The 134639-nt window shown below is 53.6% G+C and overlaps 2 protein-coding genes across 2 annotated transcripts in view; one reads left to right on the forward strand and one right to left on the reverse strand.

Annotated features, from left to right (window-relative positions):
- Positions 1 to 8912: 8912 nt before the first annotated feature.
- On the forward strand, positions 8913 to 119838 carry gpha2 (glycoprotein hormone subunit alpha 2). Its single transcript, XM_059954846.1, has 4 exons — positions 8913 to 8971; positions 114350 to 114459; positions 116865 to 117049; positions 119740 to 119838. The coding sequence occupies exons 2-4, from the start codon at positions 114360 to 114362 to the stop codon at positions 119836 to 119838; spliced, it is 384 nt and encodes a 127-aa protein (XP_059810829.1). The 5' UTR covers positions 8913 to 8971; positions 114350 to 114359.
- A 10953-nt stretch (positions 119839 to 130791) lies between these two features.
- The window catches only part of ppp2r5b (protein phosphatase 2, regulatory subunit B', beta), a 118284-nt gene continuing 114436 nt past the window's right edge, over positions 130792 to 134639 (reverse strand). Inside the window, exon 10 of the mRNA XM_059954823.1 lies at positions 130792 to 132260. Within this exon, the coding sequence (XP_059810806.1) occupies positions 132131 to 132260 (130 nt within the window). The 3' untranslated portion in view covers positions 130792 to 132130. The remainder of the gene's footprint in view (positions 132261 to 134639) is intronic.

Genomic DNA, 134639 nt, shown 5'->3' on the forward strand with positions numbered 1-134639 from the left:
ACAAGTGCACACCTTTGTTCAAGAAGGGCCCCAAGACTGGTGAGTGTTACACCCATGCTAGGGCATTTTTTGGCTACCTTTAGAGAGATAGGATTAATCTGTGCTCGGAGAGGCTGGAATTGATTAGGATATTCAGAATGGTATCATAAGAGAAGATTCCATTTGATTAATCAGATTGATCTTTAATCATATTGACTCGGTGATTAACATAGTCTACGTGACTACCTTTGACAAAGTCCCACACGGGGGGCTGGTCTTGAAAGGCCCTTGTGATCCAGGTAATCTAGCAGATTGGATCTGAAGTGGTGTTGGTGATGGAAGGGAGATGCTGAATGCAGAGTATTGATTTTATGATTGGAAACCTATGGTTTAAGGATTGGTGATAGGGCTCTCAGTTGATTATAGACAATAATAATCTGGATGTGAATGGAGTTGGTATTGATGGCTGGTTCTTCGCTTGCGAAGATCAGGAGTCCTCAGGAACACCAGCACGATCGTCGGTGACTGTCAAGGCTAATTCTGGATCTGCAGACTCTGGACCGGAGGAGACACGGGAACTTGGGTAGTAGGGTCCTTCCCGTACCTCCTCTTCTCCTCAGCAGTCGCTCTTCTGGATTCCTCAGAATTTTGGAATTGATATTAGCTAGTTTGCAATTGCTGTCGTTGATCGTGCTGTTGTTGGGCCATTGATGATGACGAACACGATTGAGGGTTGGCTGGATGCACAGAGAAACAGCCGGTGGAAAGAAGAGGGGAGATGCATTTTTGGAGGATTGAAATGCCCAGGCGTGAACAAGGATACCCCACCCCATCACTCTCCCACAGAATCAGGATGGAGCAGTGGAAATGGGGCCTCCGAGTTCAGGCCAAACGTCACCCACCTATTCAATGTTCAGTTTTTTGTCCTCCCCACATTCACATTAACCACACCTCCTCCCCTTAACCCCACATGATTTAATCACTCATCTACAAACTAGGAGCAAGTTAACCTTCGATCCCTCTTGCGAAAGGAAAACAGAGCACAGGGAGAGCAAGCAAACTCTACATGGACAGCAGAGACCTCATTCATCCATATTTGGCTCTAAGGTAGGAAAAGGCCTCGAATGGGCCCTTTCCCATTTCTCTAACCCTGTCACTCGACAATCCTCCCCAGTAACAGAATCCCCCCTGGCTGCAATGGGATTCCGAGCCACACCACCGTCTGGAATGACCAACTAAACGACAGCTTTCTTCCTCTCTTTTCCACTGTAGCTACACCCCAAAACTCTTTTGTTATTCCCAGTTCCGATCTGGAAACTAATTTTTAAAGAGACTCTCAGGCTCTCTCCCAGAGTCACACGCTCGGCAGCCACCTCCCCTGTGACGCCCTCCGTTGGTTGGGGTTGACCGTTGGATGTTGCATCCTAGCTGTCTACGAGATATGTAGTCCGGGGCAGTACAATATGGAGACGACGCTGTTGCCCATGCAGCAAGCTCACCGCCTGATGAATCCAGAGGATCGGCGGAGACCGATACAGATTGGCGTCAGTGGCGTAGCAGGAGTTACCAGTCAGCGTTGCAAGGCAGTGGGGGGTTGAGATCAGAGCTTTCCTTCTGGAGAAGCTCACGAGCCCCGTCTGCCCGAAGCGACTGGTTTTAAGCCACCAGTAACCTGCCTTTGCCTCTTCCCCTGTCAGTGGAAATGGTCCCACTGGGATTAGCAACTAAGCCGCCCGCGAAACCCAGAGCTGGACTGGGCTGCCAGAGGCGATTTGAGACACACGCCATTGGGAGATCTAATAGGTAGTGGGAGCTCGTCCCTGTTACCACCCCTGGTCATAATAACCTGATGGAAGTTTATTTTAGCTATTTTGTTCGGTTTTCTGCTTGGCACCCTGGCATAGCAGTTTGCGCAATGCTTTACGATCGGGAGACCAGGGTTCAATTCCCGCCACCGTCTGTATGCTCACCCCGTGACCGTGGACGTTTCCTCCGCGTGCCCTGGTTTCTCCCCACAGTGAATTGCAGGTGTGCTGTGTTGGTGCCGGACGCATAGTGACAATGGCGGGCACATCCTCGGCCTGTGTTGGTCATTGCCGTGCACGTAGAACATTACAGCACAGTACAGGCCCTTCGGCCCACAATGTTGTACCAGCCTTTCGACCTGCTCCAAAATCAAAGATTCTTCCCTCCTGCATAACCCTCCACTTCTCTACCACCCACGTGTCTGTCTAAGAGCTTATTAAACGCCTTTAATGCATTCACTTCAGCCACCACCCCACAAGTGAGAACTAATCTTCAACGTTCCTGCATCTTCAGATATTCTGTTTGAGATGTCTTACACCTGTAGCTTTTAAAAGTTATTTATTGTTTAGTGATACAGCACGGGGTATGCCCTCCGACCCCTGGAGCCCGGCCACCCTTCAGTTTAACCCTGACCTAATTATAATGACCGAGTCACCCACCCGGTCTGTCTTTGGACTGAGCACCACAGGGTGCACGTGCAGAGACTCCTCGCTGGGATTGTACTCTGAACTCCAGATTGCCCCGAGATGTAGCCGCTACACTACCCTGGTGCCCCCAAGAGGTAACGTTTGCTGCAGGTAGGAGGAGTGATTGGTAATAAATCCAACAGAAGGCCTTGTGGGGGAACTGATTGTCATTACTCCTCTCTCAGAAGACACTCAGATATTGTGCGAGGGAATCTCAAAACAAGAATTATCATGATCCAGTGCAAGTCCATTACTCAACTGGGACTTGCCAAAACTAGTCCAAGGGTTCGAGGATTCTTTAAACTTTACTGAAGATTATGTTCCTGTGTAAGCAGGCACGGGCGTGATTGTTGGGTGGGGATTAGCAAAGATTCCCATGGACACCACCACAGTTGCCAAAGTCCTCCAGCAAGGAGCTGTCAGCCCAGCTTCCCACTGATCAACATGGAACAAGGCAGACCCTTCGGCCCATCATATTTGTGCAGCCCGTGAAGCTAATCTGACTTGCGAGTTAGGGGACAAAAGTTTAAGGTTAACACGAGGGGGAACTTCTTTACTCAGAGAGTGGTAGCTGTGTGGAACGAGCTTCCAGTAGAAGTGGTAGAGGCAGGTTCGGTATTGTCATTTAAAGTAAAATTGGATAGGTATATGGACAGGAAAGGAGTGGAGGGTTACGGGCTGAGTGCGGGCCGGTGGGACTAGGTGAGAGTAAGTGTTTGGCACAGACTAGGAGGGCTGAGTTGGCCTCTTTCCATGCTGTAATTGTTATATATTATTTGGTTAATCACACCTGCCTGCACAGGGTCAGAGTTCAAAGTAAATTTATTACCAAAATACATGTAAGACCATCAGAGATTGGCCAGATTTAGTCCAGAATCAAGTCTGCTCTGCCATTCCACCTCAGCTGATCCATTTTCCCTCTCAACCCCATGCTTCTGTCTTCTCCCCATATCCCTTCATGCCCTGACCTATCAAGAACCGGTCAACCTCCACCTTAAATACACCCGGTGAGCTGGTCTCCACAACTGCCTGTGGCAACGGGCTCGTCTGGCAAAACAAACTCCTCCTCAGCTCTGTTCTAAATGGATGTTCTTCTACTCTGAGGCCGTGTCCTCTGGTCCTAGACTCCCCACTATGCGAAACATCCTCTCCACATCCACTCTATCCATGTCCTCTGGTCCTAGACTCCCCCACTATAGGAAACATCCTCTCCACATCCACTCTATCTGTGTCCTGTGGTCCTAGACTCCCCTACTATAGGAAACATCCTCTCCACATCCACTCTATCTGTGTCCTCTGGTCCTAGACTCCCCACTATAGGAAATATCCTCTCCACATCCGCTCTATCTGTGTCCTCTGGTCCTAGACTCCCCCACTATAGGAAACATCCTCTCCACATCCACTCTATCTGTGTCCTCTGGTCCGAGACACCCCCAATATAGGAAACATCCTCCCCACATCCACTCTATCTGTGTCCTCTGGTCCTAGACCCCCCCCCCCCCACTATAGGAAACATCCTCTCCACATCCACTCTATCCGTGTCCTCTGGTCCTAGACTCCCCCACTATAGGAAACATCCTCTCCACATCCACTCTATCTGCGTCCTCTGGTCCTAGACTCCCCCACTATAGGAAACATCCTCTCCACATCCAGTCTATCTGTGTCCTCTGGTCCTAGATGCCCCCCACTATAGGAAACATCCTCTCCACATCCACTCTATCTGTGTCCTCTGGTCCAAGACTCCCCCACTGTAGGAAACATCCTCTCCACATCCACTCTATCTGTGTCCTCTGGTCCTAGACGCCCCCATTATAGGAAACGTCCTGTCCACTGTCTCTCTGTCTCGGTACCATATCCGATGTGGACGTTGGTAACCATGTTTTCCATACAGATCTAATCCTTGTTCTTTGGATGACTTCCATTTCTGCGATGTGTAGCCACCTGGCTGGGCTTTTGATGTACAAAAGCCGAGATCTTCCTGTAGGTTTGCTCCCCTCGATCTTTCCAGAGAGTGTCCGGTTTTCTAGTTTATCTTTCCACATGATGTGTCCGAGGAATCTGAGTTGTCTTTCTCTTATCATTGGGATGAGTGATCTCACTGCCTGGGCTCCTCTGAGAACTTCTTCGTTTGTTGTGTGTGTGTGGTCCATGATATTTTTAACATTCTCCTGTAGAACCACAATTCAGCTGCTTCTGGTCTCCTTTCCATTGCTGTGGAAATGGCCCAGCATTCACTTCCGTAAGTCAGGATAGAATAAATGCAGCACTGCAGTATTCTGTTTTTGGTGTACATGCTCATCTTTCTGTCTGTTAACATGGTCTTCGTTTTCTGGAACGCTTCTTTCGCCATTCCCATTCCGTATTTGATTTCGGTGTCGCACCTGCCATCACTTGTTCTTTGGCTGCCAAGAAAGCTGAACTTGTTGACTTATTTGATGTTTGTATTTCCGATCTTGATCACGCATTGTGGGATGTTTCTCTCTTCTTGGCATTGATTGAGAGGCCTCTGCGATTACTTTCTGCTGTCACTACAGTGAGTAGTTCTTGAAGTTTTGTTTCTGAGTCGGCTATTAGTATGATCATCAGCATATCTGATGTTATTTATATCATGAGTCCTTTGATGTCTTTGATACTTCTCAAGATATTTTCATGATACAGGTTGACTAAGTCGGGTGAAAAGACACAGCCCTGCCTGACTCCTCTCATGAAATTCACGTACTCACTCCCTTCTCCGTCTATTCTGATGGACGCTGTCTGGTCCCGGTATAAGTTTCTTAAGAAACGTATATCTTTCCCATCTATGTCAAGATCTCGAAGCATTTCCGGGAGATCTTGGTGTCTGACAGAGTCAAAAGCTTTTGTACAGTCGATGAAACATTGGTCGATGTCTTTTTGTAGCTAGATGGCTCGTTCACAGATCATCCGTAGCCTGAGAATTGCATTTCTGGTTCCACAAAGCCGCATTATTCTTTACTGATTTCTGGTTTTATACGGCGTCGTGCTCTCAGCAGGATTACTCTGGGAATAATTTCTGCCACGTGGCTCATCAGGCTTATTGTACGATGTAATTCACATTCTGCTGCTCCCTCTTTCTTTGGAAGTGTGATGAACACGGATTTACCCATATCATCAGGTATCTCCCCATGATCATAGGTTTCATTTGCAATTTCTGTTATTTTCTCTATTCCCAAATCTTCTAAGGCCGGTATCATTTCACTGTTGGCTGGACCAGTCGCTCTGGTACGTTTGGTTTTATTTAGGGCTGCTCGAATTTCTGATTCTAGAAAGTTAGGTCCTTCACGATTCTTCTTTATGTTCGGTTTTTCTCCTCTTTGGTCTTCACAAAGTTCTGTTCTATGTAATTGTCCATCTGTTTCGGATTCCCTCTTTGCTCATAATTAAGTTGCCGTCTTTTGCCTTGATGCATCCACTTGCTGAGCAAGGTAATTTCCCCGTTAGTTCTTTAATCTTACTGTGCATCATCTTTGCTACAGAGTTACGGGTTTATAGCATTTCTCAGTTAGCCGTCTGTCTAGCTTCTCTGCGTTTTCATTTTATTGTCTTGTCAATCTGTTTGTCTTCTTCGCTGTCTCTGGGTTTGATGGTCGTTTTTGTATTTTATCTTCAGTTATCCATTTCCTCTTACTTTTCCGCCCTTTTCGTGGGATGGTTTCTTTTGCAGCTTCGCCCATGGATTCCTTCAATTTGTCCCAGGAAGATCTACCTCCTTCGTCCTGCAGCAACTGAAAACGGTTTTTACTCCTTGATTGTGTAAGAGTACAGTTTTCAGGGTTGCTTTGGATAATCCAGTGGCTCTGACCTTTTTCGTTTCTTTAATTTTCTCAACTTTATTTTCATTTTGCAAATGACTGGTATGTGGTCGCTCGCACAGACCGCTCCAGGGTAGCTTTTGGATTGAGTTATTGAATTTTTGAATCTGTTATTGATGGTTCTGTAATCAATTTGATTTTTGTTCCCATCTGGGCTTCTCCGTGTCCATTTCCTTCTTGGATGTTGTTTAAACCAAGTGTTGGTGATTATCCTCTCCACATCCACTCCATTCAATATTTTAACGAGATTCCCCCCCCACCCCCACCTCATTCTTCTAAATTCCAGCAAGTGCAGACTCACAGCCATCAAACGCTCCTCATACGATACCTTTCATTCCCGGAATTGTTTACATGAACCTCCTCTGCTCTGTCTCCAATGTAAGCACCTTCCTCTCTCAGATCAGAATACTCCATGGTGAGGTCTGACCAGCTCTCGTCCTCTCGAAACGAATGCTGACATCACATTTGCCTTCCTCACTGGCGACTCAACCATCTGTCACCATATACCACCCTCAGATGAATTTTCCTGCAGGTTTTCATCGTAGAGCAAAGGCCCATACCCCTACAGACTCTGCTTGTTCACGTGCCTGTCTTAAACTTGTCCCCCGGCAGCCCACTCTGGCTACCTAACAATCCCTGTGCCAAAAAAATTAGTTAGCACCTCTCTACAGTACTGTGCTAAAGTCTTGGGTCTCTATTGTGGACTGAGAGTGGGAAGGGGGCAGTGAGAGGGGAATCATGGTTGGGAAAAGGGGAAGGGAGCAGGAAGCAACCCCAATCTCCTGCCTTTTCTTTGTAACATTTCACGCCCTTACTAATCAAGAACCTATCGACCTATGTCAGGGGTAAGTTTTTCACTCAGAGAGCGGTGAGAGCGTGGAATGGGCTGCCGGCAACGGTGGTGGAGGCGGATACGATAGGGTCTTTTCAGAGACTCCTGGGTAGGTACATGGAGCTGAGGAAAATAGAGGGCTATGGGTAACCCTAGGTAATTTGTAAGGTAGGGACATGTTCAGCACAGCTTTGTGGGCCAAAGGGCCTGTATCATGCTGTAGGTTTTCTATGCTTCTAATCTGGAGGAGTTACAAGCTTCAGTGGCTGAGATGGGAGAGACTGCGCAGACAACAACTGTCGCCCGGGGGCTTCACCAGTCACAGCTTTATGGGAGAGTGGCAGGGAGAAAGCCACTGTTGAAAAAAACTCACTTGAAATCTCAGCTGGAGTTTGCCAGAAGACATATGGGAGACTCTGAAGTCAGCTGGAAGAAGATTCTGTGGTCTGATGAAACCAGAATCAAGCTTTTTGGCCATCAGAATAAACATTGGTGTGAGCCAAACACTGCACAGCATCAAAAACACACGGTCCCCACCGTGAAGCACGGTGGAGGCTGCATCACGCTGTGGGGATGCTTCACTGCAACAGGCCCTGGAGGGCTTGTGAAGGTAGAGGGTGAAATGAATGCAGCAAAATACAGGGAAATCCTGGAGGAAAACCTGATGCAGTCTGCAAGAGAACTGCGACTTGTTTTCCAGCAAGACAATGACCCCAGTCATAAAGCCAAAACCTCACAGGAATGGATTAGAAACAACAAAGTTAATGTCCTGGAGTGGCCAAGTCAGAGTCCGGACCTCAATCCAATTGAGGATTTGTGGCTGGACTTGAAAAGGGCTGTTCACTCACGATTCCCATGCAATCTGACAGAGCTTGAGCAGTTTTGTGAAGATGAATGGGGGGAAATTGCACCCCAGTGTCCAGATGTGCAAAGCTGATAGAGAGCTATCCACAAACTCAAGGCTGTAATTGCTGGCAAAGGTGCATCAACTACATATTGACCCGGACGGGGTGAGTAATTATGCAATCAATTGTTATGTGTTTAATAACTACGATGAATTTAGATCACTTTGGAGAAATTTGTTTTTACTTTGACACCAAGGAGTCTTTTCTGTTGATGGGTGTCAGAACAAGCAAATTAAATCCACTGAGAATCAATGTTGTAGAACTGTAAAACATGAAAGCTTCCTGGGCGGGGTGGTGAATACTTTTTATCGGCACTGTGTGTTCCTCAGAGCCGTCCCCGGGGGCGGGGGTGTCTGCTCCACAACTTCTCCTGCTGTCTCTCCGGACATGTCCAACAGCAGACGTTATCACAGGCACCCGCCGAGTGGGACATCAATCACCCAGTCAGAGAGATTCCCTTCGCCCGGTCTCCCCTGCCGCCGCGACAGGCCACAGGAGAAACTGGCACACACAGGAGGTGTTCACCCGCAGCAGGAAACTCGGGCGGCGCCACAACTTCACCGAATTGAGCCCGAGTCGGCAGAGCAGCAATCGCGTCCACCAGCCGGGTCGATCTGCACCTTAATCTCTCCCAGCGCTAAATAACGTTTCAACCCTGAACTGCTTCCTTCGCTCTCACAGACGGTTCCCAGCACTTTCTCAAATCCCGGCCCTGCAGCCCTCCAACCCGAAAGCCTGTTACTGTCGGCAGTGTTGTCCTGTGCGGACCGATGCCAAAGTTGCGACTGTCCTGAACGGCTGCCGGTGATCCAGGAGTCGCCCAAACCCGGAGTGGCCGGGATTCCGAGGACCAACACCTGACAGGCAGCGAAGGAGCGGCGGAGGGAGTGTCCCGACTTAAACCGGAGCACTGAGTCCCCGTCCGGCTCGGGGGTAGGACGCTGATACTGGTTCTCCATTTTCCGTGTGTTGCGACGCCACTGTGATTACATTCAACGTGTGTGCCGGGTGTTTGTTCTCAGTCTGTCTGTCTGTCTGTCGGTGTGTACCGGGTGTTTGTTCTCAGTCTGTCTGTCTGTCGGTGTGTACCGGGTGTTTGTTCTCAGTCTGTCTGTGTGTCGGTGTGTACCGGGTGTTTGTTCTCAGTCTGTCTGTCTGTCGGTGTGTACCGGGTGTTTGTTCTCAGTCTGTCTGTGTGTCGGTGTGTGCCGGGTGTTTGTTCTCAGTCTGTCTGTGTGTCTGTGTGTACCGGGTGTTTGTTCTCAGTCTGTCTGTCTGTCGGTGTGTACCGGGTGTTTGTTCTCAGTCTGTCTGTGCGTCGGTGTGTGCCGGGTGTTTGTTCTCAGTCTGTCTGTCTGTCGGTGTGTACCGGGTGTTTGTTCTCAGTCTGTCTGTCTGTCGGTGTGTACCGGGTGTTTGTTCTCAGTCTGTCTGTCTGTCGGTGTGTGCCGGGTGTTTGTTCTCAGTCTGTCTGTGTGTGTGTCTGTGTGTACCGGGTGTTTGTTCTCAGACTGTCTGTGTGTCGGTGTGTGCCGGGTGTTTGTTCTCAGTCTGTCTGTCGGTGTGTACCGGGTGTTTGTTCTCAGTCTGTCTGTGTGTCGGTGTGTACCGGGTGTTTGTTCTCAGTCTGTCGGTGTGTCGGTGTGTACCGGGTGTTTGTTCTCAGTCTGTCTGTCTGTCGGTGTGTGCCGGGTGTTTGTTCTCAGTCTGTCTGTCTGTCGGTGTGTGCCGGGTGTTTGTTCTCAGTCTGTCTGTGTGTCGGTGTGTGCCGGGTGTTTGTTCTCAGTCTGTCTGTCTGTCGGTGTGTGCCGGGTGTTTGTTCTCCGTCTGTCTGTGTGTCGGTGTGTGCGGGTGTTTGTTCTCAGTCTGTCTGTCTGTCGGTGTGTACCGGGTGTTTGTTCTCAGCCTGTCTGTCTGTCTGTGTGTACCGGGTGTTTGTTCTCAGTCTGTCTGTCTGTCGGTGTGTGCCGGGTGTTTGTTCTCAGTCTGTCTGTGTGTACCGGGTGTTTGTTCTCAGCCTGTCTGTGTGTCGGTGTGTGCCGGGTGTTTGTTCTCAGTCTGTCTGTCTGTCGGTGTGTGCCGGGTGTTTGTTCTCAGTCTGTCTGTCTGTCGGTGTGTGCCGGGTGTTTGTTCTCAGTCTGTCTGTGTGTCGGTGTGTGCCGGGTGTTTGTTCTCAGTCTGTCTGTCTGTCGGTGTGTGCCGGGTGTTTGTTCTCCGTCTGTCTGTGTGTCGGTGTGTGCCGGGTGTTTGTTCTCAGTCTGTCTGTGTGTCGGTGTGTACCGGGTGTTTGTTCTCAGTCTGTCTGTGTGTCGGTGTGTGCCGGGTGTTTCTTCTCAGTCTGTCTGTCTGTCGGTGTGTGCCGGGTGTTTGTTCTCAGTCTGTGTGTGTGTTGGTGTGTACCGGGTGTTTGTTCTCAGTCTGTCTGTGTGTCGGTGTGTACCGGGTGTTTGTTCTCAGCCTGTCTGTGTGTCGGTGTGTGCCGGGTGTTTGTTCTCAGTCTGTCTGTGTGTCGGTGTGTGCCGGGTGTTTGTTCTCAGTCTGTCTGTGTGTCGGTGTGTGCCGGGTGTTTGTTCTCAGTCTGTCTGTGTGTCGGTGTGTGCCGGGTGTTTGTTCTCAGTCTGTCTGTCTGTCGGTGTGTGCCGGGTGTTTGTTCTCCGTCTGTCTGTGTGTCGGTGTGTGCCGGGTGTTTGTTCTCAGTCTGTCTGTGTGTCGGTGTGTACCGGGTGTTTGTTCTCAGTCTGTCTGTGTGTCGGTGTGTACCGGGTGTTTCTTCTCTGTCTGTCTGTGTGTCGGTGTGTGCCGGGTGTTTGTTCTCAGTCTGTCTGTCTGTCGGTGTGTGCCGGGTGTTTGTTCTCAGTCTGTCTGTGTGTCGGTGTGTGCCGGGTGTTTGTTCTCAGTCTGTCTGTCTGTCGGTGTGTGCCGGGTGTTTGTTCTCCGTCTGTCTGTGTGTCGGTGTGTGCCGGGTGTTTGTTCTCAGTCTGTCTGTCTGTCGGTGTGTGCCGGGTGTTTGTTCTCAGTCTGTCTGTGTGTCGGTGTGTACCGGGTGTTTGTTCTCAGTCTGTCTGTCTGTCGGTGTGTGCCGGGTGTTTGTTCTCACTCTGTCTGTGTGTCGGTGTGTACCGGGTGTTTGTTCTCAGTCTGTCTGTCTGTCGGTGTGTGCCGGGTGTTTGTTCTCACTCTATCTGTCTGTCGGAGTGTAACGGGTGTTTGTTCTCAGTCTGTCTGTGTGTCGGTGTGTACCGGGTGTTTGTTCTCAGTCTGTCTGTCTGTCGGTGTGTGCCGGGTGTTTGTTCTCACTCTATCTGTCTGTCGGAGTGTAACGGGTGTTTGTTCTCAGTCTGTCTGTGTGTCGGTGTGTACCGGGTGTTTGTTCTCAGTCTGTCTGTCTGTCGGTGTGTGCCGGGTGTTTGTTCTCACTCTATCTGTCTGTCGGAGTGTAACGGGTGTTTGTTCTCAGTCTGTCTGTGTGTCGGTGTGTACCGGGTGTTTGTTCACAGTCTGTCTGTGTGTCGGTGTGTACCGGGTGTTTGTTCTCAGTCTGTCTGTCTGTCGGTGTGTACCGGGTGTTTGTTCTCAGTCTGTCTGTCTGTCGGTGTGTACCGGTTGTTTGTTCTCAGTCTGTCTGTCTGTCGGTGTGTACCGGGTGTTTGTTCCCTGTCTGTCTGTGTGTCGGTGTGTACCAGGTGTTTGTTCTCAGTCTGTCTGTGTGTCGGTTTGTACCGGGTGTTTGTTCTCAGTCTGTCTGTGTCGGTGTGTACCGGGTGTTTGTTCTCAGTCTGTCTGTCTGTCGGTGTGTACCGGGTGTTTGTTCTCAGTCTGTCTGTGTGTCGGTGTGTGCCGGGTGTTTTTTCTCAGTCTGTCTGTCTGTCGGTGTGTACCGGGTGTTTGTTCTCAGTCTGTCTGTGTGTCGGTGTGTACCGGGTGTTTGTTCTCAGTCTGTCTGTCTGTCGGTGTGTACCGGGTATTTGTTCTCAGTCTGTCTGTCTGTCGGTGTGTACCGGGTGTTTGTTCTCAGTCTGTCTGTCTGTCTGTCTGTCGGTGTGTACCGGGTGTTTGTTCTCAGTCTGTCTGTGTGTCGGTGTGTACCGGGTGTTTGTTCTCAGTCTGTTTGTGTGTCGGTGTGTACCGGGTATTTGTTCTCAGTCTGTCTGTCTGTCGGTGTGTGCCGGGTGTTTGTTCTCAGTCTGTCTGTCTGTCGGTGTGTGCCGTGTGTTTGTTCTCAGCCTGTCTGTCTGTCGGTGTCGGTGTGTACCAGGTGTTTGTTCTCAGTATGTCTGTCTGTACCGGGTGTTTCTTCTCTGTCTGTCTGTGTGTCGGTGTGTGCCGGGTGTTTGTTCTCAGTCTGTCTGTCTGTCGGTGTGTGCCGGGTGTTTGTTCTCAGTCTGTCTGTGTGTCGGTGTGTGCCGGGTGTTTGTTCTCAGTCTGTCTGTCTGTCGGTGTGTGCCGGGTGTTTGTTCTCCGTCTGTCTGTGTGTCGGTGTGTGCCGGGTGTTTGTTCTCAGTCTGTCTGTCTGTCGGTGTGTGCCGGGTGTTTGTTCTCAGTCTGTCTGTGTGTCGGTGTGTACCGGGTGTTTGTTCTCAGTCTGTCTGTCTGTCGGTGTGTGCCGGGTGTTTGTTCTCACTCTGTCTGTCTGTGTGTCGGTGTGTGCCGGGTGTTTGTTCTCACTCTATCTGTCTGTCGGAGTGTAACGGGTGTTTGTTCTCCGTCTGTCTATGTGTCGGTGTGTACCGGGTGTTTGTTCTCAGTCTGTCTGTGTGTCGGTGTGTACCGGGTGTTTGTTCTCAGTCTGTCGGTGTGTCGGTGTGTACCGGGTATTTGTTCTCAGTCTGTCTGTCTGTCGGTGTGTGCCGGGTGTTTGTTCTCAGTCTGTCTGTCTGTCGGTGTGTGCCGGGTGTTTGTTCTCAGCCTGTCTGTCTGTCGGTGTCGGTGTGTACCAGGTGTTTGTTCTCAGTCTGTCTGTCTGTACCGGGTGTTTGTTCTCAGTCTGTCTGTCTGTACCGGGTGTTTGTTCTCAGTCTGTCGGTCTGTACCGGGTGTTTGTTCTCCGTCTGTCTGTGTGTCTGTGTGTGCCGGGTGTTTGTTCTCAGTCTGTCTGTGTGTCGGTGTGTACCGGGTGTTTGTTCTCAGTCTGTCTGCCTGGCGGTGTGTGCCGGGTGTTTGTTCTCAGTCTGTCTGTCTGTCGGTGTGTGCCGGGAGTTTCTTCTCACTCTGTCTGTCTGTCGGTGTGTACCGGGTGTTTGTTCTCAGTCTGTCTGTCTGTTGGTGTGTACCGGGTGTTTGTTCTAAGTCTGTCCGTGTGTCGGTGTGTACCGGGTGTTTGTTCTCAGTCTGTCTGTGTGTCGGTGTGTACCGGGTGTTTGTTCTCAGTCTGTCTGTCTGTCGGTGTGTACCGGGTGTTTGTTCTCTGTCTGTCTGTGTGTTTGTGTGTGCCGGGTGTTTGTTCTCAGTCTGTCTGTGTGTCGGTGTGTACCGGGTGTTTGTTCTCACTCTGTCTGTCTGTCGGTGTGTACCGGCTGTTTGTTCTCAGTCTGTCTGTGTGTCGGTGTGTACCGGGTGTTTCTTCTCAGTCTGTCTGTCGGTGTGTACCGGGTGTTTGTTCTCAGTCTGTCTGTCTGTGTGTCGGTGTGTATCGGGTGTTTGTTCTCAGTCTGTCTGTCTGTCGGTGTGTACCGGGTGTTTGTTCTCAGTCTGTCGGTCTGTCGGTGTGTACCGGGTGTTTGTTCGCAGTCTGTCTGTGTGTCGGTGTGTACCGGGTGTTTGTTCTCAGTCTGTCTGTGTGTCGGTGTGTGCCGGGTGTTTGTTCTCAGCCTGTCCGTCTGTCGGTGTCGGTGTGTGCCGGGTGTTTGTTCTCAGTCTGTCTGTCTGTCGGTGTGTACCGGGTGTTTGTTCTCAGTCGGTCTGTCTGTGTATCTGTGTGTACCGGGTGTTTGTTCTCAGTCTGTCTGTGTGTCGGTGTGTACCGGGTGTTTGTTCTCAGTCTGTCTGTCGGTGTGTACCGGGTGTTTGTTCTCCGTCTGTCTATGTGTCGGTGTGTACCGGGTGTTTGTTCTCAGTCTGTCGGTCTGTCGGTGTGTACCGGGTGTTTGTTGTCAGTCTGTCTGTGTGTCGGTGTGTACCGGGTGTTTGTTCTCAGTCTGTCTGTGTGTCGGTGTGTGCCGGGTGTTTGTTCTCAGCCTGTCTGTCTGTCGGTGTGTACCGGGTGTTTGTTCTCAGTCTGTCTGTCTGTCGGTGTGTACCGGGTGTTTGTTCTCAGTCTGTCTGTCTGTCGGTGTGTACCGGGTGTTTGTTCTCCGTCTGTCTGTGTGTTGGTGTGTACCAGTTGTTTGTTCTCTGTCTGTCTGTCTGTCGGTGTGTACAGGGTGTTTGTTCTCAGTCTGTCTGTCTGTCGGTGTGTACCGGGTGTTTGTTCTTAGTCTGTCTGTGTGTCGGTGTGAACCGGGTGTTTGTTCTCAGTCTGTCTGTGTGTCGGTTTGTACCTGGTGTTTGTTCTCAGTCTGTCTGTGTCGGTGTGTACGGGGTGTTTGTTCTCAGTCTGTCTGTCTGTCGGTGTGTACCGGGTGTTTGTTCTCAGTCTGTCTGTCTGTGTGTCTGTGTGTACCGGGTGTTTGTTCTCAGTCTGTCTGTGTGTCAGTGTGTACCGGGTGTTTGTTCTCAGTCTGTCAGTCTGTCTGTCTGTGTGTCTGTGTGTCTGTGTGTACCGGGTGTTTGTTCTCAGTCTGTCTGTGTGTCGGTGTGTACCGGGTGTTTGTTCTCAGTCTGTCTGTCTGTGTGTCGGTTTGTACCTGGTGTTTGTTCTCAGTCTGTCTGTGTCGGTGTGTACCGGGTGTTTGTTCTCAGTCTGTCTGTCTGTCGGTGTGTACCGTGTGTTTGTTCTCAGTCTGTCTGTCTGTCGGTGTGTACCGGGTGTTTGTTCTCAGTCTGTCTGTGTCGGTGTGTACCGGGTGTTTGTTCTCAGTCTGTCTGTCTGTCGGTGTGTACCGGGTGTTTGTTCTCAGTCTGTCTGTGTGTCGGTGTGTACTCGGTGTTTGTTCTCAGTCTGTCTGTGTGTCGGTGTGTACCGGGTATTTGTTCTCAGTCTGTCTGTCTGTCGGTGTGTGCCGGGTGTTTGTTCTCAGTCTGTCTGTCTGTCGGTGTGTGCCGGGTGTTTGTTCTCAGCCTGTCTGTCTGTCGGTGTCGGTGTGTACCAGGTGTTTGTTCTCAGTCTGTCTGTCTGTACCGGGTGTTTGTTCTCAGTCTGTCTGTCTGTACCGGGTGTTTGTTCTCAGTCTGTCGGTCTGTACCGGGTGTTTGTTCTCAGTCTGTCTGTGTGTCGGTGTGTACCGGGTGTTTGTTCTCAGTCTGTCTGTCTGTCGGTGTGTGCCGGGTGTTTGTTCTCAGTCTGTCTGTCTGTCGGTGTGTGCCGGGAGTTTCTTCTCACTCTGTCTGTCTGTCGGTGTGTACCGGGTGTTTGTTCTCAGTCTGTCTTTTGGTGTAGTACCGGGTGTTTGTTCTCAGTCTGTCTTTTTGTCTGTGTGTACCGGGTGTTTGTTCTCAGTCTGTCTGTGTGTCGGTGTGTACCGGGTGTTTATTCTCAGTCTGTCTGTCGGAGTGTACCGGGTGTTTGTTCTCTGTCTGTCTGTGTGTCGGTGTGTACCGGGTGTTTGTTCTCAGCCTGTCTGTGTGTACCGGGTGTTTGTTCTCAGTCTGTCTGTGTGTAGGCGTGTACCGGGTGTTTGTTCTCCGTCTGTGTGTGTGTGTCGGTGTGTACCGGGTGTTTGTTCTCAGACTGTCTGTGTGTCGGTGTGTACTGTGTGTTTGTTCTCAGTCTGTCTGTCAGTCGGTGTGTACCGGGTGTTTGTTCTCAGTCTGTCTGTCTGTCGGTGTGTACCGGGTGTTTGTTCTCAGTCTGTCTGTCGGTCTGTGTGTACCGGGTGTTTGTTCTCAGTCTGTCTGTGTGTCGGTGTGTACCGGGTGTTTGTTCTCAGTCTGTCTGTCGGAGTGTACCGGGTGTTTGTTCTCAGTCTGTCTGTGTGTCGGTGTGTACCGGGTGTTTATTCTCAACCTGTCTGTGTGTTCCGGGTGTTTGTTCTCAGTCTGTCTGTGTGTCGGTGTGTACCGGGTGTTTGTTCACAGTCTGTCTGTGTGTCGGTGTGTTCCGGGTGTTTGTTCTCAGTCTGTCTGTCTGTCGGTGTGTGCCGGGTGTTTGTTCTCAGTCTGTCTGTCTGTCTGTCGGTGTATACCGGGTGTTTGTTCTCAGTCTGTCTGTGTGTCGGTGTGTACCGGGTGTTTGTTCTCAGTCTGTCTGTGTGTCGGTGTGTACCGGGTGTTTGTTCTCAGTCTGTCTGTGTGTCGGTGTGTTCCGGGTGTTTGTTCTCAGTCTGTCTGTCTGTCGGTGTGTACCGGGTGTTTGTTCTCAGTCTCTCTGTGTGTCGGTGTGTACCGGGTGTTTGTTCTCAGTCTGTCTGTGTGTCGGTGTGTACCGGGTATTTGTTCTCAGTCTGTCTGTCTGTCGGTGTGTGCCGGGTGTTTGTTCTCAGTCTGTCTGTCTGTCGGTGTGTGCCGGGTGTTTGTTCTCAGCCTGTCTGTCTGTCGGTGTCGGTGTGTACCAGGTGTTTGTTCTCAGTCTGTCTGTCTGTACCGGGTGTTTGTTCTCAGTCTGTCTGTCTGTACCGGGTGTTTGTTCTCAGTCTGTCGGTCTGTACCGGGTGTTTGTTCTCCGTCTGTTTGTGTGTCTGTGTGTGCCGGGTGTTTGTTCTCAGTCTGTCTGTGTGTCGGTGTGTACCGGGTGTTTGTTCTCAGTCTGTCTGCCTGTCGGTGTGTGCCGGGTGTTTGTTCTCAGTCTGTCTGTCTGTCGGTGTGTGCCGGGAGTTTCTTCTCACTCTGTCTGTCGGTGTGTACCGGGTGTTTGTTCTCAGTCTGTCTGTCTGTTGGTGTGTACCGGGTGTTTGTTCTCAGTCTGTCTGTGTGTCGGTGTGTACCGGGTGTTTGTTCTCAGTCTGTCTGTGTGTCGGTGTGTACCGGGAGTTTGTTCTCTGTCTGTGTGTCTGTGTGTACCGGGTGTTTGTTCTCTGTCTGTGTGTCGGTGTGTACCGGGTGTTTGTTCTCAGTCTGTCTGTGTGTCGGTGTGTACCGGGTGTTTGTTCTAAGTCTGTCTGTGTGTCGGTGTGTACCGGGTGTTTGTTCTCAGTCTGTCTGTGTGTCGGTGTGTACCGGGTGTTTGTTCTCAGTCTGTCTGTCTGTCGGTGTGTACCGGGTGTTTGTTCTCTGTCTGTCTGTGTGTTTGTGTGTGCCGGGTGTTTGTTCTCAGTCTGTCTGTGTGTCGGTGTGTACCGGGTGTTTGTTCTCACTCTGTCTGTCTGTCGGTGTGTACCGGGTGTTTGTTCTCCGTCTGTCTATGTGTCGGTGTGTACCGGGTGTTTATTCTCCGTCTGTCTATGTGTCGGTGTGTACCGGGTGTTTGTTCTCAGTCTGTCTGTGTGTCGGTGTGTACCGGCTGTTTGTTCTCAGTCTGTCTGTGTGTCGGTGTGTACCGGGTGTTTGTTCTCAGTCTGTCTGTCGGTGTGTACCGGGTGTTTGTTCTCAGTCTGTCTGTCTGTGTATCTGTGTGTACCGGGTGTTTGTTCTCAGTCTGTCTGTGCGTCGGTGTGTACCGGGTGTTTGTTCTCAGTCTGTCTGTCTGTCGGTGTGTACCGGGTGTTTGTTCTCAGTCTGTCGGTCTGTCGGTGTGTACCGGGTGTTTGTTCTCAGTCTGTCTGTGTGTCGGTGTGTACCGGGTGTTTGTTCTCAGTCTGTCTGTGTGTCGGTGTGTGCCGGGTGTTTGTTCTCAGCCTGTCCGTCTGTCGGTGTCGGTGTGTGCCGGGTGTTTGTTCTCAGTCTGTCTGTCTGTCGGTGTGTACCGGGTGTTTGTTCTCAGCCTGTCTGTCTGTCGGTGTGTACCGGGTGTTTGTTCTCAGTCTGTCTGTCTGTCGGTGTGTACCGGGTGTTTGTTCTCAGTCTGTCTGTCTGTGTATCTGTGTGTACCGGGTGTTTGTTCTCAGTCTGTCTGTGTGTCGGTGTGTACCGGGTGTTTGTTCTCAGTCTGTCTGTCGGTGTGTACCGGGTGTTTGTTCTCCGTCTGTCTATGTGTCGGTGTGTACCGGGTGTTTGTTCTCAGTCTGTCGGTCTGTCGGTGTGTACCGGGTGTTTGTTCTCAGTCTGTCTGTGTGTCGGTGTGTACCGGGTGTTTGTTCTCAGTCTGTCTGTGTGTCGGTGTGTGCCGGGTGTTTGTTCTCAGCCTGTCTGTCTGTCGGTGTATACCGGGTGTTTGTTCTCAGTCTGTCTGTCTGTCGGTGTGTACCGGGTGTTTGTTCTCAGTCTGTCTGTCTGTCGGTGTGTACCGGGTGTTTGTTCTCCGTCTGTCTGTGTGTCGGTGTGTACCAGTTGTTTGTTCTCAGTCTGTCTGTCTGTCGGTGTGTACAGGGTGTTTGTTCTCAGTCTGTCTGTCTGTCGGTGTGTACCGGGTGTTTGTTCTTAGTCTGTCTGTGTGTCGGTGTGTACCGGGTGTTTGTTCTCAGTCTGTCTGTGTGTCGGTTTGTACCTGGTGTTTGTTCTCAGTCTGACTGTGTCGGTGTGTACCGGGTGTTTGTTCTCAGTCTGTCTGTCTGTCGGTGTGTACCGGGTGTTTGTTCTCAGTCTGTCTGTCTGTGTGTCTGTGTGTACCGGGTGTTTGTTCTCAGTCTGTCTGTGTGTCAGTGTGTACCGGGTGTTTGTTCTCAGTCTGTCAGTCTGTGTGTCTGTGTGTCTGTGTGTACCGGGTGTTTGTTCTCAGTCTGTCTGTGTGTCGGTGTGTACCGGGTGTTTGTTCTCAGTCTGTCTGTCTGTGTGTCGGTTTGTACCTGGTGTTTGTTCTCAGTCTGTCTGTGTCGGTGTGTACCGGGTGTTTGTTCTCAGTCTGTCTGTCTGTCGGTGTGTACCGTGTGTTTGTTCTCAGTCTGTCTGTCTGTCGGTGTGTACCGGGTGTTTGTTCTCAGTCTGTCTGTGTCGGTGTGTACCGGGTGTTTGTTCTCAGTCTGTCTGTCTGTGTGTCTGTGTGTACCGGGTGTTTGTTCTCAGTCTGTCTGTCTGTCGGTGTGTGCCGGGTGTTTGTTCTCAGCCTGTCTGTCTGTCGGTGTCGGTGTGTACCAGGTGTTTGTTCTCAGTCTGTCTGTCTGTACCGGGTGTTTGTTTTCAGTCTGTCTGTCTGTACCGGGTGTTTGTTCTCAGTCTGTCGGTCTGTACCGGGTGTTTGTTCTCCGTCTATTTGTGTGTCTGTGTGTGCCGGGTGTTTGTTCTCAGTCTGTCTGTGTGTCGGTGTGTACCGGGTGTTTGTTCTCAATCTGTCTGCCTGTCGGTGTGTGCCGGGTGTTTGTTCTCAGTCTGTCTGTCTGTCGGTGTGTGCCGGGAGTTTCTTCTCACTCTGTCTGTCTGTCGGTGTGTACCGGGTGTTTGTTCTCAGTCTGTCTGTCTGTTGGTGTGTACCGGGTGTTTGTTCTCAGTCTGTCTGTGTGTCGGTGTGTACCGGGTGTTTGTTCTCAGTCTGTCTGTGTGTCGGTGTGTACCGGGAGTTTGTTCTCTGTCTGTCTGTGTGTCTGTGTGTACCGGGTGTTTGTTCTCTGTCTGTCTGTGTGTCGGTGTGTACCGGGTGTTTGTTCTCAGTCTGTCTGTGTGTCGGTGTGTGCCGGGTGTTTGTTCTAAGTCTGTCTGTGTGTCGGTGTGTACCGGGTGTTTGTTCTCAGTCTGTCTGTGTGTCGGTGTGTACCGGGTGTTTGTTCTCAGTCTGTCTGTCTGTCTGTGTGTACCGGGTGTTTGTTCTCTGTCTGTCTGTGTGTTTGTGTGTGCCGGGTGTTTGTTCTCAGTCTGTCTGTGTGTCGGTGTGTACCGGGTGTTTGTTCTCACTCTGTCTGTCTGTCGGTGTGTACCGGGTGTTTGTTCTCCGTCTGTCTATGTGTCGGTGTGTACCGGGTGTTTATTCTCCGTCTGTCTATGTGTCGGTGTGTACCGGGTGTTTGTTCTCAGTCTGTCTGTGTGTCGGTGTGTACCGGGTGTTTGTTCTCCGTCTGTCTATGTGTCGGTGTGTACCGGGTGTTTATTCTCCGTCTGTCTATGTGTCGGTGTGTACCGGGTGTTTGTTCTCAGTCTGTCTGTGTGTCGGTGTGTACCGGCTGTTTGTTCTCAGTCTGTCTGTGTGTCGGTGTGTACCGGGTGTTTGTTCTCAGTCTGTCTGTCGGTGTGTACCGGGTGTTTATTCTCAGTCTGTCTGTCTGTGTATCTGTGTGTACCGGGTGTTTGTTCTCAGTCTGTCTGTGTGTCGGTGTGTACCGGGTGTTTGTTCTCAGTCTGTCTGTCTGTCGGTGTGTACCGGGTGTTTGTTCTCAGTCTGTCGGTCTGTCGGTGTGTACCGGGTGTTTATTCTCAGTCTGTCTGTGTGTCGGTGTGTACCGGGTGTTTGTTCTCAGTCTGTCTGTGTGTCGGTGTGTGCCGGGTGTTTGTTCTCAGCCTGTCCGTCTGTCGGTGTCGGTGTGTGCCGGGTGTTTGTTCTCAGTCTGTCTGTCTGTCGGTGTGTACCGGGTGTTTGTTCTCAGCCTGTCTGTCTGTCGGTGTGTACCGGGTGTTTGTTCTCAGTCTGTCTGTCTGTCGGTGTGTACCGGGTGTTTATTCTCAGTCTGTCTGTCTGTGTATCTGTGTGTACCGGGTGTTTGTTCTCAGTCTGTCTGTGTGTCGGTGTGTACCGGGTGTTTGTTCTCAGTCTGTCTGTCGGTGTGTACCGGGTGTTTGTTCTCCGTCTGTCTATGTGTCGGTGTGTACCGGGTGTTTGTTCTCAGTCTGTCGGTCTGTCGGTGTGTACCGGGTGTTTGTTCTCAGTCTGTCTGTGTGTCGGTGTGTAAAGGGTGTTTGTTCTCAGTCTGTCTGTGTGTCGGTGTGTGCCGGGTGTTTGTTCTCAGCCTGTCTGTCTGTCGGTGTGTACCGGGTGTTTGTTCTCAGTCTGTCTGTCTGTCGGTGTGTACCGGGTGTTTGTTCTCAGTCTGTCTGTCTGTCGGTGTGTACCGGGTGTTTGTTCTCCGTCTGTCTGTGTGTCGGTGTGTACCAGTTGTTGGTTCTCAGTCTGTCTGTCTGTCGGTGTGTACCGGGTGTTTGTTGTCAGTCTGTCTGTCTGTGTGTCTGTGTGTACCGGGTGTTTGTTCTCAGTCTGTCTGTGTGTCAGTGTGTACCGGGTGTTTGTTCTCAGTCTGTCAGTCTGTCTGTCTGTGTGTCTGTGTGTCTGTGTGTGCCGGGTGTTTGTTCTCAGTCTGTCTGTGTGTCGGTGTGTACCGGGTGTTTGTTCTCAGTCTGTCTGTGTCGGTGTGTACCGGGTGTTTGTTCTCAGTCTGTCTGTCTGTCAGTGTGTACCGTGTGTTTGTTCTCAGTCTGTCTGTGTGTCGGTGTGTACTGGGTGTTTGTTCTCAGTCTGTCGGTCTGTCGGTGTGTACCGGGTGTTTGTTCTCAGTCTGTCTGTGTGTCGGTGTGTACCGGGTGTTTGTTCTCAGTCTGTCTGTGTGTCGGTGTGTGCCGGGTGTTTGTTCTCAGCCTGTCCGTCTGTCGGTGTCGGTGTGTGCCGGGTGTTTGTTCTCAGTCTGTCTGTCTGTCGGTGTGTACCGGGTGTTTGTTCTCAGCCTGTCTGTCGGTGTGTACCGGGTGTTTGTTCTCAGTCTGTCTGTCTGTCGGTGTGTACCGGGTGTTTGTTCTCAGTCTCTCTGTCTGTGTATCTGTGTGTACCGGGTGTTTGTTCTCAGTCTGTCTGTGTGTCGGTGTGTACCGGGTGTTTGTTCTCAGTCTGTCTGTCGGTGTGTACCGGGTGTTTGTTCTCCGTCTGTCTATGTGTCGGTGTGTACCGGGTGTTTGTTCTCAGTCTGTCGGTCTGTCGGTGTGTACCGGGTGTTTGTTGTCAGTCTGTCTGTGTGTCGGTGTGTACCAGTTGTTTGTTCTCAGTCTGTCTGTCTGTCGGTGTGTACAGGGTGTTTGTTCTCAGTCTGTCTGTCTGTCGGTGTGTACCGGGTGTTTGTTCTTAGTCTGTCTGTGTGTCGTTGTGTACCGGGTGTTTGTTCTCAGTCTGTCTGTGTGTCGGTTTGTACCTGGTGTTTGTTCTCAGTCTGACTGTGTCGGTGTGTACCGGGTGTTTGTTCTCAGTCTGTCTGACTGTCGGTGTGTACCGGGTGTTTGTTCTCAGTCTGTCTGTCTGTGTGTCTGTGTGTACCGGGTGTTTGTTCTCAGTCTGTCTGTGTGTCAGTGTGTACCGGGTGTTTGTTCTCAGTCTGTCAGTCTGTGTGTCTGTGTGTCTGTGTGTACCGGGTGTTTGTTCTCAGTCTGTCTGTCTGTGTGTCGGTTTGTACCTGGTGTTTGTTCTCAGTCTGTCTGTCTGTCGGTGTGTACCGTGTGTTTGTTCTCAGTCTGTCTGTCTGTCGGTGTGTACCGGGTGTTTGTTCTCAGTCTGTCTGTGTCGGTGTGTACCGGGTGTTTGTTCTCAGTCTGTCTGTCTGTGTGTCTGTGTGTACCGGGTGTTTGTTCTCAGTCTGTCTGTCTGTCGGTGTGTGCCGGGTGTTTGTTCTCAGCCTGTCTGTCTGTCGGTGTCGGTGTGTACCAGGTGTTTGTTCTCAGTCTGTCTGTCTGTACCGGGTGTTTGTTTTCAGTCTGTCTGTCTGTACCGGGTGTTTGTTCTCAGTCTGTCGGTCTGTACCGGGTGTTTGTTCTCCGTCTATTTGTGTGTCTGTGTGTGCCGGGTGTTTGTTCTCAGTCTGTCTGTGTGTCGGTGTGTACCGGGTGTTTGTTCTCAATCTGTCTGCCTGTCGGTGTGTGCCGGGTGTTTGTTCTCAGTCTGTCTGTCTGTCGGTGTGTGCCGGGAGTTTCTTCTCACTCTGTCTGTCTGTCGGTGTGTACCGGGTGTTTGTTCTCAGTCTGTCTGTCTGTTGGTGTGTACCGGGTGTTTGTTCTCAGTCTGTCTGTGTGTCGGTGTGTACCGGGTGTTTGTTCTCAGTCTGTCTGTGTGTCGGTGTGTACCGGGAGTTTGTTCTCTGTCTGTCTGTGTGTCTGTGTGTACCGGGTGTTTGTTCTCTGTCTGTCTGTGTGTTTGTGTGTGCCGGGTGTTTGTTCTCAGTCTGTCTGTGTGTCGGTGTGTACCGGGTGTTTGTTCTCACTCTGTCTGTCTGTCGGTGTGTACCGGGTGTTTGTTCTCCGTCTGTCTATGTGTCGGTGTGTACCGGGTGTTTATTCTCTGTCTGTCTATGTGTCGGTGTGTACCGGGTGTTTGTTCTCAGTCTGTCTGTGTGTCGGTGTGTACCGGCTGTTTGTTCTCAGTCTGTCTGTGTGTCGGTGTGTACCGGGTGTTTGTTCTCAGTCTGTCTGTCGGTGTGTACCGGGTGTTTGTTCTCAGTCTGTCTGTCTGTGTATCTGTGTGTACCGGGTGTTTGTTCTCAGTCTGTCTGTGTGTCGGTGTGTACCGGGTGTTTGTTCTCAGTCTGTCTGTCTGTCGGTGTGTACCGGGTGTTTGTTCTCAGTCTGTCGGTCTGTCGGTGTGTACCGGGTGTTTATTCTCAGTCTGTCTCTGTGTCGGTGTGTACCGGGTGTTTGTTCTCAGTCTGTCTGTCTGTCGGTGTGTACCGGGTGTTTGTTCTCAGTCTGTCTGTCTGTCGGTGTGTACCGGGTGTTTGTTCTCCGTCTGTCTGTGTGTCGGTGTGTACCAGTTGTTGGTTCTCAGTCTGTCTGTCTGTCGGTGTGTACAGGGTGTTTGTTCTCAGTCTGTCTGTCTGTCGGTGTGTACCGGGTGTTTGTTCTTAGTCTGTCTGTGTGTCGGTGTGTACCGGGTGTTTGTTCTCAGTCTGTCTGTGTCGGTGTGTACCGGGTGTTTGTTCTCAGTCTGTCTGTCTGTCTTTGTGTACCGGGTGTTTGTTGTCAGTCTGTCTGTCTGTGTGTCTGTGTGTACCGGGTGTTTGTTCTCAGTCTGTCTGTGTGTCAGTGTGTACCGGGTGTTTGTTCTCAGTCTGTCAGTCTGTCTGTCTGTGTGTCTGTGTGTCTGTGTGTACCGGGTGTTTGTTCTCAGTCTGTCTGTGTGTCGGTGTGTACCGGGTGTTTGTTCTCAGTCTGTCTGTCTGTGTGTCGGTTTGTACCTGGTGTTTGTTCTCAGTCTGTCTGTGTCGGTGTGTACCGGGTGTTTGTTCTCAGTCTGTCTGTCTGTCGGTGTGTACCGTGTGTTTTTTCTCAGTCTCTCTGTCTGTCGGTGTGTACCGGGTGTTTGTTCTCAGTCTGTCTGTGTCGGTGTGTACCGGGTGTTTGTTCTCAGTCTGTCTGTCTGTCGGTGTGTACCGGGTGTTTGTTCTCAGTCTGTCTGTGTGTCGGTGTGTACCGGGTGTTTGTTCTCAGTCTGTCTGTGTGTCGGTGTGTACCGGGTATTTGTTCTCAGTCTGTCTGTCTGTCGGTGTGTGCCGGGTGTTTGTTCTCAGTCTGTCTGTCTGTCGGTGTGTGCCGGGTGTTTGTTCTCAGCCTGTCTGTCTGTCGGTGTCGGTGTGTACCAGGTGTTTGTTCTCAGTCTGTCTGTCTGTACCGGGTGTTTGTTCTCAGTCTGTCTGTCTGTACCGGGTGTTTGTTCTCAGTCTGTCGGTCTGTACCGGGTGTTTGTTCTCCGTCTGTTTGTGTGTCTGTGTGTGCCGGGTGTTTGTTCTCAGTCTGTCTGTGTGTCGGTGTGTACCGGGTGTTTGTTCTCAGTCTGTCTGTCTGTCGGTGTGTGCCGGGTGTTTGTTCTCAGTCTGTCTGTCTGTAGGTGTGTGCCGGGAGTTTCTTCTCACTCTGTCTGTCTGTCGGTGTGTACCGGGTGTTTGTTCTCAGTCTGTCTGTGTGTCGGTGTGTACCGGGTGTTTGTTCTCAGCCTGTCTGTGTGTACCGGGTGTTTGTTCTCAGTCTGTCTGTGTGTAGGTGTGTACCGGGTGTTTGTTCTCCGTCTGTGTGTGTGTCGGTGTGTACCGGGTGTTTGTTCTCAGACTGTCTGTGTGTCGGTGTGTACTGTGTGTTTGTTCTCAGTCTGTCTGTCAGTCGGTGTGTACCGGGTGTTTGTTCTCAGTCTGTCTGTCTGTCGGTGTGTACCGGGTGTTTGTTCTCAGTCTGTCTGTCGGTCTGTGTGTACCGGGTGTTTGTTCTCAGTCTGTCTGTGTGTCGGTGTGTACCGGGTGTTTGTTCTCAGTCTGTCTGTCGGAGTGTACCGGGTGTTTGTTCTCAGTCTGTCTGTGTGTCGCTGTGTACCGGGTGTTTGTTCTCAGCCTGTCTGTGTGTTCCGGGTGTTTGTTCTCAGTCTGTCTGTGTGTCGGTGTGTACCGGGTGTTTGTTCACAGTCTGTCTGTGTGTCGGTGTGTTCCGGGTGTTTGTTCTCAGTCTGTCTGTCTGTCGGTGTGTGCCGGGTGTTTGTTCTCAGTCTGTCTGTCCGTCTGTCGGTGTATACCGGGTGTTTGTTCTCAGTCTGTCTGTCTGTCGGTGTGTACCGGGTGTTTGTTCTCAGTCTGTCTGTGTGTCGGTGTGTACCGGGTGTTTGTTCTCAGTCTGTCTGTGCGTCGGTGTGTTCCGGGTGTTTGTTCTCAGTCTGTCTGTCTGTCGGTGTGTGCCGGGTGTTTGTTCTCAGTCTGTCTGTGTGTCTGTGTGTACCGGGTGTTTGTTCTCAGTCTCTCTGTGTGTCGGTGTGTACCGGGTGTTGTTTCTCAGTCTGTCAGTCTGTCTGTTTGTGTTTCTGTGTGTACCGGGTGTTTGTTCTCAGTCTGTCTGTCTGTCGGTGTGTACCGGGTGTTTGTTCTCAGTCTGTCTGTCTGTGTGTCGGTGTGAACCGGGTGTTTGTTCTCCGTCTGTCTGTGTGTACCGGGTGTTTGTTCTCAGTCTGTCTGTCTGTCGGTGTGTACTGGGTGTTTGTTCTCAGTCTGTCTGTGTGTCGGTGTGTACCGGGAGTTTGTTCTCGGTCTGTCTGTGTGTCTGTGTGTGCCGGGTGTTTGTTCTCCATCTGTCTGTGTGTCTGTGTGTACCGGGTGTTTGTTCTCAGTCTGTCTGTGTGTCTGTGTGTGCCGGGTGTTTGTTCTCCGTCTGTCTGTGTGTCGGTGTGTACCGGGTGTTTGTTCTCAGTCTGTCTGTCTGTCGGTGTGTACCGGGTGTTTGTTCTCAGTCTGTCTGTCTGTCGGTGTGTACCGGGTGTTTGTTCTCAGTCTGTCTGTCTGTCGGTGTGTACCGGGTGTTTGTTCTCAGTCTGTCTGTCTGTCGGTGTGTACCGGGTGTTTGTTCTCAGTCTGTCTGTCTGTCTGTCGGTGTGTACCAGGTGATTGTTCTCAGTCTGTCTCTGTATCTGTGTGTGCCTGGTGTTTGTTCTCAGTCTGTCTGTCTGTGTGTCTGTGTGTGCCAGGTGTTTGTTCTCAGTCTGTCTGTCTGTGTGTCTGTGTGTACCAGGTGATTGTTCTCAGTCTGTCTGTGTATCTGTGGGTGCCCGGTGTTTGTTCTCAGCCTGTCTGTGTGTACCGGGTGTTTGTTCTCAGTCTGTCTGTGTATAGGTGTGTACCGGGTGTTTGTTCTCAGTGTGTGTGTGTGTCGGTGTGTACCGGGTGTTTGTTCTCAGACTGTCTGTGTGTCGGTGTGTACTGTGTGTTTGTTCTCAGTCTGTATGTCAATCGGTGTGTACCGGGTGTTTGTTCTCAGTCTGTCTGTCTGTCGGTGTGTACCGGGTGTTTGTTCTCAGTCTGTCTGTCGGTCTGTGTGTACCGGGTGTTTGTTCTCAGTCTGTCTGTGTGTCGGTGTGTACCGGGTGTTTGTTCTCAGTCTGTCTGTCGGAGTGTACCGGGTGTTTGTTCTCAGTCTGTCTGTGTGTCGGTGTGTACCGGGTGTTTTTTTTCTCAGCCTGTCTGTGTGTACCGGGTGTTTGTTCTCAGTCTGTCTGTGTGTCGGTGTGTACCGGGTGTTTGTTCTCAGTCTGTCTGTGTGTCGGTGTGTACCGGGTGTTTGTTCGCAGTCTGTCTGTGTGTCGGTGTGTACCGGGTGTTTGTTCTCAGTCTGTCTGTCTGTCGGTGTGTGCCGGGTGTTTGTTCTCAGTCTGTCTGTCTGTCGGTGTATACCGGGTGTTTGTTCTCAGTCTGTCTGTCTGTCGGTGTGTACCGGGTGTTTGTTCTCAGTCTGTCTGTGTGTCGGTGTGTACCGGGTGTTTGTTCTCAGTCTGTCTGTGTGTCGGTATGTTCCGGGTGTTTGTTCTCAGTCTGTCTGTCTGTCGGTGTGTGCCGGGTGTTTGTTCTCAGTCTGTCTGTCTGTCGGTGTGTACCGGGTGTTTGTTCTCAGTCTGTCTGTCTGTGTGTCGGTGTGAACCGGGTGTTTGTTCTCCGTCTGTCTGTGTGTACCGGGTGTTTGTTCTCAGTCTGTCTGTCTGTCGGTGTGTACCGGGTGTTTGTTCACAGTCTGTCTGTGTGTCGGTGTGTTCCGGGTGTTTGTTCTCAGTCTGTCTGTCTGTCGGTGTGTGCCGGGTGTTTGTTCTCAGTCTGTCTGTCCGTCTGTCGGTGTATACCGGGTGTTTGTTCTCAGTCTGTCTGTCTGTCGGTGTGTACCGGGTGTTTGTTCTCAGTCTGTCTGTGTGTCGGTGTGTACCGGGTGTTTGTTCTCAGTCTGTCTGTGCGTCGGTGTGTTCCGGGTGTTTGTTCTCAGTCTGTCTGTCTGTCGGTGTGTGCCGGGTGTTTGTTCTCAGTCTGTCTGTGTGTCTGTGTGTACCGGGTGTTTGTTCTCAGTCTCTCTGTGTGTCGGTGTGTACCGGGTGTTGTTTCTCAGTCTGTCAGTCTGTCTGTTTGTGTTTCTGTGTGTACCGGGTGTTTGTTCTCAGTCTGTCTGTCTGTCGGTGTGTACCGGGTGTTTGTTCTCAGTCTGTCTGTCTGTGTGTCGGTGTGAACCGGGTGTTTGTTCTCCGTCTGTCTGTGTGTACCGGGTGATTGTTCTCAGTCTGTCTGTCTGTCGGTGTGTACTGGGTGTTTGTTCTCAGTCTGTCTGTGTGTCGGTGTGTACCGGGAGTTTGTTCTCGGTCTGTCTGTGTGTCTGTGTGTGCCGGGTGTTTGTTCTCCATCTGTCTGTGTGTCTGTGTGTACCGGGTGTTTGTTCTCAGTCTGTCTGTGTGTCTGTGTGTGCCGGGTGTTTGTTCTCCGTCTGTCTGTGTGTCGGTGTGTACCGGGTGTTTGTTCTCAGTCTGTCTGTCTGTCGGTGTGTACCGGGTGTTTGTTCTCAGTCTGTCTGTCTGTCGGTGTGTACCGGGTGTTTGTTCTCAGTCTGTCTGTCTGTCGGTGTGTACCGGGTGTTTGTTCTCAGTCTGTCTGTCTGTCGGTGTGTACCGGGTGTTTGTTCTCAGTCTGTCTGTCTGTCTGTCGGTGTGTACCAGGTGATTGTTCTCAGTCTGTCTCTGTATCTGTGTGTGCCTGGTGTTTGTTCTCAGTCTGTCTGTCTGTGTGTCTGTGTGTGCCAGGTGTTTGTTCTCAGTCTGTCTGTCTGTGTGTCTGTGTGTACCAGGTGATTGTTCTCAGTCTGTCTGTGTATCTGTGGGTGCCCGGTGTTTGTTCTCAGCCTGTCTGTGTGTACCGGGTGTTTGTTCTCAGTCTGTCTGTGTATAGGTGTGTACCGGGTGTTTGTTCTCAGTGTGTGTGTGTGTCGGTGTGTACCGGGTGTTTGTTCTCAGACTGTCTGTGTGTCGGTGTGTACTGTGTGTTTGTTCTCAGTCTGTATGTCAATTGGTGTGTACCGGGTGTTTGTTCTCAGTCTGTCTGTCTGTCGGTGTGTACCGGGTGTTTGTTCTCAGTCTGTCTGTCGGTCTGTGTGTACCGGGTGTTTGTTCTCAGTCTGTCTGTGTGTCGGTGTGTACCGGGTGTTTGTTCTCAGTCTGTCTGTCGGAGTGTACCGGGTGTTTGTTCTCAGTCTGTCTGTGTGTCGGTGTGTACCGGGTGTTTTTTTTCTCAGCCTGTCTGTGTGTACCGGGTGTTTGTTCTCAGTCTGTCTGTGTGTCGGTGTGTACCGGGTGTTTGTTCTCAGTCTGTCTGTGTGTCGGTGTGTACCGGGTGTTTGTTCGCAGTCTGTCTGTGTGTCGGTGTGTACCGGGTGTTTGTTCTCAGTCTGTCTGTCTGTCGGTGTGTGCCGGGTGTTTGTTCTCAGTCTGTCTGTCTGTCGGTGTATACCGGGTGTTTGTTCTCAGTCTGTCTGTCTGTCGGTGTGTACCGGGTGTTTGTTCTCAGTCTGTCTGTGTGTCGGTGTGTACCGGGTGTTTGTTCTCAGTCTGTCTGTGTGTCGGTGTGTTCCGGGTGTTTGTTCTCAGTCTGTCTGTCTGTCGGTGTGTGCCGGGTGTTTGTTCTCAGTCTGTCTGTCTGTCGGTGTGTACCGGGTGTTTGTTCTCAGTCTGTCTGTCTGTGTGTCGGTGTGAACCGGGTGTTTGTTCTCCGTCTGTCTGTGTGTACCGGGTGTTTGTTCTCAGTCTGTCTGTCTGTCGGTGTGTACTGGGTGTTTGTTCTCAGTCTGTCTGTGTGTCGGTGTGTACCGGGAGTTTGTTCTCGGTCTGTCTGTGTGTCTGTGTGTGCCGGGTGTTTGTTCTCCGTCTGTCTGTGTGTCTGTGTGTACCGGGTGTTTGTTCTCAGTCTGTCTGTCTGTCGGTGTGTACCGGGTGTTTGTTCTCAGTCTGTCTGTGTGTCTGTGTGTACCGGGTGTTTGTTCTCAGTCTGTCTGTCTGTGTGTCTGTGTGTACCGGGTGTTTGTTCTCAGTCTGTCTGTCTGTCAGTGTGTACCGGGTGTTTGTTCTCAGTCGGTCTGTCGGTGTGTACCGGGTGTTTGTTCTCAGTCTGTCTGTGTGTCGGTGTGTACCGGGTGTTTGTTCTCAGCCTGTCTATCGGTGTGTCTGTGTGTACCGGGTGTTTGTTCTCAGTCTGTCTGTGTGTCGGTGTGTACCGGGTGTTTGTTCTCAGCCTGTCTGTGTGTCGGTGTGTACCGGGTGTTTGTTCTCAGTCTGTCTGTGTGTCGGTGTGTACCGGGTGTTTGTTCTCAGTCTGTCTGTCTGTCGGTGTGTACCGCGTGTTTGTTCTCAGTCTGTCTGTGTGTCTCTGTGTACTGGGTGTTTGTTCTCAGCCTGTCTGTGTGTCGGTGTGTACCAGGTGTTTGTTCTCAGTCTGTCTGTGTGTCTGTGTGTACCGGGTGTTTGTTCTCAGCCTGTCTGTGTGTCGGTGTGTACCGGGTGATTGTTCTCAGTCTGTCTGTGTGTCAGTGTGTACCGGGTGTTTGTTCTCAGTCTGTCTGTCTGTCGGTGTGTACCGGGTGGTTGTTCTCAGTCTGTCGGTGTGTACCGGGTGTTTGTTCTCAGCCTGTCTGTGTGTCGGTGTGTACCGGGTGTTTGTTCTCAGTCTGGCTGTCTGTCGGTGTGTACCGGGTGTTTGTTCTCAGACTGTCTGTGTGTCTGTGTGTACTGGGTGTTTCTTCTCAGTCTGTCTGTGTGTCGGTGTGTACCGGGTGTTTGTTCTCAGTCTGTGTGTCGGTGTGTACCGGGTGTTTGTTATCAGTCTGTCTGTCTGTGTATCTGTGTGTACCGGGTGTTTGTTCTCAGTCTGTCTGTGTGTCGGTGTGTACCGGGTGTTTGTTCTCAGTCTGTCTGTCGGTGTGTACCGGGTGTTTGTTCTCCGTCTGTCTATGTGTCGGTGTGTACCGGGTGTTTGTTCTCAGTCTGTCGGTCTGTCGGTGTGTACCGGGTGTTTGTTCTCAGTCTGTCTGTGTGTCGGTGTGTACCGGGTGTTTGTTCTCAGTCTGTCTGTGTGTCGGTGTGTGCCGGGTGTTTGTTCTCAGCCTGTCTGTCTGTCGGTGTATACCGGGTGTTTGTTCTCAGTCTGTCTGTCTGTCGGTGTGTACCGGGTGTTTGTTCTCAGTCTGTCTGTCTGTCGGTGTGTACCGGGTGTTTGTTCTCCGTCTGTCTGTGTGTCGGTGTGTACCAGTTGTTTGTTCTCAGTCTGTCTGTCTGTCGGTGTGTACAGGGTGTTTGTTCTCAGTCTGTCTGTCTGTCGGTGTGTACCGGGTGTTTGTTCTTAGTCTGTCTGTGTGTCGGTGTGTACCGGGTGTTTGTTCTCAGTCTGTCTGTGTGTCGGTTTGTACCTGGTGTTTGTTCTCAGTCTGACTGTGTCGGTGTGTACCGGGTGTTTGTTCTCAGTCTGTCTGTCTGTCGGTGTGTACCGGGTGTTTGTTCTCAGTCTGTCTGTCTGTGTGTCTGTGTGTACCGGGTGTTTGTTCTCAGTCTGTCTGTGTGTCAGTGTGTACCGGGTGTTTGTTCTCAGTCTGTCAGTCTGTGTGTCTGTGTGTCTGTGTGTACCGGGTGTTTGTTCTCAGTCTGTCTGTGTGTCGGTGTGTACCGGGTGTTTGTTCTCAGTCTGTCTGTCTGTGTGTCGGTTTGTACCTGGTGTTTGTTCTCAGTCTGTCTGTGTCGGTGTGTACCGGGTGTTTGTTCTCAGTCTGTCTGTCTGTCGGTGTGTACCGTGTGTTTGTTCTCAGTCTGTCTGTCTGTCGGTGTGTACCGGGTGTTTGTTCTCAGTCTGTCTGTGTCGGTGTGTACCGGGTGTTTGTTCTCAGTCTGTCTGTCTGTGTGTCTGTGTGTACCGGGTGTTTGTTCTCAGTCTGTCTGTCTGTCGGTGTGTGCCGGGTGTTTGTTCTCAGCCTGTCTGTCGGTGTCGGTGTGTACCAGGTGTTTGTTCTCAGTCTGTCTGTCTGTACCGGGTGTTTGTTTTCAGTCTGTCTGTCTGTACCGGGTGTTTGTTCTCAGTCTGTCGGTCTGTACCGGGTGTTTGTTCTCCGTCTATTTGTGTGTCTGTGTGTGCCGGGTGTTTGTTCTCAGTCTGTCTGTGTGTCGGTGTGTACCGGGTGTTTGTTCTCAATCTGTCTGCCTGTCGGTGTGTGCCGGGTGTTTGTTCTCAGTCTGTCTGTCTGTCGGTGTGTGCCGGGAGTTTCTTCTCACTCTGTCTGTCTGTCGGTGTGTACCGGGTGTTTGTTCTCAGTCTGTCTGTCTGTTGGTGTGTACCGGGTGTTTGTTCTCAGTCTGTCTGTGTGTCGGTGTGTACCGGGTGTTTGTTCTCAGTCTGTCTGTCTGTTGGTGTGTACCGGGTGTTTGTTCTCAGTCTGTCTGTCTGTCAGTGTGTACCGGGTGTTTGTTCTCAGTCGGTCTGTCGGTGTGTACCGGGTGTTTGTTCTCAGTCTGTCTGTGTGTCGGTGTGTACCGGGTGTTTGTTCTCAGCCTGTCTATCGGTGTGTCTGTGTGTACCGGGTGTTTGTTCTCAGTCTGTCTGTGTGTCGGTGTGTACCGGGTGTTTGTTCTCAGCCTGTCTGTGTGTCGGTGTGTACCGGGTGTTTGTTCTCAGTCTGTCTGTGTGTCGGTGTGTACCGGGTGTTTGTTCTCAGTCTGTCTGTCTGTCGGTGTGTACCGCGTGTTTGTTCTCAGTCTGTCTGTGTGTCTCTGTGTACTGGGTGTTTGTTCTCAGCCTGTCTGTGTGTCGGTGTGTACCAGGTGTTTGTTCTCAGTCTGTCTGTGTGTCTGTGTGTACCGGGTGTTTGTTCTCAGCCTGTCTGTGTGTCGGTGTGTACCGGGTGATTGTTCTCAGTCTGTCTGTGTGTCAGTGTGTACCGGGTGTTTGTTCTCAGTCTGTCTGTCTGTCGGTGTGTACCGGGTGGTTGTTCTCAGTCTGTCGGTGTGTACCGGGTGTTTGTTCTCAGCCTGTCTGTGTGTCGGTGTGTACCGGGTGTTTGTTCTCAGTCTGGCTGTCTGTCGGTGTGTACCGGGTGTTTGTTCTCAGACTGTCTGTGTGTCTGTGTGTACTGGGTGTTTCTTCTCAGTCTGTCTGTGTGTCGGTGTGTACCGGGTGTTTGTTCTCAGTCTGTGTGTCGGTGTGTACCGGGTGTTTGTTATCAGTCTGTCTGTCTGTGTATCTGTGTGTACCGGGTGTTTGTTCTCAGTCTGTCTGTGTGTCGGTGTGTACCGGGTGTTTGTTCTCAGTCTGTCTGTCGGTGTGTACCGGGTGTTTGTTCTCCGTCTGTCTATGTGTCGGTGTGTACCAGGTGTTTGTTCTCAGTCTGTCGGTCTGTCGGTGTGTACCGGGTGTTTGTTCTCAGTCTGTCTGTGTGTCGGTGTGTACCGGGTGTTTGTTCTCAGTCTGTCTGTGTGTCGGTGTGTGCCGGGTGTTTGTTCTCAGCCTGTCTGTCTGTCGGTGTATACCGGGTGTTTGTTCTCAGTCTGTCTGTCTGTCGGTGTGTACCGGGTGTTTGTTCTCAGTCTGTCTGTCTGTCGGTGTGTACCGGGTGTTTGTTCTCCGTCTGTCTGTGTGTCGGTGTGTACCAGTTGTTTGTTCTCAGTCTGTCTGTCTGTCGGTGTGTACAGGGTGTTTGTTCTCAGTCTGTCTGTCTGTCGGTGTGTACCGGGTATTTGTTCTTAGTCTGTCTGTGTGTCGGTGTGTACCGGGTGTTTGTTCTCAGTCTGTCTGTGTGTCGGTTTGTACCTGGTGTTTGTTCTCAGTCTGACTGTGTCGGTGTGTACCGGGTGTTTGTTCTCAGTCTGTCTGTCTGTCGGTGTGTACCGGGTGTTTGTTCTCAGTCTGTCTGTCTGTGTGTCTGTGTGTACCGGGTGTTTGTTCTCAGTCTGTCTGTGTGTCAGTGTGTACCGGGTGTTTGTTCTCAGTCTGTCAGTCTGTGTGTCTGTGTGTCTGTGTGTACCGGGTGTTTGTTCTCAGTCTGTCTGTGTGTCGGTGTGTACCGGGTGTTTGTTCTCAGTCTGTCTGTCTGTGTGTCGGTTTGTACCTGGTGTTTGTTCTCAGTCTGTCTGTGTCGGTGTGTACCGGGTGTTTGTTCTCAGTCTGTCTGTCTGTCGGTGTGTACCGTGTGTTTGTTCTCAGTCTGTCTGTCTGTCGGTGTGTACCGGGTGTTTGTTCTCAGTCTGTCTGTGTCGGTTTGTACCGGGTGTTTGTTCTCAGTCTGTCTGTCTGTGTGTCTGTGTGTACCGGGTGTTTGTTCTCAGTCTGTCTGTCTGTCGGTGTGTGCCGGGTGTTTGTTCTCAGCCTGTCTGTCGGTGTCGGTGTGTACCAGGTGTTTGTTCTCAGTCTGTCTGTCTGTACCGGGTGTTTGTTTTCAGTCTGTCTGTCTGTACCGGGTGTTTGTTCTCAGTCTGTCGGTCTGTACCGGGTGTTTGTTCTCCGTCTATTTGTGTGTCTGTGTGTGCCGGGTGTTTGTTCTCAGTCTGTCTGTGTGTCGGTGTGTACCGGGTGTTTGTTCTCAGTCTGTCTGTCTGTTGGTGTGTACCGGGTGTTTGTTCTCAGTCTGTCTGTGTGTCGGTGTGTACCGGGTGTTTGTTCTCAGTCTGTCTGTGTGTCGGTGTGTACCGGGAGTTTGTTCTCTGTCTGTCTGTGTGTCTGTGTGTACCGGGTGTTTGTTCTCTGTCTGTCTGTGTGTCGGTGTGTACCGGGTGTTTGTTCTCAGTCTGTCTGTGTGTCGGTGTGTGCCGGGTGTTTGTTCTAAGTCTGTCTGTGTGTCGGTGTGTACCGGGTGTTTGTTCTCAGTCTGTCTGTGTGTCGGTGTGTACCGGGTGTTTGTTCTCAGTCTGTCTGTCTGTCTGTGTGTACCGGGTGTTTGTTCTCTGTCTGTCTGTGTGTTTGTGTGTGCCGGGTGTTTGTTCTCAGTCTGTCTGTGTGTCGGTGTGTACCGGGTGTTTGTTCTCACTCTGTCTGTCTGTCGGTGTGTACCGGGTGTTTGTTCTCCGTCTGTCTATGTGTCGGTGTGTACCGGGTGTTTATTCTCCGTCTGTCTATGTGTCGGTGTGTACCGGGTGTTTGTTCTCAGTCTGTCTGTGTGTCGGTGTGTACCGGCTGTTTGTTCTCAGTCTGTCTGTGTGTCGGTGTGTACCGGGTGTTTGTTCTCAGTCTGTCTGTGGGTGTGTACCGGGTGTTTATTCTCAGTCTGTCTGTCTGTGTATCTGTGTGTACCGGGTGTTTGTTCTCAGTCTGTCTGTGTGTCGGTGTGTACCGGGTGTTTGTTCTCAGTCTGTCTGTCTGTCGGTGTGTACCGGGTGTTTGTTCTCAGTCTGTCGGTCTGTCGGTGTGTACCGGGTGTTTATTCTCAGTCTGTCTGTGTGTCGGTGTGTACCGGGTGTTTGTTCTCAGTCTGTCTGTGTGTCGGTGTGTGCCGGGTGTTTGTTCTCAGCTTGTCCGTCTGTCGGTGTCGGTGTGTGCCGGGTGTTTGTTCTCAGTCTGTCTGTCTGTCGGTGTGTACCGGGTGTTTGTTCTCAGCCTGTCTGTCTGTCGGTGTGTACCGGGTGTTTGTTCTCAGTCTGTCTGTCTGTCGGTGTGTACCGGGTGTTTATTCTCAGTCTGTCTGTCTGTGTATCTGTGTGTACCGGGTGTTTGTTCTCAGTCTGTCTGTGTGTCGGTGTGTACCGGGTGTTTGTTCTCAGTCTGTCTGTCGGTGTGTACCGGGTGTTTGTTCTCCGTCTGTCTATGTGTCGGTGTGTACCGGGTGTTTGTTCTCAGTCTGTCGGTCTGTCGGTGTGTACCGGGTGTTTGTTCTCAGTCTGTCTGTGTGTCGGTGTGTAAAGGGTGTTTGTTCTCAGTCTGTCTGTGTGTCGGTGTGTGCCGGGTGTTTGTTCTCAGCCTGTCTGTCAGTCGGTGTGTACCGGGTGTTTGTTCTCAGTCTGTCTGTCTGTCGGTGTGTACCGGGTGTTTGTTCTCAGTCTGTCTGTCTGTCGGTGTGTACCGGGTGTTTGTTCTCCGTCTGTCTGTGTGTCGGTGTGTACCAGTTGTTGGTTCTCAGTCTGTCTGTCTGTCGGTGTGTACAGGGTGTTTGTTCTCAGTCTGTCTGTCTGTCGGTGTGTACCGGGTGTTTGTTCTTAGTCTCTCTGTGTGTCGGTGTGTACCGGGTGTTTGTTCTCAGTCTGTCTGTGTCGGTGTGTACCGGGTGTTGTTCTCAGTCTGTCTGTCTGTCGGTGTGTACCGGGTGTTTGTTGTCAGTCTGTCTGTCTGTGTGTCTGTGTGTACCGGGTGTTTGTTCTCAGTCTGTCTGTGTGTCAGTGTGTACCGGGTGTTTGTTCTCAGTCTGTCAGTCTGTCTGTCTGTGTGTCTGTGTGTCTGTGTGTACCGGGTGTTTGTTCTCAGTCTGTCTGTGTGTCGGTGTGTACCGGGTGTTTGTTCTCAGTCTGTCTGTGTCGGTGTGTACCGGGTGTTTGTTCTCAGTCTGTCTGTCTGTCGGTGTGTACCGTGTGTTTGTTCTCAGTCTGTCTGTGTGTCGGTGTGTACCGGGTGTTTGTTCTCAGTCTGTCGGTCTGTCGGTGTGTACCGGGTGTTTGTTCTCAGTCTGTCTGTGTGTCGGTGTGTACCGGGTGTTTGTTCTCAGTCTGTCTGTGTGTCGGTGTGTGCCGGGTGTTTGTTCTCAGCCTGTCCGTCTGTCGGTGTGTGCCGGGTGTTTGTTCTCAGTCTGTCTGTCTGTCGGTGTGTACCGGGTGTTTGTTCTCAGCCTGTCTGTCTGTCGGTGTGTACCGGGTGTTTGTTCTCAGTCTGTCTGTCTGTCGGTGTGTACCGGGTGTTTGTTCTCAGTCTGTCTGTCTGTGTATCTGTGTGTACCGGGTGTTTGTTCTCAGTCTGTCTGTGTGTCGGTGTGTACCGGGTGTTTGTTCTCAGTCTGTTTGTCGGTGTGTACCGGGTGTTTGTTCTCCGTCTGTCTATGTGTCGGTGTGTACCGGGTGTTTGTTCTCAGTCTGTCGGTCTGTCGGTGTGTACCGGGTGTTTGTTCTTAGTCTGTCTGTGTGTCGGTGTGTACCGGGTGTTTGTTCTCAGTCTGTCTGTGTGTCGGTGTGTGCCGGGTGTTTGTTCTCAGCCTGTCTGTCTGTCGGTGTATACCGGGTGTTTGTTCTCAGTCTGTCTGTCTGTCGGTGTGTACCGGGTGTTTGTTCTCAGTCTGTCTGTCTGTCGGTGTGTACCAGGTGTTTGTTCTCCGTCTGTCTGTGTGTCGGTGTGTACCAGTTGTTTGTTCTCAGTCTGTCTGTCTGTCGGTGTGTACAGGGTGTTTGTTCTCAGTCTGTCTGTCTGTCGGTGTGTACCGGGTGTTTGTTCTTAGTCTGTCTGTGTGTCGGTGTGTACCGGGTGTTTGTTCTCAGTCTGTCTGTGTGTCGGTTTGTACCTGGTGTTTGTTCTCAGTCTGACTGTGTCGGTGTGTACCGGGTGTTTGTTCTCAGTCTGTCTGTCTGTCGGTGTGTACCGGGTGTTTGTTCTCAGTCTGTCTGTCTGTGTGTCTGTGTGTACCGGGTGTTTGTTCTCAGTCTGTCTGTGTGTCAGTGTGTACCGGGTGTTTGTTCTCAGTCTGTCAGTCTGTGTGTCTGTGTGTCTGTGTGTACCGGGTGTTTGTTCTCAGTCTGTCTGTGTGTCGGTGTGTACCGGGTGTTTGTTCTCAGTCTGTCTGTCTGTGTGTCGGTTTGTACCTGGTGTTTGTTCTCAGTCTGTCTGTGTCGGTGTGTACCGGGTGTTTGTTCTCAGTCTGTCTGTCTGTCGGTGTGTACCGTGTGTTTGTTCTCAGTCTGTCTGTCTGTCGGTGTGTACCGGGTGTTTGTTCTCAGTCTGTCTGTGTCGGTGTGTACCGGGTGTTTGTTCTCAGTCTGTCTGTCTGTGTGTCTGTGTGTACCGGGTGTTTGTTCTCAGTCTGTCTGTCTGTCGGTGTGTGCCGGGTGTTTGTTCTCAGCCTGTCTGTCTGTCGGTGTCGGTGTGTACCAGGTGTTTGTTCTCAGTCTGTCTGTCTGTACCGGGTGTTTGTTTTCAGTCTGTCTGTCTGTACCGGGTGTTTGTTCTCAGTCTGTCGGTCTGTACCGGGTGTTTGTTCTCCGTCTATTTGTGTGTCTCTGTGTGCCGGGTGTTTGTTCTCAGTCTGTCTGTGTGTCGGTGTGTACCGGGTGTTTGTTCTCAATCTGTCTGCCTGTCGGTGTGTGCCGGGTGTTTGTTCTCAGTCTGTCTGTCTGTCGGTGTGTGCCGGGAGTTTCTTCTCACTCTGTCTGTCTGTCGGTGTGTACCGGGTGTTTGTTCTCAGTCTGTCTGTCTGTTGGTGTGTACCGGGTGTTTGTTCTCAGTCTGTCTGTGTGTCGGTGTGTACCGGGTGTTTGTTCTCAGTCTGTCTGTGTGTCGGTGTGTACCGGGAGTTTGTTCTCTGTCTGTCTGTGTGTCTGTGTGTACCGGGTGTTTGTTCTCTGTCTGTCTGTGTGTTTGTGTGTGCCGGGTGTTTGTTCTCAGTCTGTCTGTGTGTCGGTGTGTACCGGGTGTTTGTTCTCACTCTGTCTGTCTGTCGGTGTGTACCGGGTGTTTGTTCTCCGTCTGTCTATGTGTCGGTGTGTACCGGGTGTTTATTCTCTGTCTGTCTATGTGTCGGTGTGTACCGGGTGTTTGTTCTCAGTCTGTCTGTGTGTCGGTGTGTACCGGCTGTTTGTTCTCAGTCTGTCTGTGTGTCGGTGTGTACCGGGTGTTTGTTCTCAGTCTGTCTGTCGGTGTGTACCGGGTGTTTGTTCTCAGTCTGTCTGTCTGTGTATCTGTGTGTACCGGGTGTTTGTTCTCAGTCTGTCTGTGTGTCGGTGTGTACCGGGTGTTTGTTCTCAGTCTGTCTGTCTGTCGGTGTGTACCGGGTGTTTGTTCTCAGTCTGTCGGTCTGTCGGTGTGTACCGGGTGTTTATTCTCAGTCTGTCTGTGTGTCGGTGTGTACCGGGTGTTTGTTCTCAGTCTGTCTGTGTGTCGGTGTGTGCCGGGTGTTTGTTCTCAGCCTGTCCGTCTGTCGGTGTCGGTGTGTGCCGGGTGTTTGTTCTCAGTCTGTCTGTCTGTCGGTGTGTACCGGGTGTTTGTTCTCAGCCTGTCTGTCTGTCGGTGTGTACCGGGTGTTTGTTCTCAGTCTGTCTGTCTGTCGGTGTGTACCGGGTGTTTATTCTCAGTCTGTCTGTCTGTGTATCTGTGTGTACCGGGTGTTTGTTCTCAGTCTGTCTGTGTGTCGGTGTGTACCGGGTGTTTGTTCTCAGTCTGTCTGTCGGTGTGTACCGGGTGTTTGTTCTCCGTCTGTCTATGTGTCGGTGTGTACCGGGTGTTTGTTCTCAGTCTGTCGGTCTGTCGGTGTGTACCGGGTGTTTGTTCTCAGTCTGTCTGTGTGTCGGTGTGTAAATGGTGTTTGTTTTCAGTCTGTCTGTGTGTCGGTGTGTGCCGGGTGTTTGTTCTCAGCCTGTCTGTCTGTCGGTGTGTACCGGGTGTTTGTTCTCAGTCTGTCTGTCTGTCGGTGTGTACCGGGTGTTTGTTCTCAGTCTGTCTGTCTGTCGGTGTGTACCGGGTGTTTGTTCTCCGTCTGTCTGTGTGTCGGTGTGTACCAGTTGTTGGTTCTCAGTCTGTCTGTCTGTCGGTGTGTACAGGGTGTTTGTTCTCAGTCTGTCTGTCTGTCGGTGTGTACCGGGTGTTTGTTCTTAGTCTGTCTGTGTGTCGGTGTGTACCGGGTGTTTGTTCTCAGTCTGTCTGTGTCGGTGTGTACCCGGTGTTTGTTCTCAGTCTGTCTGTCTGTCGGTGTGTACCGGGTGTTTGTTGTCAGTCTGTCTGTCTGTGTGTCTGTGTGTACCGGGTGTTTGTTCTCAGTCTGTCTGTGTGTCAGTGTGTACCGGGTGTTTGTTCTCAGTCTGTCAGTCTGTCTGTCGGTGTGTACCGGGTGTTTGTTCTTAGTCTGTCTGTGTGTCGGTGTGTACCAGGTGTTTGTTCTCAGTCTGTCTGTCTGTCGGTGTGTACCGGGTGTTTGTTCTCAGTCTGTCTGTCGGTCTGTGTGTACCGGGTGTTTGTTCTCAGTCTGTCTGTGTGTCGGTGTGTACCGGGTGTTTGTTCTCAGTCTGTCTGTCTGTGTGTCGGTTTGTACCTGGTGTTTGTTCTCAGTCTGTCTGTGTCGGTGTGTACCGGGTGTTTGTTCTCAGTCTGTCTGTCTGTCGGTGTGTACCGTGTGTTTGTTCTCAGTCTCTCTGTCTGTCGGTGTGTACCGGGTGTTTGTTCTCAGTCTGTCTGTGTCGGTGTGTACCGGGTGTTTGTTCTCAGTCTGTCTGTCTGTCGGTGTGTACCGGGTGTTTGTTCTCAGTCTGTCTGTGTGTCGGTGTGTACCGGGTGTTTGTTCTCAGTCTGTCTGTGTGTCGGTGTGTACCGGGTATTTGTTCTCAGTCTGTCTGTCTGTCGGTGTGTGCCGGGTGTTTGTTCTCAGTCTGTCTGTCTGTCGGTGTGTGCCGGGTGTTTGTTCTCAGCCTGTCTGTCTGTCGGTGTCGGTGTGTACCAGGTGTTTGTTCTCAGTCTGTCTGTCTGTACCGGGTGTTTGTTCTCAGTCTGTCTGTCTGTACCGGGTGTTTGTTCTCAGTCTGTCGGTCTGTACCGGGTGTTTGTTCTCCGTCTGTTTGTGTGTCTGTGTGTGCCGGGTGTTTGTTCTCAGTCTGTCTGTGTGTCGGTGTGTACCGGGTGTTTGTTCTCAGTCTGTCTGTCTGTCGGTGTGTGCCGGGTGTTTGTTCTCAGTCTGTCTGTCTGTAGGTGTGTGCCGGGAGTTTCTTCTCACTCTGTCTGTCTGTCGGTGTGTACCGGGTGTTTGTTCTCAGTCTGTCTGTCTGTTGGTGTGTACCGGGTGTTCGTTCTCAGTCTGTCTTTTTGTCTGTGTGTACCGGGTGTTTGTTCTCAGTCTGTCTGTGTGTCGGTGTGTACCGGGTGTTTGTTCTCAGTCTGTCTGTCGGAGTGTATCGGGTGTTTGTTCTCAGTCTGTCTGTGTGTCGGTGTGTACCGGGTGTTTGTTCTCAGCCTGTCTGTGTGTACCGGGTGTTTGTTCTCAGTCTGTCTGTGTGTAGGTGTGTACCGGGTGTTTGTTCTCCGTCTGTGTGTGTGTCGGTGTTTACCGGGTGTTTGTTCTCAGACTGTCTGTGTGTCGGTGTGTACTGTGTGTTTGTTCTCAGTCTGTCTGTCAGTCGGTGTGTACCGGGTGTTTGTTCTCAGTCTGTCTGTCTGTCGGTGTGTACCGGGTGTTTGTTCTCAGTCTGTCTGTCGGTCTGTGTGTACCGGGTGTTTGTTCTCAGTCTGTCTGTGTGTCGGTGTGTACCGGGTGTTTGTTCTCAGTCTGTCTGTCGGAGTGTACCGGGTGTTTGTTCTCAGTCTGTCTGTGTGTCGCTGTGTACCGGGTGTTTGTTCTCAGCCTGTCTGTGTGTTCCGGGTGTTTGTTCTCAGTCTGTCTGTGTGTCGGTGTGTACCGGGTGTTTGTTCACAGTCTGTCTGTGTGTCGGTGTGTTCCGGGTGTTTGTTCTCAGTCTGTCTGTCTGTCGGTGTGTGCCGGGTGTTTGTTCTCAGTCTGTCTGTCCGTCTGTCGGTGTATACCGGGTGTTTGTTCTCAGTCTGTCTGTCTGTCGGTGTGTACCGGGTGTTTGTTCTCAGTCTGTCTGTGTGTCGGTGTGTACCGGGTGTTTGTTCTCAGTCTGTCTGTGCGTCGGTGTGTTCCGGGTGTTTGTTCTCAGTCTGTCTGTCTGTCGGTGTGTGCCGGGTGTTTGTTCTCAGTCTGTCTGTGTGTCTGTGTGTACCGGGTGTTTGTTCTCAGTCTCTCTGTGTGTCGGTGTGTACCGGGTGTTGGTTCTCAGTCTGTCAGTCTGTCTGTTTGTGTTTCTGTGTGTACCGGGTGTTTCTTCTCAGTCTGTCTGTCTGTCGGTGTGTACCGGTGTTTGTTCTCAGTCTGTCTGTCTGTGTGTCGGTGTGAACCGGGTGTTTGTTCTCCGTCTGTCTGTGTGTACCGGGTGTTTGTTCTCAGTCTGTCTGTCTGTCGGTGTGTACTGGGTGTTTGTTCTCAGTCTGTCTGTGTGTCGGTGTGTACCGGGAGTTTGTTCTCGGTCTGTCTGTGTGTCTGTGTGTGCCGGGTGTTTGTTCTCCATCTGTCTGTGTGTCTGTGTGTACCGGGTGTTTGTTCTCAGTCTGTCTGTGTGTCTGTGTGTGCCGGGTGTTTGTTCTCCGTCTGTCTGTGTGTCGGTGTGTACCGGGTGTTTGTTCTCAGTCTGTCTGTCTGTCGGTGTGTACCGGGTGTTTGTTCTCAGTCTGTCTGTCTGTCGGTGTGTACCGGGTGTTTGTTCTCAGTCTGTCTGTCTGTCGGTGTGTACCGGGTGTTTGTTCTCAGTCTGTCTGTCTGTCGGTGTGTACCGGGTGTTTGTTCTCAGTCTGTCTGTCTGTCTGTCGGTGTGTACCAGGTGATTGTTCTCAGTCTGTCTCTGTATCTGTGTGTGCCTGGTGTTTGTTCTCAGTCTGTCTGTCTGTGTGTCTGTGTGTGCCAGGTGTTTGTTCTCAGTCTGTCTGTCTGTGTGTCTGTGTGTACCAGTCATTGTTCTCAGTCTGTCTGTGTATCTGTGGGTGCCCGGTGTTTGTTCTCAGCCTGTCTGTGTGTACCGGGTGTTTGTTCTCAGTCTGTCTGTGTATAGGTGTGTACCGGGTGTTTGTTCTCATTGTGTGTGTGTGTCGGTGTGTACCGGGTGTTTGTTCTCAGACTGTCTGTGTGTCGGTGTGTACTGTGTGTTTGTTCTCAGTCTGTATGTCAATCGGTGTGTACCGGGTGTTTGTTCTCAGTCTGTCTGTCTGTCGGTGTGTACCGGGTGTTTGTTCTCAGTCTGTCTGTCGGTCTGTGTGTACCGGGTGTTTGTTCTCAGTCTGTCTGTGTGTCGGTGTGTACCGGGTGTTTGTTCTCAGTCTGTCTGTCGGAGTGTACCGGGTGTTTGTTCTCAGTCTGTCTGTGTGTCGGTGTGTACCGGGTGTTTTTTTTCTCAGCCTGTCTGTGTGTACCGGGTGTTTGTTCTCAGTCTGTCTGTGTGTCGGTGTGTACCGGGTGTTTGTTCTCAGTCTGTCTGTGTGTCGGTGTGTACCGGGTGTTTGTTCGCAGTCTGTCTGTGTGTCGGTGTGTACCGGGTGTTTGTTCTCAGTCTGTCTGTCTGTCGGTGTGTGCCGGGTGTTTGTTCTCAGTCTGTCTGTCTGTCGGTGTATACCGGGTGTTTGTTCTCAGTCTGTCTGTCTGTCGGTGTGTACCGGGTGTTTGTTCTCAGTCTGTCTGTGTGTCGGTGTGTACCGGGTGTTTGTTCTCAGTCTGTCTGTGTGTCGGTGTGTTCCGGGTGTTTGTTCTCAGTCTGTCTGTCTGTCGGTGTGTGCCGGGTGTTTGTTCTCAGTCTGTCTGTCTGTCGGTGTGTACCGGGTGTTTGTTCTCAGTCTGTCTGTCTGTGTGTCGGTGTGAACCGGGTGTTTGTTCTCCGTCTGTCTGTGTGTACCGGGTGTTTGTTCTCAGTCTGTCTGTCTGTCGGTGTGTACTGGGTGTTTGTTCTCAGCCTGTCTGTGTGTCGGTGTGTACCGGGTGTTTGTTCTCAGTCTGTCTGTGTGTCGGTGTGTACCGGGTGTTTGTTCTCAGTCTGTCTGTCTGTGTGTCTGTGTGTACCGGGTGTTTGTTCTCAGTCTGTCTGTCTGTCAGTGTGTACCGGGTGTTTGTTCTCAGTCGGTCTGTCGGTGTGTACCGGGTGTTTGTTCTCAGTCTGTCTGTGTGTCGGTGTGTACCGGGTGTTTGTTCTCAGCCTGTCTATCGGTGTGTCTGTGTGTACCGGGTGTTTGTTCTCAGTCTGTCTGTGTGTCGGTGTGTACCGGGTGTTTGTTCTCAGCCTGTCTGTGTGTCGGTGTGTACCGGGTGTTTGTTCTCAGTCTGTCTGTGTGTCGGTGTGTACCGGGTGTTTGTTCTCAGTCTGTCTGTCTGTCGGTGTGTACCGCGTGTTTGTTCTCAGTCTGTCTGTGTGTCTCTGTGTACTGGGTGTTTGTTCTCAGCCTGTCTGTGTGTCGGTGTGTACCAGGTGTTTGTTCTCAGTCTGTCTGTGTGTCTGTGTGTACCGGGTGTTTGTTCTCAGCCTGTCTGTGTGTCGGTGTGTACCGGGTGATTGTTCTCAGTCTGTCTGTGTGTCAGTGTGTACCGGGTGTTTGTTCTCAGTCTGTCTGTCTGTCGGTGTGTACCGGGTGGTTGTTCTCAGTCTGTCGGTGTGTACCGGGTGTTTGTTCTCAGCCTGTCTGTGTGTCGGTGTGTACCGGGTGTTTGTTCTCAGTCTGGCTGTCTGTCGGTGTGTACCGGGTGTTTGTTCTCAGACTGTCTGTGTGTCTGTGTGTACTGGGTGTTTCTTCTCAGTCTGTCTGTGTGTCGGTGTGTACCGGGTGTTTGTTCTCAGTCTGTCTGTGTGTCGGTGTGTACCGGGTGTTTGTTATCAGTCTGTCTGTCTGTCGGTGTGTACCGGGTGTTTGTTCTCAGCCTGTCTGTCGGTGTGTACCGGTTGTTTTTTCTCAGTCTGTCTGTGTGTCTGTGTGTACTGGGTGTTTCTTCTCAGTCTGTCTGTGTGTCAGTGTGTACCGGGTGTTTGTTCTCAGTCTGTCTGTGTGTCGGTGTGTACCGGGTGTTTGTTCTCAGCCTGTCTGTGTGTCGGTGTGTACCGGGTGTTTGTTCTCAGTCTGTCTGTCTGTCGGTGTGTACCGGGTGTTTGTTCTCAGACTGTCTGTGTGTCTGTGTGTACTGGGTGTTTCTTCTCAGTCTGTCTGTGTGTCGGTGTGTACCGGGTGTTTGTTCTCAGTCTGTCTGTGTGTCGGTGTGTACCGGGTGTTTGTTATCAGTCTGTCTGTCTGTCGGTGTGTACCGGGTGTTTGTTCTCAGCCTGTCTGTCGGTGTGTACCGGTTGTTTGTTCTCAGTCTGTCTGTGTGTCTGTGTGTACTGGGTGTTTCTTCTCAGTCTGTCTGTGTGTCGGTGTGTACCGGGTGTTTGTTCTCAGTCTGTCTGTCTGTCGGTGTGTACCGGGTGTTTGTTCTCAGTCTGTCTGTGTGTCGGTGTGTACCGGGTGTTTGTTCTCAGCCTGTCTGTCGGTGTGTACCGGGTGTTTGTTCTCAGCCTGTCTGTCTGTCGATGTGTACCGGGTGTTTGTTCTCAGTCTGTCTGTGTGTCGGAGTGTACCGGGTTTTTTTTCTCAGTCTGTCTGTCGGTGTGTACCGGGTGTTTGTTCTCAGTCTGTCTGTGTGTCGGTGTGTAGCAGGTGTTTGTTCTCAGTCTGTCTGTGTGTCGGTGAGTGCCGGGTGTTTGTTCTCAGTCTGTCGTTGTGTACCGGGTATTTGTTCTCAGTCTGTCTGTGTGTCGGTGTGTACCGGGTGTTTGTTCACAGCCTGTCTGTGTGTCTGTGTGTACCAGGTGTTTGTTCACAGCCTGTCTGTGTGTCTGTGTGTACCAGGTGTTTGTTCTCAGTCTGTCTGTGTGTCGGTGTGTACCGGGTGTTTGTTCTCAGTCTGTCTGTGTGTCGGTGTGTTCCGGGTGTTTGTTCTCAGTCTGTCTGTCTGTCGGTGTGTGCCGGGTGTTTGTTCTCAGTCTGTCTGTCTGTCGGTGTGTACCGGGTGTTTGTTCTCAGTCTGTCTGTCTGTGTGTCGGTGTGAACCGGGTGTTTGTTGTCCGTCTGTCTGTGTGTACCGGGTGTTTCTTCTCAGTCTGTCTGTCTGTCGGTGTGTACTGGGTGTTTGTTCTCAGTCTGTCTCTGTGTCGGTGTGTACCGGGAGTTTGTTCTCGGTCTGTCTGTGTGTCTGTGTGTGCCGGGTGTTTGTTCTCCGTCTGTCTGTGTGTCTGTGTGTACCGGGTGTTTGTTCTCAGTCTGTCTGTGTGTCTGTGTGTGCCGGGTGTTTGTTCTCCGCCTGTCTGTGTGTCGGTGTGTACCGGGTGTTTGTTCTCAGTCTGTCTGTCTGTCGGTGTGTACCGGGTGATTGTTCTCAGTCTGTCTGTGTGTCTGTGTGTACCGGGTGTTTGTTCTCCGTCTGTCTGTGTGTCGGTGTGTACCGGGTGTTTGTTCTCAGTCTGTCTGTGTGTCTGTGTGTACCGGGTGTTTGTTCTCAGTCTGTCTGTCTGTGTGTCTGTGTGTACCGGGTGTTTGTTCTCAGTCTGTCTGTCTGTCAGTGTGTACCGGGTGTTTGTTCTCAGTCGGTCTGTCGGTGTGTACCGGGTGTTTGTTCTCAGTCTGTCTGTGTGTCGGTGTGTACCGGGTGTTTGTTCTCAGCCTGTCTATCGGTGTGTCTGTGTGTACCGGGTGTTTGTTCTCAGTCTGTCTGTGTGTCGGTGTGTACCGGGTGTTTGTTCTCAGCCTGTCTGTGTGTCGGTGTGTACCGGGTGTTTGTTCTCAGTCTGTCTGTGTGTCGGTGTGTACCGGGTGTTTGTTCTCAGTCTGTCTGTCTGTCGGTGTGTACCGCGTGTTTGTTCTCAGTCTGTCTGTGTGTCTCTGTGTACTGGGTGTTTGTTCTCAGCCTGTCTGTGTGTCGGTGTGTACCAGGTGTTTGTTCTCAGTCTGTCTGTGTGTCTGTGTGTACCGGGTGTTTGTTCTCAGCCTGTCTGTGTGTCGGTGTGTACCGGGTGATTGTTCTCAGTCTGTCTGTGTGTCAGTGTGTACCGGGTGTTTGTTCTCAGTCTGTCTGTCTGTCGGTGTGTACCGGGTGGTTGTTCTCAGTCTGTCGGTGTGTACCGGGTGTTTGTTCTCAGCCTGTCTGTGTGTCGGTGTGTACCGGGTGTTTGTTCTCAGTCTGGCTGTCTGTCGGTGTGTACCGGGTGTTTGTTCTCAGACTGTCTGTGTGTCTGTGTGTACTGGGTGTTTCTTCTCAGTCTGTCTGTGTGTCGGTGTGTACCGGGTGTTTGTTCTCAGTCTGTCTGTGTGTCGGTGTGTACCGGGTGTTTGTTATCAGTCTGTCTGTCTGTCGGTGTGTACCGGGTGTTTGTTCTCAGCCTGTCTGTCGGTGTGTACCGGTTGTTTTTTCTCAGTCTGTCTGTGTGTCTGTGTGTACTGGGTGTTTCTTCTCAGTCTGTCTGTGTGTCAGTGTGTACCGGGTGTTTGTTCTCAGTCTGTCTGTCGGTGTGTACCGGGTGTTTGTTCTCAGTCTGTCTGTGTGTCGGTGTGTACCGGGTGTTTGTTCTCAGCCTGTCTGTGTGTCGGTGTGTACCGGGTGTTTGTTCTCAGTCTGTCTGTCTGTCGGTGTGTACCGGGTGTTTGTTCTCAGACTGTCTGTGTGTCTGTGTGTACTGGGTGTTTCTTCTCAGTCTGTCTGTGTGTCGGTGTGTACCGGGTGTTTGTTCTCAGTCTGTCTGTGTGTCGGTGTGTACCGGGTGTTTGTTATCAGTCTGTCTGTCTGTCGGTGTGTACCGGGTGTTTGTTCTCAGCCTGTCTGTCGGTGTGTACCGGTTGTTTGTTCTCAGTCTGTCTGTGTGTCTGTGTGTACTGGGTGTTTCTTCTCAGTCTGTCTGTGTGTCGGTGTGTACCGGGTGTTTCTTCTCAGTCTGTCTGTCTGTCGGTGTGTACCGGGTGTTTGTTCTCAGTCTGTCTGTGTGTCGGTGTGTACCGGGTGTTTGTTCTCAGCCTGTCTGTCGGTGTGTACCGGGTGTTTGTTCTCAGCCTGTCTGTCTGTCGATGTGTACCGGGTGTTTGTTCTCAGTCTGTCTGTGTGTCGGAGTGTACCGGGTTTTTTTTCTCAGTCTGTCTGTCGGTGTGTACCGGGTGTTTGTTCTCAGTCTGTCTGTGTGTCGGTGTGTACCAGGTGTTTGTTCTCAGTCTGTCTGTGTGTCGGTGAGTGCCGGGTGTTTGTTCTCAGTCTGTCGTTGTGTACCGGGTATTTGTTCTCAGTCTGTCTGTGTGTCGGTGTGTACCGGGTGTTTGTTCACAGCCTGTCTGTGTGTCTGTGTGTACCAGGTGTTTGTTCACAGCCTGTCTGTGTGTCTGTGTGTACCAGGTGTTTGTTCTCAGTCTGTCTGTGTGTCGGTGTGTACCGGGTGTTTGTTCTCAGTCTGTCTGTGTGTCGGTGTGTACCGGGTCTTTGTTCTCAGTCTGTCTGTGTGTCGGAGTGTACCGGGTGTTTGTTCTCAGTCTGTCTGTGTGTCGGTGTGTAGCGGGTGTTTGTTCTCAGCCTGTCTGTGTGTCGGTGTGTACCGGGTGTTTGGTCTCAGCCTGTCTGTGTGTCTGTGTGTACCGGGTGTTTGTTCTCTGTCTGTCTGTCGGTGTGTACCGGGAGTTTGTTCTCAGTCAGTCTGTCTGTCGGTGTGTGCCGGGTGTTTGTTCTCAGTCTGGCTGTCTGTCTGTCTGTCTGACGGTGTGTACCGGGTGTTTGTTCTCAGTCTGTCTGTCGGTGTGTACCGGGTGTTTGTTCTCAGTCTGTCTGTGTGTCGGTGTGTACCTGGTGTTTGTTCTCAGTCTGTCTGTGTGTCGGTGTGTACCGGGTGTTTGTTCCCAGTCTGTCTGTCGGTGTGTACCGGGTGTTTGTTCTCAGTCTGTCTGTCTGTCGGTGTGTACCGGGTGTTTGTTCTCAGTCTGTCTGTCTGTCGGTGTGTACCGGGTGTTTGTTCTCAGTCTGTCTGTCTGTCGGTGTGTACCGGGTGTTTGTTCTCAGCCTGTCTGTCTGTCGGTGTGTACCGGGTGTTTGTTCTCAGTCTGTCTGTCTGTCGGTGTGTACCGGGTGTTTGTTCTCAGTCTGTCTGTCTGTCGGTGTGTACCGGGTGTTTGTTCTCAGTCTGTCTGTCTGTCGGTGTGTACCAGGTGTTTGTTCTCAGTCTGTCTTTTTGTCTGTGTGTTCTGGGTGTTTGTTCTCAGTCTGTCTGTGTGTCGGGGTGTACCGGGTGTTTGTTCTCAGTCTATCTGTCGGAGTGTACCGGGTGTTTGTTCTCAGTCTGTCTGTCTGTGTGTCTGTGTGTACCGGGTGTTTGTTCTCAGTCTGTCTGTGTGTCGGTGTGTACCCGGTGTTTGTTCTCAGTCTGGCTGTCTGTCGGTGTGTACCGGGTGTTTGTTCTCAGACTGTCTGTGTGTCTGTGTGTACTGGGTGTTTCTTCTCAGTCTGTCTGTGTGTCGGTGTGTACCGGGTGTTTGTTCTCAGTCTGTCTGTGTGTCGGTGTGTACCGGGTGTTTGTTATCAGTCTGTCTGTCTGTCGGTGTGTACCGGGTGTTTGTTCTCAGCCTGTCTGTCGGTGTGTACCGGTTGTTTTTTCTCAGTCTGTCTGTGTGTCTGTGTGTACTGGGTGTTTCTTCTCAGTCTGTCTGTGTGTCAGTGTGTACCGGGTGTTTGTTCTCAGTCTGTCTGTCGGTGTGTACCGGGTGTTTGTTCTCAGTCTGTCTGTGTGTCGGTGTGTACCGGGTGTTTGTTCTCAGCCTGTCTGTGTGTCGGTGTGTACCGGGTGTTTGTTCTCAGTCTGTCTGTCTGTCGGTGTGTACCGGTTGTTTGTTCTCAGACTGTCTGTGTGTCTGTGTGTACTGGGTGTTTCTTCTCAGTCTGTCTGTGTGTCGGTGTGTACCGGGTGTTTGTTCTCAGTCTGTCTGTGTGTCGGTGTGTACCGGGTGTTTGTTATCAGTCTGTCTGTCTGTCGGTGTGTACCGGGTGTTTGTTCTCAGCCTGTCTGTCGGTGTGTACCGGTTGTTTGTTCTCAGTCTGTCTGTGTGTCTGTGTGTACTGGGTGTTTCTTCTCAGTCTGTCTGTGTGTCGGTGTGTACCGGGTGTTTGTTCTCAGTCTGTCTGTCTGTCGGTGTGTACCGGGTGTTTGTTCTCAGTCTGTCTGTGTGTCGGTGTGTACCGGGTGTTTGTTCTCAGCCTGTCTGTCGGTGTGTACCGGGTGTTTGTTCTCAGCCTGTCTGTCTGTCGATGTGTACCGGGTGTTTGTTCTCAGTCTGTCTGTGTGTCGGAGTGTACCGGGTTTTTTTTCTCAGTCTGTCTGTCGGTGTGTACCGGGTGTTTGTTCTCAGTCTGTCTGTGTGTCGGTGTGTACCAGGTGTTTGTTCTCAGTCTGTCTGTGTGTCGGTGAGTGCCGGGTGTTTGTTCTCAGTCTGTCGTTGTGTACCGGGTATTTGTTCTCAGTCTGTCTGTGTGTCGGTGTGTACCGGGTGTTTGTTCACAGCCTGTCTGTGTGTCTGTGTGTACCAGGTGTTTGTTCACAGCCTGTCTGTGTGTCTGTGTGTACCAGGTGTTTGTTCTCAGTCTGTCTGTGTGTCGGTGTGTACCGGGTGTTTGTTCTCAGTCTGTCTGTGTGTCGGTGTGTACCGGGTCTTTGTTCTCAGTCTGTCTGTGTGTCGGAGTGTACCGGGTGTTTGTTCTCAGTCTGTCTGTGTGTCGGTGTGTACCGGGTGTTTGTTCTCAGCCTGTCTGTGTGTCGGTGTGTACCGGGTGTTTGGTCTCAGCCTGTCTGTGTGTCTGTGTGTACCGGGTGTTTGTTCTCTGTCTGTCTGTCGGTGTGTACCGGGAGTTTGTTCTCAGTCAGTCTGTCTGTCGGTGTGTGCCGGGTGTTTGTTCTCAGTCTGGCTGTCTGTCTGTCTGTCTGACGGTGTGTACCGGGTGTTTGTTCTCAGTCTGTCTGTCGGTGTGTACCGGGTGTTTGTTCTCAGTCTGTCTGTGTGTCGGTGTGTACCTGGTGTTTGTTCTCAGTCTGTCTGTGTGTCGGTGTGTACCGGGTGTTTGTTCCCAGTCTGTCTGTCGGTGTGTACCGGGTGTTTGTTCTCAGTCTGTCTGTCTGTCGGTGTGTACCGGGTGTTTGTTCTCAGTCTGTCTGTCTGTCGGTGTGTACCGGGTGTTTGTTCTCAGTCTGTCTGTCTGTCGGTGTGTACCGGGTGTTTGTTCTCAGCCTGTCTGTCTGTCGGTGTGTACCGGGTGTTTGTTCTCAGTCTGTCTGTCTGTCGGTGTGTACCGGGTGTTTGTTCGCAGTCTGTCTGTCTGTCGGTGTGTACCGGGTGTTTGTTCTCAGTCTGTCTGTCTGTCGGTGTGTACCAGGTGTTTGTTCTCAGTCTGTCTTTTTGTCTGTGTGTTCCGGGTGTTTGTTCTCAGTCTGTCTGTGTGTCGGGGTGTACCGGGTGTTTGTTCTCAGTCTGTCTGTCGGAGTGTACCGGGTGTTTGTTCTCAGTCTGTCTGTCTGTGTGTCTGTGTGTACCGGGTGTTTGTTCTCAGTCTGTCTGTGTGTCGGTGTGTACCGGGTGTTTGTTCTCAGTCTGTCTGTCTGTCGGTGTGTACCGGGTGTTTGTTCTCAGCCTGTCTGTCTGTCGGTGTGTACCGGGTGTTTGTTCTCAGTCTGTCTGTCGGTATGTACCGGGTGTTTGTTCTCAGTCTGTCTGTCTCTCGGTGTGTACCGGGTGTTTGTTCTCAGTCTGTGTGTGTGTCGGTGTGTACCGGGTGTTTTTTCTCAGTCTGTCTTTTTCTCTGTGTGTTCCGGGTGTTTGTTCTCAGCCTGTCTGTGTGTACCGGGTGTTTGTTCTCAGTCTGTCTGTGGTTCAGTGTTTACCGGGTGTTTGTTCTCAGCCTGTCTGTGTGTACCGGGTGTTTGTTCTCAGTCTGTCTGTGTGTCGGTGTGTACCGGGTGTTTGTTCTCAGTCTGTCTGTCGGAGGGTACCGGGTGTTTGTTCTCAGTCTGTCTGTGGTTCAGTGTTTACCGGGTGTTTGTTCTCAGCCTGTCTATGTGTACCGGGTGTTTGTTCTCAGTCTGTCTGTGTGTAGGTGTGTAACGGGTGTTTGTTCTCAGTCTGTGTGTCTGTCGGTGTGTACCGGGTGTTTGTTCTCAGACTGTCTGTGTGTCGGTGTGTACCGTGTGTTTGTTCTCAGTCTGTCTGTCAGTCGGTGTGTACCGGGTGTTTGTTCTCAGTCTGTCTGTCTGTCGGTGTGTACCGGGTGTTTGTTCTCAGTCTGTCTGTCTGTCTGTGTGTACCGGGTGTTTGTTCTCAGTCTGTCTGTGTGTCGGTGTGTACCGGGTGTTTGTTCTCAGTCTGTCTGTCGGAGTGTACCGGGTGTTTGTTCTCAGTCTGTCTGTGTGTCGGTGTGTACCGGGTGTTTGTTCTCAGCCTGTCTGTGTGTACCGGGTGTTTGTTCTCAGTCTGTCTGTGTGTCGGTGTGTACCGGGTGTTTGTTCTCAGTCTGTCTGTGTGTCGGTGTGTACCGGGTGTTTGTTCTCAGTCTGTCTGTGTGTCGGTGTGTACCGGGTGTTTGTTCTCAGTCTGTCTGTCTGTCGGTGTGTGCCGGGTGTTTGTTCTCATTCTGTCTGTCTGTCTGTCGGTGTGTTCCGGGTGTTTGTTCTCAGTCTGTCTGTGTGTCGGTGTGTACCGGGTGTTTGTTCTCAGGTTGTCTGTCGGAGTGTACCGGGTGTTTGTTCTTAGTCTGTCTGTGTGTCTGTGTGTACCGGGTGTTTGTTCTCAGTCTGTCTGTGTGTAGGTGTGTACCGGGTGTTTGTTCTCAGTCTGTGTGTGTGTTGGTGTGTACCGGGTGTTTGTTCTCAGACTGTCTGCGTGTCGGTGTGTACCGTGTGTTTGTTCTCGGTCTGTCTGTCAGTCGGTGTGTACCGGGTGTTTGTTCTCAGTCTGTCTGTCTGTCGGTGTGTACCGGGTGTTTGTTCTCAGTCTGTCTGTCTGTCTGTGTGTACCGGGTGTTTGTTCTCAGTCTGTCTGTGTGTCGGTTTGTACCGGGTGTTTGTTCTCAGTCTGTCTGTCGGAGTGTACCGGGTGTTTGTTCTCAGTCTGTCTGTGTGTCAGTGTGTACCGGGTGTTTGTTCTCAGCCTGTCTGTGTGTACCGGGTGTTTGTTCTCAGTCTGTCTGTGTGTCGGTGTGTACCGGGTGTTTGTTCTCAATCTGTCTGTGTGTCGGTGTGTACCGGGTGTTTGTTCTCAGTCTGTCTGTGTGTAGGTCTGTACCGGGTGTTTGTTCTCAGTCTGTCTGTCTGTCGGTGTGTGCCGGGTGTTTGTTCTCAGCCTGTGTGTCGGTGTGTACCGGGTGTTTGTTCCCAGTCTGTCTGTCGGTGTGTACCGGGTGTTTGTTCTCAGTCTGTCTGTCTGTCGGTGTGTACCGGGTGTTTGTTCTCAGTCTGTCTGTCTGTCGGTGTGTACCGGGTGTTTGTTCTCAGTCTGTCTGTCTGTCGGTGTGTACCGGGTGTTTGTTCTCAGCCTGTCTGTCTGTCGGTGTGTACCGGGTGTTTGTTCTCAGTCTGTCTGTCTGTCGGTGTGTACCGGGTGTTTGTTCGCAGTCTGTCTGTCTGTCGGTGTGTACCGGGTGTTTGTTCTCAGTCTGTCTGTCTGTCGGTGTGTACCAGGTGTTTGTTCTCAGTCTGTCTTTTTGTCTGTGTGTTCCGGGTGTTTGTTCTCAGTCTGTCTGTGTGTCGGGGTGTACCGGGTGTTTGTTCTCAGTCTGTCTGTCGGAGTGTACCGGGTGTTTGTTCTCAGTCTGTCTGTCTGTGTGTCTGTGTGTACCGGGTGTTTGTTCTCAGTCTGTCTGTGTGTCGGTGTGTACCGGGTGTTTGTTCTCAGTCTGTCTGTCTGTCGGTGTGTACCGGGTGTTTGTTCTCAGCCTGTCTGTCTGTCGGTGTGTACCGGGTGTTTGTTCTCAGTCTGTCTGTCGGTATGTACCGGGTGTTTGTTCTCAGTCTGTCTGTCTCTCGGTGTGTACCGGGTGTTTGTTCTCAGTCTGTGTGTGTGTCGGTGTGTACCGGGTGTTTTTTCTCAGTCTGTCTTTTTCTCTGTGTGTTCCGGGTGTTTGTTCTCAGCCTGTCTGTGTGTACCGGGTGTTTGTTCTCAGTCTGTCTGTGGTTCAGTGTTTACCGGGTGTTTGTTCTCAGCCTGTCTGTGTGTACCGGGTGTTTGTTCTCAGTCTGTCTGTGTGTCGGTGTGTACCGGGTGTTTGTTCTCAGTCTGTCTGTCGGAGGGTACCGGGTGTTTGTTCTCAGTCTGTCTGTGGTTCAGTGTTTACCGGGTGTTTGTTCTCAGCCTGTCTATGTGTACCGGGTGTTTGTTCTCAGTCTGTCTGTGTGTAGGTGTGTAACGGGTGTTTGTTCTCAGTCTGTGTGTCTGTCGGTGTGTACCGGGTGTTTGTTCTCAGACTGTCTGTGTGTCGGTGTGTACCGTGTGTTTGTTCTCAGTCTGTCTGTCAGTCGGTGTGTACCGGGTGTTTGTTCTCAGTCTGTCTGTCTGTCGGTGTGTACCGGGTGTTTGTTCTCAGTCTGTCTGTCTGTCTGTGTGTACCGGGTGTTTGTTCTCAGTCTGTCTGTGTGTCGGTGTGTACCGGGTGTTTGTTCTCAGTCTGTCTGTCGGAGTGTACCGGGTGTTTGTTCTCAGTCTGTCTGTGTGTCGGTGTGTACCGGGTGTTTGTTCTCAGCCTGTCTGTGTGTACCGGGTGTTTGTTCTCAGTCTGTCTGTGTGTCGGTGTGTACCGGGTGTTTGTTCTCAGTCTGTCTGTGTGTCGGTGTGTACCGGGTGTTTGTTCTCAGTCTGTCTGTGTGTCGGTGTGTACCGGGTGTTTGTTCTCAGTCTGTCTGTCTGTCGGTGTGTGCCGGGTGTTTGTTCTCATTCTGTCTGTCTGTCTGTCGGTGTGTTCCGGGTGTTTGTTCTCAGTCTGTCTGTGTGTCGGTGTGTACCGGGTGTTTGTTCTCAGGTTGTCTGTCGGAGTGTACCGGGTGTTTGTTCTTAGTCTGTCTGTGTGTCTGTGTGTACCGGGTGTTTGTTCTCAGTCTGTCTGTGGTTCAGTGTTTACCGGGTGTTTGTTCTCAGTCTGTCTGTGTGTAGGTGTGTACCGGGTGTTTGTTCTCAGTCTGTGTGTGTGTTGGTGTGTACCGGGTGTTTGTTCTCAGACTGTCTGCGTGTCGGTGTGTACCGTGTGTTTGTTCTCGGTCTGTCTGTCAGTCGGTGTGTACCGGGTGTTTGTTCTCAGTCTGTCTGTCTGTCGGTGTGTACCGGGTGTTTGTTCTCAGTCTGTCTGTCTGTCTGTGTGTACCGGGTGTTTGTTCTCAGTCTGTCTGTGTGTCGGTTTGTACCGGGTGTTTGTTCTCAGTCTGTCTGTCGGAGTGTACCGGGTGTTTGTTCTCAGTCTGTCTGTGTGTCAGTGTGTACCGGGTGTTTGTTCTCAGCCTGTCTGTGTGTACCGGGTGTTTGTTCTCAGTCTGTCTGTGTGTCGGTGTGTACCGGGTGTTTGTTCTCAATCTGTCTGTGTGTCGGTGTGTACCGGGTGTTTGTTCTCAGTCTGTCTGTGTGTAGGTCTGTACCGGGTGTTTGTTCTCAGTCTGTCTGTCTGTCGGTGTGTGCCGGGTGTTTGTTCTCAGTCTGTCTGTCTGTGTCTCGGTGTGTACCGGGTGTTTGTTCTCAGTCTGTCTGTGTGTCGGTGTGTTCCGGGTGTTTGTTCTCAGTCTGTCTGTGTGTCGGTGTGTACCGGGTGTTTGTTCTCAGTCTGTCTGTGTGTCGGTGTGTACCGGGTCTTTGTTCTCAGTCTGTCTGTGTGTCGGAGTGTACCGGGTGTTTGTTCTCAGTCTGTCTGTGTGTCGGTGTGTACCAGGACTTTGTTCTCAGTCTGTCGGTCTGTCGGTGTGTACCGGGTGTTTGTTCTCAGTCTGTCTGTCTGTCGGTGTGTACCGGGTGTTTGTTCTCAGCCTGTCTGTCTGTCGGTGTGTACCGGGTGTTTGTTCTCAGTCTGTCTGTCTGTCGGTATGTACCGGGTGTTTGTTCTCAGTCTGTCTGTCTCTCGGTGTGTACCGGGTGTTTGTTCTCAGTCTGTGTGTGTGTCGGTGTGTACCGGGTGTTTGTTCTCAGTCTGTCTTTTTGTCTGTGTGTTCCGGGTGTTTGTTCTCAGTCTGTCTGTGTGTCGGTGTGTACCGGGTGTTTGTTCTCAGTCTGTCTGTCGGAGTGTACCGGGTGTTTGTTCTCAGTCTGTCTGTGGTTCAGTGTTTACCGGGTGTTTGTTCTCAGCCTGTCTGTGTGTACCGGGTGTTTGTTCTCAGTCTGTCGGTGTGTAGGTGTGTACCGGGTGTTTGTTCTCCGTCTGTGTGTGTGTGTCGGTGTGTACCGGGTGTTTGTTCTCTGTCTGTCTGTCTGTCTGTGTGTACCGGGTGTTTGTTCTCAGTCTGTCTGTGTGTCGGTGTGTACCGGGTGTTTGTTCTCAGTCTGTCTGTCGGAGTGTACCGGGTGTTTGTTCTCAGTCTGTCTGTGTGTCGGTGTGTACCGGGTGTTTGTTCTCAGCCTGTCTGTGTGTACCGGGTGTTTGTTCTCAGTCTGTCTGTGTGTCGGTGTGTACCGGGTGTTTGTTCTCAGTCTGTCTGTGTGTCGGTGTGTACCAGGACTTTGTTCTCAGTCTGTCGGTCTGTCGGTGTGTACCGGGTGTTTGATCTCAGTCTGTCTGTCTGTCGGTGTGTACCGGGTGTTTGTTCTCAGCCTGTCTGTCTGTCGGTGTGTACCGGGTGTTTGTTCTCAGTCTGTCTGTCTGTCGGTATGTACCGGGTGTTTGTTCTCAGTCTGTCTGTCTCTCGGTGTGTACCGGGTGTTTGTTCTCAGTCCGTGAGTGTGTCGGTGTGTACCGGGTGTTTGTTCTCAGTCTGTCTTTTTGTCTGTGTGTTCCGGGTGTTTGTTCTCAGTCTGTCTGTCGGAGTGTACCGGGTGTTTGTTCTCAGTCTGTCTGTGGTTCAGTATTTACCGGGTGTTTGTTCTCAGCCTGTCTGTGTGTACCGGGTGTTTGTTCTCAGTCTGTCGGTGTGTAGGTGTGTACCGGGTGTTTGTTCTCCGTCTGTGTGTGTGTGTCGGTGTGTACCGGGTGTTTGTTCTCAGTCTGTCTGTCTGTCTGTGTGTACCGGGTGTTTGTTCTCAGTCTGTCTGTGTGTCGGTGTGTACCGGGTGTTTGTTCTCAGTCTGTCTGTCGGAGTGTACCGGGTGTTTGTTCTCAGTCTGTCTGTGTGTCGGTGTGTACCGGGTGTTTGTTCTCAGCCTGTCTGTGTGTACCGGGTGTTTGTTCTCAGTCTGTCTGTGTGTCGGTGTGTACCGGGTGTTTGTTCTCAGTCTGTCTGTGTGTCGGTGTGTACCGGGTGTTTGTTCTCAGTCTGTCTGTGTGTCGGTGTGTACCGGGTGTTTGTTCTCAGTCTGTCTGTCTGTCGGTGTGTGCCGGGTGTTTGTTCTCATTCTGTCTGTCTGTCTGTCGGTGTGTTCCGGGTGTTTGTTCTCAGTCTGTCTGTGTGTCGGTGTGTACTGGGTGTTTGTTCTCAGGTTGTCTGTCGGAGTGTACCGGGTGTTTGTTCTTAGTCTGTCTGTGTGTCTGTGTGTACCGGGTGTTTGTTCTCAGTCTGTCTGTGGTTCAGTGTTTACCGGGTGTTTGTTCTCAGTCTGTCTGTGTGTAGGTGCGTACCGGGTGTTTGTTCTCAGTCTGTGTGTGTGTTGGTGTGTACCGGGTGTTTGTTCTCAGACTGTCTGCGTGTAGGTGTGTACCGTGTGTTTGTTCTCAGTCTGTCTGTCAGTCGGTGTGTACCGGGTGTTTGTTCTCAGTCTGTCTGTCTGTCGGTGTGTACCGGGTGTTTGTTCTCAGTCTGTCTGTCTGTCTGTGTGTACCGGGTGTTTGTTCTCAGTCTGTCTGTGTGTCGGTGTGTACCGGGTGTTTGTTCTCAGTCTGTCTGTGTGTCGGTGTGTACCGGGTGTTTGTTCTCAGTCTGTCTGTGTGTAGGTCTGTACCGGGTGTTTGTTCTCAGTCTGTCTGTCTGTCGGTGTGTGCCGGGTGTTTGTTCTCAGTCTGTCTGTCTGTGTGTCGGTGTGTACCGGGTGTTTGTTCTCAGTCTGTCTGTGTGTCGGTGTGTTCCGGGTGTTTGTTCTCAGTCTGTCTGTGTGTCGGTGTGTACCGGGTGTTTGTTCTCAGTCTGTCTGTGTGTCGGTGTGTACCGGGTCTTTGTTCTCAGTCTGTCTGTGTGTCGGAGTGTACCGGGTGTTTGTTCTCAGTCTGTCTGTGTGTCGGTGTGTACCGTGACTTTGTTCTCAGTCTGTCGGTCTGTCGGTGTGTACCGGGTGTTTGTTCTCAGTCTGTCTGTCTGTCGGTGTGTACCGGGTGTTTGTTCTCAGCCTGTCTGTCTGTCGGTGTGTACCGGGTGTTTGTTCTCAGTCTGTCTGTCTGTCGGTATGTACCGGGTGTTTGTTCTCAGTCTGTCTGTCTCTCGGTGTGTACCGGGTGTTTGTTCTCAGTCTGTGTGTGTGTCGGTGTGTACCGGGTGTTTGTTCTCAGTCTGTCTTTTTGTCTGTGTGTTCCGGGTGTTTGTTCTCAGTCTGTCTGTGTGTCGGTGTGTACCGGGTGTTTGTTCTCAGTCTGTCTCTCGGAGTGTACCGGGTGTTTGTTCTCAGTCTGTCTGTGGTTCAGTGTTTACCGGGTGTTTGTTCTCAGCCTGTCTGTGTGTACCGGGTGTTTGTTCTCAGTCTGTCGGTGTGTACCGGGTATTTGTTCTCAGTCTGTCTGTGTGTCGGTGTGTACCGGGTGTTTGTTCACAGCCTGTCTGTGTGTCTGTGTGTACCAGGTGTTTGTTCACAGCCTGTCTGTGTGTACCAGGTGTTTGTTCTCAGTCTGTCTGTGTGTCGGTGTGTACCGGGTGTTTGTTCTCAGTCTGTCTGTGTGTCGGTGTGTACCGGGTCTTTGTTCTCAGTCTGTCTGTGTGTCGGAGTGTACCGGGTGTTTGTTCTCAGTCTGTCTGTGTGTCGGTGTGTACCGGGTCTTTGTTCTCAGTCTGTCGGTCTGTCGGTGTGTACCGGGTGTTTGTTCTCAGTCTGTCTGTGTGTCGGTGTGTACCGGGTGTTTGTTCTCAGCCTGTCTGTGTGTCGGTGTGTACCGGGTGTTTGTTCTCAGTCTGTCTGTGTGTCGGTGTGTACCGGGAGTTTTTTCTCAGTCAGTCTGTCTGTCGGTGTGTGCCGGGTGTTTGTTCTCAGTCTGTCTGTCTGTCTGTCTGTCTGACGGTGTGTACCGGGTGTTTGTTCTCAGTCTGTCTGTCGGTGTGTACCGGGTGTTTGTTCTCAGTCTGTCTGTGTGTCGGTGTGTACCTGGTGTTTGTTCTCAGTCTGTCTGTGTGTCGGTGTGTACCGGGTGTTTGTTCCCAGTCTGTCTGTCGGTGTGTACTGGGTGTTTGTTCTCAGTCTGTCTGTCTGTCGGTGTGTACCGGGTGTTTGTTCTCAGTCTGTCTGTCTGTCGGTGTGTACCGGGTGTTTGTTCTCAGTCTGTCTGTCTGTCGGTGTGTACCGGGTGTTTGTTCTCAGCCTGTCTGTCTGTCGGTGTGTACCGGGTGTTTGTTCTCAGTCTGTCTGTCTGTCGGTGTGTACCGGGTGTTTGTTCTCAGTCTGTCTGTGTGTCGGTGTGTACCGGGTGTTTGTTCTCAGTCTGTCTGTCTGTCGGTGTGTGCCGGGTGTTTGTTCTCATTCTGTCTGTCTGTCTGTCGGTGTGTTCCGGGTGTTTGTTCTCAGTCTGTCTGTGGTTCAGTGTTTACCGGGTGTTTGTTCTCAGTCTGTCTGTGTGTAGGTGCGTACCGGGTGTTTGTTCTCAGTCTGTGTGTGTGTTGGTGTGTACCGGGTGTTTGTTCTCAGACTGTCTGCGTGTAGGTGTGTACCGTGTGTTTGTTCTCAGTCTGTCTGTCAGTCGGTGTGTACCGGGTGTTTGTTCTCAGTCTGTCTGTCTGTCGGTGTGTACCGGGTGTTTGTTCTCAGTCTGTCTGTCTGTCTGTGTGTACCGGGTGTTTGTTCTCAGTCTGTCTGTGTGTCGGTGTGTACCGGGTGTTTGTTCTCAGTCTGTCTGTGTGTCGGTGTGTACCGGGTGTTTGTTCTCAGTCTGTCTGTGTGTAGGTCTGTACCGGGTGTTTGTTCTCAGTCTGTCTGTCTGTCGGTGTGTGCCGGGTGTTTGTTCTCAGTCTGTCTGTCTGTGTGTCGGTGTGTACCGGGTGTTTGTTCTCAGTCTGTCTGTGTGTCGGTGTGTTCCGGGTGTTTGTTCTCAGTCTGTCTGTGTGTCGGTGTGTACCGGGTGTTTGTTCTCAGTCTGTCTGTGTGTCGGTGTGTACCGGGTCTTTGTTCTCAGTCTGTCTGTGTGTCGGAGTGTACCGGGTGTTTGTTCTCAGTCTGTCTGTGTGTCGGTGTGTACCGTGACTTTGTTCTCAGTCTGTCGGTCTGTCGGTGTGTACCGGGTGTTTGTTCTCAGTCTGTCTGTCTGTCGGTGTGTACCGGGTGTTTGTTCTCAGCCTGTCTGTCTGTCGGTGTGTACCGGGTGTTTGTTCTCAGTCTGTCTGTCTGTCGGTATGTACCGGGTGTTTGTTCTCAGTCTGTCTGTCTCTCGGTGTGTACCGGGTGTTTGTTCTCAGTCTGTGTGTGTGTCGGTGTGTACCGGGTGTTTGTTCTCAGTCTGTCTTTTTGTCTGTGTGTTCCGGGTGTTTGTTCTCAGTCTGTCTGTGTGTCGGTGTGTACCGGGTGTTTGTTCTCAGTCTGTCTCTCGGAGTGTACCGGGTGTTTGTTCTCAGTCTGTCTGTGGTTCAGTGTTTACCGGGTGTTTGTTCTCAGCCTGTCTGTGTGTACCGGGTGTTTGTTCTCAGTCTGTCGGTGTGTACCGGGTATTTGTTCTCAGTCTGTCTGTGTGTCGGTGTGTACCGGGTGTTTGTTCACAGCCTGTCTGTGTGTCTGTGTGTACCAGGTGTTTGTTCACAGCCTGTCTGTGTGTACCAGGTGTTTGTTCTCAGTCTGTCTGTGTGTCGGTGTGTACCGGGTGTTTGTTCTCAGTCTGTCTGTGTGTCGGTGTGTACCGGGTCTTTGTTCTCAGTCTGTCTGTGTGTCGGAGTGTACCGGGTGTTTGTTCTCAGTCTGTCTGTGTGTCGGTGTGTACCGGGTCTTTGTTCTCAGTCTGTCGGTCTGTCGGTGTGTACCGGGTGTTTGTTCTCAGTCTGTCTGTGTGTCGGTGTGTACCGGGTGTTTGTTCTCAGCCTGTCTGTGTGTCGGTGTGTACCGGGTGTTTGTTCTCAGTCTGTCTGTGTGTCGGTGTGTACCGGGAGTTTTTTCTCAGTCAGTCTGTCTGTCGGTGTGTGCCGGGTGTTTGTTCTCAGTCTGTCTGTCTGTCTGTCTGTCTGACGGTGTGTACCGGGTGTTTGTTCTCAGTCTGTCTGTCGGTGTGTACCGGGTGTTTGTTCTCAGTCTGTCTGTGTGTCGGTGTGTACCTGGTGTTTGTTCTCAGTCTGTCTGTGTGTCGGTGTGTACCGGGTGTTTGTTCCCAGTCTGTCTGTCGGTGTGTACTGGGTGTTTGTTCTCAGTCTGTCTGTCTGTCGGTGTGTACCGGGTGTTTGTTCTCAGTCTGTCTGTCTGTCGGTGTGTACCGGGTGTTTGTTCTCAGTCTGTCTGTCTGTCGGTGTGTACCGGGTGTTTGTTCTCAGCCTGTCTGTCTGTCGGTGTGTACCGGGTGTTTGTTCTCAGTCTGTCTGTCTGTCGGTGTGTACCGGGTGTTTGTTCTCAGTCTGTCTGTCTGTCGGTGTGTACCGGGTGTTTGTTCTCAGTCTGTCTGTCTGTCTGTGTGTACCGGGTGTTTGTTCTCAGTCTGTCTTTTTGTCTGTGTGTTCCGGGTGTTTGTTCTCAGTCTGTCTGTGTGTCGGTGTGTACCGGGTGTTTGTTCTCAGTCTGTCTGTCGGAGTGTACCGGGTGTTTGTTCTCAGTCTGTCTGTCTGTGTGTCTGTGTGTACCGGGTGTTTGTTCTCAGTCTGTCTGTGTGTCGGTGTGTACCAGGTGTTTGTTCTCAGTCTGTCTGTCGGTGTGTACCGGGTGTTTGTTCTCAGCCTGTATGTCTGTCGGTGTGTACCGGGTGTTTGTTCTCAGTCTGTCTGTCTGTCGGTATGTACCGGGTGTTTGTTCTCAGTCTGTCTGTCTCTCGGTGTGTACCGGGTGTTTGTTCTCAGTCTGTCTGTGTGTCGGTGTGTACCGGGTGTTTGTTCTCAGTCTGTCTGTCGGACTGTACCGGGTGTTTGTTCTCAGTCTGTCTGTGGTTCAGTGTTTACCGGGTGTTTGTTCTCAGCCTGTCTGTGTGTACCGGGTGTTTGTTCTCAGTCTGTCTGTGTGTCGGTGTGTACCGGGTGTTTGTTCTCAGTCTGTCTGTCGGACTGTACCGGGTGTTTGTTCTCAGTCTGTCTGTGGTTCAGTGTTTACCGGGTGTTTGTTCTCAGCCTGTCTATGTGTACCGGGTGTTTGTTCTCAGTCTGTCTGTGTGTAGGTGTGTACCGGGTGTTTGTTCTCAGTCTGTCTGTCTGTCGGTGTGTACCGGGTGTTTGTTCTCAGTCTGTCTGTGTGTCGGTGTGTACCGGGTGTTTGTTCTCAGCCTGTCTGTCGGTGTGTACCGGGTGTTTGTTCTCAGTCTGTCTGTGTGTCTGTGTGTACCGGGTGTTTGTTCTCAGCCTGTCTGTCTGTCGATGTGTACTGGGTGTTTGTTCTCAGTCTGTCTGTGTGTCGGAGTGTACCGGGTTTTTTTTCTCAGTCTGTCTGTCGGTGTGTACCGGGTGTTTGTTCTCAGTCTGTCTGTGTGTCGGTGTGTACCAGGTGTTTGTTCTCAGTCTGTCTGTGTGTCGGTGAGTGCCGGGTGTTTGTTCTCAGTCTGTCGGTGTGTACCGGGTATTTGTTCTCAGTCTGTCTGTGTGTAGGTGTGTACCGGGTGTTTGTTCACAGCCTGTCTGTGTGTCTGTGTGTACCAGGTGTTTGTTCACAGCCTGTCTGTGTGTCTGTGTGTACCAGGTGTTTGTTCTCAGTCTGTCTCTGTGTCGGTGTGTACCGGGTGTTTGTTCTCAGTCTGTCTGTGTGTCGGTGTGTACCGGGTCTTTGTTCTCAGTCTGTCTGTGTGTCGGAGTGTACCGGGTGTTTGTTCTCAGTCTGTCTGTGTGTCGGTGTGTACCGGGTCTTTGTTCTCAGTCTGTCTGTGTGTCGGTGTGTACCGGGTGTTTGTTCAAAGCCTGTCTGTGTGTCGGTGTGTACCGGGTGTTTGGTCTCAGCCTGTCTGTGTGTCTGTGTGTACCGGGTGTTTGTTCTCTGTCTGTCTGTCGGTGTGTACCGTGTGTTTGTTCTCAGTCTGTCTGTCTGTCGGTGTGTACCGGGTGTTTGTTCTCAGCCTGTCTGTCTGTCGGTGTGTACCGGGTGTTTGTTCTCAGTCTGTCTGTGTGTCGGTGTGTACCGGGTGTTTGTTCTCAGTCAGTCTGTCTGTCGGTGTCTGCCGGGTGTTTGTTCTCAGTCTGTCTGTCTGTCTGTCTGTCTGTCTGACGGTGTGTACCGGGTGTTTGTTCTCAGTCTGTCTGTCGGTGTGTACCGGGTGTTTGTTCTCAGTCTGTCTGTGTGTCGGTGTTTACCTGGTGTTTGTTCTCAGTCTGTCTGTGTGTCGGTGTGTACCGGGTGTTTGTTCCCAGTCTGTCTGTCGGTGTGTACCGGGTGTTTGTTCTCAGTCTGTCTGTCTGTCGGTGTGTACCGGGTGTTTGTTCTCAGTCTGTCTGTCTGTCGGTGTGTACCGGGTGTTTGTTCTCAGTCTGTCTGTCTGTCGGTGTGTACCGGGTGTTTGTTCTCAGCCTGTCTGTCTGTCGGTGTGTACCGGGTGTTTGTTCTTAGTCTGTCTGTGTGTCTGTGTGTACCGGGTGTTTGTTCTCAGTCTGTCTGTGGTTCAGTGTTTACCGGGTGTTTGTTCTCAGTCTGTCTGTGTGTAGGTGCGTACCGGGTGTTTGTTCTCAGTCTGTGTGTGTGTTGGTGTGTACCGGGTGTTTGTTCTCAGACTGTCTGCGTGTAGGTGTGTACCGTGTGTTTGTTCTCAGTCTGTCTGTCAGTCGGTGTGTACCGGGTGTTTGTTCTCAGTCTGTCTGTCTGTCGGTGTGTACCGGGTGTTTGTTCTCAGTCTGTCTGTCTGTCTGTGTGTACCGGGTGTTTGTTCTCAGTCTGTCTGTGTGTCGGTGTGTACCGGGTGTTTGTTCTCAGTCTGTCTGTGTGTCGGTGTGTACCGGGTGTTTGTTCTCAGTCTGTCTGTGTGTAGGTCTGTACCGGGTGTTTGTTCTCAGTCTGTCTGTCTGTCGGTGTGTGCCGGGTGTTTGTTCTCAGTCTGTCTGTCTGTGTGTCGGTGTGTACCGGGTGTTTGTTCTCAGTCTGTCTGTGTGTCGGTGTGTTCCGGGTGTTTGTTCTCAGTCTGTCTGTGTGTCGGTGTGTACCGGGTGTTTGTTCTCAGTCTGTCTGTGTGTCGGTGTGTACCGGGTCTTTGTTCTCAGTCTGTCTGTGTGTCGGAGTGTACCGGGTGTTTGTTCTCAGTCTGTCTGTGTGTCGGTGTGTACCGTGACTTTGTTCTCAGTCTGTCGGTCTGTCGGTGTGTACCGGGTGTTTGTTCTCAGTCTGTCTGTCTGTCGGTGTGTACCGGGTGTTTGTTCTCAGCCTGTCTGTCTGTCGGTGTGTACCGGGTGTTTGTTCTCAGTCTGTCTGTCTGTCGGTATGTACCGGGTGTTTGTTCTCAGTCTGTCTGTCTCTCGGTGTGTACCGGGTGTTTGTTCTCAGTCTGTGTGTGTGTCGGTGTGTACCGGGTGTTTGTTCTCAGTCTGTCTTTTTGTCTGTGTGTTCCGGGTGTTTGTTCTCAGTCTGTCTGTGTGTCGGTGTGTACCGGGTGTTTGTTCTCAGTCTGTCTCTCGGAGTGTACCGGGTGTTTGTTCTCAGTCTGTCTGTGGTTCAGTGTTTACCGGGTGTTTGTTCTCAGCCTGTCTGTGTGTACCGGGTGTTTGTTCTCAGTCTGTCGGTGTGTACCGGGTATTTGTTCTCAGTCTGTCTGTGTGTCGGTGTGTACCGGGTGTTTGTTCACAGCCTGTCTGTGTGTCTGTGTGTACCAGGTGTTTGTTCACAGCCTGTCTGTGTGTACCAGGTGTTTGTTCTCAGTCTGTCTGTGTGTCGGTGTGTACCGGGTGTTTGTTCTCAGTCTGTCTGTGTGTCGGTGTGTACCGGGTCTTTGTTCTCAGTCTGTCTGTGTGTCGGAGTGTACCGGGTGTTTGTTCTCAGTCTGTCTGTGTGTCGGTGTGTACCGGGTCTTTGTTCTCAGTCTGTCGGTCTGTCGGTGTGTACCGGGTGTTTGTTCTCAGTCTGTCTGTGTGTCGGTGTGTACCGGGTGTTTGTTCTCAGCCTGTCTGTGTGTCGGTGTGTACCGGGTGTTTGTTCTCAGTCTGTCTGTGTGTCGGTGTGTACCGGGAGTTTTTTCTCAGTCAGTCTGTCTGTCGGTGTGTGCCGGGTGTTTGTTCTCAGTCTGTCTGTCTGTCTGTCTGTCTGACGGTGTGTACCGGGTGTTTGTTCTCAGTCTGTCTGTCGGTGTGTACCGGGTGTTTGTTCTCAGTCTGTCTGTGTGTCGGTGTGTACCTGGTGTTTGTTCTCAGTCTGTCTGTGTGTCGGTGTGTACCGGGTGTTTGTTCCCAGTCTGTCTGTCGGTGTGTACTGGGTGTTTGTTCTCAGTCTGTCTGTCTGTCGGTGTGTACCGGGTGTTTGTTCTCAGTCTGTCTGTCTGTCGGTGTGTACCGGGTGTTTGTTCTCAGTCTGTCTGTCTGTCGGTGTGTACCGGGTGTTTGTTCTCAGCCTGTCTGTCTGTCGGTGTGTACCGGGTGTTTGTTCTCAGTCTGTCTGTCTGTCGGTGTGTACCGGGTGTTTGTTCTCAGTCTGTCTGTCTGTCGGTGTGTACCGGGTGTTTGTTCTCAGTCTGTCTGTCTGTCTGTGTGTACCGGGTGTTTGTTCTCAGTCTGTCTTTTTGTCTGTGTGTTCCGGGTGTTTGTTCTCAGTCTGTCTGTGTGTCGGTGTGTACCGGGTGTTTGTTCTCAGTCTGTCTGTCGGAGTGTACCGGGTGTTTGTTCTCAGTCTGTCTGTCTGTGTGTCTGTGTGTACCGGGTGTTTGTTCTCAGTCTGTCTGTGTGTCGGTGTGTACCAGGTGTTTGTTCTCAGTCTGTCTGTCGGTGTGTACCGGGTGTTTGTTCTCAGCCTGTATGTCTGTCGGTGTGTACCGGGTGTTTGTTCTCAGTCTGTCTGTCTGTCGGTATGTACCGGGTGTTTGTTCTCAGTCTGTCTGTCTCTCGGTGTGTACCGGGTGTTTGTTCTCAGTCTGTCTGTGTGTCGGTGTGTACCGGGTGTTTGTTCTCAGTCTGTCTGTCGGACTGTACCGGGTGTTTGTTCTCAGTCTGTCTGTGGTTCAGTGTTTACCGGGTGTTTGTTCTCAGCCTGTCTGTGTGTACCGGGTGTTTGTTCTCAGTCTGTCTGTGTGTCGGTGTGTACCGGGTGTTTGTTCTCAGTCTGTCTGTCGGACTGTACCGGGTGTTTGTTCTCAGTCTGTCTGTGGTTCAGTGTTTACCGGGTGTTTGTTCTCAGCCTGTCTATGTGTACCGGGTGTTTGTTCTCAGTCTGTCTGTGTGTAGGTGTGTACCGGGTGTTTGTTCTCAGTCTGTCTGTCTGTCGGTGTGTACCGGGTGTTTGTTCTCAGTCTGTCTGTGTGTCGGTGTGTACCGGGTGTTTGTTCTCAGCCTGTCTGTCGGTGTGTACCGGGTGTTTGTTCTCAGTCTGTCTGTGTGTCTGTGTGTACCGGGTGTTTGTTCTCAGCCTGTCTGTCTGTCGATGTGTACCGGGTGTTTGTTCTCAGTCTGTCTGTGTGTCGGAGTGTACCGGGTTTTTTTTCTCAGTCTGTCTGTCGGTGTGTACCGGGTGTTTGTTCTCAGTCTGTCTGTGTGTCGGTGTGTACCAGGTGTTTGTTCTCAGTCTGTCTGTGTGTCGGTGAGTGCCGGGTGTTTGTTCTCAGTCTGTCGGTGTGTACCGGGTATTTGTTCTCAGTCTGTCTGTGTGTAGGTGTGTACCGGGTGTTTGTTCACAGCCTGTCTGTGTGTCTGTGTGTACCAGGTGTTTGTTCACAGCCTGTCTGTGTGTCTGTGTGTACCAGGTGTTTGTTCTCAGTCTGTCTCTGTGTCGGTGTGTACCGGGTGTTTGTTCTCAGTCTGTCTGTGTGTCGGTGTGTACCGGGTCTTTGTTCTCAGTCTGTCTGTGTGTCGGAGTGTACCGGGTGTTTGTTCTCAGTCTGTCTGTGTGTCGGTGTGTACCGGGTCTTTGTTCTCAGTCTGTCTGTGTGTCGGTGTGTACCGGGTGTTTGTTCAAAGCCTGTCTGTGTGTCGGTGTGTACCGGGTGTTTGGTCTCAGCCTGTCTGTGTGTCTGTGTGTACCGGGTGTTTGTTCTCTGTCTGTCTGTCGGTGTGTACCGTGTGTTTGTTCTCAGTCTGTCTGTCTGTCGGTGTGTACCGGGTGTTTGTTCTCAGCCTGTCTGTCTGTCGGTGTGTACCGGGTGTTTGTTCTCAGTCTGTCTGTGTGTCGGTGTGTACCGGGTGTTTGTTCTCAGTCAGTCTGTCTGTCGGTGTCTGCCGGGTGTTTGTTCTCAGTCTGTCTGTCTGTCTGTCTGTCTGTCTGACGGTGTGTACCGGGTGTTTGTTCTCAGTCTGTCTGTCGGTGTGTACCGGGTGTTTGTTCTCAGTCTGTCTGTGTGTCGGTGTTTACCTGGTGTTTGTTCTCAGTCTGTCTGTGTGTCGGTGTGTACCGGGTGTTTGTTCCCAGTCTGTCTGTCGGTGTGTACCGGGTGTTTGTTCTCAGTCTGTCTGTCTGTCGGTGTGTACCGGGTGTTTGTTCTCAGTCTGTCTGTCTGTCGGTGTGTACCGGGTGTTTGTTCTCAGTCTGTCTGTCTGTCGGTGTGTACCGGGTGTTTGTTCTCAGCCTGTCTGTCTGTCGGTGTGTACCGGGTGTTTGTTCTCAGTCTGTCTGTCTGTCGGTGTGTACCGGGTGTTTGTTCTCAGTCTGTCTGTCTGTCGGTGTGTACCGGGTGTTTGTTCTCAGTCTCTCTGTCTGTCGGTGTGTACCGGGTGTTTGTTCTCAGTCTGTCTGTGTGTAGGTTTGTACCGGGTGTTTGTTCTCAGTCTGTCTGTGTGTTGGTGTGTACCGGGTGTTTGTTCTCAGACTGTCTGCGTGTCGGTGTGTACCGTGTGTTTGTTCTCAGTCTGTCTGTCAGTCGGTGTGTACCGGGTGTTTGTTCTCAGTCTGTCTGTCTGTCGGTGTGTACCGGGTGTTTGTTCTCAGTCTGTCTTTTTGTCTGTGTGTTCCGGGTGTTTGTTCTCAGTCTGTCTGTGTGTCGGTGTGTACCGGGTGTTTGTTCTCAGTCTGTCTGTCGGAGCGTACCGGGTGTTTGTTCTCAGTCTGTCTGTCTGTGTGTCTGTGTGTACCGGGTGTTTGTTCTCAGTCTGTCTGTGTGTCGGTGTGTACCGGGTGTTTGTTCTCAGTCTGTCTGTCTGTCGGTGTGTACCGGGTGTTTGTTCTCAGTCTGTGTGTGTGTCGGTGTGTACCGGGTGTTTGTTCTCAGTCTGTCTTTTTGTCTGTGTGTTCCGGGTGTTTGTTCTCAGTCTGTCTGTGTGTCGGTGTGTACCGGGAGTTTGTTCTCAGTCAGTCTGTCTGTCGGTGTGTGCCGGGTGTTTGTTCTCAGACTGTCTGTCTGTCTGACGGTGTGTACCGGGTGTTTGTTCTCAGTCTGTCTGTCGGTGTGTACCGGGTGTTTGTTCTCAGTCTGTCTGTGTGTCGGTGTGTACCTGGTGTTTGTTCTCAGTCTGTCTGTGTGTCGGTGTGTACCGGGTGTTTGTTCCCAGTCTGTCTGTCGGTGTGTACCGGGTGTTTTTTCTCAGTCTGTCTGTCTGTCGGTGTGTACCGGGTGTTTGTTCTCAGTCTGTCTGTCTGTCGGTGTGTACCGGGTGTTTGTTCTCAGTCTGTCTGTCTGTCGGTGTGTACCGGGTGTTTGTTCTCAGCCTGTCTGTCTGTCGGTGTGTACCGGGTGTTTGTTCTCAGTCTGTCTGTCTGTCGGTGTGTACCGGGTGTTTGTTATCAGTCTGTCTGTCTGTCGGTGTGTACCGGGTGTTTGTTCTCAGTCTGTCTGTCTGTCGGTGTGTACCGGGTGTTTGTTCTCAGTCTGTCTTTTTGTCTGTGTGTTCCGGGTTTTTGTTCTCAGTCTGTCTGTGTGTCGGTGTGTACCGGGTGTTTGTTCTCAGTCTGTCTGTCGGAGCGTACCGGGTGTTTGTTCTCAGTCTGTCTGTCTGTGTGTCTGTGTGTACCGGGTGTTTGTTCTCAGTCTGTCTGTGTGTCGGTGTGTACCGGGTGTTTGTTCTCAGTCTGTCTGTCTGTCGGTGTGTACCGGGTGTTTGTTCTCAGTCTGTGTGTGTGTCGGTGTGTACCGGGTGTTTGTTCTCAGTCTGTCTTTTTCTCTGTGTGTTCCGGGTGTTTGTTCTCAGTCTGTCTGTGTGTCGGTGTGTACCGGGTGTTTGTTCTCAGTCTGTCTGTCGGACTGTACCAGGTGTTTGTTCTCAGTCTGTCTGTGGTTCAGTGTTTACCGGGTGTTTGTTCTCAGCCTGTCTGTGTGTACCGGGTGTTTGTTCTCAGTCTGTCTGTCGGAGTGTACCGGGTGTTTGTTCTCAGTCTGTCTGTGGTTCAGTGTTTACCGGGTGTTTGTTCTCAGCCTGTCTATGTGTACCGGGTGTTTGTTCTCAGTCTGTCTGTGTGTCGGTGTGTACCGGGTGTTTGTTCTCAGTCTGTGTGTGTGTCGGTGTGTACCGGGTGTTTGTTCTCAGACTGTCTGTGTGTCGGTGTGTACCGTGTGTTTGTTCTCAGTCTGTCTGTCAGTCGGTGTGTACCGGGTGTTTGTTCTCAGTCTGTCTGTCTGTCGGTGTGTACCGGGTGTTTGTTCTCTGTCTGTCTGTCTGTGCGTACCGGGTGTTTGTTCTCAGTCTGTCTGTGTGTCAGTGTTTACCGGGTGTTTGTTCTCAGTCTGTCTGTCGGAGTGTACCGGGTTTTTGTTCTCAGTCTGTCTGTGTGTCGGTGTGTACCGGGTGTTTGTTCACAGCCTGTCTGTGTGTACCGGGTGTTTGTTCTCAGTCTGTCTGTGTGTCGGTGTGTACCGGGTGTTTGTTCTCAGTCTGTCTGTGTGTCGGTGTGTACCGGGTGTTTGTTCTCAGTCTGTGTGTGTGTCGGTGTGTACCGGGTGTTTGTTCTCAGACTGTCTGTGTGTCGGTGTGTACCGTGTGTTTGTTCTCCGTCTGTCTGTCAGTCGGTGTGTACCGGGTGTTTGTTCTCAGTCTGTCTGTCTGTCGGTGTGTACCGGGTGTTTGTTCTCTGTCTGTCTGTCTGTGCGTACCGGGTGTTTGTTCTCAGTCTGTCTGTGTGTCGGTGTTTACCGGGTGTTTGTTCTCAGTCTGTCTGTCGGAGTGTACCGGGTTTTTGTTCTCAGTCTGTCTGTGTGTCGGTGTGTACCGGGTGTTTGTTCACAGCCTGTCTGTGTGTACCGGGTGTTTGTTCTCAGTCTGTCTGTGTGTCGGTGTGTACCGGGTGTTTGTTCTCAGTCTGTCTGTGTGTCGGTGTGTACCGGGTGTTTGTTCTCAGTCTGTCTGTGTGTCGGTGTGTACCGGGTGTTTGTTCTCAGTCTGTCTGTGTGTCGGTGTGTACCGGGTGTTTGTTCTCAGTCTGTCTGTGTGTCGGTGTGTACCGGGTGTTTGTTCTCAGTCTGTCTGTCTGTCGGTGTGTACCGGGTGTTTGTTCTCAGTCTGTCTGTCTGTCGGTGTGTACCGGGTGTTTGTTCTCAGTCTGTCTGTCTGTCGGTGTGTACCGGGTGTTTGTTCTCAGTCTGTCTTTTTGTCTGTGTGTTCCGGGTGTTTGTTCTCAGTCTGTCTGTGTGTCGGTGTGTACCGGGTGTTTGTTCTCAGTCTGTCTGTCGGAGCGTACCGGGTGTTTGTTCTCAGTCTGTCTGTCTGTGTGTCTGTGTGTACCGGGTGTTTGTTCTCAGTCTGTCTGTGTGTCGGTGTGTACCGGGTGTTTGTTCTCAGTCTGTCTGTCTGTCGGTGTGTACCGGGTGTTTGTTCTCAGTCTGTGTGTGTGTCGGTGTGTACCGGGTGTTTGTTCTCAGTCTGTCTTTTTCTCTGTGTGTTCCGGGTGTTTGTTCTCAGTCTGTCTGTGTGTCGGTGTGTACCGGGTGTTTGTTCTCAGTCTGTCTGTCGGACTGTACCAGGTGTTTGTTCTCAGTCTGTCTGTGGTTCAGTGTTTACCGGGTGTTTGTTCTCAGCCTGTCTGTGTGTACCGGGTGTTTGTTCTCAGTCTGTCTGTCGGAGTGTACCGGGTGTTTGTTCTCAGTCTGTCTGTGGTTCAGTGTTTACCGGGTGTTTGTTCTCAGCCTGTCTATGTGTACCGGGTGTTTGTTCTCAGTCTGTCTGTGTGTCGGTGTGTACCGGGTGTTTGTTCTCAGTCTGTGTGTGTGTCGGTGTGTACCGGGTGTTTGTTCTCAGACTGTCTGTGTGTCGGTGTGTACCGTGTGTTTGTTCTCAGTCTGTCTGTCAGTCGGTGTGTACCGGGTGTTTGTTCTCAGTCTGTCTGTCTGTCGGTGTGTACCGGGTGTTTGTTCTCTGTCTGTCTGTCTGTGCGTACCGGGTGTTTGTTCTCAGTCTGTCTGTGTGTCGGTGTTTACCGGGTGTTTGTTCTCAGTCTGTCTGTCGGAGTGTACCGGGTTTTTGTTCTCAGTCTGTCTGTGTGTCGGTGTGTACCGGGTGTTTGTTCACAGCCTGTCTGTGTGTACCGGGTGTTTGTTCTCAGTCTGTCTGTGTGTCGGTGTGTACCGGGTGTTTGTTCTCAGTCTGTCTGTCTGTCGGTGTGTACCGGGTGTTTGTTCTCAGTCTGTCTGTCTGTCGGTGTGTACCGGGTGTTTGTTCTCAGTCTGTCTGTCTGTCGGTGTGTACCGGGTGTTTGTTCTCAGTCTGTCTTTTTGTCTGTGTGTTCCCGGTGTTTGTTCTCAGTCTGTCTGTGTGTCGGTGTGTACCGGGTGTTTGTTCTCAGTCTGTCTGTCGGAGCGTACCGGGTGTTTGTTCTCAGTCTGTCTGTCTGTGTGTGTGTACCGGGTGTTTGTTCTCAGTCTGTCTGTGTGTCGGTGTGTACCGGGTGTTTGTTCTCAGTCTGTCTGTCTGTCGGTGTGTACCGGGTGTTTGTTCTCAGTCTGTGTGTGTGTCGGTGTGTACCGGGTGTTTGTTCTCAGTCTGTCTTTTTCTCTGTGTGTTCCGGGTGTTTGTTCTCAGTCTGTCTGTGTGTCGGTGTGTACCGGGTGTTTGTTCTCAGTCTGTCTGTCGGACTGTACCAGGTGTTTGTTCTCAGTCTGTCTGTGGTTCAGTGTTTACCGGGTGTTTGTTCTCAGCCTGTCTGTGTGTACCGGGTGTTTGTTCTCAGTCTGTCTGTCGGAGTGTACCGGGTGTTTGTTCTCAGTCTGTCTGTGGTTCAGTGTTTACCGGGTGTTTGTTCTCAGCCTGTCTGTGTGTACCGGGTGTTTGTTCTCAGTCTGTCTGTGTGTCGGTGTGTACCGGGTGTTTGTTCTCAGTCTGTGTGTGTGTCGGTGTGTACCGGGTGTTTGTTCTCAGACTGTCTGTGTGTCGGTGTGTACCGTGTGTTTGTTCTCAGTCTGTCTGTCAGTCGGTGTGTACCGGGTGTTTGTTCTCAGTCTGTCTGTCTGTCGGTGTGTACCGGGTGTTTGTTCTCTGTTTGTCTGTCTGTGCGTACCGGGTGTTTGTTCTCAGTCTGTCTGTGTGTCGGTGTTTACCGGGTGTTTGTTCTCAGTCTGTCTGTCGGAGTGTACCGGGTTTTTGTTCTCAGTCTGTCTGTGTGTCGGTGTGTACCGGGTGTTTGTTCACAGCCTGTCTGTGTGTACCGGGTGTTTGTTCTCAGTCTGTCTGTGTGTCGGTGTGTACCGGGTGTTTGTTCTCAGTCTGTCTGTGTGTCGGTGTGTACCGGGTGTTTGTTCTCAGTCTGTCTGTGTGTCGGTGTGTACCGGGTGTTTGTTCTCAGTCTGTCTGTCTGTCGGTGTGTGCCGGGTGTTTGTTCTCATTCTGTCTGTCTGTCGGTGTATTCCGGGTGTTTGTTCTCAGTCTGTCTGTGTGTCGGTGTGTACCGGGTGTTTGTTCTCAGGTTGTCTGTCGGAGTGTACCGGGTGTTTGTTCTTAGTCTGTCTGTGTGTCGGTGTGTACCGGGTGTTTGTTCTCAGCCTGTCTGTGTGTACCGGGTGTTTGTTCTCAGTCTGTCTGTGTGTAGGTGTGTACCGGGTGTTTGTTCTCAGTCTGTGTGTGTGTTGGTGTGTACCGGGTGTTTGTTCTCAGACTGTCTGCGTGTCGGTGTGTACCGTGTGTTTGTTCTCAGTCTGTCTGTCAGTCGCTGTGTACCGGGTGTTTGTTCTCAGTCTGTCTGTCTGTCGGTGTGTACCGGGTGTTTGTTCTCAGTCTGTCTGTCTGTCTGTGTGTACCGGGTGTTTGTTCTCAGTCTGTCTGTGTGTCGGTGTGTACCGGGTGTTTGTTCTCAGTCTGTCTGTCGGAGTGTACCGGGTGTTTGTTCTCAGTCTGTCTGTGTGTCAGTGTGTACCGGGTGTTTGTTCTCAGCCTGTCTGTGTGTACCGGGTCTTTGTTCTCAGACTGTCTGTGTGTCGGTGTGTACCGGATGTTTGTTCTCAGTCTGTCTGTGTGTCGGTGTGTACCGGGTGTTTGTTCTCAGTCTGTCTGTGTGTAGGTCTGTACCGGGTGTTTGTTCTCAGTCTGTCTGTCGGTGTGTGCCGGGTGTTTGTTCTCAGTCTGTCTGTCTGTGTGTCGGTGTGTACCGGGTGTTTGTTCTCAATCTGTCTGTGTGTCGGTGTGTTCCGGGTGTTTGTTCTCAGTCTGTCTGTGTGTCGGTGTGTACCGGGTGTTTGTTCTCAGTCTGTCTGTGTGTCGGTGTGTACCGGGTCTTTGTTCTCAGTCTGTCTGTGTGTCGGAGTGTACCGGGTGTTTGTTCTCAGTCTGTCTGTGTGTCGGTGTGTACCGGGACTTTGTTCTCAGTCTGTCGGTCTGTCGGTGTGTACCGGGTGTTTGTTCTCAGTCTGTCTGTCTGTCGGTGTGTACCGGGTGTTTGTTCTCAGCCTGTCTGTCTGTCGGTGTGTACCGGGTGTTTGTTCTCAGTCTGTCTGTCTGTCGGTATGTACCGGGTGTTTGTTCTCAGTCTGTCTGTCTCTCGGTGTGTACCGGGTGTTTGTTCTCAGTCTGTGTGTGTGTCGGTGTGTACCGGGTGTTTGTTCTCAGTCTGTCTTTTTGTCTGTGTGTTCCGGGTGTTTGTTCTCAGTCTGTCTGTGTGTCGGTGTGTACCGGGTGTTTGTTCTCAGTCTGTCTGTCGGAGTGTACCGGGAGTTTGTTCTCAGTCTGTCTGTGGTTCAGTGTTTACCGGGTGTTTGTTCTCAGCCTGTCTGTGTGTACCGGGTGTTTGTTCTCAGTCTGTCTGTGTCTCGGTGTGTACCGGGTGTTTGTTCTCAGTCTGTGTGTGTGTCGGTGTGTACCGGGTGTTTGTTCTCAGACTGTCTGTGTGTCGGTGTGTACCGTGTGTTTGTTCTCAGTCTGTCTGTCAGTCGGTGTGTACCGGGTGTTTGTTCTCAGTCGGTCTGTCTGTCGGTGTGTACCGGGTGTTTGTTCTCAGTCTGTCTGTCTGTCTGTGTGTACCGGGTGTTTGTTCTCAGTCTGTCTGTCTGTCGGTGTGTACCGGGTGTTTGTTCTCAGCCTGTCTGTGTGTACCGGGTGTTTGTTCTCAGTCTGTCTGTGTGTCGGTGTGTACCGGGTGTTTGTTCTCAGTCTGTCTGTGTGTCGGTGTGTACCGGGTGTTTGTTCTCAGTCTGTCTGTCTGTCGGTGTGTGCCGGGTGTTTGTTCTCATTCTGTCTGTCTGTCTGTCGGTGTGTACCGGGTGTTTGTTCTCAGTCTGTCTGTCTGTCGGTGTGAACCGGGTGTTTGTTCTCAGTCTGTCTGTGTGTCGGTGTGTACCGGGTGTTTGTTCTCAGTCTGTCTGTGTGTCGGTGTGTTCCGGGTGTTTGTTCTCAGTCTGTCTGTCTCTCGGTGTGTACCGGGTGTTTGTTCTCAGTCTGTCTTTTTGTCTGTGTGTTCCGGGTGTTTGTTCTCAGTCTGTCTGTGTGTCGGTGTGTACCGGGTGTTTGTTCTCAGGTTGTCTGTCGGAGTGTACCGGGTGTTTGTTCTCAGTCTGTCTGTGTGTCGGTGTGTACCGGGTGTTTGTTCTCAGCCTGTCTGTGTGTACCGGGTGTTTGTTCACAGTCTGTCTGTGTGTAGGTGTGTACCGGGTGTTTGTTCTCAGTCTGTGTGTGTGTTGGTGTGTACCGGGTGTTTGTTCTCAGACTGTCTGCGTGTCGGTGTGTACCGTGTGTTTGTTCTCAGTCTGTCTGTCTGTCGGTGTGTACCGGGTGTTTGTTCTCAGTCTGTCTGTCTGTCTGTGTGTACCGGGTGTTTGTTCTCAGTCTGTCTGTGTGTCGGTGTGTACCGGGTGTTTGTTCTCAGTCTGTCTGTCGGAGTGTACCGGGTGTTTGTTCTCAGTCTGTCTGTGTGTCAGTGTGTACCGGGTGTTTGTTCTCAGCCTGTCTGTGTGTACCGGGTGTTTGTTGTCAGTCTGTCTGTGTGTCGGTGTGTACCGGGTGTTTGTTCTCAGTCTGTCTGTGTGTCGGTGTGTACCGGGTGTTTGTTCTCAGTCTGTCTGTGTGTAGGTCTGTACCGGGTGTTTGTTCTCAGTCTGTCTGTCTGTCGGTGTGTGCCGGGTGTTTGTTTTCAGTCTGTCTGTCTGTGTGTCGGTGTGTCCCGGGTGTTTGTTCTCAGTCTGTCTGTGTGTCGGTGTGTTCCGGGTGTTTGTTCTCAGTCTGTCTGTGTGTCGGTGTGTACCGGGTGTTTGTTCTCAGTCTGTCTGTGTGTCAGTGTGTACCGGGTCTTTGTTCTCAGTCTGTCTGTGTGTCGGAGTGTACCGGGTGTTTGTTCTCAGTCTGACTGTGTGTCGGTGTGTACCGGGTCTTTGTTCTCAGTCTGTCGGTCTGTCGGTGTGTACCGGGTGTTTGTTCTCAGTCTGTCTGTCTGTGTCTCTGTGTGTACCGGGTGTTTGTTCTCAGTCTGTCTGTGTGTCGGTGTGTACCGGGTGTTTGTTCTCAGTCTGTCTGTCTGTCGGTGTGTACCGGGTGTTTGTTCTCAGCCTGTCTGTCTGTCGGTGTGTACCGGGTGTTTGTTCTCAGTCTGTCTGTCTGTCGGTATGTACCGGGTGTTTGTTCTCAGTCTGTCTGTCTCTCGGTGTGTACCGGGTGTTTGTTCTCAGTCTGTGTGTGTGTCGGTGTGTACCGGGTGTTTGTTCTCAGTCTGTCTTTTTGTCTGTGTGTTCCGGGTGTTTGTTCTCAGTCTCTCTGTGTGTCGGTGTGTACCGGGTGTTTGTTCTCAGTCTGTCTGTGTGTCGGTGTGTACCGGGTGTTTGTTCTCAGTCTGTCTGTGTGTCGGTGTGTACCGGGTGTTTGTTCTCAGTCTGTCTGTCTGTCGGTGTGTGCCGGGTGTTTGTTCTCATTCTGTCTGTCTGTCTGTCGGTGTGTACCGGGTGTTTGTTCTCAGTCTGTCTTTTTGTCTGTGTGTTCCGGGTGTTTGTTCTCAGTCTGTCTGTGTGTCGGTGTGTACCGGGTGTTTGTTCTCAGTCTGTCTGTTGGAGTGTACCGGGTGTTTGTTCTCAGTCTGTCTGTGTGTCGGTGTGTACCGGGTGTTTGTTCTCAGCCTGTCTGTGTGTACCGGGTGTATGTTCTCAGTCTGTCTGTGTGTAGGTGTGTACCGGGTGTTTGTTCTCAGTCTGTGTGTGTGTCGGTGTGTACCGGGTGTTTGTTCTCAGACTGTCTGCGTGACGGTGTGTACCGTGTGTTTGTTCTCAGTCTGTCTGTCAGTCGGTGTGTACCGGGTGTTTGTTCTCAGTCTGTTTGTCTGTCGGTGTGTACTGGGTGTTTGTTCTCAGTCTGTCTGTCTGTCTGCCTGTACCGGGTGTTTGTTCTCAGTCTGTCTGTGTGTCGGTGTGTACCGGGTGTTTGTTATCAGTCTGTCTGTCGGAGTGTACCGGGTGTTTGTTCTCAGTCTGTCTGTGTGTCAGTGTGTACCGGGGTGTTTGTTCTCAGCCTGTCTGTGTGTACCGGGTGTTTGTTCTCAGTCTGTCTGTGTGTCGGTGTGTACTGGGTGTTTGTTCTCAGTCTGTCTGTGTGTCGGTGTGTACCGGGTGTTTGTTCTCAGTCTGTCTGTGTGTAGGTCTGTACCGGGTGTTTGTTCTCAGTCTGTCTGTCTGTCGGTGTGTGCCGGGTGTTTGTTCTCAGTCTGTCTGTCTGTCTGTCGGTGTGTACCGGGTGTTTGTTCTCAGTCTGTCTGTGTGTCGGTGTGTTCCGGGTGTTTGTTCTCAGTCTGTCTGTGTGTCGGTGTGTACCGGGTGTTTGTTCTCAGTCTGTCTGTGTGTCGGTGTGTACCGGGTCTTTGTTCTCAGTCTGTCTGTGTGTCGGAGTGTACCGGGTGTTTGTTCTCAGTCTGTCTGTGTGTCGGTGTGTACCGGGTCTTTGTTCTCAGTCTGTCGGTCTGTCGGTGTGTACCGGGTGTTTGTTCTCAGTCTGTCTGTGTGTCGGTGTGTACCGGGTGTTTGTTCTCAGCCTGTCTGTGTGTCGGTGTGTACCGGGTGTTTGTTCTCAGCCTGTCTGTGTGTCTGTGTGTACCGGGTGTTTGTTCTCTGTCTGTCTGTCGGTGTGTACCGGGTGTTTGTTCTCAGTCTGTCTGTGTGTCGGTGTGTACCGGGTGTTTGTTCTCAGTCTATCTGTCTGTCGGTGTGTACCGGGTGTTTGTTCTCAGTCTGTCAGTGTGTCAGTGTGTACCGGGTGTTTGTTCTCAGTCTGTCAGTGTGTCGGTGTGTACCGGGTGATTGTTCTCAGTCTGTCTGTCTGTGTATCTGTGTGTGCCGGGTGTTTGTTCTCAGTCTGTCTGTCTGTGTGTCTGTGTGTACCGTGTGTTTGTTCTCTGTCTGTCTGTCTGTCGGTGTGTACCGGGTGTTTGTTCTCACCCTGTCTGTCTGTCGGTGTGTACCTGGTGTTTGTTCTCAGTCTGTCTGTGTGTCGGTGTCTACCGGGTGTTTGTTCTCAGTCTGTCTGTCTGTCGGTGTGTACCGGGTGTTTGTTCTCAGTCTGTCTGTGTGTCGGTGTGTACCGGGTGTTTGTTCTCAGTCTGTCTGTCTGTCGGTGTGTACCGGGTGTTTGTTCTCAGTCTGTCTGTCGGTGTCTACCGGGTGTTTGTTCTCAGTCTGTCTGTCTGTGTGTCTGTGTGTACCGGGTGTTTGTTCTCAGTCTGTCTGTCTGTCGGTGTGTACCGGGTGTTTGTTCTCAGTCTGTCTGTCTGTCGGTGTATTCCGGGTGTTTGTTCTCAGTCTGTCTGTCTGTCGGTGTGTACCGGGTCTTTGTTCTCAGTCTGTCTGTGTGTCGGAGTGTACTGGGTGTTTGTTCTCAGTCTGTCTGTGTGTCGGTGTGTACCGGGTCTTTGTTCTCAGTCTGTCGGTCTGTCGGTGTGTACTGGGTGTTTGTTCTCAGTCTGTCTGTGTGTCGGTGTGTACCGGGTGTTTGTTCTCAGCCTGTCTGTGTGTCTGTGTGTACCGGGTGTTTGTTCTCTGTCTGTCTGTCGGTGTGTACCGGGTGTTTCTTCTCAGTCTGTCTGTGTGTCGGTGTGTACCGGGTGTTTGTTCTCAGTCTGTCTGTCTGTCGGTGTGTACCGGGTGTTTGTTCTCAGTCTGTCAGTGTGTCGGTGTGTACCGGGTGTTTGTTCTCAGTCTGTCAGTGTGTCGGTGTGTACCGGGTGATTGTTCTCAGTCTGTCTGTCTGTGTATCTGTGTGTGCCGGGTGTTTGTTCTCAGTCTGTCTCTCTGTGTGTCTGTGTGTACCGTGTGTTTGTTCTCAGTCTGTCTGTCTGACGGTGTGTACCGGGTGTTTGTTCTCAGCCTGTCTGTCTGTCGGTGTGTACCGGGTGTTTGTTCTCAGTCTGTCTGTGTGGTCGGTGTGTACCGGGAGTTTGTTCTCAGTCAGTCTGTCTGTCGGTGTGTACCGGGTGTTTGTTCTCAGTCTGTCTGTCGGTGTGTACCTGGTGTTTGTTCTCAGTCTGTCTGTGTGTCGGTGTGTACCGGGTGTTTGTTCTCAGTCTCTCTGTCTGTCGGTGTGTACCGGGTGTTTGTTCTCAGTCTGTCTGTGTGTCGGTGTGTACCGGGTGTTTGTTCTCAGTCTGTCTGTCTGTCGGTGTGTACCGGGTGTTTGTTCTCAGTCTGTCTGTCTGTCGGTGTGTACCGGGTGTTTGTTCTCAGTCTGTCTGTCTGTGTGTCTGTGTGTACCGGGTGTTTGTTCTCAGTCTGTCTGTCTGTCGGTGTGTACCGGGTGTTTGTTCTCAGTCTGTCTGTCTGTCGGTGTGTACCGTGTGTTTGTTCTCAGTCTGTCTGTCTGTCGGTGTGTACCGGGTGTTTGTTCTCAGTCTGTCTGTCGGAGTGTATCGGGTGTTTGTTCTCAGTCTGTCTGTCTGTGTGTCTGTGTGTACCGGGTGTTTGTTCTCAGTCTGTCTGTGTGTCGGTGTGTACCGGGTGTTTGTTCTCAGTCTGTCTGTCTGTGTGTACCGGGTGTTTGTTCTCAGTCTGTCTGTCTGTCGGTGTATACCGGGTGTTTGTTCTCAGTCTGTCTGTCTGTCGGTGTGTACCGGGTGTTTGTTGTCAGTCTGTCTGTCTCTCGGTGTGTACCGGGTGTTTGTTCTCAGTCTGTGTGTGTGTCGGTGTGCACCGGGTGTTTGTTCTCATCTGTCTTTTTGTCTGTGTGTTCCGGGTTTTTGTTCTCAGTCTGTCTGTGTGTCGGTGTGTACCGGGTGTTTGTTCTCCGTCTGTCTGTCGGAGTGTACCGGGTGTTTGTTCTCAGTCTCTCTGTGTGTCGGTGTGTACCGGGTGTTTGTTCTCAGCCTGTCTGTGTGTACCGGGTGTTTGTTCTCAGTCTGTCTGTGTGTAGGTGTGTACCGGGTGTTTGTTCTCAGTCTGTGTGTGTGTCGGTGTGTACCGGGTGTTTGTTCTCAGACAGTCTGTGTGTCGGTCTGTACCGTGTGTTTGTTCTCAGTCTGTCTGTCAGTCGGTGTGTACCGGGTGTTTGTTCTCAGTCTGTCTGTCTGTCGGTGTGTACCGGGTGTTTGTTCTCAGTCTGTCTGTCTGTCTGTGTGTACCGGGTGTTTGTTCTCAGTCTGTCTGTGTGTCGGTGTGTACCGGGTGTTTGTTCTCAGTCTGTCTGTCGGAGTGTACCGGGTGTTTGTTCTCAGTCTGTCTGTGTGTCGGTGTGTACCGGGTGTTTGTTCTCAGCCTGTCTGTGTGTACCGGGTGTTTGTTCTCAGTCTGTCTGTATGTCGGTGTGTACCGGGTGTTTGTTCTCAGTCTCTCTGTGTGTCGGTGTGTACCGGGTGTTTGTTCTCAGTCTGTCTGTGTGTCGGAGTGTACCGGGTATTTGTTCTCAGTCTGTCTGTCTGTCGGTGTGTGCCGGGTGTTTGTTCTCAGTCTGTCTGTCTGTCTGTCGGTGTGTACCGGGTGTTTGTTCTCAGTCTGTCTGTCTGTCTGTCGGTGTGTACCGGGTGTTTGTTCTCAGTCTGTCTGTGTGTCGGTGTGTACCGGGTGTTTGTTCTCAGTCTGTCTGTGTGTCGGTGTGTTCCGGGTGTTTGTTCTCAGTCTGTCTGTCTGTCGGTGTGTACCGGGTGTTTGTTCTCAGTCTGTCTTTTTGTCTGTGTGTTCCAGGTGTTTGTTCTCAGTCTGTCTGTGTGTCGGTGTGTACTGGGTGTTTGTTCTCAGTCTGTCTGTCGGAGTGTACCGGGTGTTTGTTCTCAGTCTGTCTGTGTGTCGCTGTGTACCGGGTGTTTGTTCTCAGTCTGTCTTTTTGTCTGTGTGTTCCAGGTGTTTGTTCTCAGTCTGTCTGTGTGTCGGTGTGTACTGGGTGTTTGTTCTCAGTCTGTCTGTCGGAGTGTACTGGGTGTTTGTTCTCAGTCTGTCTGTGTGTCGGTGTGTACCGGGTGTTTGTTCTCAGCCTGTCTGTGTGTACCGGGTGTTTCTTCTCTGTCTGTCTGTGTGTAGGTGTGTACCGGGTGTTTGTTCTCAGTCTGTGTGTGTGTCGGTGTGTACCGGGTGTTTGTTCACAGCCTGTCTGTGTGTACCGGGTGTTTGTTCTCAGTCTGTCTGTCAGTCGGTGTGTACCGGGAGTTTGTTCTCAGTCAGTCTGTCTGTCGGTGTGTCCCGGGTGTTTGTTCTCAGTCTGTCTGTCTGTCTGTCGGTGTGTACCGGGCGTTTGTTCTCAGTCTGTCTGTCGGTGTGTACCGGGTGTTTGTTCTTAGTCTGTCTGTCTGTCGGTGTGTACCTGGTGTTTGTTCTCAGTCTGTCTGTGTGTCGGTGTGTACCGGGTGTTTGTTCTCAGTCTGTCTGTCTGTCGGTGTGTACCGGGTGTTTGTTCTCAGTCTGTCTGTGTGTCGGTGTGTACCGGGTGTTTGTTCTCAGTCTGTCTGTCTGTCGGTGTGTACCGGGTGTTTGTTCTCAGTCTGTCTGTCTGTAGGTGTGTACCGGGTGTTTGTTCTCAGTCTGTCTGTCTGTGTGTCTGTGTGTACCGGGTGTTTGTCCTCAGTCTGTCTGTGTGTCGGTGTGTACCGGGTGTTTGTTCTCAGTCTGTCTGTCTGTCGGTGTGTACCGGGTGTTGGTTCTCAGCCTGTCTGTCTGTCGATGTGTACCGGGTGTTTGTTCTCAGTCTGTCTGTCCGTCGGTGTGTACCGGGTGTTTGTTCTCAGTCTGTCTGTCTGTCGGTGTGTACCGGGTGTTTGTTCTCAGTCTGTCTGTCTGTCGGTGTGTACCGGGTGTTTGTTCTCAGTCTGTCTTTTTGTCTGTGAGTTCCGGGTGTTTGTTCTCAGTCTGTCTGTGTGTCGGTGTGTACCGGGTGTTTGTTCTCAGTCTGTCTGTCGGAGTGTACCGGGTGTTTGTTCTCAGTCTGTCTGTCTGTGTGTCTGTGTGTACCGGGTGTTTGTTCTCAGTCTGTCTGTGTGTCGGTGTGTACTGGGTGTTTGTTCTCAGTCTGTCTGTCGGAGTGTACTGGGTGTTTGTTCTCAGTCTGTCTGTGTGTCGGTGTGTACCGGGTGTTTGTTCTCAGCCTGTCTGTGTGTACCGGGTGTTTCTTCTCTGTCTGTCTGTGTGTAGGTGTGTACCGGGTGTTTGTTCTCAGTCTGTGTGTGTGTCGGTGTGTACCGGGTGTTTGTTCACAGCCTGTCTGTGTGTACCGGGTGTTTGTTCTCAGTCTGTCTGTCAGTCGGTGTGTACCGGGAGTTTGTTCTCAGTCAGTCTGTCTGTCGACGTGTCCCGGGTGTTTGTTCTCAGTCTGTCTGTCTGTCTGTCGGTGTGTACCGGGCGTTTGTTCTCAGTCTGTCTGTCGGTGTGTACCGGGTGTTTGTTCTTAGTCTGTCTGTCTGTCGGTGTGTACCTGGTGTTTGTTCTCAGTCTGTCTGTGTGTCGGTGTGTACCGGGTGTTTGTTCTCAGTCTGTCTGTCTGTCGGTGTGTACCGGGTGTTTGTTCTCAGTCTGTCTGTGTGTCGGTGTGTACCGGGTGTTTGTTCTCAGTCTGTCTGTCTGTCGGTGTGTACCGGGTGTTTGTTCTCAGTCTGTCTGTCTGTAGGTGTGTACCGGGTGTTTGTTCTCAGTCTGTCTGTCTGTGTGTCTGTGTGTACCGGGTGTTTGTCCTCAGTCTGTCTGTGTGTCGGTGTGTACCGGGTGTTTGTTCTCAGTCTGTCTGTCTGTCGGTGTGTACCGGGTGTTGGTTCTCAGCCTGTCTGTCTGTCGATGTGTACCGGGTGTTTGTTCTCAGTCTGTCTGTCCGTCGGTGTGTACCGGGTGTTTGTTCTCAGTCTGTCTGTCTGTCGGTGTGTACCGGGTGTTTGTTCTCAGTCTGTCTGTCTGTCGGTGTGTACCGGGTGTTTGTTCTCAGTCTGTCTTTTTGTCTGTGAGTTCCGGGTGTTTGTTCTCAGTCTGTCTGTGTGTCGGTGTGTACCGGGTGTTTGTTCTCAGTCTGTCTGTCGGAGTGTACCGGGTGTTTGTTCTCAGTCTGTCTGTCTGTGTGTCTGTGTGTACCGGGTGTTTGTTCTCAGTCTGTCTGTGTGTCGATGTGTACCGGGTGTTTGTTCTCAGTCTGTCTGTCGGTGTGTACCGGGTGTTTGTTCTCAGCCTGTCTGTCTGTCGGTGTGTACCGGGTGTTTGTTCTCAGTCTGTCTGTCTGTCGGTGTGTACGGGGTGTTTGCTCTCAGTCTGTCTGTCTCTCGGTGTGTACCGGGTGTTTGTTCTCAGTCTGTGTGTGTGTCGGTGTGTACCGGGTGTTTGTTCTCAGTCTGTCTTTTTGTCTGTGTGTTCCGGGTGTTTGTTCTCAGTCTGTCTGTGTGTCGGTGTGTACCACGTGTTTGTTCTCAGTCTGTCTGTCGGAGTGTACCGGGTGTTTGTACTCAGTCTCTCTGTGTGTCGGTGTGTACCGGGTGTTTGTTCTCAGCCTTTCTGTGTGTACCGGGTGTTTGTTCTCAGTCTGTCTGTGTGTAGGTGTGTACCGGGTGTTTGTTCTCAGTCTGTGTGTGTGTCGGTGTGTACCGGGTGTTTGTTGTCAGACTGTCTGTGTGTCGGTGTGTACCGTGTGTTTGTTCTCAGTCTGTCTGTCAGTCGGTGTGTACCGGGTGTTTGTTCTCTGTCTGTCTGTCGGTGTGTACCGGGTGTTTGTTCTCAGTCTGTCTGTCTGTCTGTGTATACCGGGTGTTTGTTCTCAGTCTGTCTGTGTGTCGGTGTGTACCGGGTGTTTGTTCTCAGTCTGTCTGTCTGTGTGTACCGGGTGTTTGTTCTCAGTCTGTCTGTGTGTCGGTGTGTACCGGGTGTTTGTTCTCAGCCTGTCTGTGTGTACCGGGTGTTTGTTCTCAGTCTGTCTGTGTGTCGGTGTGTACCGGGTGTTTGTTCTCAGTCTGTCTGTGTGTCGGTGTGTACCGGGTGTTTGTTCTCAGTCTGTCTGTGTGTCGGTGTGTACCGGGTGTTTGTTCTCACTCTGTCTGTGTGTCGGTGTGTACCGGGTGTTTGTTCTCAGTCTGTCTGTCTGTCGGTGTGTGCCGGGTGTTTGTTCTCAGTCTGTCTGTCTGTCAGTGTGTACCGGGTGTTTGTTCTCAGTCTGTCTGTGTGTCGGTGTGTACCGGGTGTTTGTTCTCAGTCTGTCTGTGTGTCGGTGTGTTCCGGGTGTTTGTTCTCAGTCTGTCTGTCTGTCGGTGTGTACCAGGTGTTTGTTCTCAGTCTGTCTTTTTGTCTGTGTGTTCCGGGTGTTTGTTCTCAGTCTGTCTGTGTGTCGGTGTGTACCGGGTGTTTGTTCTCAGTCTGTCTGTCGGAGTGTACCGGGTGTTTGTTCTCAGTCTGTCTGTGTGTCGGAGTGTACCGGGTGTTTGTTCTCAGTCTGTCTGTCTGTGTGTCTGTGTGTACCGGGTGTTTGTTCTCAGTCTGTCTGTGTGTCGATGTGTACCGGGTGTTTGTTCTCAGTCTGTCTGTCTGTCGGTGTGTACCGGGTGTTTGTTCTCAGCCTGTCTGTCTGTCGGTGTGTACCGGGTGTTTGTTCTCAGTCTGTCTGTCTGTCGGTGTGTACGGGGTGTTTGCTCTCAGTCTGTCTGTCTCTCGGTGTGTATCGGGTGTTTGTTCTCAGTCTGTGTGTGTGTCGGTGTGTACCGGGTGTTTGTTCTCAGTCTGTCTTTTTGTCTGTGTGTTCCGGGTGTTTGTTCTCAGTCTGTCTGTGTGTCGGTGTGTACCACGTGTTTGTTCTCAGTCTGTCTGTCGGAGTGTACCGGGTGTTTGTACTCAGTCTCTCTGTGTGTCGGTGTGTACCGGGTGTTTGTTCTCAGCCTTTCTGTGTGTACCGGGTGTTTGTTCTCAGTCTGTCTGTGTGTAGGTGTGTACCGGGTGTTTGTTCTCAGTCTGTGTGTGTGTCGGTGTGTACCGGGTGTTTGTTGTCAGACTGTCTGTGTGTCGGTGTGTACCGTGTGTTTGTTCTCAGTCTGTCTGTCAGTCGGTGTGTACCGGGTGTTTGTTCTCTGTCTGTCTGTCGGTGTGTACCGGGTGTTTGTTCTCAGTCTGTCTGTCTATCGGTGTGTACCGGGTGTTTGTTCTCAGTCTGTCTGTCTGTGTATACCGGGTGTTTGTTCTCAGTCTGTCTGTGTGTCGGTGTGTACCGGGTGTTTGTTCTCAGTCTGTCTGTCTGTGTGTACCGGGTGTTTGTTCTCAGTCTGTCTGTGTGTCGGTGTGTACCGGGTGTTTGTTCTCAGCCTGTCTGTGTGTACCGGGTGTTTGTTCTCAGTCTGTCTGTGTGTCGGTGTGTACCGGGTGTTTGTTCTCAGTCTGTCTGTGTGTCGGTGTGTACCGGGTGTTTGTTCTCAGTCTGTCTGTGTGTCGGTGTGTACCGGGTGTTTGTTCTCACTCTGTCTGTGTGTCGGTGTGTACCGGGTGTTTGTTCTCAGTCTGTCTGTCTGTCGGTGTGTGCCGGGTGTTTGTTCTCAGTCTGTCTGTCTGTCAGTGTGTACCGGGTGTTTGTTCTCAGTCTGTCTGTGTGTCGGTGTGTACCGGGTGTTTGTTCTCAGTCTGTCTGTGTGTCGGTGTGTTCCGGGTGTTTGTTCTCAGTCTGTCTGTCTGTCGGTGTGTACCAGGTGTTTGTTCTCAGTCTGTCTTTTTGTCTGTGTGTTCCGGGTGTTTGTTCTCAGTCTGTCTGTGTGTCGGTGTGTACCGGGTGTTTGTTCTCAGTCTGTCTGTCGGAGTGTACCGGGTGTTTGTTCTCAGTCTGTCTGTGTGTCGGTGTGTACCGGGTGTTTGTTCTCAGCCTGTCTGTGTGTACCGGGTGTTTGTTCTCAGTCTGTCTGTGTGTAGGTGTGTACCGGGTGTTTGTTCTCAGTCTGTGTGTGTGTCGGTGTGTACCGGGTGTTTGTTCTCAGACTGTCTGTGTGTCGGTGTTTACCGTGTGTTTGTTCTCAGTCTGTCTGTCAGTCGGTGTGTCCCGGGTGTTTGTTCTCAGTCTGTCTGTCTGTCGGTGTGTACCGGGTGTTTGTACTCAGTCTGTCTGTCTGTCTGTGTGTACCGGGTGTTTGTTCTCAGTCTGTCTTTGTTCCGGTGTGTACCGGGTGTTTGTTCTCAGTCTGTCTTTGTTCCGGTGTGTACCGGGTGTTTGTTCCCAGTCTGTCTGTCGGAGTGTACCGGGTGTTTGTTCTCAGTCTGTCTGTGTGTCGGTGTGTACCGGGTGTTTGTTCTCAGCCTGTCTGTGTGTACCAGGTGTTTGTTCTCAGTCTGTCTGTGTGTCGGTGTGTACCGGGTGTTTGTTCTCAGTCCGTCTGTGTGTCGGTGTGTACCGGGTGTTTGTTCTCAGCCTGTCTGTGTGTACCGGGTGTTTGTTCTCAGTCTGTCTGTGTGTAGGTGTGTACCGGGTGTTTGTTCTCAGTCTGTGTGTGTGTCGGTGTGTACCGGGTGTTTGTTCTCAGACTGTCTGTTTGTCGGTGTTTACCGTGTGTTTGTTCTCAGTCTGTCTGTCAGTCGGTGTGTCCCGGGTGTTTGTACTCAGTCTGTCTGTCTGTCTGTGTGTACCGGGTGTTTGTTCTCAGTCTGTCTTTGTTCCGGTGTGTACCGGGTGTTTGTTCTCAGTCTGTCTTTGTTCCGGTGTGTACCGGGTGTTTGTTCTCAGTCTGTCTGTCGGAGTGTACCGGGTGTTTGTTCTCAGTCTGTCTGTGTGTCGGTGTGTACCGGGTGTTTGTTCTCAGCCTGTCTGTGTGTACCAGGTGTTTGTTCTCAGTCTGTCTGTGTGTCGGTGTGTACCGGGTGTTTGTTCTCAGTCTGTCTGTGTGTCGGTGTGTACCGGGTGTTTGTTCTCAGTCTGTCTGTGTTTCGGTGTGTACCGGGTGTTTGTTCTCAGTCTGTCTGTCTGTCGGTGTGTGCCGGGTGTTTGTTCTCAGTCTGTCTGTCTGTCTGTCGGTGTGTACCGGGTGTTTGTTCTCAGTTTGTCTGTCGGTGTGTACCGGGTGTTTATTCTCAGTCTGTCTGTGTGTCGGTGTGTACCGGGTGTTTGTTCTCAGTCTGTCTGTCTGTCGGTGTGTACCGGGTGTTTGTTCTCAGTCTGTCTGTGTCTGTGACTACCGGGTGTTTGTTCTCAGTCTGTCTGTCTGTCGGTGTGTACCGGGTGTTTGTTCTCAGTCTGTGTGTGTGTCGGTGTGTACCGGTTGTTTGTTCTCAGACTGTCTGTGTGTCGGTGTTTACCGTGTGTTTGTTCTCATTCTGTCTGTCAGTCGGTGTGTCCCAGGTGTTTGTTCTCAGTCTGTCTGTCTGTCGGTGTGTACCGGGTGTTTGTACTCAGTCTGTCTGTCTGTCTGTGTTTACCGGGTGTTTGTTCTCAGTCTGTCTGTGTGCCGGTGTGTACCGGGTGTTTGTTCTCAGTCTGTCTGACGGAGTGTACTGGGTGTTTGTTCTCAGTCTGTCTGTGTGTCGGTGTGTACCGGGTGTTTGTTCTCAGCCTGTCTGTGTGTACCGGGTGTTTGTTCTCAGTCTGTCTGTGTGTCGGTGTGTACCGGGTGTTTGTTCTCAGTCTGTCTGTATGTCGGTGTGTACTGGGTGTTTGTTCTCAGTCTGTCTGTGTGTCGGTGTGTACCGAGTGTTTGTTCTCAGTCTGTCTGTCTGTCGGTGTGTGCCGGGTGTTTGTTCTCAGTCTGTCTGTCTGTCGGTGTGTACCGGGTGTTTGTTCTCAGTTTGTCTGTCTGTCGGTGTGTACCGGGTGTTTGTTCTCAGTCTGTCTGTTCGTCGGTGTGTACCGGGTGTTTGTTCTCAGTCTGTCTGTGTGTCGGTGTGTACCGGGTGTTTGTTCTCAGTCTGTGTGTCGCTGTGTACCGGGTGTTTGTTCTCAGTCTGTCTGTCTGTCGGTGTGTGCCGGGTGTTTGTTCTCAGTCTGTCTGTCTGTCTGTCGGTGTGTACCGGGTGTTTGTTCTCAGTCTGTCTGTGTGTCGGTGTGTACCGGGTGTTTGTTCTCAGTCTGTCTGTCTCTCGGTGTGTACCGGGTGTTTGTTCTCAGTCTGTCTGTCTGTCGGTGTGTACCGGGTGTTTGTTCTCAGTCTGTCTTTTTGTCTGTGTGTTCCGGGTGTTTGTTCTCAGTCTGTCTGTGTGTCGGTGTGTACCGGGTGTTTGTTCTCAGTCTGTCTGTCGGAGTGTACCGGGTGTTTGTTCTCAGTCTGTCTGTCTGTCGGTGTGTACCGGGTGTTTGTTCTCAGCCTGTCTGTGTGTACCGGGTGTATGTTCTCAGTCTGTCTGTGTGTAGGTGTGTTCCGGGTGTTTGTTCTCAGTCTGTGTGTGTCGGTGTGTACCGGGTGTTTGTTCTCAGTCTGTCTGTGTGTCGGTGTGTACCGGGTGTTTGTTCTCAGCCTGTCTGTGTGTACCGGGTGTTTGTTCTCAGTCTGTCTGTGTGTCGGTGTGTACCGGGTGTTTGTTCTCAGTCTGTCTGTATGTCGGTGTGTACCGGGTGTTTGTTCTCAGTCTGTCTGTGTGTCGGTGTGTACCGGGTGTTTGTTCTCAGTCTGTCTGTCTGTCGGTGTGTGCCGGGTGTTTGTTCTCAGTCTGTCTGTCTGTCGGTGTGTACCGGGTGTTTGTTCTCAGTTTGTCTGTCTGTCGGTGTGTACCGGGTGTTTGTTCTCAGTCTGTCTGTTCGTCGGTGTGTACCGGGTGTTTGTTCTCAGTCTGTCTGTGTGTCGGTGTGTACCGGGTGTTTGTTCTCAGTCTGTGTGTCGCTGTGTACCGGGTGTTTGTTCTCAGTCTGTCTGTCTGTCGGTGTGTGCCGGGTGTTTGTTCTCAGTCTGTCTGTCTGTCTGTCGGTGTGTACCGGGTGTTTGTTCTCAGTCTGTCTGTGTGTCGGTGTGTACCGGGTGTTTGTTCTCAGTCTGTCTGTCTCTCGGTGTGTACCGGGTGTTTGTTCTCAGTCTGTCTGTCTGTCGGTGTGTACCGGGTGTTTGTTCTCAGTCTGTCTTTTTGTCTGTGTGTTCCGGGTGTTTGTTCTCAGTCTGTCTGTGTGTCGGTGTGTACCGGGTGTTTGTTCTCAGTCTGTCTGTCGGAGTGTACCGGGTGTTTGTTCTCAGTCTGTCTGTCTGTCGGTGTGTACCGGGTGTTTGTTCTCAGCCTGTCTGTGTGTACCGGGTGTATGTTCTCAGTCTGTCTGTGTGTAGGTGTGTTCCGGGTGTTTGTTCTCAGTCTGTGTGTGTCGGTGTGTACCGGGTGTTTGTTCTCAGTCTGTCTGTGTGTCGGTGTGTACCGGGTGTTTGTTCTCAGCCTGTCTGTGTGTACCGGGTGTTTGTTCTCAGTCTGTCTGTGTGTCGGTGTGTACCGGGTGTTTGTTCTCAGTCTGTCTGTATGTCGGTGTGTACCGGGTGTTTGTTCTCAGTCTGTCTGTGTGTCGGTGTGTACCGGGTGTTTGTTCTCAGTCTGTCTGTCTGTCGGTGTGTGCCGGGTGTTTGTTCTCAGTCTGTCTGTCTGTCGGTGTGTACCGGGTGTTTGTTCTCAGTTTGTCTGTCTGTCGGTGTGTACCGGGTGTTTGTTCTCAGTCTGTCTGTTTGTCGGTGTGTACCGGGTGTTTGTTCTCAGTCTGTCTGTGTGTCGGTGTGTACCGGGTGTTTGTTCTCAGTCTGTGTGTCGCTGTGTACCGGGTGTTTGTTCTCAGTCTGTCTGTCTGTCGGTGTGTGCCGGGTGTTTGTTCTCAGTCTGTCTGTCTGTCTGTCGGTGTGTACCGGGTGTTTGTTCTCAGTCTGTCTGTGTGTCGGTGTGTACCGGGTGTTTGTTCTCAGTCTGTCTGTCTCTCGGTGTGTACCGGGTGTTTGTTCTCAGTCTGTCTGTCTGTCGGTGTGTACCGGGTGTTTGTTCTCAGTCTGTCTTTTTGTCTGTGTGTTCCGGGTGTTTGTTCTCAGTCTGTCTGTGTGTCGGTGTGTACCGGGTGTTTGTTCTCAGTCTGTCTGTCGGAGTGTACCGGGTGTTTGTTCTCAGTCTGTCTGTGTGTCGGTGTGTACCGGGTGTTTGTTCTCAGCCTGTCTGTGTGTACCGGGTGTATGTTCTCAGTCTGTCTGTGTGTAGGTGTGTACCGGGTGTTTGTTCTCAGTCTGTGTGTGTCGGTGTGTACCGGGTGTTTGTTCTCAGACTGTCTGTGTGTCGGTGTGTACCGTGTGTTTGTTCTCAGTCTGTCTGTGTGTACCGGGTGTTTGTTCTCAGTCTGTCTGTGTGTCGGTGTGTACCGGGTGTTTGTTCTCAGTCTGTCTGTGTGTCGGTGTGTACCGGGTGTTTGTTCTCAGTCTGTCTGTGTGTCGCTGTGTACCGTGTGTTTGTTCTCAGTCTGTCTGTCTGTCGGTGTGTGCCGGGTGTTTGTTCTCAGTCTGTCTGTCTGTCTGTCGGTGTGTACCGGGTGTTTGTTCTCAGTTTGTCTGTCTGTCGGTGTGTACCAGGTGTTTGTTCTCAGTCTGTCTGTGTCTCGGTGTGTACCGGGTGTTTGTTCTCTGTCTGTCTGTGTGTCGGTGTGTACCGGGTGTTTGTTCTCAGTCTGTCTGTCTGTCGGTGTGTACCAGGTGTTTGTTCTCCGTCTGTCTGTGTCTGTGAGTACCGGGTGTTTGTTCTCAGTCTGTCTGTCTGTCGATGTGTACCGGGTGTTTGTTCTCAGTCTGTGTGTGTGTCGGTTTGTACCGGGTGTTTGTTCTCAGACTGTCTGTCTGTCGGTGTGTACCGGGTGTTTGTTCTCAGTCTGTCTGTCGGAGTGTACCGGGTGTTTGTTCTCAAGTCTGCCTGTGTGTCGGTGTGTACCGGGTGTTTGTTCTCAGCCTGTCTGTGTGTACCGGGTGTTTGTTCTCAGTCTGTCTGTGTCTCGGTGTGTACCGGGAGTTTGTTCTCAGTCTGTGTGTGTGTCGGTGTGTACCGGGTGTTTGTTCTCAGCCTGTCTGTGTGTCGGTGTGTACCGGATGTTTGCTCTCAGTCTGTCTGTCTGTCGGTGTGTACCGGGTGTTTTTTCTCAGTCTGTCTGTCTGTCGGTGTGTACCGGGTGTTTGTTCTCAGTCTGTCTGTGTGTCGGCGTGTACCGGGTGTTTGTTCTCAGTCTGTCTGTGTGTCGGTGTGTACCGGGTGTTTGTTCTCAGTCTGTCTGTCTGTCGGTGTGTATCGGGTGTTTGTTCTCAGTCTGTCTGTGTGTCGGTGTGTACCGGGTGTTTGTTCTCTGTCTGTCGGTGTGTACCGGCTGTTTGTTCTCAGTCTGTCTGTCTGTCGGTGTGTACCGGGTGTTTGTTCTCAGTCTGTCTGTCTGTGTGTCTGTGTGTACCGGGTGTTTGTTCTCAGTCTGTCTGTGTGTCGGTGTGCACCGGGTGTTTGTTCTCAGTCTGCCTGTCTTTCGGTGTCTACCGGGTGTTTGTTCTCAGCCTGTCTGTCTGTCGGTGTGTACCGGGTGTTTGTTCTCAGTCTGTCTGTCTGTCGGTGTGTACCGGGTGTTTGTTCTCAGTCTATCTTTTTGTCTGTGTGTACCGGGTGTTTGTTCTCAGTCTGTCTGTGTGTCGGTATGTACCGGGTGTTTGTACTAAGTCTGTCTGTCGGAGTGTACCGGGTGTTTGTTCTCAGTCTGTCTGTCTGTCGGTGTGTACCGGGTGTTTGTTCTCAGTCTGTCTGTCTGTCGGTGTGTACCGGGTGTTTGTTCTCAGTCTGTCTGTCTGTCGGTGTGTGCCGGGTGTTTGTTCTCAGTCTGTCTGTCTGTCGGTGTGTACCGGGTGTTTGTTCTCAGTTTGTCTGTCTGTGTGTCTGTGTGTACCGGGTGTTTGTTCTCAATCTGTCTGTGTGTCGGTGTGTACCGGGTGTTTGTTCTCAGTCTGTCTGTGTGTCGGTGTGTACCGGGTGTTTGTTCTCAGCCTGTCTGTGTGTACCGGGTGTTTGTTCTCAGTCTGTCTGTGTGTCGGTGTGTACCGGGTGTTTGTTCTCAGTCTGTCTGTGTGTCGGTGTGTACCGGGTGTTTGTTCTCAGTCTGTCTGTGTGTCGGTGTGTACCGGGTGTTTGTTCTCAGTCTGTCTGTCTGTCGGTGTGTGCCGGGTGTTTGTTCTCAGTCTGTCTGTCTGTCTGTCGGTGTGTACCGGGTCTTTGTTCTCAGTCTGTCTGTCTGTCGGTGTGTACCAGGTGTTTGTTCTCAGTCTGTCTGTCTGTCTGTCGGTGTGTACCGGGTGTGTGTTCTCAGTCTGTCTGTCTGTCGGTGTGTACCGGGTGTTTGTTCTCAGTCTGTCTGTGTGTCGGTGTGTTCCGGGTGTTTGTTCTCAGTCTGTCTGTCTGTCGGTGTGTACCAGGTGTTTGTTCTCAGCCTGTCTGTGTGTACCGGGTGTTTGTTCTCAGTCTGTCTGTGTGTAGGTGTGTACCGGGTGTTTGTTCTCAGTCTGTGTGTGTGTCGGTGTGTACCGGGTGTTTGTTCTCAGTCTGTGTGTGTGTCGGTGTGTACCGGGTGTTTGTTCTCAGACTGTCTGTGTGTCGGTGTTTACCGTGTGTTTGTTCTCAGTCTGTCTGTCAGTCGGTGTGTCCCGGGTGTTTGTTCTCAGTCTGTCTGTCTGTCGGTGTGTACCGGGTGTTTGTACTCAGTCTGTCTGTCGGTGTGTACCGGTTGTTTGTTCTCAGTCTGTCTGTCTGTCGGTGTGTACCGGGTGTTTGTTCTCAGTCTGTCTGTCTGTGTGTCTGTGTGTACCGGGTGTTTGTTCTCAGTCTGTCTGTGTGTCGGTGTGCACCGGGTGTTTGTTCTCAGTCTGCCTGTCTTTCGGTGTGTACCGTGTGTTTGTTCTCAGCCTGTCTGTCTGTCGGTGTGTACCGGGTGTTTGTTCTCAGTCTGTCTGTCTGTCGGTGTGTACCGGGTGTTTGTTCTCAGTCTATCTTTTTGTCTGTGTGTACCGGGTGTTTGTTCTCAGTCTGTCTGTGTGTCGGTATGTACCGGATGTTTGTTCTAAGTCTGTCTGTCGGAGTGTACCGGGTGTTTGTTCTCAGTCTGCCTGTGTGTCGTTGTGTACCGGGTGTTTGTTCTCAGTCTGTCTGTGTGTTGGTGTGTACCGGGTGTTTGTTCTCAGTCTGTGTGTGTGTCGGTGTGTACCGGGTGTTTGTTCTCAGCCTGTCTGTGTGTCGGTGTGTAAGGTGTGTTTGTTCTCAGTGTGTCTGTCTGTCGGTGTGTACCGGGTGTTTGTTCTCAGTCTGTCTGTCTGTCGGTGTGTACCGGGTGTTTGTTCTCAGTCTGTCTGTCTGTCGGTGTGTACCGGGTGTTTGTTCTCAGTCTGTCTGTCTGTGTGTCTGTGTGTACCGGGTGTTTGTTCTCAGTCTGTCTGTGTGTCGGTGTGTACCGGGTGTTTGTTCTCAGTCTGTCTGTGTGTACCGGGTGTTTGTTCTCAGTCTGTCTGTGTGTCGGTGTGTACCGGGTGTTTGTTCTCAGTCTGTCTGTGTGTCGGTGTGTACCGGGTGTTTGTTCTCAGTCTGTCTGTGTGTCGGTGTGTACCGGGTGTTTGTTCTCAGTCTGTCTGTCTGTCGGTGTGTGCCGGGTGTTTGTTCTCAGTCTGTCTGTCTGTCTGTCGGTGTGTACCGGGTGTTTGTTCTCAGTCTGTCTGTCTGTCGGTGTGTACCAGGTGTTTGTTCTCAGTCTGTCTGTCTGTCTGTCGGTGTGTACAGGGTGTTTGTTCTCAGTCTGTCTGTCTGTCGGTGTGTACCGGGTGTTTGTACTCAGTCTGTCTGTCTGTCGGTGTGTACCGGTTGTTTGTTCTCAGTCTGTCTGTCTGTCGGTGTGTACCGGGTGTTTGTTCTCAGTCTGTCTGTCTGTGTGTCTGTGTGTACCGGGTGTTTGTTCTCAGTCTGTCTGTGTGTCGGTGTGCACCGGGTGTTTGTTCTCAGTCTGCCTGTCTTTCGGTGTGTACCGGGTGTTTGTTCTCAGCCTGTCTGTCTGTCGGTGTGTACCGGGTGTTTGTTCTCAGTCTGTCTGTCTGTCGGTGTGTACCGGGTGTTTGTTCTCAGTCTATCTTTTTGTCTGTGTGTACCGGGTGTTTGTTCTCAGTCTGTCTGTGTGTCGGTATGTACCGGGTGTTTGTTCTAAGTCTGTCTGTCGGAGTGTACCGGGTGTTTGTTCTCAGTCTGCCTGTGTGTCGTTGTGTACCGGGTGTTTGTTCTCAGTCTGTCTGTGTGTTGGTGTGTACCGGGTGTTTGTTCTCAGTCTGTGTGTGTGTCGGTGTGTGCCGGGTGTTTGTTCTCAGTCTGTCTGTGTGTCGGTGTGTAAGGTGTGTTTGTTCTCAGTGTGTCTGTCTGTCGGTGTGTACCGGGTGTTTGTTCTCAGTCTGTCTGTCTGTCGGTGTGTACCGGGTGTTTGTTCTCAGTCTGTCTGTCTGTCGGTGTGTGCCGGGTGTTTGTTCTCAGTCTGTCTGTCTGTCGGTGTGTACCGGGTGTTTGTTCTCAGTCTGTCTGTCTGTGTGTCTGTGTGTACCGGGTGTTTGTTCTCAGTCTGTCTGTGTGTCGGTGTGTACCGGGTGTTTGTTCTCAGTCTGTCTGTGTGTACCGGGTGTTTGTTCTCAGTCTGTCTGTGTGTCGGTGTGTACCGGTTGTTTGTTCTCAGTCTGTCTGTGTGTCGGTGTGTACCGGGTGTTTGTTCTCAGTCTGTCTGTGTGTCGGTGTGTACCGGGTGTTTGTTCTCAGTCTGTCTGTCTATCGGTGTGTGCCGGGTGTTTGTTCTCAGTCTGTCTGTCTGTCTGTCGGTGTGTACCGGGTGTTTGTTCTCAGTCTGTCTGTCTGTCTGTCGGTGTGTACCAGGTGTTTGTTCTCAGTCTGTCTGTCTGTCTGTCGGTGTGTACAGGGTGTTTGTTCTCAGTCTGTCTGTCTGTCGGTGTGTCCCGGGTGTTTGTTCTCAGTCTGTCTGTGTGTCGGTGTGTTCCGGGTGTTTGTTCTCAGTCTGTCTGTCTGTCGGTGTGTACCAGGTGTTTGTTCTCAGCCTGTCTGTGTGTACCGGGTGTTTGTTCTCAGTCTGTCTGTGTGTAGGTGTGTACCGGGTGTTTGTTCTCAGTCTGTGTGTGTGTCGGTGTGTACCGGGTGTTTGTTCTCAGTCTGTGTGTGTGTCGGTGTGTACCGGGTGTTTGTTCTCAGACTGTCTGTGTGTCGGTGTTTACCGTGTGTTTGTTCTCAGTCTGTCTGTCAGTCGGTGTGTCCCGGGTGTTTGTTCTCAGTCTGTCTGTCTGTCGGTGTGTACCGGGTGTTTGTACTCAGTCTGTCTGTCTGTCTGTGTGTACCGGGTGTTTGTTCTCAGTCTGTCTGTGTGCCGGTGTGTACCGGGTGTTTGTTCTCAGTCTGTCTGTCGGAGTGTACCGGGTGTTTGTTCTCAGTCTGTCTGTGTGTCGGTGTGTACCGGGTGTTTGTTCTCAGCCTGTCTGTGTGTACCGTGTGTTTGTTCTCAGTCTGTCTGTGTGTCGGTGTGTACCGGGTGTTTGTTCTCAGTCTGTCTGTGTGTCGGTGTGTACCGTGTGTTTGTTCTCAGTCTGTCTGTGTGTCGGTGTGTACCGGGTGTTTGTTCTCAGTCTGTCTGTCTGTCGGTGTGTGCCGGGTGTTTGTTCTCAGTCTGTCTGTCTGTCTGTCGGTGTGTACAGGGTGTTTGTTCTCAGTTCGTCTGTCTGTCGGTGTGTACCGGGTGTTTGTTCTCAGTCTGTCTGTGTGTCGGTGTGTACCGGGTGTTTGTTCTCAGTCTGTATGTGTGTCGGTGTGTACCGGGTGTTTGTTCTCAGTCTGTCTGTCTGTCGGTGTGTACCGGGTGTTTGTTCTCAGTCTGTCTGTGTCTGTGAGTACCGGGTGATTGTTCTCAGTCTGTCTGTCTGTCGGTGTGTACCGGGTGTTTGTTCTCAGTCTGTGTGTGTGTCGGTGTGTACCGGGTGTTTGTTCTCAGACTGTCTGTGTGTCGGTGTTTACCGTGTGTTTGTTCTCAGTCTGTCTGTCAGTCGGTGTGTCCCGGGTGTTTGTTCTCAGTCTGTCTGTCTGTCGGTGTGTACCGGGTGTTTGTTCTCAGTCTGTCTGTCGGAGTGTACCGGGTGTTTGTTCTCAGTCTGTCTGTCTGTCTGTGTGTACCGGGTGTTTGTTCTCAGTCTGTCTGTGTGTCGGTGTGTACCGGGTGATTGTTCTCAGTCTGTCTGTGTGTCGGTGTGTACCGGGTGTTTGTTCTCAGTCTGTCTGTCTGTCGGTGTGTGCCGGGTGTTTGTTCTCAGTCTGTCTGTCTGTCTGTCGGTGTGTACCGGGTGTTTGTTCTCAGTCTGTCTGTCTGTCGGTGTGTACCAGGTGTTTGTTCTCAGTCTGTCTGTCTGTCTGTCGGTGTGTACAGGGTGTTTGTTCTCAGTCTGTCTGTCTGTCGGTGTGTACCGGGTGTTTGTTCTCAGTCTGTCTGTGTGTCGGTGTGTTCCGGGTGTTTGTTCTCAGTCTGTCTGTCTGTCGGTGTGTACCAGGTGTTTGTTCTCAGCCTGTCTGTGTGTACCGGGTGTTTGTTCTCAGTCTGTCTGTGTGTAGGTGTGTACCGGGTGTTTGTTCTCAGTCTGTGTGTGTGTCGGTGTGTACCGGGTGTATGTTCTCAGTCTGTCTGTGTGTAGGTGTGTTCCGGGTGTTTGTTCTCAGTCTGTGTGTGTCGGTGTGTACCGGGTGTTTGTTCTCAGTCTGTCTGTGTGTCGGTGTGTACCGGGTGTTTGTTCTCAGCCTGTCTGTGTGTACCGGGTGTTTGTTCTCAGTCTGTCTGTGTGTCGGTGTGTACCGGGTGTTTGTTCTCAGTCTGTCTGTCTGTCGGTGTGTACCGGGTGTTTGTTCTCAGTCTGTCTGTGTGTCGGTGTGTACCGGGTGTTTGTTCTCAGTCTGTCTGTCTGTCGGTGTGTGCCGGGTGTTTGTTCTCAGTCTGTCTGTCTGTCTGTCGGTGTGTACCGGGTGTTTGTTCTCAGTTTGTCTGTCTGTCGGTGTGTACCGGGTGTTTGTTCTCAGTCTGTCTGTTTGTCGGTGTGTACCGGGTGTTTGTTCTCAGTCTGTCTGTGTGTCGGTGTGTACCGGGTGTTTGTTCTCAGTCTGTGTGTCGCTGTGTACCGGGTGTTTGTTCTCAGTCTGTCTGTCTGTCGGTGTGTGCCGGGTGTTTGTTCTCAGTCTGTCTGTCTGTCTGTCGGTGTGTACCGGGTGTTTGTTCTCAGTCTGTCTGTGTGTCGGTGTGTACCGGGTGTTTGTTCTCAGTCTGTCTGTCTCTCGGTGTGTACCGGGTGTTTGTTCTCAGTCTGTCTGTCTGTCGGTGTGTACCGGGTGTTTGTTCTCAGTCTGTCTTTTTGTCTGTGTGTTCCGGGTGTTTGTTCTCAGTCTGTCTGTGTGTCGGTGTGTACCGGGTGTTTGTTCTCAGTCTGTCTGTCGGAGTGTACCGGGTGTTTGTTCTCAGTCTGTCTGTGTGTCGGTGTGTACCGGGTGTTTGTTCTCAGCCTGTCTGTGTGTACCGGGTGTATGTTCTCAGTCTGTCTGTGTGTAGGTGTGTACCGGGTGTTTGTTCTCAGTCTGTGTGTGTCGGTGTGTACCGGGTGTTTGTTCTCAGACTGTCTGTGTGTCGGTGTGTACCGTGTGTTTGTTCTCAGTCTGTCTGTGTGTACCGGGTGTTTGTTCTCAGTCTGTCTGTGTGTCGGTGTGTACCGGGTGTTTGTTCTCAGTCTGTCTGTGTGTCGGTGTGTACCGGGTGTTTGTTCTCAGTCTGTCTGTGTGTCGGTGTGTACCGTGTGTTTGTTCTCAGTCTGTCTGTCTGTCGGTGTGTGCCGGGTGTTTGTTCTCAGTCTGTCTGTCTGTCTGTCGGTGTGTACCGGGTGTTTGTTCTCAGTTTGTCTGTCTGTCGGTGTGTACCAGGTGTTTGTTCTCAGTCTGTCTGTGTCTCGGTGTGTACCGGGTGTTTGTTCGCTGTCTGTCTGTGTGTCGGTGTGTACCGGGTGTTTGTTCTCAGTCTGTCTGTCTGTCGGTGTGTACCAGGTGTTTGTTCTCAGTCTGTCTGTGTCTGTGAGTACCGGGTGTTTGTTCTCAGTCTGTCTGTCTGTCGATGTGTTCCGGGTGTTTGTTCTCAGTCTGTGTGTGTGTCGGTGTGTACCGGGTGTTTGTTCTCAGACTGTCTGTCTGTCGGTGTGTACCGGGTGTTTGTTCTCAGTCTGTCTGTCGGAGTGTACCGGGTGTTTGTTCTCAAGTCTGCCTGTGTGTCAGTGTGTACCGGGTGTTTGTTCTCAGCCTGTCTGTGTGTACCGGGTGTTTGTTCTCAGTCTGTCTGTGTCTCGGTGTGTACCGGGAGTTTGTTCTCAGTCTGTGTGTGTGTCGGTGTGTACCGGGTGTTTGTTCTCAGCCTGTCTGTGTGTCGGTGTGTACCGGATGTTTGCTCTCAGTCTGTCTGTCTGTCGGTGTGTACCGGGTGTTTGTTCTCAGTCTGTCTGTCTGTCGGTGTGTACCGGGTGTTTGTTCTCAGTCTGTCTGTGTGTCGGCGTGTACCGGGTGTTTGTTCTCAGTCTGTCTGTGTGTCGGTGTGTACCGGGTGTTTGTTCTCAGTCTGTCTGTCTGTCGGTGTGTATCGGGTGTTTGTTCTCAGTCTGTCTGTGTGTCGGTGTGTACCGGGTGTTTGTTCTCTGTCTGTCGGTGTGTACCGGGTGTTTGTTCTCAGTCTGTCTGTCTGTCGGTGTGTACCGGGTGTTTGTTCTCAGTCTGTCTGTCTGTGTGTCTGTGTGTACCGGGTGTTTGTTCTCAGTCTGTCTGTGTGTCGGTGTGCACCGGGTGTTTGTTCTCAGTCTGCCTGTCTTTCGGTGTGTACCGGGTGTTTGTTCTCAGCCTGTCTGTCTGTCGGTGTGTACCGGGTGTTTGTTCTCAGTCTGTCTGTCTGTCGGTGTGTACCGGGTGTTTGTTCTCAGTCTATCTTTTTGTCTGTGTGTACCGGGTGTTTGTTCTCAGTCTGTCTGTGTGTCGGTATGTACCGGGTGTTTGTTCTAAGTCTGTCTGTCGGAGTGTACCGGGTGTTTGTTCTCAGTCTGCCTGTGTGTCGTTGTGTACCGGGTGTTTGTTCTCAGTCTGTCTGTGTGTAGGTGTGTACCGGGTGTTTGTTCTCAGTCTGTGTGTGTGTCGGTGTGTACCGGGTGTTTGTTCTCAGCCTGTCTGTGTGTCGGTGTGTAAGGTGTGTTTGTTCTCAGTCTGTCTGTCTGTCGGTGTGTACCGGGTGTTTGTTCTCAGTCTGTCTGTCTGTCGGTGTGTACCGGGTGTTTGTTCTCAGTCTGTCTGTCTGTCGGTGTGTGCCGGGTGTTTGTTCTCAGTCTGTCTGTCTGTCGGTGTGTACCGGGTGTTTGTTCTCAGTCTGTCTGTCTGTGTGTCTGTGTGTACCGGGTGTTTGTTCTCAATCTGTCTGTGTGTCGGTGTGTACCGGGTGTTTGTTCTCAGTCTGTCTGTGTGTCGGTGTGTACCGGGTGTTTGTTCTCAGCCTGTCTGTGTGTACCGGGTGTTTGTTCTCAGTCTGTCTGTGTGTCGGTGTGTACCGGGTGTTTGTTCTCAGTCTGTCTGTGTGTCGGTGTGTACCGGGTGTTTGTTCTCAGTCTGTCTGTGTGTCGGTGTGTACCGGGTGTTTGTTCTCCGTCTGTCTGTCTGTCGGTGTGTGCCGGGTGTTTGTTCTCAGTCTGTCTGTCTGTCTGTCGGTGTGTACCGGGTGTTTGTTCTCAGTCTGTCTGTCTGTCGGTGTGTACCAGGTGTTTGTTCTCAGTCTGTCTGTCTGTCTGTCGGTGTGTACCGGGTGTTTGTTCTCAGTCTGTCTGTCTGTCGGTGTGTACCGGGTGTTTGTTCTCAGTCTGTCTGTGTGTCGGTGTGTTCCGGGTGTTTGTTCTCAGTCTGTCTGTCTGTCGGTGTGTACCAGGTGTTTGTTCTCAGCCTGTCTGTGTGTACCGGGTGTTTGTTCTCAGTCTGTCTGTGTGTAGGTGTGTACCGGGTGTTTGTTCTCAGTCTGTGTGTGTGTCGGTGTGTACCGGGTGTTTGTTCTCAGTCTGTGTGTGTGTCGGTGTGTACCGGGTGTTTGTTCTCAGACTGTCTGTGTGTCGGTGTTTACCGTGTGTTTGTTCTCAGTCTGTCTGTCAGTCGGTGTGTCCCGGGTGTTTGTTCTCAGTCTGTCTGTCTGTCGGTGTGTACCGGGTGTTTGTACTCAGTCTGTCTGTCTGTCGGTGTGTACCGGGTGTTTGTTCTCAGTCTGTCTGTCTGTCGGTGTGTACCGGGTGTTTGTTCTCAGTCTGTCTGTCTGTGTGTCTGTGTGTACCGGGTGTTTGTTCTCAGTCTGTCTGTGTCGGTGTGCACCGGGTGTTTGTTCTCAGTCTGCCTGTCTTTCGGTGTGTACCGGGTGTTTGTTCTCAGCCTGTCTGTCTGTCGGTGTGTACCGGGTGTTTGTTCTCAGTCTGTCTGTCTGTCGGTGTGTACCGGGTGTTTGTTCTCAGTCTGTCTGTGTGTCGGTATGTACCGGGTGTTTGTTCTAAGTCTGTCTGTCGGAGTGTACCGGGTGTTTGTTCTCAGTCTGCCTGTGTGTCGGTGTGTACCGGGTGTTTGTTCTCAGCCTGTCTGTGTGTCGGTCTGTAAGGTGTGTTTGTTCTCAGTGTGTCTGTCTGTCGGTGTGTACCGGGTGTTTGTTCTCAGTCTGTCTGTCTGTCGGTGTGTACCGGGTGTTTGTTCTCAGTCTGTCTGTGTGTCGGTGTGTACCGGGTGTTTGTTCTCAGTCTGTCTGTCTGTCGGTGTGTACCGGGAGTTTGTTCTCAGTCTGTCTGTGTGTCGGTGTGTGCCGGGTGTTTGTTCTCAGTCTGTCTGTCTGTCGGTGTGTACCGGGTGTTTGTTCTCAGTCTGTCTGTGTGTCGGTGTGTACCGGGTGTTTGTTCTCAGTCTGTCTGTCTCTCGGTGTGTACCGGGTGTTTGTTCTCAGTCTGTCTGTCTGTGTGTCTGTGTGTACCGTGTGTTTGTTCTCAGTCTGTCTGTGTGTCGGTGTGTACCGGGTGTTTGTTCTCAGTCTGTCTGTGTGTCGGTGTTTACCGTGTGTTTGTTCTCAGTCTGTCTGTGTGTCGGTGTGTACCGGGTGTTTGTTCTCAGTCTGTCTGTGTGTCGGTGTGTACCGGGTGTTTGTTCTCAGTCTGTCTGTCTGTCGGTGTGTGCCGGGTGTTTGTTCTCAGTCTGTCTGTCTGTCTGTCGGTGTGTACCGGGTGTTTGTTCTCAGTCTGTCTGTCTGTCGGTGTGTACCAGCTGTTTGTTCTCAGTCTGTCTGTCTGTCTGTCTGTCGGTGTGTACAGGGTGTTTGTTCTCAGTCTGTCTGTCTGTCGGTGTGTACCGGGTGTTTGTTCTCAGTCTGTCTGTGTGTCGGTGTGTTCCGGGTGTTTGTTTTCAGTCTGTCTGTCTGTCTGTCGGTGTGTACCAGGTGTTTGTTCTCAGCCTGTCTGTGTGTACCGGGTGTTTGTTCTCAGACTGTCTGTGTGTCGGTGTTTACCGTGTGTTTGTTCTCAGTCTGTCTGTCAGTCGGTGTGTCCCGGGTGTTTGTTCTCAGTCTGTCTGTCTGTCGGTGTGTACCGGGTGTTTGTACTCAGTCTGTCTGTCTGTCTGTGTGTACCGGGTGTTTGTTCTCAGTCTGTCTGTGTGCCGGTGTGTACCGGGTGTTTGTTCTCAGTCTGTCTGTCGGAGTGTACCGGGTGTTTGTTCTCAGTCTGTCTGTCTGTCGGTGTGTACCAGGTGTTTGTTCTCAGTCTGTCTGTCTGTCTGTCGGTGTGTACAGGGTGTTTGTTCTCAGTCTGTCTGTCTGTCGGTGTGTACCGGGTGTTTGTTCTCAGTCTGTCTGTGTGTCGGTGTGTTCCGGGTGTTTGTTCTCAGACTGTCTGTCTGTCGGTGTGTACCAGGTGTTTGTTCTCAGCCTGTCTGTGTGTACCGGGTGTTTGTTCTCAGTCTGTCTGTGTGTAGGTGTGTACCGGGTGTTTGTTCTCAGTCTGTGTGTGTGTCGGTGTGTACCGGGTGTTTGTTCTCAGTCTGTGTGTGTGTCGGTGTGTACCGGGTGTTTGTTCTCAGACTGTCTGTGTGTCGGTGTTTACCGTGTGTTTGTTCTCAGTCTGTCTGTCAGTCGGTGTGTCCCGGGTGTTTGTTCTCAGTCTGTCTGTCTGTCTGTGTGTACCGGGTGTTTGTTCTCAGTCTGTCTGTGTGCCGGTGTGTACCGGGTGTTTGTTCTCAGTCTGTCTGTCGGAGTGTACCGGGTGTTTGTTCTCAGTCTGTCTGTGTGTCGGTGTGTACCGGGTGTTTGTTCTCAGTCTGTCTGTGTGTCGGTGTGTACCGTGTGTTTGTTCTCAGTCTGTCTGTGTGTCGGTGTGTACCGGGTGTTTGTTCTCAGTCTGTCTGTCTGTCGGTGTGTGCCGGGTGTTTGTTCTCAGTCTGTCTGTCTGTCTGTCGGTGTGTACAGGGTGTTTGTTCTCAGTTCGTCTGTCTGTCGGTGTGTACCGGGTGTTTGTTCTCAGTCTGTCTTTGTGTCGGTGTGTACCGGGTGTTTGTTCTCAGTCTGTCTGTGTGTCGGTGTGTACCGGGTGTTTGTTCTCCGTCTGTCTGTCTGTCGGTGTGTACCGGGTGTTTGTTCTCAGTCTGTCTGTGTCTGTGAGTACCGGGTGTTTGTTCTCAGTCTGTCTGTCTGTCGGTGTGTACCGGGTGTTTGTTCTCAGTCTGTGTGTGTGTCGGTGTGTACCGGGTGTTTGTTCTCAGACTGTCTGTGTGTCGGTGTTTACCGTGTGTTTGTTCTCAGTCTGTCTGTCAGTCGGTGTGTCCCGGGTGTTTGTTCTCAGTCTGTCTGTCTGTCGGTGTGTACCGGGTGTTTGTTCTCAGTCTGTCTGTCGGAGTGTACCGGGTGTTTGTTCTCAGTCTGTCTGTCTGTCTGTGTGTACCGGGTGTTTGTTCTCAGTCTGTCTGTGTGTCGGTGTGTACCGGGTGTTTGTTCTCAGTCTGTCTGTGTGTCGGTGTGTACCGGGTGTTTGTTCTCAGTCTGTCTGTGTGTCGGTGTGTACCGGGTGTTTGTTCTCAGTCTGTCTGTCTGTCGGTGTGTGCCGGGTGTTTGTTCTCAGTCTGTCTGTCTGTCTGTCGGTGTGTACCGGGTGTTTGTTCTCAGTCTGTCTGTCTGTCGGTGTGTACCAGGTGTTTGTTCTCAGTCTGTCTGTCTGTCTGTCGGTGTGTACAGGGTGTTTGTTCTCAGCCTGTCTGTGTGTACCGGGTGTTTGTTCTCAGTCTGTCTGTGTGTAGGTGTGTACCGGGTGTTTGTTCTCAGTCTGTGTGTGTGTCGGTGTGTACCGGGTGTTTGTTCTCAGTCTGTGTGTGTGTCGGTGTGTACCGGGTGTTTGTTCTCAGACTGTCTGTGTGTCGGTGTTTACCGTGTGTTTGTTCTCAGTCTGTCTGTCAGTCGGTGTGTCCCGGGTGTTTGTTCTCAGTCTGTCTGTCTGTCTGTGTGTACCGGGTGTTTGTTCTCAGTCTGTCTGTGTGCCGGTGTGTACCGGGTGTTTGTTCTCAGTCTGTCTGTCGGAGTGTACCGGGTGTTTGTTCTCAGTCTGTCTGTGTGTCGGTGTGTACCGGGTGTTTGTTCTCAGCCTGTCTGTGTGTAGGTGTGTACCGGGTGTTTGTTCTCAGTCTGTGTGTGTGTCGGTGTGTACCGGGTGTTTGTTCTCAGTCTGTGTGTGTGTCGGTGTGTACCGGGTGTTTGTTCTCAGACTGTCTGTGTGTCGGTGTTTACCGTGTGTTTGTTCTCAGTCTGTCTGTCAGTCGGTGTGTCCCGGGTGTTTGTTCTCAGTCTGTCTGTCTGTCTGTGTGTACCGGGTGTTTGTTCTCAGTCTGTCTGTGTGCCGGTGTGTACCGGGTGTTTGTTCTCAGTCTGTCTGTCGGAGTGTACCGGGTGTTTGTTCTCAGTCTGTCTGTGTGTCGGTGTGTACCGGGTGTTTGTTCTCAGCCTGTCTGTGTGTACCGTGTGTTTGTTCTCAGTCTGTCTGTGTGTCGGTGTGTACCGGGTGTTTGTTCTCAGTCTGTCTGTGTGTCGGTGTGTACCGTGTGTTTGTTCTCAGTCTGTCTGTGTGTCGGTGTGTACCGGGTGTTTGTTCTCAGTCTGTCTGTCTGTCGGTGTGTGCCGGGTGTTTGTTCTCAGTCTGTCTGTCTGTCTGTCGGTGTGTACAGGGTGTTTGTTCTCAGTTCGTCTGTCTGTCGGTGTGTACCGGGTGTTTGTTCTCAGTCTGTCTGTGTGTCGGTGTGTACCGGGTGTTTGTTCTCAGTCTGTCTGTGTGTCGGTGTGTACCGGGTGTTTGTTCTCAGTCTGTCTGTCTGTCGGTGTGTACCGGGTGTTTGTTCTCAGTCTGTCTGTGTCTGTGAGTACCGGGTGTTTGTTCTCAGTCTGTCTGTCTGTCGGTGTGTACCGGGTGTTTGTTCTCAGTCTGTGTGTGTGTCGGTGTGTACCGGGTGTTTGTTCTCAGACTGTCTGTGTGTCGGTGTTTACCGTGTGTTTGTTCTCAGTCTGTCTGTCAGTCGGTGTGTCCCGGGTGTTTGTTCTCAGTCTGTCTGTCTGTCGGTGTGTACCGGGTGTTTGTTGTCAGTCTGTCTGTCGGAGTGTACCGGGTGTTTGTTCTCAGTCTGTCTGTCGGAGTGTACCGGGTGTTTGTTCTCAGTCTGTCTGTGTGTCGGTGTGTACCGGGTGTTTGTTCTCAGCCTGTCTGTGTGTACCGGGTGTTTGTTCTCAGTCTGTCTGTGTGTCGGTGTGTACCGGGTGTTTGTTCTCAGTCTGTCTGTGTGTCGGTGTGTACCGGGTGTTTGTTCTCAGTCTGTCTGTCTGTCGGTGTGTGCCGGGTGTTTGTTCTCAGTCTGTCTGTCTGTCTGTCGGTGTGTACCGGGTGTTTGTTCTCAGTCTGTCTGTGTGTCGGTGTGTACCGGGTGTTTGTTCTCAGTCTGTCTGTGTGTCGGTGTGTTCCGGGTGTTTGTTCTCAGTCTGTCTGTTTGTCGGTGTGTACCGGGTGTTTGTTCTCAGTCTGTCTGTGTGTCGGTGTGTACCGGGTGTTTGTTCTCAGTCTGTGTATCGCTGTGTACCGGGTGTTTGTTCTCAGTCTGTCTGTCTGTCGGTGTGTGCCGGGTGTTTGTTCTCAGTCTGTCTGTCTGTCTGTCGGTGTGTACAGGGTGTTTGTTCTCAGTTCGTCTGTCTGTCGGTGTGTACCGGGTGTTTGTTCTCAGTCTGTCTTTGTGTCGGTGTGTACCGGGTGTTTGTTCTCAGTCTGTCTGTGTGTCGGTGTGTACCGGGTGTTTGTTCTCAGTCTGTCTGTCTGTCGGTGTGTACCGGGTGTTTGTTCTCAGTCTGTCTGTGTCTGTGAGTACCGGGTGTTTGTTCTCAGTCTGTCTGTCTGTCGGTGTGTACCGGGTGTTTGTTCTCAGTCTGTGTGTGTGTCGGTGTGTACCGGGTGTTTGTTCTCAGACTGTCTGTGTGTCGGTGTTTACCGTGTGTTTGTTCTCAGTCTGTCTGTCAGTCGGTGTGTCCCGGGTGTTTGTTCTCAGTCTGTCTGTCTGTCGGTGTGTACCGGGTGTTTGTTCTCAGTCTGTCTGTCGGAGTGTACCGGGTGTTTGTTCTCAGTCTGTCTGTCTGTCTGTGTGTACCGGGTGTTTGTTCTCAGTCTGTCTGTGTGTCGGTGTGTACCGGGTGTTTGTTCTCAGTGTGTCTGTGTGTCGGTGTGTACCGGGTGTTTGTTCTCAGTCTGTCTGTGTGTCGGTGTGTACCGGGTGTTTGTTCTCAGTCTGTCTGTCTGTCGGTGTGTGCCGGGTGTTTGTTCTCAGTCTGTCTGTCTGTCTGTCGGTGTGTACCGGGTGTTTGTTCTCAGTCTGTCTGTCTGTCGGTGTGTACCAGGTGTTTGTTCTCAGTCTGTCTGTCTGTCTGTCGGTGTGTACAGGGTGTTTGTTCTCAGTCTGTCTGTCTGTCGGTGTGTACCGGGTGTTTGTTCTCAGTCTGTCTGTGTGTCGGTGTGTTCCGGGTGTTTGTTCTCAGTCTGTCTGTCTGTCGGTGTGTACCAGGTGTTTGTTCTCAGCCTGTCTGTGTGTACCGGGTGTTTGTTCTCAGTCTGTCTGTGTGTAGGTGTGTACCGGGTGTTTGTTCTCAGTCTGTGTGTGTGTCGGTGTGTACCGGGTGTTTGTTCTCAGTCTGTGTGTGTGTCGGTGTGTACCGGGTGTTTGTTCTCAGACTGTCTGTGTGTCGGTGTTTACCGTGTGTTTGTTCTCAGTCTGTCTGTCAGTCGGTGTGTCCCGGGTGTTTGTTCTCAGTCTGTCTGTCTGTCTGTGTGTACCGGGTGTTTGTTCTCAGTCTGTCTGTGTGCCGGTGTGTACCGGGTGTTTGTTCTCAGTCTGTCTGTCGGAGTGTACCGGGTGTTTGTTCTCAGTCTGTCTGTGTGTCGGTGTGTACCGGGTGTTTGTTCTCAGCCTGTCTGTGTGTACCGTGTGTTTGTTCTCAGTCTGTCTGTGTGTCGGTGTGTACCGGGTGTTTGTTCTCAGTCTGTCTGTGTGTCGGTGTGTACCGTGTGTTTGTTCTCAGTCTGTCTGTGTGTCGGTGTGTACCGGGTGTTTGTTCTCAGTCTGTCTGTCTGTCGGTGTGTGCCGGGTGTTTGTTCTCAGTCTGTCTGTCTGTCTGTCGGTGTGTACAGCGTGTTTGTTCTCAGTTCGTCTGTCTGTCGGTGTGTACCGGGTGTTTGTTCTCAGTCTGTCTGTGTGTCGGTGTGTACCGGGTGTTTGTTCTCAGTCTGTCTGTGTGTCGGTGTGTACCGGGTGTTTGTTCTCAGTCTGTCTGTCTGTCGGTGTGTACCGGGTGTTTGTTCTCAGTCTGTCTGTGTCTGTGAGTACCGGGTGTTTGTTCTCAGTCTGTCTGTCTGTCGGTGTGTACCGGGTGTTTGTTCTCAGTCTGTGTGTGTGTCGGTGTGTACCGGGTGTTTGTTCTCAGACTGTCTGTGTGTCGGTGTTTACCGTGTGTTTGTTCTCAGTCTGTCTGTCAGTCGGTGTGTCCCGGGTGTTTGTTCTCAGTCTGTCTGTCTGTCGGTGTGTACCGGGTGTTTGTTGTCAGTCTGTCTGTCGGAGTGTACCGGGTGTTTGTTCTCAGTCTGTCTCTCGGAGTGTACCGGGTGTTTGTTCTCAGTCTGTCTGTGTGTCGGTGTGTACCGGGTGTTTGTTCTCAGCCTGTCTGTGTGTACCGGGTGTTTGTTCTCAGTCTGTCTGTGTGTCGGTGTGTACCGGGTGTTTGTTCTCAGTCTGTCTGTGTGTCGGTGTGTACCGGGTGTTTGTTCTCAGTCTGTCTGTCTGTCGGTGTGTGCCGGGTGTTTGTTCTCAGTCTGTCTGTCAGTCTGTCGGTGTGTACCGGGTGTTTGTTCTCAGTTTGTCTGTCTGTCGGTGTGTACCGGGTGTTTGTTCTCAGTCTGTCTGTGTGTCGGTGTGTACCGGGTGTTTGTTCTCAGTCTGTCTGTGTGTCGGTGTGTTCCGGGTGTTTGTTCTCAGTCTGTCTGTTTGTCGGTGTGTACCGGGTGTTTGTTCTCAGTCTGTCTGTGTGTCGGTGTGTACCGGGTGTTTGTTCTCAGTCTGTGTATCGCTGTGTACCGGGTGTTTGTTCTCAGTCTGTCTGTCTGTCGGTGTGTGCCGGGTGTTTGTTCTCAGTCTGTCTGTCTGTCTGTCGGTGTGTACCGGGTGTTTGTTCTCAGTCTGTCTGTGTGTCGGTGTGTACCGGGTGTTTGTTCTCAGTCTGTCTGTCTCTCGGTGTGTACCGGGGGTTTGTTCTCAGTCTGTCTGTCTGTCGGTGTGTACCGGGTGTTTGTTCTCAGTTTGTCTTTTTGTCTGTGTGTTCCGGGTGTTTGTTCTCAGTCTGTCTGTGTGTCGGTGTGTACCGGGTGTTTGTTCTCAGTCTGTCTGTCGGAGTGTACCGGGTGTTTGTTCTCAGTCTGTCTGTGTGTCGGTGTGTACCGGGTGTTTGTTCTCAGCCTGTCTGTGTGTACCGGGTGTATGTTCTCAGTCTGTCTGTGTGTAGGTGTGTACCGGGTGTTTGTTCTCAGTCTGTGTGTGTCGGTGTGTACCGGGTGTTTGTTCTCAGACTGTCTGTGTGTCGGTGTGTACCGTGTGTTTGTTCTCAGTCTGTCTGTCAGTCGGTGTGTACCGGGTGTTTGTTCTCAGTCTGTCTGTCTGTCGGTGTGTACCGGGTGTTTGTTCTCAGTCTGTCTGTCTGTCTGTGTGTACCGGGTGTTTGTTCTCAGTCTGTCTGTGTGTCGGTGTGTACCGGGTGTTTGTTCTCAGTCTGTCTGTCTGTCGGTGTGTACCGGGTGTTTGTTCTCAGTCTGTCTGTCTGTCGGTGTGTTCCGGGTGTTTGTTCTCAGTCTGTCTGTCTGTCGGTGTGTACCGGGAGTTTGTTCTCAGTCTGTCTGTCTGTCGGTGTGTACCGGGTGTTTGTTCTCAATCTGTCTTTTTGTCTGTGTGTACCGGGTGTTTGTTCTCAGTCTGTCTGTGTGTCGGTGTGTACCGGGTGTTTGTTCTCAGTCTGTCTGTCGGAGTGTACCGGGTGTTTGTTCTCAGTCTGCCTGTGTGTCGGTGTGTACCGGGTGTTTGTTCTCAGCCTGTCTGTGTGTACCGGGTGTTTGTTCTCAGTCTGTCTGTGTCTCGGTGTGTACCGGGTGTTTGTTCTCAGTCTGTGTGTGTGTCGGTGCGTACCGGGTGTTTGTTCTCAGCCTGTCTGTGTGTCGGTGTGTACCGGGTGTTTGCTCTCAGTCTGTCTGTCTGTCGGTGTGTGCCGGGTGTTTGTTCTCAGTCTGTCTGTCTGTCGGTGTGTACCGGGTGTTTGTTCTCAGTCTGTCTGTGTGTCGGCGTGTACCGGGTGTTTGTTCTCAGTCTGTCTGTGTGTCGGTGTGTACCGGGTGTTTGTTCTCAGTCTGTCTGTCTGTCGGTGTGTACCGGGTGTTTGTTCTCAGTCTGTCTGTGTGTCGGTGTGTACCGGGTGTTTGTTCTCTGTCTGTCGGTGTGTACCGGGTGTTTGTTCTCAGTCTGTCTGTCTGTCGGTGTGTACCGGGTGTTTGTTCTCAGTCTGTCTGTCTGTGTGTCTGTGTGTACCGGGTGTTTGTTCTCAGTCTCTCTGTGTGTCGGTGTGCACCGGGTGTTTGTTCTCAGTCTGCCTGTCTTTCGGTGTGTACCGGGTGTTTGTTCTCAGCCTGTCTGTCTGTCGGTGTGTACCGGGTGTTTGTTCTCAGTCTGTCTGTCTGTCGGTGTGTACCGGGTGTTTGTTCTCAGTCTATCTTTTTGTCTGTGTGTACCGGGTGTTTGTTCTCAGTCTGTCTGTGTGTCGGTGTGTACCGGGTGTTTGTTCTAAGTCTGTCTGTCGGAGTGTACCGGGTGTTTGTTCTCAGTCTGCCTGTGTGTCGTTGTGTACCGGGTGTTTGTTCTCAGTCTGTCTGTGTGTTGGTGTGTACCGGGTGTTTGTTCTCAGTCTGTGTGTGTGTCGGTGTGTACCGGGTGTTTGTTCTCAGCCTGTCTGTGTGTCGGTGTGTAAGGTGTGTTTGTTCTCAGTCTGTCTGTCTGTCGGTGTGTACCGGGTGTTTGTTCTCAGTCTGTCTGTCTGTCGGTGTGTACCGGGTGTTTGTTCTCAGTCTGTCTGTCTGTCGGTGTGTGCCGGGTGTTTGTTCTCAGTCTGTCTGTCTGTCGGTGTGTACCGGGTGTTTGTTCTCAGTCTGTCTGTGTGTCAGTGTGTACCGGGTGTTTGTTCTCAGTCTGTCTGTGTGTCGGTGTGTACTGGGTGTTTGTTCTCCGTCTGTCTGTCTGTCGGTGTGTACCGGGTGTTTGTTCTCAGTCTGTCTGTGTGTCGGTGTGTACCGGGTGTTTGTTCTCAGTCTGTCTGTCTGTTGGTGTGTACAGGGTGTTTGTTCTCAGTCTGTCTGTGTGTCGGTGTGTACCGGGTGTTTGTTCTCAGTCTGTCTGTGTGTCGGAGTGTACCGGGTGTTTGTTCTCAGTCTGTCTGTGTGTCGGTGTGTACCGGGTGTTTGTTCTCAGCCTGTCTGTGTGTACCGGGTGTTTGTTCTCAGCCTGTCTGTGTGTACCGGGTGTATGTTCTCAGTCTGTCTGTGTGTAGGTGTGTACCGGGTGTTTATTCTCAGTCTGTCTGTCAGTCGGTGTGTACCGGGTGTTTGTTCTCAGTCTGTCTGTCTGTCGGTGTGTACCGGGTGTTTGTTCTCAGTCTGTCTGTCTGTGTGTACCGGGTGTTTGTTCTCAGTCTGTCTGTGTGTCGGTGTGTACCGGGTGTTTGTTCTCAGTCTGTCTGTCTGTCGGTGTGTACCGGGTGTTTGTTCTCAGTCTGTCTGTCTGTCGGTGTGTTCCGGGTGTTTGTTCTCAGTCTGTCTGTCTGTCGGTGTGTACCGGCAGTTTGTTCTCAGTCTGTCTGTCTGTCGGTGTGTACCGGGTGTTTGTTCTCAATCTGTCTTTTTGTCTGTGTGTACCGGGTGTTTGTTCTCAGTCTGTCTGTGTGTCGGTGTGTACCGGGTGTTTGTTCTCAGTCTGTCTGTCGGAGTGTACCGGGTGTTTGTTCTCAGTCTGCCTGTGTGTCGGTGTGTACCGGGTGTTTGTTCTCAGCCTGTCTGTGTGTACCGGGTGTTTGTTCTCAGTCTGTCTGTGTCTCGGTGTGTACCGGGTGTTTGTTCTCAGTCTGTGTGTGTGTCGGTGTGTACCGGGTGTTTGTACTCAGTCTGTCTGTCTGTCGGTGTGTACCGGGTGTTTGTTCTCAGTCTGTCTGTGTGTCGGCGTGTACCGGGTGTTTGTTCTCAGTCTGTCTGTGTGTCGGTGTATACCGGGTGTTTGTTCTCAGTCTGTCTGTCTGTCGGTGTGTACCGGGTGTTTGTTCTCAGTCTGTCTGTGTGTCGGTGTGTACCGGGTGTTTGTTCTCTGTCTGTCGGTGTGTACCGGGTGTTTGTTCTCAGTCTGTCTGTCTGTCAGTGTGTACCTGGTGTTTGTTCTCAGTCTGTCTGTCTGTGTGTCTGTGTGTACCGGGTGCTTGTTCTCAGTCTGTCTGTGTGTCGGTGTGCACCGGGTGTTTGTTCTCAGTCTGCCTGTCTTTCGGTGTGTACCGGGTGTTTGTTCTCAGCCTGTCTGTCTGTCGGTGTGTACCGGGTGTTTGTTCTCAGTCTGTCTGTCTGTCGGTGTGTACCGGGTGTTTGTTCTCAGTCTATCTTTTTGTCTGTGTGTACCGGGTGTTTGTTCTCAGTCTGTCTGTGTGTCGGTGTGTACCGGGTGTTTGTTCTATGTCTGTCTGTCGGAGTGTACCGGGTGTTTGTTCTCAGTCTGTGTGTGTGTCGGTGTTTACCGGGTGTTTGTTCTCAGCCTGTCTGTGTGTCGGTGTGTAAGGTGTGTTTGTTCTCAGTCTGTCTGTCTGTCGGTGTGTACCGGGTGTTTGTTCTCAGTCTGTCTGTCGGTGTGTGCCGAGTGTTTGTTCTCAGTCTGTCTGTCTGTCGGTGTGTACCGGGTGTTTGTTCTCAGTCTGTCTGTCTGTCTGTGTGTACCGGGTTTTTGTTCTCAGTCTGTCTGTGTGTCGGTGTGTACCGGGTGTTTGTTCTCAGTCTGTCTGTGTGTCGGTGTGTACTGGGTGTTTGTTCTCCGTCTGTCTGTCTGTCGGTGTGTACCGGGTGTTTGTTCTCAGTCTGTCTGTGTGTCGGTGTGTACCGGGTGTTTGTTCTCAGTCTGTCTGTCTGTTGGTGTGTACAGGGTGTTTGTTCTCAGTCTGTCTGTCTGTCGGTGTGTACCAGGTGTTTGTTCTCAGTCTGTCTGTCTGTGTGTCTGTGTGTACCGGGTGTTTGTTCTCAGTCTGTCTGTGTGTCGGTGTGTACCGGGTGTTTGTTCTCAGTCTGTCTGTCTGTCAGTGTGTACCGGGTGTTTGTTCTCAGCCTGTCTGTCTGTCGGTGTGTACCGGGTGTTTGTTCTCAGTCTGTCTGTCTGTCGGTGTGTACCGGGTGTTTGTTCTCTGTCTGTCTGTCTGTCGGTGTGTACCGGGTGTTTGTTCTCAGTCTGTCTGTGTGTGTGTCGGTGTGTACCGGGTGTTTGTTCTCAGTCTGTCTGTCTGTCGGTGTGTACCGGGTGTTTGTTCTCAGTCTGTCTTTTTGTCTGTGTGTACCGGGTGTTTGTGCTCAGTCTGTCTGTGTGTCGGTGTGTACTGGGTGTTTGTTCTCAGTCTGTCTGTCGGAGTGTACCGGGTGTTTGTTCTCAGTCTGTCTGTGTGTCGGTGTGTACCGGGTGTTTGTTCTCAGTCTGTCTGTCTGTCTGTCGGTGTGTTCCGGTGTTTGTTCTCAGTCTGTCTGTCTGTCGGTGTGTACCGGGTGTTTGTTCTCTGTCTGTCTGTGTGTCGGTGTGTACCGGGTGTTTGTTCTCAGTCTGTCTGTGTGTACCGGGTGTTTGTTCTCAGTCTGTCTGTCTGTCGGTGTGTACCGGGTGTTTGTTCTCTGTCTGTCTGTGTGTCGGTGTGTACCGGGTGTTTGTTCTCAGTCTGTCTGTCTGTCGGTGTGTACCGGGTGTTTGTTTTCTGTCTGTCTGTGTGTCTGTGTGTACCGGGTGTTTGTTCTCAGTCTGTCTGTCTGTCGGTGTGTGCCGGGTGTTTGTTCTCAGTCTGTCTGTCTGTCGGTGTGTGCCGGGTGTTTGTTCTCAGTCTGTCTGTCTGTCTGTCGGTGTGTACCGGGTGTTTGTTCTCAGTCTGTCTGTCTGTGTGTGCCAGGTGTTTGTTCTCAGTCTGTCTGTCTGTGTGTCTGTGTGTGCCGGGTGTTTGTTCTCAGTCTGTCTGTCTGTGTGTGCCGGGTGTTTGCTCTCAGTCTGTGTGTGTGTGTGTGTGTGTGTGTGTGTGTGTGTGTGTGTGTGTGTGTGTGTGTGCTGGGTATATGTTCTCAGTCTCTCTGTGTCTCGGGTGTTTATTCCCAATGTGCCTGTGTCTCGGGTGTTTATTCTCAATGTGTCTGTGTGCCGGGTGTTTATTCTCAATGTGTCTGTGTGCCGGGTGTTTATTCTCAATGTGTTTGTGTGCTGGGTATTTATTCTCAATGTGTCTGTGTCTCGGGTATTTATTCCCAATGTGCCTGTGTCTCGGGTGTTTATTCTGAATGTGCCTGTTTCTCGGGTGTTTATTCTCAATGCGCCTGTTTCTTGGATGTTTATTCTCAATGTGTCTGTGTCTCGTGTATTTATTCCCAATGTGCCTGTGTCTCGGGTGTTTATTCTGAATGTGCCTGTTTCTCGGGTGTTTATTCTCAATGCGCCTGTTTCTTGGATGTTTATTCTCAATGTGCCTGTGTCTCGGGTGTTTATTCCCAATGTGCCTGTGTCTCGGGTGTTTATTCCCAATGTGCCTGTGTCTCGGGTATTTATTCTCAATGCACCTGTGTCTCGGGTGTTTATTCTGAATGTGCCTGTTTCTCGGGTGTTTATTCTCAATGCGCCTGTTTCTTGGATGTTTATTCTCAATGCGCCTGTGTCTCAGGTATTTATTCTCAATGCGCCTGTGTCTCAGGTATTTATTCTCAATGCGCCTGTGTCTCAGGTATTTATTCTCAATGCGCCTGTTTCTCGGGTATTTATTCTCAATGCGCCTGTGTCTCGGGTATTTATTCTCAATGTGCCTGTGTCTCGGGTGTTTATTCTCAATGTGTCTGTGTCTCGGGTATTTATTCTCAATGTGCCTGTGTCTCGGGTGTTTATTCCCAATGCGCCTGTGTCTCGGGTATTTATTCTCAATGTGCCTGTGTCTCGGGTATTTATTCTCAATGTGCCTGTGTCTCGGGTGTTTATTCCCAATGTGCCTGTGTCTCGGGTATTTATTCTCAATGCGCCTGTGTCTCGGGTATTTATTCTCAATGCGCCTGTTTCTCGGGTGTTTATTCTCAATGTGCCTGTGTCTCGGGTATTTATTCTCAATGCGCCTGTGTCTCGGGTATTTATTCTCAATGCGCCTGTGTCTCGGGTATTTATTCTCAATGCGCCTGTTTCTCGGGTGTTTATTCTCAATGTGCCTGTGTCTCGGGTATTTATTCTCAATGCACCTGTGTCTCGGGTGTTTATTCTCAATGCGCCTGTGTCTCGGGTATTTATTCTCAATGTGCCTGTGTCTCGGGTATTTATTCTCAATGCGCCTGTGTCTCGGGTATTTATTCTCAATGCGCCTGTTTCTCGGGTGTTTATTCTCAATGTGCCTGTGTCTCGGGTATTTATTCTCAATGCACCTGTGTCTCGGGTGTTTATTCTCAATGCGCCTGTGTCTCGGGTATTTATTCTCAATGTGCCTGTGTCTCGGGTGTTTATTCTCAATGCGCCTGTGTCTCGGGTATTTATTCTCAATGCGCCTGTTTCTCGGGTGTTTATTCTCAATGCGCCTGTGTCTCGGGTATTTATTCTCAATGCGCCTGTTTCTCGGGTGTTTATTCTCAATGTGCCTGTGTCTCGGGTATTTATTCTCAATGCGCCTGTGTCTCGGGTATTTATTCTCAATGCGCCTGTTTCTTGGGTGTTTATTCTCAATGTGCCTGTGTCTCGGGTGTTTATTCCCTCCCTAAGCTTTCATTGAATGGCCGTGATGTCCGGAATTCAGCTTTTCTTCCTCACTGGACTCATTGTCGGTTCCTTCGCCCAGAGCCCGGAGCCCGCAGCCGGCTGTCAGCTCTACCGTGAGTGGCCGATCAGTGGGGCCAGTGAGGGCACGGTTAGAGGGCGTAGAGAGGTGCAGAGAGAGCGGGAGAGGGGATCGAGAGAGAGGTGAGCGGGGAGGGCGGTGGAGAGGGGAGAGACGGCGAGGGGAGGAGGGAAGAGAGAGAGGTGAGCGGGGAGGGCGGTGGAGAGGGGAGAGACGGCGAGGTGAGGAGGGAAGAGAGAGGAATGGAGTGACAGGAAAGGTGGAGAGGGGAGAGATGGCGAGGGGAGGAGGGAAGAGAGAGGAATGGAGTGACAGGAAAGGTGGAGAGGGGAGAGACGGCGAGGGGAGGAGGGAAGAGAGAGAGAGGTGAGCGGGGAGGGCGGTGGAGAGACGGCGAGGGGAGGAGGGAAGAGAGAGGAATGGAGTGACAGGAAAGGTGGAGAGGGGAGAGACGGTGAGGGGAGGAGGGAAGAGAGAGAGAGAGGTGAGCGGGGAGGGCGGTGGAGAGGGGAGAGACGGCGAGGGGAGGAGGGAAGAGAGAGGAATGGAGTGACAGGAAAGGTGGAGAGGGGAGAGACGGCGAGGGGAGGAGGGAAGAGAGAGAGAGGTGAGCGGGGAGGGCGGTGGAGAGACGGCGAGGGGAGGAGGGAAGAGAGAGGAATGGAGTGACAGGAAAGGTGGAGGGGGAGAGACGGTGAGGGGAGGAGGGAAGAGAGAGAGAGAGGTGAGCGGGGAGGGCGGTGGAGAGGGGAGAGACGGCGAGGGGAGGAGGGAAGAGAGAGGAATGGAGTGACAGGAAAGGTGGAGAGGGGAGAGACGGTGAGGGGAGGAGGGAAGAGAGAGAGAGGTGAGTGGGGAGGGCGGTGGAGAGGGGAGAGACGGCGAGGGGAGGAGGAAAGAGAGAGGAATGGAGTGACAGGAAAGGTGGAGAGGGGAGAGACGGTGAGGGGAGGAGGGAAGAGAGAGAGAGGTGAGCGGGGAGGGCGGTGGAGAGGGGAGAGACGGCGAGGGGAGGAGGGAAGAGAGAGAGGTGAGTGGGGAGGGCGTAGGAGAGGGGAGAGACGGTGAGGGGAGGAGGGAAGAGAGAGAGAGGTGAGTGGGGAGGGCGGTGGAGAGGGGAGAGACGGCGAGGGGAGGAGGGAAGAGAGAGGAATGGAGTGACAGGAAAGGTGGAGAGGGGAGAGACGGTGAGGGGAGGAGGGAAGAGAGAGAGAGGTGAGCGGGGAGGGCGGTGGAGAGGGGAGAGACGGCGAGGGGAGGAGGGAAGAGAGAGAGAGGTGAGCGGGGAGGGCGGTGGAGAGGGGAGAGAGAGAGGTGAGCGGGGAGGGCGGTGGAGAGGGGAGAGACGGCGAGGGGAGGAGGGAAGAGAGAGGAATGGAGTGACAGGAAAGGTGGAGAGGGGAGAGACGGTGAGGGGAGGAGGGAAGAGAGAGAGAGGTGAGTGGGGAGGGCGGTGGAGAGGGGAGAGACGGCGAGGGGAGGAGGGAAGAGAGAGGAATGGAGTGACAGGAAAGGTGGAGAGGGGAGAGACGGTGAGGGGAGGAGGGAAGAGAGAGAGAGGTGAGCGGGGAGAGCGGTGGAGAGGGGAGAGACGGCGAGGGGAGGAGGGAAGAGAGAGAGGTGAGTGGGGAGGGCGGAGGAGAGGGGAGAGACGGCGAGGGGAGGAGGGAAGAGAGAGAGAGGTGAGTGGGGAGGGCGGTGGAGAGGGGAGAGACGGCGAGGGGAGGATGGAAGAGAGAGGAATGGAGTGACAGGAAAGGTGGAGAGGGGAGAGACGGTGAGGGGAGGAGGGAAGAGAGAGAGAGGTGAGCGGGGAGGGCGGTGGAGAGGGGAGAGACGGCGAGGGGAGGAGGGAAGAGAGAGAGAGGTGAGCGGGGAGGGCGGTGGAGAGGGGAGAGAGAGAGGTGAGCGGGGAGGGCGGTGGAGAGGGGAGAGACGGCGAGGGGAGGAGGGAAGAGAGAGAGAGGTGAGCGGGGAGGGCGGTGGAGAGGGGAGAGACGGCGAGGGGAGGAGGGAAGAGAGAGGAATGGAGTGACAGGAAAGGTGGAGAGGGGAGAGACGGTGAGGGGAGGAGGGAAGAGAGAGAGAGGTGAGCGAGGAGGGCGGTGGAGAGGGGAGAGAGAGAGGTGAGCGGGGAGGGCGGTGGAGAGGGGAGAGACGGTGAGGGGAGGAGGGAAGAGAGAGAGAGGTGAGTGGGGAGTGTGGTGGAGAGGGGAGAGACGGCGAGGGGAGGAGGGAAGAGAGAGGAATGGAGTGACAGGAAAGGTGGAGAGGGGAATGGGAGGAATCAGGAGAGAGAGAAAGAGCAGCGAGGGAAGGAGTCCGGGGACCAGGAACGGAGGGATGGAAGGGAAGAGAGATGCATGGAGGGGAGGGTGGAGAGAGGGAACCGGATGGTGGAGGCCGGACCTACCACCGAGCCTCTGCTCTCTGCCGCAGCGTTTAACGTGACCATCCGGAGCGACGGGCCGAGCAGCTGCCGTGGGAGACATGTCAGCCACGCGTGTGTGGGTTACTGCGAGTCCAGCGCCTTCCCCTCCAAGTTCTCGGTGCTCCGGGCTAGCGGTTTCAGGCACATCACCACCTCGGTCTCTCAGTGCTGTACTATCGGCAGGCTGGAGAAGGTGAGTGGTCCTCGCCAGCCCTCCCGTCACGTCCCCTCCTCTCTGGGTACGGCCACCCTCCCTATCTCCCCTCATCCCTGGGTACGCCCTCTCTCACCTTCCTCCAACACCGAGTGTCACAGGAAGTCATTCCTGCCTGTGGCCATCAAACTTCACAACTCCTCCCTCGGAGAGTCAGACACCCTGAGCCAATAGGCTGGTCCTGGACTTATTTCCACTGGGCACAATTTATTGAATTATTTATGGTTTTATATTGCTATATTTCTAAACTATTCTTGGTTGGTGCGGTTGTAACGAAACCCAGTTTTCCCCGGGATCAATAAAGTCTTTCCAGTAATGCACCCCCTCACCATTCATCTCCTTTTCCCTCTGCCCCCTTTCTGGATCTCTTCCTGATTAGCCGCCCCACTCTCCAGCCCGCTCTTTACTCACCCTCCCGACCTCTTGTGTTTCTCATCACTAAATCCACTCATCGCTTTTGTCACCCGGTCCTGCTGAAGGGGCTGGGTTTGAAACGCAGACCGTGCTGAAGGGGCTGGGTTTGAAACGCAGGCCGTGCTGAAGGGGCTGGGTTTGAAACGCAGACTGTGCTGAAGGGGCTGGGTTTGAAACGCAGACCGTGCTGAAGGGGCTGGGTTTGAAACGCGGACCGCGCTGAAGGGGCTGGGTTTGAAACGCAGACCGCGCTGAAGGGGCTGGGTTTGAAACGCAGACCGTGCAGAAGGGGCTGGGTTTGAAACGCAGACCGTGCAGAAGGGGCTGGGTTTGAAACGCAGACCGTGCTGAAGGGGCTGGGTTTGAAACGCAGACCGTGCTGAAGGGGCTGGGTTTGAAACGCAGACCGCGCTGAAGGGGCTGGGTTTGAAACGCAGACCGCGCTGAAGGGGCTGGGTTTGAAACGCAGACCGTGCTGAAGGGGCTGGGTTTGAAACGCGTTCCGTGCTGGGGCTGGGTTTGAAACGCAGACCATGCTGAAGGGGCAGGGTTTGAAACGCAGACCGTGCTGAAGGGGCTGGGTTTGAAACGCAGACCGTGCTGAAGGGGCTGGGTTTGAAACGCAGACCGTGCTGAAGGGGCTGGGTTTGAAACGCAGGCCGTGCTGAAGGGGCTGGGTTTGAAACGCAGACCGTGCTGGGGGCTGGGTTTGAAACGCAGACCGTGCTGAAGGGGCTGGGTTTGAAACACAGACCGTGCTGAAGGGGCTGGGTTTGAAACGCAGACCGTGCTGAAGGGGCTGGGTTTGAAACGCAGACCGTGCTGAAGGGGCTGGGTTTGAAACGCAGACCGTGCAGAAGGGGCTGGGTTTGAAACGCAGACCGTGCTGAAGGGGCTGGGTTTGAAACGCAGACCGCGCTGAAGGGGCTGGGTTTGAAATGCAGACCGTGCTGAAGGGGCTGTGTTTGAAACGCGTTCCGTGCTGGGGCTGGGTTTGAAACGCAGACCATGCTGAAGGGGCAGGGTTTGAAACGCAGACCGTGCTGAAGGGGCTGGGTTTGAAACGCAGATCGTGCAGAAAGGGCTGGGTTTGAAACGCAGACCGTGCTGAAGGGACTGGGTTTGTCACCCGGTCCTGCTGAAGGGGCTGGGTTTGAAACGCAGACCGTGCTGAAGGGGCTGGGTTTAAAACGCAGACCGTGCTGAAGGGGCTGGGTTTGGAACGCAGACCGTGCTGACGGGGCTGGGTTTGAAACGCAGACCGTGCTGAAGGGACTGGGTTTGAAATGCAGACCGTGCTGAAGGGGCTGGGTTTGAAACGCAGACCGTGCTGAAGGGACTGGGTTTGAAACGCAGACCGTGCTGAAGGGGCTGGGTTTGAAACGCGGACCGTGCTGAAGGGGCTGGGTTTGAAACGCGGACCGTGCAGAAGGGGCTGGGTTTGAAACGCGGACCGTGCTGAAGGGGCTGGGTTTGAAAAGCGGACCGTGCTGAAGGGGCTGGGTTTGAAACGCAGACCGTGCTGAGCTCCTCCAGCGTTCTGTGCGTGTCCCTGTCAACGTTCTCGCCCAATTCAGGGTGACCCTCTCCGTTACCTGCCTCGCACAACCAGGAGCTGCTCCCACGATCGAGGGCGGTGCTACACCTCCTTTGGTAGAGACCCCAGGGGAACGTCCCTCACTGTAACGCAGAGCAGACAGAAGCCCTCACTCTGTCCCCGCACCTCGTCAGGAACAGACAGTCACTTGGTCTCCCTGTGCAGCTTCCCCCGTCCCGGAACCGTCTGCTCCATCACGCACCGGTCAGGCGAGACCCTCCCCTTCTCCTTGCCTCGAACTCCCGCACCACCCCCGCATCTCTTCTTTCATCCCTCGGAGTCAGCACAGAAACAAGCCCTTCGGCCCATCTAGTCCATGCCAAATTGAAACAGCCTCCTCCCATCCCGTGAACCTCTCCAAACTCCTTAAACGGTGAAACCATTTACCCTGTCAGCTCGTTCAACACTCCCACCACCCTCTGAGTAAAGCCCCCCCCCAATTACACTTCTCACCTTCCACCCTTAACCCACGGCCTGTGGTTAGAGTCCCTCCCAACCTCGGCCTGCTTGCATCATTTACCCTGCCTCTACCCCTCTATCAAACCCGCTCCCAATCTTACCTCCTAACTCCAGTCCTCCTCACTTTCTCTGCATCCCTTCCCCGATCACCCTCCCTGCAGTCAGCTGCCCCCCGCCCATTCCGTTTCTCGCCCCCCAGGTGCGGGTGAGCCTGTCCTGCGGCGAGAGGACGGAGGAGCTGGAGATCTTCACGGCCCGGAGCTGCCGCTGTGACATGTGCCGACAGTCGCGGTACTGAGGCTGGGAGCCGCACAGGACCCCGGCGGGGTCACCACCGACCGACACGGGGTGGGGGGGGGTCACCACCGACCGACACGGGGTGTGTGGGGGTCACCACCGACCGACACGGGGTGTGGGGGGGTCACCACCGACCGACACGGGGTGGGGGGGGTCACCACCGACCGACACGGGGTGTGGGGGGGTCACCACCGACCGACACGGGGTGTGCGGGGTCACCACCGACCGACACGGGGTGTGGGGGGGGTCACCACCGACCGACACGGGGTGTGGGGGGGTCACCACCGACCGACACGGGGTGTGCGGGGTCACCACCGACCGACACGGGGTGTGGGGGGGGTCCACCGACCGACACGGGGTGTGGGGGGGTCACCACCGACCGACACGGCGTGTGGGGGGTGGGGTCACCACCGACCGACACGGGGTGTGGGGGGGTCACCAGCGACCGACACGGGGTGTGGGGGGGGTCACCACCGACCGACACGGGGTGTGGGGGGGGTCACCACCGACCGACACGGGGTGTGGGGGGGGTCACCACCGACCGACACGGGGTGTGGGGGGGGTCACCACCGACCGACACGGGGTGTGGGGGGGGGTCACCACCGACCGACACGGGGTGTGGGGGGGGGTCACCACCGACCGACACGGGGTGTGGGGGGGGGTCACCACCGACCGACACGGGGTGTGGGGGGGGTCACCACCGACCGACACGGTGTGTGGGGGTGGGGTCACCACCGACCGACACGGGGTGTGGGGGGGGGGTCACCACCGACCGACACGGGGTGGGGGGGGGGGGTTCACCACCGACCGACACGGGGTGTGGGGGGGTCACCACCGACCGACACGGGGTGTGGGGGGGTCACCACCGACCGACACGGGGTGTGGGGGGGTCACCACCGACCGACACGGGGTGTGGGGGGGGGTCACCACCGACCGACACGGGGTGTGGGGGGGGGTCACCACCGACCGACACGGGGTGTGGGGGGGGGGTCACCACCGACCGACACGGGGTGTGGGGGGGGTCACCACCGACCGACACGGGGTGTGGGGGGGGGTCACCACCGACCGACACGGGGTGTGTGTGGGGGGGTCACCACCGACCGACACGGGGTGTGTGTGGGGGGGGGTCACCACCGACCGACACGGGGTGTGGGGGGGGTCACCACCGACCGACACGGGGTGTGGGGGGGTCCACCGACCGACACGGGGTGTGGGGGGGGTCACCACCGACCGACACGGGGTGTGGGGGGTCACCACCGACCGACACGGTGTGTGGGGGGGGGGTCACCACCGACCGACACGGGGTGTGGGGGGGGTCACCACCGACCGACACGGGGTGTGGGGGGGTCAACAGCGACCGACACGGTGTGTGGGGGGGGGGTCACCACCGACCGACACGGGGTGTGGGGGGGTCAACAGCGACCGACACGGTGTGTGGGGGGGGTCACCACCGACCGACACGGGGTGTGGGGGGGTCAACAGCGACCGACACGGGGTGTGTGGGGGGGGTCAACAGCGACCGACACGGTGTGTGGGGGGGGGTCACCACCGACCGACACGGGGTGTGGGGGGGTCAACAGCGACCGACACGGGGTGTGGGGGGGGGTCACCACCGACCGACACGGGGTGTGGGGGGGGGTCAACAGCGACCGACACGGTGTGTGGGGGGGGGTCACCACCGACCGACACGGGGTGTGGGGGGGTCAACAGCGACCGACACGGGGTGTGGGGGGGGGTCACCACCGACCGACACGGGGTGTGGGGGGGGGTCACCACCGACCGACACGGGGTGTGGGGGGGTCACCACCGACCGACACGGGGTGTGGGGGGGGGTCACCACCGACCGACACGGGGTGTGGGGGGGGTCACCACCGACCGACACGGGGTGTGGGGGGTCACCACCGACCGACACGGTGTGTGGGGGGGGGTCACCACCGACCGACACGGGGTGTGGGGGGGGTCACCACCGACCGACACGGGGTGTGGGGGGGTCAACAGCGACCGACACGGGGTGTGGGGGGTCACCACCGACCGACACGGTGTGTGGGGGGGGTCACCACCGACCGACACGGGGTGTGGGGGGGGGTCACCACCGACCGACACGGGGTGTGGGGGGGGTCACCACCGACCGACACGGGGTGTGGGGGGGTCAACAGCGACCGACACGGTGTGTGGGGGGGGGTCACCACCGACCGACACGGGGTGTGGGGGGGGGGTCAACAGCGACCGACACGGGGTGTGGGGGGTCACCACCGACCATCACGGGGTGTGGGGGGGTCACCACCGACCGACACGGGGTGTGGGGGGGGGTCACCACCGACCGACACGGGGTGTGGGGGGGGGGGTCAACAGCGACCGACACGGGGTGTGTGGGGGGGTCACCACCGACCGACACGGTGTGTGGGGGGGGGTCACCACCGACCGACACGGGGTGTGGGGGGGGGGTCAACAGCGACCGACACGGGGTGTGGGGGGGTCACCACCGACCGACACGGGGTGTGTGGGGGGGTCACCACCGACCGACACGGGGTGTGGGGGGGGGTCACCACCGACAGACACGGGGTGTGGCGGGGGTCACCACTGACCGACACGGGGTGTGTGGGGGGGTCACCACTGACCGACACGGGGTGTGTGGGGGGGTCACCACCGACCGACACGGGGTGTGGGGGGGGTCACCACCGACCGACACGGGGTGTGTGGGGGTTCACCACCGACCGACACGGGGTGTGTGGGGGTCACCACCGACCGACACGGGGTGTGGGGGGGTGTCACCAGCGACCGACACGGGGTGTGTGGGGGTCACCACCGACCGACACGGGGTGGGGGGGGGTCACCACCGACCGACACGGGGTGGGGGGGGGTCACCACCGACCGACACGGGGTGTGGGGGGGGTCACCACCGACCGACACGGGGGGTGGGGGGTTCACCAGCGACCGACACGGGGTGTGGGGGGGTCACCACCGACCGACACGGGGTGTGGGGGGGTCACCAGCGACCGACACGGGGTGGGGGGGGGGTCACCACCGACCGACACGGGGTGTGGGGGGTCACCACTGACCGACACGGGGTGTGTGGGGGGGGTCACCACCGACTGACACGGGGTGTGGGGGGGTCACCACCGACCGACACGGGGTGTGTGTGGGGGGGGGTCACCACCGACCGACACGGGGTGGGGGGGGTCACCACCGACCGACACGGGGTGTGGGGGGGGGTCACCACCGACCGACACGGGGTGTGGGGGGGGGTCACCACCGACCATCACGGGGTGTGTGTGGGGGGGGGGGTCACCACCGACCGACACGGGGTGTGGGGGGGGTCACCACCGACCGACACGGGGTGGGGGGGGTCACCACCGACCGACACGGGGTGTGGGGGGGGGTCACCACCGACCGACACGGGGTGTGGGGGGGGTCACCACCGACCGACACGGGGTGGGGGGGGTCACCACCGACCGACACGGGGTGGGGGGGGTCACCACCGACCGACACGGGGTGTGGGGGGGGTCACCACCGACCGACACGGGGTGTGGGGGGGGGGTCACCACCGACCGACACGGGGTGGGGGGGGTCACCACCGACCGACACGGGGTGGGGGGGGTCACCACCGACCGACACGGGGTGTGGGGGGGTCACCACCGACCGACACGGGGTGTGGGGGGGGGGGTCACCACCGACCGACACGGGGTGTGGGGGGGGGGGTCACCACCGACCGACACGGGGTGTGGGGGGGGGGTCACCACCGACCATCACGGGGTGTGGGGGGGGGTCACCACCGACCGACACGGGGTGTGGGGGGGTCACCACCGACCGACACGGGGTGTGGGGGGGGGGTCACCACCGACCGACACGGTGTGTGGGGGTCACCACCGACCGACACGGGGTGTGGGGGGGGTCACCACCGACCGACACGGGGTGGGGGGGGGTCACCACCGACCGACACGGGGTGTGTGGGGGGGGGGGGTCACCACCGACCGACACGGGGTGTGTGGGGGGGGGGGTCACCACCGACCGACACGGGGTGTGGGGGGGGTCACCACCGACCGACACGGGGTGTGGGGGGGGGTCACCACCGACCGACACGGGGGGTGGGGGGGGGGTCCACCGACCGACACGGGGTGTGGGGGGGGTCACCACCGACCGACACGGTGTGTGGGGGGGGTCACCACCGACCGACACGGTGTGTGGGGGGGGGTCACCACCGACCGACACGGGGTGTGGGTGGGGTCACCAGCGACCGACACGGGGTGTGGGGGGGGTCACCACCGACCGACACGGGGTGTGGGGGGGTCACCAGCGACCGACACGGTGTGTGGGGGGGGTCACCACCGACCGACACGGGGTGTGGGGGGGGTCCACCGACCGACACGGGGTGTGGGGGGGGGGTCACCACCGACCGACACGGGGTGTGGGGGGGGGGTCACCACCGACCGACACGGGGTGTGGGGGGGGGTCACCACCGACCGACACGGGGTGTGGGGGGGGGTCACCACCGACCATCACGGGGTGTGTGTGGGGGGGGGTCACCACCGACCGACACGGGGTGTGGGGGGGGTCACCACCGACCGACACGGGGTGTGGGGGGGGGGGTCAACAGCGACCGACACGGGGTGTGGGGGGGTCACCACCGACCGACACGGGGTGTGTGGGGGGGTCACCACCGACCGACACGGGGTGTGGGGGGGGGGTCACCACCGACAGACACGGGGTGTGGCGGGGGTCACCACCGACCGACACGGGGTGTGGGTGGGGTCACCAGCGACCGACACGGGGTGTGGGGGGGGTCACCAGCGACCGACACGGGGTGTGGGGGGGGGGTCACCACCGACCGACACGGGGTGGGGGGGGTCACCACCGACCGACACGGGGTGTGGGGGGGTCACCACCGACCGACACGGGGTGTGGGGGGGTCAACAGCGACCGACACGGTGTGTGGGGGGGGGGTCACCACCGACCGACACGGGGTGTGGGGGGGGGGTCAACAGCGACCGACACGGGGTGTGGGGGGTCACCACCGACCATCACGGGGTGTGGGGGGGTCACCACCGACCGACACGGGGTGTGGGGGGGGGTCACCACCGACCGACACGGGGTGTGGGGGGGGGGGTCAACAGCGACCGACACGGGGTGTGTGGGGGGGTCACCACCGACCGACACGGTGTGTGGGGGGGGGTCACCACCGACCGACACGGGGTGTGGGGGGGGGGGTCAACAGCGACCGACACGGGGTGTGGGGGGGTCACCACCGACCGACACGGGGTGTGTGGGGGGGTCACCACCGAACGACACGGGGTGTGGGGGGGGGGTCACCACCGACAGACACGGGGTGTGGCGGGGGTCACCACTGACCGACACGGGGTGTGTGGGGGGGTCACCACCGACCGACACGGGGTGTGTGGGGGGGTCACCACCGACCGACACGGGGTGTGGGGGGGGGTCACCACCGACCGACACGGGGTGTGTGGGGGTTCACCACCGACCGACACGGGGTGTGTGGGGGTCACCACCGACCGACACGGGGTGTGGGGGGGGTGTCACCAGCGACCGACACGGGGTGTGGGGGGGGGTCACCACCGACCATCACGGGGTGTGTGGGGGTTCACCACCGACCGACACGGGGTGTGTGGGGGTCACCACCGACCGACACGGGGTGTGGGGGGGGTCACCACCGACCGACACGGGGTGTGGGGGGGGTCACCACCGACCGACACGGGGGGTGGGGGGTTCACCAGCGACCGACACGGGGTGTGGGGGGGTCACCACCGACCGACACGGGGTGTGGGGGGGTCACCAGCGACCGACACGGGGTGGGGGGGGGTCACCACCGACCGACACGGGGTGTGGGGGGTCACCACTGACCGACACGGGGTGTGTGGGGGGGGGTCACCACCGACCGACACGGGGTGTGGGGGGGTCACCACCGACCGACACGGGGTGTGTGTGGGGGGGGGGTCACCACCGACCGACACGGGGTGGGGGGGGTCACCACCGACCGACACGGGGTGTGGGGGGGGGTCACCACCTACCGACACGGGGTGTGGGGGGGGGTCACCACCGACCATCACGGGGTGTGTGTGGGGGGGGGGTCACCACCGACCGACACGGGGTGTGGGGGGGGTCACCACCGACCGACACGGGGTGGGGGGGGTCACCACCGACCGACACGGGGTGTGGGGGGGGTCACCACCGACCGACACGGGGTGTGGGGGGGGGTCACCACCGACCGACACGGGGTGGGGGGGGTCACCACCGACCGACACGGGGTGGGGGGGGTCACCACCGACCGACACGGGGTGTGGGGGGGGTCACCACCGACCGACACGGGGTGTGGGGGGGGGTCACCACCGACCGACACGGGGTGTGGGGGGGGGGTCACCACCGACCGACACGGGGTGTGGGGGGGGGGTCACCACCGACCGACACGGGGTTGTGGGGTCAAAAGCGACCGACACGGTGTGTGGGGGGGGTCACCACCGACCGACACGGGGTGTGGGGGGGGTCACCACCGACCGACACGGGGTGTGGGGGGGGTCACCACCGACCGACACGGGGTGTGGGGGGGGTCACCACCGACCGACACGGGGTGTGGGGGGGGGTCACCACCGACCGACACGGGGTGTGCGGGGGTCACCACCGACCGACACGGGGTGTGTGGGGGTCACCACCGACCGACACGGGGTGTGGGGGGGTCACCACTGACAGACACGGGGTGTGGGGGGGTCACCACCGACCGACACGGGGTGTGTGTGGGGGGGTCACCAGCGACCGACACGGGGTGTGGGGGGGGGGTCACCAGCGACCTACACGGGGTGGGGGGGGGTCACCACCGACCGACACGGGGTGTGGGGGGGGGGTCACCACCGACCGACACGGGGTGTGGGGGGGGGTCACCACCGACCATCACGGGGTGTGTGTGGGGGGGGGGTCACCACCGACCGACACGGGGTGTGTGTGGGGGGGGGGGTCACCACCGACCGACACGGGGTGTGTGTGGGGGGGGGGTCACCACCGACCGACACGGGGTGTGGGGGGGGTCACCACCGACCGACACGGGTTGTGGGGGGGGTCACCACCGACCGACACGGGGTGTGGGGGGGTCACCAGCGACCGACACGGGGTGGGGGGGGGGTCACCACCGACCGACACGGGGTGTGGGGGGTCACCACTGACCGACACGGGGTGTGTGGGGGGGGTCACCACCGACCGACACGGGGTGTGGGGGGGTCACCACCGACCGACACGGGGTGTGTGTGGGGGGGGGTCACCACCGACCGACACGGGGTGTGTGGGGGTTCACCACCGACCGACACGGGGTGTGTGGGGGTTCACCACCGACCGACACGGGGTGTGGCGGGGGTCACCACTGACCGACACGGGGTGTGTGGGGGTCACCACTGACAGACACGGGGTGTGGGGGGGGGGGGTCACCACCGACCGACACGGGGTGTGGGGGGGGGGGTCACCACTGACCGACACGGGGTGTGTGGGGGGGTCACCACTGACAGACACGGGGTGTGTGGGGGGTTCACCACTGACAGACACGGGGCACTATCACCAGCTCCTGTGTGGCCTGAGTGAGTCCGAAGTCCCTCGAAGTGACTGGCCACATCTCATTTGGCACCCGGTGTCCAAGACCACGGAACTACTCCCCAGGAGTACCCTCTGCAGCAGCCTGACCCCCACCCCCCGGATTTAAGAGTTGTAAATCTGCAGAAGTCTGATAAAGAAGCTGAATTAAACCACGACCATCCAGGAGTCTGTTCAGTGCACACCAGGGTGGGGTAGTCCACACTCACACGGACTCAGTGGGTGGGTCGGGGAGATTTACTGGGGTGAGCTGTCGGAGACAAAAATGGGACCAGGATAGTGGGTCGGCACTAAATTCACAGAGTGACGAGGTCGATCAACACCGGGGTACGGTACCGGTGGGGACGGGTCCGTCGCTGTGTGACACCGGGGTACAGTACCGGTGGGGACGGGTCCGTCGCTGTGTGACACCGGGGTACAGTACCGGTGGGGACGGGTCCGTCACTGTGTGACACCAGGGTACAGTACCGGTGGGGACGGGTCCGTCACTGTATTACACCGGGGTACGGTACCGGTGGAGACGGGTCCGTCACTGTGTGACACCGGGGTACGGTACCGGTGGAGACGGGTCCGTCACTGTGTGACACCGGGGTACAGTACCGGTGGGGACGGGTCCGTCACTGTATTACACCGGGGTACGGTACCGGTGGGGACGAGTCCGTCTCTGTGTGACACCGGGGTACAGTACCGGTGGGGACGGGTCCGTCACTGTGTGACACCGGGGTACGGTACCGGTGGGGACGGCTCCGTCGCTGTGTGACACCGGGTTACGGTACCGGTGGGGACGGGTCCGTCGCTGTGTGACACCGGGGTACGGTACCGGTGGGGACGGGTCCGTCACTGTGTGATACCGGGGTACGGTACCGGCGGGGACGAGTCCGTCACTGTGTGATACCGGGGTACGGTACCGGTGGGGACGGGTCCGTCACTGTATTACACCGGGGTACGGTACCGGTGGGGATGGGTCCGTCACTGTGTGACACCGGGGTACGGTACCGGCGGGGACGAGTCCGTCACTGTGTGATACCGGGGTACGGTACCGGTGGGGACGGGTCCGTCACTGACACCGGGGTACGGTACCGGTGGGGACGGGTCCGTCACATGGGGACGGGTCCGTCACTGACACCGGGGTACGGTACCGGTGGGGACGGGTCCGTCACTGACACCGGGGTACGGTACCGGTGGGGACGGGTCCGTCACTGTGTGACACCGGGGTACGGTACCGGCGGGGACGGGTCCGTCACTGTGTGACACCGGGGTACGGTACCGGCGGGGACGGGTCTGTCACTGTGTGACACCGGGGTACGGTACCGGTGGGGACGGGTCCGTCGCTGTGACACCGGGGTACGGTACCGGTGAGGACGAGTCCGTCACTGTGTGATACCGGGGTACGGTACCGGTGGGGACGGGTCCGTCACTGTGTGATACCGGGGTACGGTACCAGTGGGGACGGGTCCGTCACTATGTGATACCGGGATACGGTACCGGTGGGGACGGGTCCGTCACTGTGACACCGGGGTACGGTACCGGTGGGGACGGGTCCGTCACTGTGACACCGGGGTACGGTACCGGTGGGGACGGGTCCGTCGCTGTGTGATACCGGGGTACGGTACCGGTGGGGACGGGTCCGTCGCTGTGTGACACCGGGGTACGGTACCGGTGGGGACGGGTCCGTCGCTGTGTGACACCGGGGTACGGTACCGGTGGGGACGGGTCCGTCACATGGGGACGGGTCCGTCACTGACACCGGGGTACGGTACCGGTGGGGACGGGTCCGTCACATGGGGACGGGTCCGTCACTGACACCGGGGTACGGTACCGGTGGGGACGGGTCCGTCACTGTATTACACTGGGATACGGTACCGGTGGGGACGGGTCCGTCACTGTGTGACACCGGGGTACGGTACCGGCGGGGACGGGTCCGTCACTGTGTGACACTGGGGTACGGTACCGGCGGGGACGGGTCCGTCACTGTGTGACACCGGGGTACGGTACCGGCGGGGACGGGTCTGTCACTGTGTGACACCGGGGTACGGTACCGGTGGGGACGAGTCCGTCCCTCTGACACCGGGTTAAGGTACCGGTGGGGACGAGTCCGTCACTGTGTGACACCGGGGTACGGTACCGGTGGGGACGGGTCTGTCACTGTGACACCGGGGTACGGTACCGGTGGGGACGGGTCCGTCACTGTGACACCGGGGTACGGTACCGGTGGGGACGGGTCCGTCACTGTGACACCGGGGTACGGTACCGGTGGGGACGGGTCCGTCACTGACACCGGGGTACGGTACCGGTGGGGACGGGTCCGTCGCTGTGTGATACCGGGGTACGGTACCGGTGGGGACGGGTCCGTCGCTGTGTGATACCGGGGTACGGTACCAGTGGGGACGGGTCCGTCGCTGTGTGACACCGGGGTACGGTACCGGTGGGGACGGGTCCGTCGCTGTGTGACACCGGGGTACGGTACCGGTGGGGACGGGTCCGTCGCTGTGTGACACCGGGGTACGGTACCGGTGGGGACGGGTCCGTCGCTGTGTGACACCGGGGTACGGTACCGGTGGGGACGGGTCTGTCACTGTATTACACCGGGGTACGGTACCGGTGGGGACGGGTCCGTCACTGTGTGACACCGGGGTACGGTACCGGTGGGGACGGGTCCGTCACTGTGTGACACCGGGGTACGGTACCGGTGGGGACGGGTCCGTCACTGTGTGACACCGGGGTACGGTACCGGTGGGGACGGGTCCGTCACTGTATTACACTGGGGTACGGTACCGGTGGGGACGGGTCCGTCACTGTATTACACCGGGGTACGGTACCGGTGGGGACGGGTCCGTCACTGTGTGACACCGGGGTACGGTACCGGTGGGGACGGGTCCGTCACTGTGTGACACCGGGGTACGGTACCGGTGGGGACGGGTCCGTCACTGTATTACACCGGGGTACGGTACCGGTGGGGACGGGTCCGTCACTGTGTGACACCGGGGTACGGTACCGGTGGGGACGGGTCCGTCACTGTGTGACACCGGGGTACGGTACCGGTGGGGACGGGTCCGTCGAGTCTCCTATCAACCTGTCAGGGAGCTGTGGACTCGGACGCCCAGACCAGACTGTGCACCAGGAGTGGGAATGGTGCCGAGGGTACGTAGAGGTGTTTGTGATGCTATGGGAGCTTGGGGCGCTGGGGTTGAGGTTCCTGTGTCCTCTGTGAGGAACTTGTACGCTGCAGTCTCCTCCCGCATCCGAAAGGTGGGCCATTTGCTCGGCCGTTGTCGATGGTCCCGTGGGTGGCAGCTCTAAGTGCCGGGGCCGCCGGCCGCCGCGACTCCGAATGTACACTCCCCGCACAAAAGGCAACGTGAGGCTGACGTTCAGTGTTTTGAAAGTTTATTGCACTCAACAGGAGCGAGGTGTGGGGGTCCCCAGCCTGTGAGGGGGCAGGACCTCGCTGTGGCAGAGTTGGGGGGGGGAGCTCGTCAGAAAGTGATTGCACTGGTGGACGTCGTCTGGGAAGGGGAGTGACATCAGGAGATGGGGTACGCGGTGCTGGAGACCGGAGGGTGGGGAGGGGTGGGAGCCGGTTCAGGTGACCTAACGCAGCTTTCCGCCTGCTGCCTGGAACCCCCCACCTCGCCGGTTGTGCCCAGCCTGCTGGCCGGGTCCCTGTGTGGAGGGAGAGCCAGTCACCTCGCCAGCCCAGCCGTGCCAACCCCCCACCCTGGGCTGGGGTGTCACTCCCCCTGGCGAGGGGGCAGCAGGTGCCTCGCCACCCCTGCCGCTGGGGGTGGGGTGCCCAGCCGGTGAGAAAGGCAGTGAGATCCGGACAGCGCTCCGGACTCGGGACGTGACGTGGCGGAAAGGGACGGGATTTGAGCGAACAGGGTCAGCACCCGGACTCTCCCCGCCCTCGGATCCACCTCCAGGACCTCAACCCCAGGGCACCACCAATTTCAGAAGCTTGCCCCCTCGAGACTACCGTCCTCCCACCCCTCCGGCCATCTCCCAGACGGCCCATTTCTTCACCAAGGTCCTGGGTGCCACCTGCCCCTGCATTGGAACGAAACACGGTCCAACACCTCTCCCGCTCCCCTCATCTGGGGCAGGATGTTCACAGCTCACTGACCCCTTTCCCTGTCCCATCTCCCCACCCGGGGGAAACTGATTGCCTCCCCACCTTCCCCCATATTAAGGGCAGAACCATCCCGCCTGCTCCCCGCTCCGCTCGTCCCCACTTCCCAGTGAAGGGTCCGGCTGGAGGGAGGGGCAGAGGCAGGGATGTCCGCCTCGCCTCCGGAAGAGGCAGGGGCGGTGCTGGCCGCGGGAAGGGACAGGCCGGGTGCGTGAGCTGTCCGTGGCAATGACCCTGACCAACACTGCCCAAGCAGAAGGTCCAATGTCCTTTACATCCACATGGGGCGATAGAGGGAGGGTGCAGGCGCGGAAAACACGGGGAAGAGGGTTAACATTCTGCATGAGGCGTTCTACTAGATAAATGTTTCAAATTACTGTTTTAGAAGATTCAAAATACATTTTCTCTCCTCCAGGAGGGGAGAGTGTCGTCTAGACATTTAACAAAGATTGCCAACGTATCTGGTGCAGAGCCCTGGAGCTCGCCAGCCGCTGTCACTGGACTGGGGAGACGGGATGGTTGAGGCAGGATCGGGGTGGGGGGGCACCTTTGCCTATCTGGTCACCCTGGCACTCGGCAACTAGTCGGGACAGTGGACACTCTGCCCGTTGTGAAGATCGTCTAGGCCCTCCAAACCCTTCATCTTCCTCAGCTGCAGGTCGTCCAGCCTCCGCCACAGCTCCTCCCGCTCCCGTTCTTTCTTGATCTCCCTGCAAAAACAAGGCAGCCATTTCAGGTCTCTGAGCGATCGGGCATGGGGCAGGCTGCACGGGACCCACTGGCCGAGGTACGTTCGCAGGCGCGCAAGGCGGCCGCTTCTCCAAGCAGAGTTCTGTGGGACGCAAAAGATCCTGCAGACGCCGAGAATTTGGGGCGACTCGTAAAAACACTGGAGGAACTCAGCCAGTCAGGGGGCATCGATGCTAAGGATTAAACAGTCGATGATATATACGTGCCTGAGATGTTGGCCCAGTATTGTGTAATTCTATGTGTCGCACTGTACTGCTGTCGTATAAAAAACAAATTCCCTGACGTGTGTGAGTGATGATAAACCTGATTCTGATCTGGGTCTCTATTGTGGACTGAGAGTGGGAAGGGGGCAGGGAGAGGGGAATCATGGTTGGGAAAAGGGGAAGGGAGAGGGGAGGGAGCGGGAAGCACCAGAGAGACATTCTGTAATGATCAATAAACCGATTGTTTGGAATCAAATGACCTTGCCTGGTGTCTCAGGGCTGGGTGTGTCTGTACCCACCCCTGTCACTCCTTCTCTGCCCCCTGTCCCACACCCCTCCCTCACCATTCCCAACATCCTTTGCTCCCACCAGATTCACAAACTCACTCTCCGCTCCACCTTGACAAATACAGGACTGTGCGAAAGTCATACACAGTGTGGAGTTGACCCTGACAACAAGATGGTCACATGGAAACGTATCTGAGCAGGGAGGTCAGCCTCCATGCAAAGGAACAGACAGTCGACATTTCAGTCTGAGACCCAACATCAGGACTGGAACGGAAGGGGGAAGATGGGGGGTGGGGGAGGGCAGGAGGATGGTTGGAAGGTGATGGGAGAAGCCAGCTGGGTGGAAGGGAAAGGGCCGGAGAGGAAGGAATCTGATAGGACTGGAGAGGAGCGTGGACCATCACACAAACTGTCAGTAGTCAAAGTGGTTTGTGCAGGGAGATCTAGACCCACAAACCTAACTGAGTGACTTTGAGAAGATGCTGGAGGGAAATGGACAGTCGACACTACAGGTCGAGACCCTTCCTCGGGGAGTTTGGCGGACTCGGTTGCCCGAGAGACACGAGAGTCAGCGGATGCTGCGGTCTGGAGCTGGAGGACCACAGCGGGTCAGGCAGCAACTGTGGAGGGGAATGGATGGTGCAGACGCTTCATCGGGATAGTGGTATCCACAGCAAACTCAGTCCAAATGGGCGAGGAGACCAGAGAACAGAATATCACAGGAAATGTCCCTCCACAGAAAATCCGACAAAAAGTAGTGGAGACGGCCCAATCCATCACAGGTAAAGCCCTCCCCACCACGGAGCACATCGACATGGAGCGTTGTCACAGGAAAGCAGCATCCATCATCAGGGACCCCCACCACACAGGACGTGCTCTCTTCTCACTGCTGTCATCAGGAAGGAGGTACAGTTGCCTCAGGTCCCACACCACCAGGTTCAGGAACAGTTATTACCCCTCAACCATCAGGCTCCTGAACCAGTGAGAATAACCTCAACTCTGAACTGATTCCATCGGGAAGGAGGTACAGGAGCCTCAGGTCCCACACCACCAGGTTCAGGAACAGTTATTACCCCTCAACCATCAGGCTCCTGAACCAGTGAGAATAACCTCAACTCTGAACTGATTCCATCGGGAAGGAGGTACAGGAGCCTCAGGTCCCACACCACCAGGTTCAGGAACAGTTAGTACCCCTCAACCTCCCCTAACCTTATCAATCTCTCAGATCTCCCTCTGTCTCTGTCTCCCCTAACCTTATCAATCTCTATCAGATCTCCCTCTGTCTCTCTCCCCTAACCTTATCAATCTCCATCAGATCTCCCTCTCTGTCACCCCTAACCTTACCAATCTCCATCAGATCTCCCTCTGACTGTTTCCCCTAACCTTATCAATCTCTATCAGATCTCCCTCTGTCTCTGTCTCCCCTAACCTTATCAATCTCTATCAGATCTCCCGTCTCTGTCTCCCCTAACCTTATCAATCTCTCTCAGATCTCCCTCTCTCTGTGTCCCCTGACCTTATCAATCTCTATCAGATCTCCCTCTGTCTCCGTCTCCCCTAACCTTATCAATCTCTATCAGATCTCCCTGTCTGTCTCCCCTAACCTTATCAATCTCTATCAGATCTCCCTCTGTCTCTCTCCCCTAACCTTATCAATCTCTATCAGATCTCCCTCTGTCTCTCCCCTAACCTTATCAATCTCCATCAGATCTCCCTCTCTGTCTCCCCTAACCTTATCAATCTCTCTCAGATCTCCCTCTCTCTGTGTCCCCTAACCTTATCAATCTCCAACAGATCTCCCTCTGTCTCTCTCCCCTAACCTTATCAATCTCTATCAGATCTCCCTCTG

The sequence above is a fragment of the Hypanus sabinus genome, chromosome 31, assembly GCF_030144855.1.
Source record: "Hypanus sabinus isolate sHypSab1 chromosome 31, sHypSab1.hap1, whole genome shotgun sequence".
NCBI classification, from domain to species: domain Eukaryota; kingdom Metazoa; phylum Chordata; class Chondrichthyes; order Myliobatiformes; family Dasyatidae; genus Hypanus; species Hypanus sabinus.

Excerpts from the sequence above, each read along its gene's own strand:
- gpha2 (XM_059954846.1), top strand. The coding sequence starts at position 114,360 with ATGGCCGTGATGTCCGGAATTCAGCTTTTCTTCCTCACTGGACTCATT. Across the intron at positions 114,460-116,864 it reads AGCCGGCTGTCAGCTCTACC|CGTTTAACGTGACCATCCGG; the intron begins GTGAGTGGCCGA and ends TCTCTGCCGCAG. Across the intron at positions 117,050-119,739 it reads CTATCGGCAGGCTGGAGAAG|GTGCGGGTGAGCCTGTCCTG; the intron begins GTGAGTGGTCCT and ends CTCGCCCCCCAG.